At 42.3% G+C, this 144,179-nt stretch overlaps 1 protein-coding gene across 9 annotated transcripts in view; it reads left to right on the top strand.

Moving 5' to 3' along the window:
- The first annotated feature begins 136,617 nt into the window (after window positions 1-136,617).
- The window catches only part of PAGE4 (PAGE family member 4), an 11,393-nt gene continuing 3,831 nt past the window's right edge, over window positions 136,618-144,179 (top strand). The window contains exons 1-2 of one of the 9 annotated variants that reach the window (XM_087426468.1): window positions 136,618-136,638; window positions 143,675-143,760. In XM_087426468.1, the coding sequence (XP_087282594.1) occupies window positions 143,683-143,760 (78 nt within the window). In that variant the 5' untranslated portion in view covers window positions 136,618-136,638; window positions 143,675-143,682. The other 8 variants (XM_087426466.1, XM_087426463.1, XM_087426460.1 and 5 more) reach the window with 8 other exon arrangements.

Here is a 144,179-nt window from a genome sequence, read left to right as displayed (position 1 = left end):
TTCATTCCTTTTTAAGGCTGAATAATATCCCATTGCATGGATAAACCTCATTTTATTTATCCATTAATCAGTTGACGGGCATTTGGCCACATCTACCTTTTGGCTATTATTAATAGTGCTGCTATGAACATTCATGTACAAGTTTTTGTGTGGACGTATATTTTCATTTCTCTTGAATGAAATGAATGAAATTGCTGGGTCATATAAAACATTTTTTTTTAAACAGTAAATTCTTCTTTTCAAGATACATCTTATGGCAAATCCCAAAATACAAGCTAAACCAAAGTGGAGTGCTTGAAGTGAGGTTAGTTGGTAGCCTTGAGATGTCTCCACAGAGCATGGGTGTGGGGAGAAAGGTGTGGGGCAGGATTCCCAGGGACAAAGCCTGCATATCTGTGCCTCAGAGACTTCCAAGACTTTTCAATTAAATTTTTAAAAATGAATGATTATCAACTAAGCTCAGACCTTTAATCAAAAAGGAGAAAAGCACAGAACCCGTCATCTGCTGATGTGGGTCTCGGGCACTGCAATGTTTAATCTCCCAAGATGAAACCTTTCCTCCATCTCTTACAGGCCCCATGTCTTGGCTTGCAATGCCTTTCCAGTTTGCTCTTTCCATCCAGGCACAGTTCTACCGTCTAGATCTGTACTTTTTTTTCTTTTATTTTGGTGAGGAAGTTTAGCTCTGAACTAACATCTGTTGCCAATCCTCTTATTTTTGCTGAGAAAAGATTGGCCCTGGGCTAACATCTGTGCCCATCTTCCTCTACTTTATATGTGGGACACCTGCCACAGCATGGCTTGATGAGCAGTGCATAGGTCCACACCCGGGATCTGAACCCACGAACCCCAGGCTGCCGAAGCGGAGCACGTGAACTTAACCACTATGCTACCGGGCTGGCCCCTGGATCTCTACTTTTATTTCCTCACTCCTTGATAATCACAGGTCCCTTATTTGGTTCCTCTGCAGCCTCCATCTGGTTTCTCCTTCTCTGGCCCATCTAGTCTGCCCCAGTCAGGCTAAGCTTTGGAACAGCACTACTTTGATTTGGTCTCCGCCTTTCTGTCAACAACATGAATGCAAGTTAATTCATTTCAGTTGATTCATTCATCATCATATATTTATGATGCCCAGAATTTACTGTGCTGGGAGCGCTGGAGGAGTTCCGGATATGCATTAGAGTCCCTGTCTTTCATTAGGACAGATAAGACGGTTACAAAATAAATACCCATCTGGGAAGGTGGGAAGAGCCATTTGAATGGTACAAGCACAAAAATAGCTAGAGATCTTTTCTGGCGGGTGAGATGGGGGGTGACTTTGTGAATGGAACAGCGCTGAAGAATTGGTAGGAATTCTTTATATAGAGATGGTGGTAGCAGGGCATCTGGCGGAGAGGATGGCATGAGCAAGGGCAAGGAAATAGGAAAGCACAGATGATATTCTGAGAATGATGAGTCAAATAATTGAAGTATATGAGTAATGAAAGATCAAGTAGTACAGTTATGAAAAAGAGAATCTGAGATAGAACAATCACAGTCAGATGTCCATTTTAGGGAAGGCTTTGAAAGCCAGGCCAAGGGGTTTGAACTTTATGTAGTGGACATTGGCAAACAAATGACCTGGGGTTTCTCTGTTATTATAGCCCCTGACCTATTGTAAGAGATGCAGTGATGCAGTGAAAGGGGTTTGACCAGAGGGTTGGGGAACACATGACCTGTCATGAAGGCCCTTCATGATTTTTTCCGGTTGCTTTATCTCTTTGGGCCTGATTTTCCTTATCAATAAATCAAAGGGTATTGGAGAAAACAATCTTTCCAGCATCTCTACTCCTGACTCTAAGCATGCACCAAGAAGCCCTGATGCTATTTGAAGAATTAGGGATGAGTTGGGCTATGGGCTGTGGGAAGATAGCAAGGATCATCTGTGGCATTTCCATGGAGAAATGAGTCATATTTGGAGACACTGGAAAATAAGAAAATATTTGTCTCTAATCTATCTAGTTTCCCTCTTACAAATCTTATTTCCTTTTAGTGGTTTCCTTCTCACCTTTAATCTAGAAAGTTATAAAATTCTTCAGGGATGAAGCACATGTGCTTTGCCTCATCTTTGTATCCCTAGTGCACAGCACAGTGTCTGGCTCTTAGCCTCCCAGGAAGACTCTGCCGTATGAATAATTTCTTCAAACCTCCAACAAAACATGCTCTCAGGAAGGAAATATGTAAGCAAATTCATACTAAGGTATAAATGGCTGATAACCATTTAAATTATGACCCATATACCAATAGGAATTTTTCTTATAAGGAATGGAATAGCCCTTTGCTAAAAACAAAATCCAGTTCTATTGGTGGCATACATAGAACTGAGAGAAGTTTCAGGATAGTAGCAGTGACATTTCCAGCTGGGTTCTTAGTCACTATTCTCCTTTTTTCCTAAAGGGGCCCCTCAATTCCCTCCTAGAGGCTAAATCTTGCCTCAATCTCTACAACAAATGCTGTCTGTTCTCAGTGGAAATTTCTGGAGCTCTGTTTTAACATTCTGGGGCCTTAGTGTTGGGCTCTGCTTGCTTCTAAATTGGTTCCGGGTCTTTATAGCCCATTTCACAGAACTGGGCTTCTGTCTTGTTTCTTTAGCCTGGGTATCTGCCATGACAATACATCCCTTCTCCTAGATGCTCTCAGATTAGAGCTCTGTGCTTGTCTCTTTCCAGTGTATCCTAACACATTTCCTTAATCTGGCTACCCACGGAGTCAAGTTTTGGCTACCATAGCCAGTCCAGTACCCATAGTCTTGCTCCCTGTTGTAAGATGCCCCTGAGGCTTACTGCCAACCTGCTTAGACTCCCAAGAATCACTATCCAGGTGTAGCCTGCCCCTTGATACCCTGCCGCCATACCCTGAGAGCTAGCTGGAATTCTTGGCACTTCAAATAGGAGCTTCCTCTGCCCCCTCACCCAACTCGCCTAACTACTGACCTGAACTTCTCTCTGCCATTTATTACCAAGCTCTTGGGCATTATATTCATCCTGCCTCCACATCTGAAGTTGAGCCAGCTCCCTTGTAAGAAAGGCTTAGTGAGTCTACTTCTAGGCTCTGGCTAGTCTTAATTGAACTTACACTGCTGCATCCTGGAAGATGGCAAACAAGGGCTCATTTATCTGGAGCTCCTGATGTCAGACCTTGAAGATAACAGCCTATCCTGCTAGGTTATAAAGAAAGCCACATGGCTAACTCTTCCTGTGGGAGTCACCTAGGCAACTGAGGCTGCCTTGTTTTCATAAGATAATAACCTTCCATTTGGGTATTCTTCTCCAGTTAGACACCTTTTACTTGATTCAGCTCTGGGTTGAATTTGTCTAAAATTCTCTTCCCTGGCACATAGGAAAGTTGGCCTAATTTCTGACTATGATCTTCCATCTGCCTCCTTGTATTATATGCTTATTGAATTCAACTTAGGCAGAAATGAATTTCATTGGCAGAGGGGCCATATATCTGCACAGGGTGGGTAGATTCCATTATGGTGTGATTTCAGGCATTCAGAGAAAGTTTCTACACCTGAACATTACATGGATGTTAACTGTGCGGTCATTATTTCCATCCAAGCTCTCCAATGGATGTGGCTGAATTTCTACTCTGTTTTCAAAGACTCAGAGTGACCTGGATAGAAGGACACAGAAACAAGGCAAAAACTATAGTTAGTAATTATAATGACTGTTGGCCTTTTGGATCCTCTCTATCATACACCAAAGTTTTTAGAGGAGTTTGTTGGCTCACACAACTGGGAAATGCAGTGTTCTATGCTTTGAGGCACAGCTGGATCTAGGGACTCAAACAGCACTATCAGGGCTCTCCCACAGTATTTTCCTTGGAAGACAAAAAAGGTCCCAGGGAGGGCACTGATTGTCTGATTTGTGTAATATGCCCTCCCTTCATCCAGTACTATGCCTAAGAGGGAGGTCAATGCTGGTTGGCCAGGTTAGGTCACAAGAGGCCCAGCCCTACGGTCAGGAGGGGGAGGCGGTTTCAGCTCCAACCAAACTGCAAGGATAATGGGTTCTCTGCAGGATAAAGGGTTCCTCATACCAGAGCGGGGCAAAGAGACTCTGAGGTAGAACAACCACAGTCAGATGTCCATTTTAGGGATCACCAGGTGGATAAAGGAGCTGTATTGCATATTTGCTTAGACCCAAACCCCTTTGGGTGTTGCGTTGCTCACTTCAGCCTCTTTTAGAATTTAAAGGTGATAGTGGGGGTAGGAGTGCTGGTAAGGAATCATGCTGGTTATGTCTCAGTGTGAGAGAGTTTATTCGAAATGTTCCCCTTGTGCTCCCCTTGACCCAGGTGATAGAACATTTTGGAGAGCAAGTCAGAAAGCCTGGAATGGGAGGGACTCAAAAAAGCACAGAGAGGGATACCAAGAACGAGAAAGATACTCCCGGCCTGACCTACAGCGTGGCCCTGGGCCAAGGGCCAGCCTGAGGATTACCACGTCTGCATATCAGCGGGCACTAGGTTCTGGCACTCACCTTGGAGTAGCAGCGTACCGTGTGTTGGGGCCTTTCCTTCCCTGTTTGTCTACTCCCTCTCTCCTGAGTGCCTTTCCACTCCAGGAGCTATTCACAGCTCTTTCCTCAGGAGTATCCTCTCTCCTCGGGCAAGATGGCTTTGTCCCCTTGGCCCTGCAGAGTAGGCCTTCCAAGGACAGTGGCACTTAACACATCTGGACAGAATTCATGATCGCACCTTGACAAATGATGCCATTTTACTGAAAAGACACTCTGTATGCCAATCTAAGGGCAAAAATAAAACTCTAAGCCAACATAAACACATTACAAGTCAGTAGTGTCATTAAAAAGGACTATATCATTAAAACATTTGTGTATTATAGCCTAAACTTAACCTTGGTAGGACATTTTAGCTGTTTCTGGGGGATAAGTTTTGCATAACAAGAAACTGAATGTTCTCTTCTCTTCCCACCAGAAGCCCCATTCCCACTAATTTCTAAGAGCCAACCTGTTATTAGCTTCAGCAAACTAAAAATGATTCTCAGTGGCTATGATCACTTCAGGGTTTTACTCTGATAGTATCCTTTCTATTCCTTGAAAATCATGTTTGTCATAATTACCTCTTTTGTGTCCTTTCCTTAATGCCATTGACTTTGCAATTAGTGTTGAAAGAAGAGGCCATCACACCTAAGCATTCATCAAGTTGTCAGCAAGTATGTCTCCCCGGGACACCTTTAATACCTTCTGTCTCAGAGCTTCTTGCTTTATTTCACAGGTGCTCTGTTCCCTTTTCATGCACAGGATCCCTTCATGACCAGGCTCTACAAAACACAGAGCAATTTGAATGGAAGAAACATTGCTCACCAGAAAGCCCTTTCTACTCACAATACACATATTTCCCTTTCCTCAGCCCCTCACCTTTTGTCTCCCCAGACAAACTCTTCTTCCCTTCCCAAACTCTGTGAGGCCTGGTTTTAGATGCCAGTAGATGAGAAAACTGATTGTGTCAGCAGTTAGACTGACATTCCCCCCCAACCCAACCTGGCATTCAGTTGTAACAGTTGTCTTTGTTTCCAAATTAATGGCCTGCTGTTGTCTGAGCCAGAATTCTTCTGAACTGTGGGGTTTCTCCTGCCTTAATGCTGGGCAATTCACGTAGTCCTCAAGAAAAATGGAGTGATGTTTGCTATGTGCTTCTGTCTGTTCGGCAAAGGAACAGCTTCTCAGTGACTCCTTAAGCCCAGTGTCTCCGGAGCAAGATACCAGACTGACAGGAGGAGCCTGTTGAGTGCTGAGGAGTTTGGAGACCGCCATCTCCAATTCAGAAGCCTTTCTGTCAAAAGCTCAGACCCTAAATCCCTCAGAAATCCCAAGCTACTCTAATCATCTAAGCTTGCAATTATGATACTCTTTTATTCTTCTTTAGCTCATTTATTCCAAGGTACCACGGCACAATGGCATGACTCCTGTTCTTCATAAGAGAAACCTAGGCACACAGCAAGCATCAGGCAGATGTGGGAGAAGAGAAAACTTTGTGAATTGAAGACTGACTTCTGACTTGCCAATTCTGCTTGTGGATGAAGCCAATGGATCTTGGCAGAGATATTGAGACAGGGATGGCTCATGTTGGATGAGGACTGGAAGAAAAGGTATTGGATGAGGACTGGAAGAAAAGGTAGTGGTTGGCATACTAACCCCTCCATGTGAGGTCCTGCCATTCTCTTGAGACTCCCTCCTTCTGTCACTCGAAGCATCCATGATACAGTTCAATATGCTCTCAGGGCAGGAAATGACCTAAAAAGCTGAGCTGGATAAAGCTATAGCTAGGAAGCAATTGCTTAAGGAATTTTTCCCCCTCAGGGATATTTGCATTTTAACAGTAGACACTTGAAGATCAAAAAGACTTTTTTGGGGATATATTTCTTAAAGTTTAAGAAAATTTTATTTTGAAATAATTATAGACATAGAGGAAATTGCAGAAATAGTACAATTTCATCCTTCACCCAGCTTCCTCCAATGGTGACATCTTACACAGCTGTAGTATAATATCAAAACTAGGAAATTGACATTGGTACATTACTCTTAGTTAGACTACAGATCTTATTCAGTTTTCACCATTTTTTAAAAACTGCATTTGTGTGTGTGTGCGTGTGTGTGTGTAGTTCTATGCCACTACCACAATCAAGATACAGAACTGGTCCATCACCGCAAAAGAACCTTCTTATGTTATCTCTTTGTATTCACTCTATCTCCAACTCTTCTCCAGACTGGTTGCACCATTTTACATTCCCACCAGCAATATATGGAGGTCCAGTTTCTCTGCGTCCTCACTAGCATTTGGTATTCATCACTATTTTTTATTTCAACTGTTCTAATAGTTGCCTAGTGATGTCTCATCATGGTCTTAATTTACATTTCCTTAATGGCTTTTCAGATATTTATTTGCCATCCATATCTCCTTTTTGGTGAAATGTATGTTCATATCTTTTTCCCAGTTTCTAGTTGGATTGTTTGCTTTTTCACTGTTGAGTTCTGAAAGTTCTTTATATATTCCAGATATAAGGACTTTGTCACATATGTGGTGGGCAAATATTTTCTCCCAGTCTGTAACTAGTCTTTTCATCTTCTTAATAGGGTATTTCAATGAAACAAATGTCTTTAATTTTGATAAAGTCCAATTCATTAATTTTTCCTTTTAAGGATTGTGCTTTTGGTGTCAAGTCTAAGAACTCTCACCTAGTCCTAGGTCCCAAAGATTTTTTCCTATGTTTTTTTCCTAAAAGTTTTCGAGTTTTACATTTTACTTTAATTCCATGATCCATTTTGAGTTAATTGTATAAGGTTTGAGGTTTAGGTTCATTTGTTTGCTTATGGATATCCAAATGTTCCAGCAACATTTGTTGAAAAGACTATCCTTCCTCCATTGGGTTGCTTTTGCATCTTTGTGAAAAATCACTTGGGTATATTTGTGTGGGTCTATTTATGGGTTTTTGACTCTGTTCCGTTGATCTATATCTATCTCTCTGCTAATACAATAATTACCCTGATTACTGTATCTATATACTAAGCCATCAGGTAGAGTGATTCCTACCAATTTATTCTTCTTTTTAAAAATTGTTTTATTTTTAATATTTTAAAAATTAACTTAAAATAAAAAAATAAGTATGTTTTACTTTAATATTGTTATTCTAGGGCTTGTGCAGTTCCATATAAATTTTAGAATGAGCTTGTCTATGTCTACAAAAACCTTGATAGGAATTGCATTAAACCTATAGATCTATTTGGAGAGAACTGACATCTCTACTATTTCAAGTCTTCCAATCTATGAATGTGATATGTTTCTCCACTTATTTAGGTCTTTGATTTCTTTCATCAGCATTTTGTAATTTTCAGCATACAGATCCCTGTACATGCTTTCAGACTTATATCTAAGTATTTAATTTTCTTTGGCAGAGTTGTAAATGGTATTGTGTTTTTAATTTCAGTTTCCACAAGTTTGTTGTTAATATATAGAACAGCAATTGATTTTTTTTTTTTTTTGTGAGGAGATTAGCCCTGAGCTAACATCCATTGCCAATCTTACTCTTTTTGCTGAGGAAGATTGGCCCTGGGCTAACATCCGTGCCCATCTTCCTCTACTCCATATGTGGGACACCTGCCAAAGCATGGCTTAAGAAGTGGTGTGTAGGTCCGCACCCAGGAACCGAACCTGGGGACCCCAGGCTGCCGAAGTGGAGTGGGCAAACTCAACCACTACGCCACCAGGCCGGCCTCGAAATGCCAATTGATTTTTGAGTGTTGATTTTGTATTCTGAAACCTTGCTGAACTCACTTCTTAGTTCTAGGAGGGCTTTTATTTTTGTAGGTTTCTTGGAATTTCCTGTATAGACGTCTGCAAATAGGGACAGTTTTATTTCTTCTTTTAAAAAATCTGTATCCCTTTTATTTATTCTACTTTTTATTTTTCTTTTTTTGGTCTTATTCCACTGGCTAGAACTTCCAGTAAAATGTTGAATGAGATTGGTGAGATACATACATCCTTGCCTTGTTCCTTGCATTCAGTCACTCACCATTAAGTACAATATTAACTGTAAGTTTTTTGTAGGTGCTTTTTATCCCCTCTATTCCTAGTTGGCAGAGAATTTTTTTTAAAAAATCATAAAGTGGGGGCTGGCCCAGTGGCATAGTGGTTAAGTTCGTGTGTTCCACTTTGGCAGCCTGGGGTTCACTGGTTCGGATCCTGGGCACAGACATACTCACTGCTCATCAAGCCATGCTGAGGCGGCGTCTCACATAGAAGAACTAGAAGGACCTACAACTAGGATATACAACTATGTACTGGGGCTTTGAGGAGAAAAAAGAAAAAGAGGAAGATTGGCAACAGATGTTAGTGCAGGGCCAATCTTCCTCAAAAAAAGAAAATCATAAATGAGCATTGGATTTTGCAGATGCCTTTTCTGTCTCAATATCTCTTCTTGGTGACTTGATCCTTTTATCACTATGTAATGTCTCTCTTTGTTTCCAGTAATTTTCTTTGCTCTGAAGTCTATTTTAATATTAATATAGTTACTCCTGCTTTTTTAAAAAAAATTAATGTTTGCATTGTATATATTTTTCCATTCTTTTACTTTCCACCTACCTATGAGGTTGTACTTGAAGTGAGTTTATTATAGACAGTATATGGTTTGATTAATTTTTTTATCCACTCTGCTAATCTTTATCTTTTAATTGGTATATATAAACTATTTATATTTAAGGTAATTATTGATATGTTAGGGCTTAAGTCTGCCATTTTATTATATTTACATAGTCATAAATATGTTAACACAGAATATTACTTTAACCACAAACCATGATATAACTATGCTGGGAATATGGGGCGTGGGAACTTTTGTGTGCAAAATGGTGCAAGAAGAGAGGTAGATCTTAATCTTCCATAGTAGCAGGTCCACTCATAATAAATAAAATTGAAAATAAGATATATCAGTATAATAATATCACTGATAAATAGAAGTAAAAATTTTAAAGAAATAGTTAAAAAGGTTCAATGTGGTTGCCTCTGGAGAATGAGAATCAGGGATGGGAAGGGGTAGATCAAGAAATTGCTTTTTTTAAAAGCCTCTTAGTGGGGCCGGCCCCGTGGCTTAGCGGTTAAGTGCACGCACTACACTGCTGGCGGCCCTGGTTCGGATCCCGGGCACGCACCGATGCACTGCTTCTCTGGCCATGCTGAGGCGGCTTCCCACATACAGCAACTAGAAGGATGTACAGCTATGACATACAACTATCTACTGGGGCTTTGGGGAGAAAAAGGGAAAAAGAAAAAGGAGGAGGCTTGGCAATAAATGTTAGCTCAGGGCTGGTCTTCCTCACAAAACAAAAGCCTTGTAGTAAGTACCATTTGACTTTTAGAACTTTATAACTATATTGATAAAAATTTAATTAGTAAATCTAAATTTTAAAAATAATCAATTATATTTTAGTGTAGATTTCATCAACTCTGGCTGCCCATTGGAGTTGCTTAGGAGAATTTTTCAAAAATAACAATTTTCAGGGCCCACTCTATACCAGTCAAGCTAGATCTGGGTTTCAGGCATAAACATTCAAAAATTATTTCCCAGGTTATTCGAATATGTATCTGGGGGTGAGGATGGTTGGGTTAGAACATATATTACTGGTAGACTTTTGGTAAAATGTTAGTGGCAGTGAGAAAGGTAAAACATGAAGCTCTTACCATCTTAAATTCAACCAGCTCATTGGAGATTGGTAGACCAGACACTCTTAGAATGCCCTGCTTGAGAGAAATCAAACTCAAGCTAAATACTTGTAAATGGTGAAGCAGAGAGCTAAAGGGCATTAGAGCTGCAATTTAGGGCCTTCTGGGTTTACCTCATGTGATTAAAACCAACCAGAAGCTATGACAATTACGTTTTCTAAGTCCATAGAGAGAATAAAAGCAGAAGGGAAGGAAAGAAGAAAACATAACTCCTAAATTTAGGATATTTTTTAGTCCTTACAATATCACTTGAAATAGTTTATTACACAAAGTGGCCCATGATACTGTCTCATGTCCTCTATTTGGGCCTCCATCAGCATTTGGCAGTCATAACTAATGGACTCAGATACCAAGACAGAAGACATTGAGGCTATGTCTGCAGAAGAACACGGTACAAGGACCAGAGACCAAAAGAAGGTACATTTTGTGCAGGTGTCCAGAAGGATGTACTTTCAGGAAGGCTGCAGAAGTTAGAAGACATGCCTCACTCACCACAAGAGGTGACTAGAAAATGTGCCTTTAAAGAAAATCATAGCATTTAAAAAAATTGTACAATTTAGTGTTTTTTAGTAGATTCACAAAGTTGTGCAACCATCACTACTATCTAATTCTAGAACATTTTCATCATCCCCCAAAGAAATCCTATACCCATTAGCAGTCACTCTCCATTCTCCCCTCCTCCCAGGCCCTCACAACCACTAATCTATTTTCGGTCTGTATGGATTTGCTTATTTTGGCCATTTCACGTAAATGGAATCGTACAATATGTAGCCTTTTGTGTCTGGCTTCTTCTGCTTTGCGTAATGTTTTCAAGGTTCAACTGACTGTACTATGTATTAGTACTTCATTCTTTATTATGGCTGAATAATATTCCACTGTATTGATATATCACATTTTGTTTATCCATTCATCAGCTAATGGACATTTAGGCTAATTCCATTTTTGGCTATTGTGAATGGTGCTGCTATGAACAGTCAAGTTTTTTGTGTGGACATAAATTTTCAATTCTCATGGGTGTATACCCAGAAGTAGAATGCTGGGTCATACGGTAATTCTATGTTTAATTTTTTGAGGAACTGCCAAACTGTTTTCTACTCAGCTACACCATTTTACATTCCCACTAGCAATGTATGAGGGTTCCCATTTCTCTACCTCTTTGCCAATACTTGTTATTATCTGTCTTTTAAATTATAGCCATCCTAGTGGGTGTGAGGTGGTATCTCTTTGTGGTTTTGATTTGCATGTTCACTGATGACTAAGGATGTTGGGCATCTCTTCATGTGCTTGGTGGTCATTTTATATATCTTCTTTGGGGAAATGTCTATTCAGGTCCCTTGCCAAATCACCATCTCTGTTGCAACCTGCTGGGCAGGCCAAACCACAACCTCTGCAGCAATTGGCCCCATACCATCAGGATTTCATCAACAACAGCTAGCTTCCCTATTTTTGGCCCCAGCTTGCAACTCAGGACTGACCAGAGAAAGCCAATTCTGCTCCCCAAACCAATCACATAGGATGCCCTGTTTTTAATGAGCTCACCTCCAGCTTCCCCTGCCAACAGCCTCAAATCAGGCCTGAGAGACTGAATATACAAACGGACAACGGCCAGACCATACATAAAAATAGAAGTTTGACCCACAACCTTCAGCAACCTGCTCAGGAAACCTAGCCTTTATCCACAATAAACAACCCAGGAGGCCAGCCTGCTATAAGTCAGACTTGCAGGAAGCCCTATTGCTATCTCTAGCAACAATCCAGGAAGCTAAACAATAACTTTTGTAACAATTAGCCCCAAATGGCAAAGACTTGATTAATAACTGACAGCTTCCCTAATTTCTGTCCCTGCTTCCAACTTAGGACCAATGGGAGAAAGCCAAACATGCACCCCTAACCAATCACATAGGATCCTCCCCTCCCCTGCACTGCTTCTAGTTAGCCTGCCTCCAGCTTCCCCAGACCAACAGCCTCCAATCAGAGCATGCCTGAAGCCTTTCCTTTTATCACTATAAAGCTTTCCCACTTCCCTGGCTGCCTTTGAGTCTCTGCCATAGGGCAAGTGACAGTGTCTGACTCCCTTGCTGTATGTAGCAAGCTCAGAATAAATAGGCTTTGCTTTTCTCACTTGGCTGGTCTTGGTTTACTTCCACAGGGCACACCTGAAGCTTTCCTTTTTTCACTATAAAGCTTTCCCACTCCTCTGCCTGCCTTTGAGTCTCTGCCAAACACAAGTGATGGCAGCTGACCTCCTTGCTATAGCAAGCTCTGAAAAAATAGTGTCTTTTTGTTTTAATTTGGGTGGTCTCATTTATTTCCACAATAGGGCTGCGAGATAAAATATAGGATGCCCAGTTAAATTTGAATTTCAGATAAACAACAAACAACTTTCTAGTATAACTACGTTCCAAATATTGGAGAATTGTAATTTGCTAAATCTGGAACCCTAAGCATATGTAAAAACGTAAGTCCACACAGAATTCACAGAGAGGGGTATCAGATACTGGCTTTCTTAACACAAGGCGGCTGAATACTTTTGCTCAGCTAAGCCCTTTGGTTTGTTAAGTGCCAATTAAATGACATTTCTATTTTCTGTTTTGTTTTGTTGTGTTTCCGTACCAGATCAGAGCTTATCCTCTAATCAATACATGCTTTGATTTGCCTTTATCAAACAGGGGGACTTTCAAATTATTGTCTGGGTTTTAGCCCCAAACAATACAAGGCATTTCATTCTAAACACCCTTTGCTCCATGTGTGTTAATTACGGTCATTTCAGTGGTCTCTGCTGCCAGTTTCCTTTGCTCTTCAATCCGAGTAATGTTAATTCAGTTGCCCAAGTCCCTGGAGATTCATTCAGGCTTAATTGCTGATTTATTTTTGTCCTGACCAGATGGCTCCAGGTTCCTGTGATGCTCGGGAGTCTTTTGGATTATCCTGTTTATCTTTCCCAGTGCCCAAGGTAAGGGTCGGTCCTCATGAAGCACATTTGTCAGCAAGGTAAGCCATTCACCACCACTGCTGCTTGGACACCATAACCAAAGTTATTAGATTTAATATATGTTTTCATAAACTCTATAGCAAAAGCTGGAAGAAGATCATTGGTTTGTTTTTTGATGTAGCCAGTGGAAGGACAGAGGCTGGCAGGACTCTTTAGAGAGGAGGGGGACTCTACAGGGGGCTCCGAAATCCCCTAACTGAGCCCTTCTTCAGCTTTAAGGGGTGGCCATGAAAAAGATAAGCAGAATATCTTTAATGAAACTAATAAACATGCAAAGGAAGATATGATGTTTAAAGAAACAGTAAATCAAAACTGACAAATGCAATATTTCTCTGTGAGATTGAGGAAGTCAATTAATCTAAAGAGAATACTTGGCTTTTGTTAAAAAAATAATCCCCATACGTTCCCACACAATGAAAGCTCTTATATCAGTCCAGGCTAAAGCCGAATACACTGTGGTTAGTGTAGGTTTTGAAACCTTGAAAAACATGCAGGAAGCCATCCAATATAGACATTTGTGGCATTTGGACTTAGACACGTGTGTGTATACACATGCACACACACGCTCACCAGAACACATACAAATCCAAGAATTATGAATTACCGTTGTCGGGTTTCAGTCACGAAAATTGTTTATTATTCAAAATGCTGTAGGGCCTCACAATTAACACAGATTGTGAGGTTGTTGGTTCTCATTCCTAGATCAGTTCCTCTTATGGCCTACCCATGCAATGCAGAATCCAAGTGGACTCTGAAAGCAGGAGAGCTACTTGGTTTTTATCCTGGAGAAGCCAAACCAAGAATTACTGACTGTTGGGGTCTAGCTAGCCTGCTATGTGCCTTGTTTTGGCTGGTCCTAGGGAACGCAAAGGTTAATAAAGCAGTGTGCTTGCCTCAGAAGCCAATTAGAGGCTTTTGCCTACAAAAGCAGTTATAACACAATGCTGTCTGTGAAGAGTGCTATATAAAGGTAAAAACGTGCAATTGAGTGGTAGGCGAATGAATCTGCGAATACTTTCCCGATTTAATCTAGACCTTGAAAGCTGAGAACAGCTGTGACAGGTAGATGAGTTCTGTGTGTGTTTGGGACGGGTATGAGTTGGGGGAGGGAGTTATGGTATATTCAGCATAAACAAAGATAGAAGCCAGAAAGAGCAAGGAATGTTTATGAAACTGGGAGCAAAGTGATGTTCTGCAACATGGTTGCAGAGATGTGAGTGAAGACTATAAAGGCAATGTCAACAATAGATAACTGAAATCAGGATGATGACCACTGCTCTAGATTGCCTGCTTTCTATTGGCACTTTGCTAAGCGCTTTTCATCCATCATCACATACAAAGCACACGACTCTCTGAAGTAGGTATTGTTATTCCTATTTTACAGGTGAGGAAATTGAGGCACAGAGCGTTTATATGACTCAAGGTTTCAATCTAGGGTATTGGCCTGTAACGAGTGGTACTGAGGAACTCTGTTGGGCACCAGAAGGAGCTAACATGGAGAGTTCTGATTATCTGGTTGGTCTGACTCTGCTCCTCCACACCTTCATGCATTCTTGCATTAAGTACCCTCATCCTCCTTTGCCTTTCCACAGTTTATTCAGACTGTTAAGTTCCATAATGGCCATATTCTTGAAGTATTGATTCGTGTGTGTATTTTATCTCCCCAACTCATCTTCTCTTTCCTTAAAGGAAGGGATCTTGTTTGTCCTTTTGTATCTTCCCCAGAGTGGGGAGCTTAACACACGACTGTTAATTGATTGATTAGGATTCCACCAACCATTTCACTTAAGCTCCTTCCTACCTGTAATGCCTGTTGACTGCCTGATTGAACGGCTTCATCATCAACTTCACGTGGGAAGGCAGCTTTTTTGCATTTGTGCCAGATGCAGTGCTGGGCACGGGTACTTGCATGATTTCACCTAATTTTCTCTAGGTGTGTATTGTATAGTCCCATTTTACAAGATGAGGAAACTGAGGCTCATAGAGGTTAGGTAACATGTCTAATAACTCAATGACATAGTGTTAATTATTAACACTGATTTACCTGAATGCAAAAAACTAATAATAGATTGATTTTATCTAACAAAGGATTTATCTACAAGAAAGGTGAGAGGAAAGAGGGAAAACCACAGACATGGTGAACTTTGCCTTCCTCTTGTTGGAGAAGCTGGCATGCAGCAAAGGGTGTCCTGCCCTTGGGCAGCAGACTGGGTCCTCAAGGAAAACAAGTTCAGTTGTTTATGGATTCCCTAGAAGACCTTGGGAGTTGAACTCTGAGCAATGCATGACAGGCTGTGTCTATGCTATGTCTGTCACTGTCTTCAGTTAGCACCTCCATCTCGGCTCTGCCAGGACTGCACCAGCAACTTTTCCAGAATTTCGCAGCTACCCATGTCAGTCACTTAGCACCCAAGCTGGCTTGACCATGCAGGTTCCTTCTGATGTAGATCTTGAGTTAACTGTTGCTTCGGAATCATGGTTGTGCAGCAACATTTAAGAACCCAAATGTTAGACAGTGGAGGAGGGCAAAATACCTAAGGACAATCATAATAATAAGAAATATTGGAATCTACTTCGTGTCCAATGTCTTAGTTTGCCTGAGTCCAACCAGGAGAGCAATTCACAAGGATTAGTTTTGTTAATATTAGGCAAGCAAGTGGCTTTTTAATTAATTGATTGATTGTTCTACTTCTCCTAAGGTGTTTATTCAGGTACAACAAGGTGTGTTACCCATTGCCCAGTCTCCACCTTAGCTGGCGAGCAAATAAAACTTCTATCTGATAAACTTATGCTCATCTGTTGTACTTCTAATGCTTCAGCTATTTCTTTTGCTGTTTGAGCCAGAGTCTGGTATAAATTATGGATAACATGATCTATTTCAGGAACTCTTAGAGTATAAATTCTTGCAGAAATCAGTGAAATAGTGTCTTGGATACCTCCTCATAAGAGAACATGTTAATAAAGTGAGAGCACTGGGAAGTTCCGTTTTGAATGCTTAGAAAGGCTGAATGAGTATACCCAAAGTGTATGGCATATTTTAATGTGACAAGCATAAGTAATCCATTTGATTGCACCACAAGGAAATCCCACGGGTGCACATTGAAAAGGCACAAATGTATTGTTTATGGCATCATTGACACTGGCTTACATGTACCCATGGGTGCATACTCTGGAGTTTAAATGTAGTGCTTGTAGTTAAAAGGATCTGAAATGGTCTTTTCCAGTGCAGTTCTAAGGTGGACTTTCATTGGTGTCTCTTCCCAGTAACCCCAGTCTCCTGACTGCAAATCATGTAAGGGTGTATCTGGTGATAATTCTTTTTGAGAATGCAGCTTGCACCTGTTGAGCATATGATGTCGTTTTTGACAATATTTGACAAGCTTGAAGTGTTAAGAAGGTGGAGCCTGATAGTGGAGGAGTCATCGTAGTCTCTTGGGTCCTCCTGGAATCATATCATATGAGGAGGGCCCCTGAGGATTTTGAGATGAAGATCACATTATCATTAGTACTAATGGTTAGATTTGAAGTCAGAGGAAATTAAACTCTTGTGAAATTGGGATGATTTTGATTTTTTTTTTCTTGTGAGGAAGATCAGCCCTGAGCTAACATCCATGCTAATCCTCCTCTTTTTGCTGAGGAAGACCGGCTCGGAGCTAACATCTATTGCCAATCCTCCTCCTTTTTTCCCCCAAAGCCCCAGTAGATAGTTGTATGCCATAGTTGCACATCCTTCTAGTTGCTGTATGTGGGACGTGGCCTCAGCATGGCCGGAGAAGCGGTGCGTCGGGGTGATTTTGATTTTAAGAGATCATTAGCTCATTCAATTTTGCCAAAATGTTATGGGTCAATATGAACAAGGAAGTTTTTGTTTTAATGGGAGTACCTTCCACAGTTTCTTAAGTATTTCACCTGTAAAGTGAGATTCTCTATCACTAGAGAGTAATGAATATACTATCCAGGTGGGAAAAACAAAAATCTGTTATCTTTTGTGTGTGGGGGGGAATGCAGTATTAGCCTTTTAGCAAGGGAAGATTTCAATCCAAGCATAAAAGTAACAAACCATTACTAACATATTGTAGGGGAGGAAAAACTTTTCTTCTACCCTCTTATATTCAGTCACTGGGGGCTTGTGAATTAAACTGAAAAAAAAAGACAGATTAGCAAGAGAGAAAACACTTTATGTACATATGCCATGTGCATACATTCGAGAGTGCTCAGTGATAAGTAAACGCAAAGGGGTGGGTAGAATTGGGGGGCTTATATATCTAACTTAGTAGGGAAAAGGGAAGGGGTGGAAAAGGCTCTTATGGAAAGAACAAATAGGTTTCTTTAGGAAATATAAACGATTTTTTAGGAGAACAAATGTGAGATAAGAAAGTTTATGATGTTTGTTTATGCAGATGCGAGTGGTCTTTCCCTATTCTTCATGGCCATGGAACTTCCCTGGCGAGAGGATTTATGTAGGTTTACTCTTGGTGGCTGCTTTTAGTCAGATGAGGGAAGCTCTGAGAAGGGGTCTTTCTGTATCTGTTGATTCTCAATCGCTTTCAGCTAGAGATAATCCTTATGCCAAAGTGGCAGATTTTGGCGTGGCATATCCTAATCCCCTTCAGTGTTATTCAAAATTTTGTGATTTGGGCTGAAGTGTAGCAGAAGATGCCACCCTAAAATATGCCTTTTTGGCACATGGATTATTTTTTTAAGAAAAAGCAGACATAGGAGAATCTCTGAAAACAGAGTAGAAGTTACTTTTTTGTAAAGGAAATTTACATTTGTAAGGATGTCTCCCTCTCTGTACCAGGAAGAGAAGGATGACTAAATCACAAGAAACGCTCATCAATAGAGAAGGCACAAGACTTACATTTGCATAACAGCCTTACTGTACTTTTCCTGGTAACCTCCCATAACTGACCTCCTCCCCACTCCCGATGGCTTTCTTTTGTCTTCAGCTGAAGATGGTATTTAAGGTGGTGGTTTGGGCCATTTCGGGGAGTTACTTAGTTTTCCTGCGTCTCTCCCATGTATACGGGAGGTATAGATGTTATCAAACTTCAGTTTGTTTTTCTCTTGTTAATCTGTCTTTTATTACAAGGAGGTCTCAGTCAAGAACCTAGAAGCGTAGAGGGAAAATTATTTTTCCTCCTCTACAGGGCAATTGAATGAAATCCATTTGGAAGTGTTCAAATGGTTTTTGAGGCAAGAGTTCTGAACTTTGCCTTTCTTTTATAGCTTTTCCTGGGTTATGATAATAAGGCAAGATTTGACCACTTTTCTTGAGTAAAATTTCCTCACCAATAGTTTTGTCAAGTTTGAATAAATTTTATCTTTACCGTTGTGAATAATTTCAAAGAGAAAGCAGTAAAGGTCTGGAGATGGTCTATGGCAGCATTAAGCAACCATCTTGGCAACACCAGTGCACATCATTGTACCTGTGACAATTTTGAGATGGCCACTATTTCTTTTCTTCTGAGAGGGCAGATTATCATATTTGAATAAGCCTTTCAGGATTCATGAAATCGGATTGAGCAAGTGTCTTTAGAATCAAAACCAGAAAGGACCGCTTGTTTTACATAATAGTCAGCTAGGAAAATTTCCTTTTGCTTTAAAAGTATTATCTTTATTTATTTATTTTTTTAAAGTTTTTTTTTTATTTGAAAGTTTTTTTTTTCTGTTTTGTGAGGAAGATTGGCCCTGAGCTAACATCTGCCAATCCTCCTCTTTTTGCTGAGGAAGACTGGCCGTGGGCTAACATCCATGCCCATCTTCCTCCACTTTATATGGGACGCCGCCACAGCATGGCTTGACAAGCGGTGCGTCAGTGCGCGCCCGGGATCCCAATCGGCGAACCACGGGCTGCCACAGCAGAGCACGCGCACTTAACCACTTTCGCCACCGGGCTGGCCCTAAAAGTATTATCTTTAGAATGAGCTTCTGTTTATAACTGATACTTCATTTGGATGTTGCATTGCCTTCAATAAATTATTGATTTTTTCCATTCTAAATGAGGTGCCTGAAGAAGTTAAAACACCTCTTTGTCTCAATAATGTACTAAAATCATGGACATCTACAAAGATATATCTGTTAATATAGATGTGTACTCAAATCTTTAGCAAAGTGACAGGCTTGTGATATAGCTGTTGTTCATCTATTTCAGTAGAGTGAGCTGTTGGTAAAGGAGCAACTTCAATAGCAGAATATTCAGAAGTTACAGCATAGCCAGCACAAAATATGCCTTGATTATTCTCAAGATATGAGCCATCAACAAAAATCATATCAGGGTTGTCTAGGGCAGTGGTTCTCAACTTTTAGCTTGCATCAGAAGCACCTGGAGGGCTTGTTAAACTTTGGGCTGCTGGGCTCCACTCCCAGAGTTTCTGATTCAGAAGATCTGGAGTGGGGTCCAAGAATTTGCATTTCTAAAAAGTGCCAGATGATGCTGGGGACCACACTTCGAGAACCACTGCTGTAAAGGGCCATCAGTCAGGTCAGGATGAAGAATACTTAGAACTTAAATGGCTGCTAGACAGCCATGAGATTCAGTCATTTAGAAGCAGAAGTAGGATATCAGCATTTAGATTAGAGCAACACTTAACAGTTTTGTGTGAAGCAGACCATAGAAGAATTTCACAGGAGGCAATGTGACTAGCTGACACATGTTGAGTGTTGTTCGGAAGTAACAAGGCTTCTACCCCTAGGGAATCCATAGGGTAAGCGAGAGGCTAAAAGATGTCTGCTATAGCTTCCACCAGTCTACCTGCTGCCCTACAGCACGGAAACAAGGCAGATGAGCCTTGGTTACAGGGGCTAGAGATATAAGTGATGGTCTTATGATAAGCCCCTGATTTATTTTTCTTTCTTTTATTGAGGTAACATTGGTTTATGACATTATATAAATTTCAGGTGTACATCATTCTATTTCTACTTCTGTATAGATAGCATTGTGTTCACCACAAAAAGTCTATAGTTTCCATCTGTCACCATATACCTGTGCACCTGTACCCCTTTTGCCCTCCCCCCACCCCTTCCCCTCTCGTAACCACCAATCTGTTCTCTATATCTATGTGTTTGCTTGTTTATCTTCCACATATGAGTGAAATAATAGAGTAATTGTCTTTCTCTCTCTGATCTATTTGCTTAGAATAATACCTCAAGGTCGATCCGTATTGTCACAAATGGAAAGATTTCATCTTTTTAATAGCTGAGTAGTATTCCATTGTACATATATACCACATCTTCTTTATGCATTCTTCCATTGATGGGCACTTATGTTGCTTCCAAGTCTTGGCTAGTGTGAATAATGCTGCAATGAACATAGGAGTGCATATATCTTTTTGAATTAGTGTTTCATGTTGTTTAGATAAATACCCAGAAGTGGAATAGCTGGATCATATGGTATTTCCATTTTTAATTTTTTGCAGACTCTCCATACTATTTTCCGTAGTGGCTGCACCAGTTTACGTTCCCACTAGTAGTGTACGAGGGTTCCCTTTTCTCCACATCCTCTCCAACACTTATTTCTTGTCTTTTTAATAATAGCTGTTCTGATGGGTGTCGGGTGAAATCTCGTCGTAGTTTTGATTTGCATTTCCCTAACAATTAATGATGTTGAACATCTTTTCATGTGTCTGTTGGCTATCAGTATATCTTTGGAAAAATGTCTGTTCAAATACTTTGCTCATTTTTTGATCAGGTTGTATTTTTGTTGTTGAGATGTATGAGTTCTTTATATATTTTGGATATTAACCCCTTGTCAGATATGTGGTTTGCAAATATCCTCTCCCAATTGGTAGGTTATCTTTTCCTTTTGTTGATGGTTTTCTTTGCTGTGCAGAAGCTTTTTAGTTTGATGTAGTCCCATTTGTTTATTTTATCTATTGTTTCCCTTGCCTGAGGAGACATATTCAAAAAGATACTACTAAGACTAATGTCAAAGAGAGTACTGCCCATGTTTTCTTCTAGGAGTTTTATGGTTTCAGGTTTTACATTCAAGTCTTTAATCCATTTTGAGTTAATTTTTGTGTATGGTGTAAGATAATGGTCTACTTTCATTCTTTTGCATGTGGCTGTCCAGTTTTCCCAACACCGTTTATTGAAGAGACTTTTATTTCTCCATTGTATGTTCTTGGCTCCCTTTTCGAAAATTAGCTGTCCATAGATGTGTGGGTTTATTTCTGGGCTCTCAGTTCTGTTCCATTGATCTGTGTGTCTGTTTTTGTGCCAGTACCATGCTGTTTTGATTACTATAGCTTTGTAGTATATTTTGAAATTAGGGAGTGTGATACCTCCAGCTTTGTTCTTTTTTCTCAGGATTACTTTGGCTATTAGGGTCTTTTGTTGTTCCATATAAATTTTAGGCTTCTTTGTTCTATTTCCATGAAAAATGTCATTGGGATTCTGATTGGGATTCTGATTGGGATTGCATTGAATCTGTAGATTGCTTTAGGAAGTATGGACATTTCAACTATGTTAATTCTTCCAATTCATGAGCACAGAATATCTTTCCATTTCTTTATGTCTTCTTCAATTTCTTTCAACAACGTCTTGTACTTTTCAGTGTACAGGTCTTTCACATCCTTGGTCAAATTTATTCCTAGGTATTTTATTCTTTTTGTTGTGATTGTAAATGTGATTGTATTCTTGATTTCTCTTTCTGCTAGTTCATGGTTAGTATATAGAAATGCAACTGATTTTTGTATGTTGATTTTGTACCCTGCAACTTTACTGTATTTGTTAATTATTTCTAATAGTCTTTTGGTGGATTCTCTAGGGCTTTCTACATATAAAATCATGTTATCCACAAATAGTGGCAATTTTACTTCTTCCTTTCCAATTTGGATAACTTTTACTTCTTTTTCTTGTCTAATTGCTCTGGCTAGGACTTCTAATACTATGTTGAATAAGAGTGGCGAGAGTGGGCACCCTTGTCTTGTTCCTGTTCTCAGAGGGATGGCTTTCAGTTTTTTACCATTGAGTATTATGTTGTCTGTGAGTTTGTTGTATATGGCCTTTATTATGTTGAGGTGCTTTCCTTCTATACCCATTTTATTGAGAGTTTTTATCATAAATAGATGTTGAATCTTGTGAAATGCTTTCTCTGCATCTATAGAGATGATCATGTGATTATTCTTCTTCATTTTGTTAATGTGGTGTATCACATTGACTGATTTGCGGATGTTGAACCATCTCTGTGTCCCTGGAATAAGTCCCACTTGATTGTGGTATATGATCCTTTTAATGCATTGTCATATTCGATTTGCTAATATTTTGCTGAGAATTTTTGTATCTATGTTCATCAGTGATATTGGCCTGTAATTTTCCTTTCTTGTGTTGTCCTTGTCTGGTTTTGGTATCATGGTAATGTTGACCTCATAAAATGAGTTAGGAAGTGTCCCGTCCTCTTCAATTTTTTGGAAGAATTTGAGAAGGATAGGGGTAGCATGTCCAGATTTCCATCACAGCCAAGAATCTTTGTTCCCTTTTTTAATTAAAGATAATTATTTATTAAAAAATAATCTTTATATTTTCTTCTACAATAGAATTCCCACAGAAACCCTAGGTTTTATAGGATTTGAGGGGATATTTATGAACACTCATTGTGTCATTTTTTAAAAATGAGATAGAACTGACATATAACATTACGTAAGTTTAAGGTGTATGATGTGTTGATTTGATACATTTATATATTGCAATATGATTACCACTGTAGCGTTAGCTAACACCTCTATCATGTCACATAATTATCATTTCTTTTCTGTGGTGAGAACATTTAAGATCTAGTCTCTTAGCAATTTGAAGTATATAATACAATATCGTTGACTATGATCATTATGCTGTGCATTAGATCTTCAAAACATATTCATCCTACATAACTGTGACTTTGTACTCTTTGACCAACATCTCCCAAGTTCCTCCACCCCACAGCCCCATGTAACCACCATTCTAGTCTCCGTTTCTATGAATTTGGCTTTTTTAGATTCCACATATAAGTGAGATCATACAGTATTTGTCTTGCTCTGTCTGACTTACTTCACTTAGCATAATGTCCTCAAGGTCCATCTATGTTGTTGCAAATGGCAGGATTTCCTTATGATAAATAAGTGGCAAGCAATAGGGTATTTTGGAGTATATGAGGAAGCCATTTGGTGTAAAACTAATTCAGCCTGACCTTGTTTTTCCAAAAGGGCCTGATGTGGCCTTTGAAAATACATTGTATATCTGCTTTAAGGATTTACCATGTCCCAAAGACAAGAACAAACGCCCTTAAGATAAGGATGCAACTTCTCCCACATTCGCATTTCCTTAAGGATAAGCATTTCTCCCTAGGATAGGATTTGATTGCTGCGCTCATCCTGTGGCCTCCCATCTTGAGACAACAGACCTGCTACCTGCTGTGCCTGTCAAGACAGCAGACCTGATACCTGCTATGTCCATCATTCGTTGTGCCAACAGGACAATCTCATGACTATTGTAAATGGGACATTGCAGTCATGTGTGATATGTGGTCTTTGATGGTATATAACCACTCTGTACATCCCACTTCTTTGGTGCCCTTCCTTCCCCCTGGGCTACATGGTCCTCAAATTTGGCTCATAATAAACTCACCCCAATTTTGATTTATAGATTAATTATGGATTATTTGTGTCGACATTTCTTTCTCATGGCTAAATAATATTCCATTGTGTGTGTGTGTGTATTATATATATATACACACATATATATACTACATCTTCTTTATTCATTCATCTGTTGATGGGCATTTAGGTTGTTTCCATATATTGGCTATTATGAATAATGCTGCAATAAACATGAGAGTGCAGATATCTTTTCAATATCCTGTTTTCATTTGCTTTGGATATATACCCTGGAGTAGGATTGCTGGATCATAATGTAGTTCTATTTTTAATTTTTGAAGAATTTCCATACTGTTTTTCATAGTGGCTGAACCAATTTACATTCCCACCAACAGTGCACAAGTGTTCCCTTTTGCCACATCCTCACCAACACATGTTATCTCTTGTCTTCTTGATAATAGCCATTCTAATAGGTGTGAGGTGATATCTCATTGTGGTTTTGGTTTGCATTTCCCTGATGATTAGTGATGTTGAGCACCTTATCATGTACCTGTTGGCCATTTGGATGTCTTCCTTAGAAAAATGTCTATTCTGTCCTTCTGCTCATTTTTAAATTGGATTGTTTGTTTTTTTGGTTATTGAGTTGTATGAGTTCTTTACATGTTTTGGATATTAACCCCTTATCAGATATACAATTTGCAAATATTTTCTCTCATCTCGTAGGTTGTCTCAGTCATTTTTGGTTAGATGACGTTTCTCCTTTCTTTTTTGTGACAGAGCAGGAAAAGCAACATAGAACTAAAATATAAAGCCGGAAGACTCAAATGCCATATTTATGTCTTTGACTCCATTTAGGCCATGGTCACAGAGTACCCTTAGAGTTCAGATGACACCCGATAAATACTATGGTCAGCTTCAGTTTGAGCTCAGAAGTGATAAGGTCTCTCTCCTTGACAAAACTTTAGTCAGGCTCCTCTGAGACCTCTTTTCAACTATGCCTTGTCCTTGGGCCTTGTCTTTGGCCTGCCTAGTCCAGTTGTAGCAAGAATCTTGCTAAGTCAGTTTAGTGAGAATCCCCCCACCCTTGATATCTGATCGCCCTGGTTTGCCTTCAGTAAGAATCCTGTTGATGGGCCGGCCCCGTGGCTTAGCGGTTAAGTGCACGTGCTCCGCTACTGGCGGCCTGGGTTCAGATACCGGGCGCACACCGACACACCGCTTCTCCAGCCATGCTGAGGCTGCGTCCCACATACAGCAACTAGAAGGATGTGCAACTATGACATACAACTATCTACTGGAGCTTTGGGGGGGAAAAAAAAGGAGGAGGATTGGCCAATAGATGTTAGTTCAGAGCTGGTCTTCCCCAGCAAAAAGAGGAGGATTAGCATGTATGTTAGCTCAGGGCTGATCTTCCTCACGCACACACAAAAAAGAATCCTGTTGAGTTGGTTTAGCAAGAATCCCCCTACCCTTGATGTCTCCTCTTAATAATTTTCCATCCATTGACCCCTCATTCTGCTCATTGACTATAAATCCCCACTTGTCTTTGTTATATTTGGAGTTGAGCCCAATCTCTCTCCTCTATTGTGATAGTCTTGACACTTGAAGGGGTCCAGAATAAGCTGCTGTGGCATAAAAATTATTTTGAGAAGAAGGCATTTGAGTTCCTGAAATCTCTTATCTGCCTAAAAGCAGAACCTCCCAAAAGATCTCAACTGTCATAAATCCCCTTCCTGGGAGCAACCAGGGAAGACTGACTCTTATCACTGGAGATGAGAAGTCTCCACACCATGCCTAATCAGGCATTGTCACAAAACTACCATATCTCCCATATTTTCTCCTAAGGGCCCATTTATCTTTCCCAAAAGTCATTTGTTTTCCTGTAAGTACTCTTTTCCCCTACCCCTTCCCCTATTAAGATGGTATATAAGCCCCAAATTATAAATGCCTCCTTGAGTCACATTTTTCTGTGAACTTCTGTATGTGCAAACAGGAATAAAAATCTGTCTTTTCTCTTGATAATCTGTTGTAGGAGAGGAAAAAAATCTGTTTCCTCTGCCCATCCTAGCTTCATTGGCTGGAGTCCTGCTGATTAGACTGACAAAAGACAGATTAACAAGAGAAAAACAAATAGAAGTTTATTAATGTGTGTGTTGTGCATACACTTTGGAATATTCAGTGATGAGTAACCCAAAGGGGTGGTTAGAAATTGGGCTTATATAGCATCTTAACAAAAGAACAATACATTTTTAGAGAAGTGGCAAGGGAAAGGAAAGGACTTTGAGTTTTAAGGGTGGAAAATTGTGGGAAGGTAAATATATGGGGGAACAAATGGAAGATAAGGGCTAGTTAGCAACTAGTTTGTTATATAGATTCCTCTGGTGCCCTCATTGCGCTGATAAGAGTCTAGAGCTGTCTCTGGTGATTAACTTTTGTCCTTCCTGGTATAGAGGGGAGGGGGGACCCCTTTACAAATTTTTGTCCTACTTTTAGGCAAATAGAGGGAAAGCAGAGGGCTTTTCTTGTGCAGAGAGCACAAGTGCAGTGCAGAGAGCACTGTAACTAGGAGGGTAGAGGAAAAAATTTTCCTCTGTCAAATTGATAAACAGAAACTTCATTAAATTGGAGTCAGGAGGCCAAAAGGGGGAGCTCTCATGCCCCACATGGATAGCAGAGCCCAACAGGAAGAAGAAAGACTTCCTTTTTGACTGGCAAGAAGCCCAGCCAATGAGAGACTGTCACAACTCAGCCAATGAAAAGCGACTATACCTGGAACTCTTTGTTTATAATAGCCCTCCCAACTTCCTCTTCCCCTCTGTAAAAGAGTTTCTCCTCCCCTTGCTGCTGGGGGACTTGCATGTGGCTTGCCATGGTTGCACACTCTGAATTGCAGTTCTTTGCTGATCCCTAATAAACCCATTTTTGCTGGAGAAATAACTGGCTGTCTATTTTTTTAAGGTCAACTCCCTGACATACCTATTGCAATAATCCTGAAGAAAGTCTTCTTTACCATTTTAACAAGTGTTAGAATCATTTGTTCTTTAACAGAAGGGATTTTAAGAGTCTATAAGCTACCTCCTGCCTCAGCTTGTTCCTTTTCCTTGAAAGAAAAATCCTTTTATTATGAAAGCTTATTGTCATGTCTCTGTATTAAGCTACTGAGGGCATTAAGTCAATTACATTGGCCAGCTCATTTTATTGAGTTAAATTTTGGTGTTTTTTAAGCTGTTATTTTTGATGTCTTTGCTTACTGAGCCTTCCCAAGCCTGAGATACTAAAGAGAGTAGAAAGAGCACTTTCACTTACTTTTCTTCCCTTGCTTTTTTTGAGTTGATAACATTGGTTCACAGGGCCAGCCTGGTGGTGTAGCTGTTAAGTTCATGCGCTTTGCTTCAGAGGCCTGGGGTTCACAGGTTCGGATCCCAGGAGTGGACCTACACACTGCTTGTCATGTCGTGCTGTGGCGGCCTCCTATATACAAAATAGAGGAAGACTGACACAGATGTTAGTTCAGGGCAAATCTTCCTCAAGAAAAAAGAGGAGGATTGGCAACAGATGTTAGCGCAGGGCCAATCTTCCTCACCAAAAACAAAAAACAAAAAAACACCCAACAATGGTTCAGAACCATGTTTCAAGTTCCAAACAAATAGTATTTACTGAGAAATTAAGTGCAGAGTTATTTCCATGCTGGATTTTTTGGGGATTCAATTTTACACATTCATTCAAGGGTGATTTTTGAGTATCTGTTTGCCAGTCATTGTGTTAGGCATTGGGATTAGAGTTGAGAATGAGACCAACATGGTCCCTGCTTCATAATGCTCACAGTCTAGACTCTAGACAAATAAAAGCCCAGGCCTGTGTTCAGACCTGTGGGCAGGTGCTGTGTGCTGAGATACAAACATGAGTAAAGGCTACTCCCAGCCTTTCAGGTACTTCCCCTGTAGGGAAGACAGACCAAGACCCACAAAGAGGTGATTTCATTACATTAGGGTAAAGTCTAAATAAGAAAAAGATATGGATAGAATTTTCAGCCAAGGCTCTTAAAGGAGGTGACACTCAAAATTGATAGGTAAAAAAAAAAAAAAAAGAAAATAAAGGATATTATAGAAAGAAAGTCATAAACAAAGTCTTTGAGGAGAGAAAGCATGGTGGATAGGGAGAATTAAAAAAAATCCATTACAACCGTTAAAATAAATCATGGAGCAGGGGGTTCCTGGAGATGGTACTGAAGATCAGGAAAAGCAAGGCCCTGGAAGTTCTTATGTGCCAGGCTTAGGTTTTCACTTGTAACAATGAAGGGTTTTAATTACTGGAGTGACCAGGTTCCAGGTTAGCATGGTGGATAAATCATTCTGGCCATACTGTAGAGGAGAGATTTAAGAGGGCTGTGTCAGTTATCCTCTGTGTACTCCCCTAGCTTTACTTTCTGCTCTTTCTCTTTGCCCAAAAGGCTGAGCCCGCACAGACTGCATCACCTGGGCTCTGAGTTCCAGATATTTATAACTGCATAACAGACCACCCCAAACCTAGTGACATAAAGCATCACAATCATTTTTTATTGTTATCTCTCACAGATCTGAGGGTTGACTGGGCTCAGCTAGGCAGCTGTCAGTTGGAGGTCTCTCATGAGGTTTCAGTCAGAAGCTGATTGGTGCTGGAGTCATCTTGAAGGCTTCCTCTCTCACTTGTCTGGTGGTTGTGCTGGCTGGCAGCTGGGACCTCTGCAGGGGCTTTTGCCAGAATACAACCTATACATGGCCTCTCTAGGTGGCTTGGGATTCCTCACAGCATGGCTATGTTCCAAGGGCAAGCAACCCAAGAGAGAGAGGCAGGCAGAAGCTGTATTGCCTTCTATGGCCTAGTCTTAGAAATTAGGTAGCATTACTTCCATCACATTCTATTTGTTAGAGGTGAGTCATTAAGGCCAGCCCATATTTAAGTGGAGGAGAATTAGACTCCACCCCTTAATGAGAGGACATTAAAAGAATTTGAAGACATTTTAAAACCACTATATTCTCTAACTTCTGCTTGAATTTGGACAATGCATGTGTGTGTGTGGGGGTGGGATGGGAAGAAGTGGGCACCAGCAGATCAGAGTGTGGTTAGAGAGGGATTTTGTGGGTATTTATCTGTCCCTCCCCTCACTCCCTCCCTGCCTGGCTGTGGATCCATCATGACTGTGGTTCTCTCCTTGCAGCCACAGCTCCTGTCTGCTGGCCCCTCTTCCACTGCTCTAGTTCTCACTGGGTGCTAGTCACATTGCTTTCTCCTCTTGCCCCTTCACATGTAGGGATGGTAATAGCTTCCCCCTGTTGCTGTTCCCTGGGTGTCTCATCCTCCTCAGTTGGTTCCTTTAACTCTGCCAAATCCTCTGTGAATGGACCATTAATTCAACTCTTTAAATGTAGACACTTCGAATGAACCATCTTTTTTATTGCCATGAAGCTGACTAAATCAAGGGGCCAAAATGGAGGTAGAGAGACTAGTTGGGAGGATGTTATAATAGTACAAGTGAGAGATGATAAAGGCCTGAGAGTAGTAGATGGACTCTAGATGAATTATTAAGTAAATTTTGCAAAACTTTGTGATGGATCATAGATTATAGGAACTAGGTACTGTCAATGTCAAGAGGAGCAGATAGAAGATTAGGACAGATCAGGCAGTTACCAAAGGTCAGTGTTTTGGAGATCACAAGGCAGAGCTGATGACTTCAGGAGCCAGAGATGCCCACATGAGCACTGATCCTAAGCCAGAGGTTGTTTGGCTCAGTCTTGTTTTCTTTTTAGAGTTGTAAGAATTAAATGAACTAAGTCACTCAAAAATGCTCTGAATATTGTAAAGCACTATATATGTGTGAAATCCAATGGTAATTAGTATTATAATTACAATAATTATTGTAATTCTTTCTGGGTATTCGTATATCTAGATTAATAAATTTTGATCACATACAGAAGGGAATTTGAGCCCAATTGAAGAACTAATAGAAATGGTATTTCTCCATGGCTCTTGTGGTTAAACTGGAGAGATTCTATAATTTAAGATCCCCTCTTTCCCACAAACGCTCATTCTTGTGTCTCTGTCTACTCATTGTCACTACTGTTCTTTGCCTTTAAGGAAGGGAACAATAACACAGATGATCCTCAACAATCATGTTAATGTCCTTGCAATTTCTTAATCTCATTCTAGGGGGTGGATGCTGCCTCTGAGTGATTGTGACTAAGCAATTTGACAGTGTATTTAGGAGGAGCTACAGGTGGGTCCAAGGGGAACAATAAAGCAGATAATGCAGAGATGGATAATTCAGTTAATATCCCCAATCCTTATATTTTTAATTGTGGTAAAATACACATAACATAAAATTTACCATCAACTATGGTTAAGTGTACAGTTCATTAAGTACATTCACACTGTTGTGCAACAGATCTCCAGAACTTTTTCATCTTCCCAAACTGAAACTCTGTATCCATGGAACACTAACTCCTCACTTTCCCCTCCCCTCAGCCCCTGGCAATCACCATTCCACTTTGTCTATGAATTTGACTACTCTAAGTATCTCCTATAAGTGAAATCATACAGTATTTGTCCTTTTGTGACTGGCTTATTTCACTTTGCATAATGTCCTCAAGGTTCATCCATGTTGTAGCATGTGTCAGAATTTCCCTCCTTTTTAAGGCTGAATAATATTTCATTGTATGTATATACCACGTCTTGTTTCTCTATTCATTCTCAGTGGACACTTGAGTTGCTTCTACCTTTTGGCTATTGTGAATAATGCTGCTCTCAGCGCTTTTGTAGGGTTTCTATCCCAAAGTTTGTGTGTGATCTATTTTTGGTCTGTGTTCAGGTGTAGGGTCTCTGAAATCTTCGAAGGTCTATATCCCAAGGTATGACTCTGAGGTATTTGGAATCTCTTTCACTGTATGAGGTTTTAAAATGCTGTGATGGTCTGTGTTCCAAGGTTTGAGTCTGAGGTAGTGAGGTTCTGTATTCAGTGTATGTGGTCACTGAAATCCTTCAGACTCAGTGTTCCATGGTTTAGGTCTGATTTATATGGGAGGTCTGGGTTCAGGGTCTGAAGTCCTAGAACTTTTAGAGAATCTGTCCAGATTTGGTTCTGAGGTAACTGGTGTCTAAAGTCAGAGTGTGAGGTCCTTGAACTCTGAGTATCTGTGCTCCAAAGTTTGAATCTGAGATGTGGGGTTTGTGTTCAGGGTGTGCGGTCTCTGAAATCTTTGATGGTCTATGTTTCAAGATATCAGTCTGAGGCGTTTGGGAATCTGTGTTCCGGGCCTCCTGTCTCCAAACTCTTGAGGCTCTGTCCCATTGTAGGGGTTCAGGTATTTGTGTTCATGGTGTGAAATCTCTGAATATTTGAGAGCTTGTGTCACAAGGTTTGGGTCTGAGGTATTGGTGGTTCTCTGTTCAAGGTGTGAGGCCTCTGAAATTTTAGGTGGTCTGCGTTCCAAGTGTGGGTCTGAGGTATTTGGGGTCTGCTTTCAGGGAATGAGGTTTCTGAACTGTTGGAGGCTCTCTTCCAAGGTTTGAATCTGATATATTTGAGATTTCTGTTCTAGGTGTGAAGTTCCTGAACTGTATGAGGTTTCATGTCCCAAGGTTTGAATCTGAGGTATTTGGGGGTCTTTTTCAGGGTGTAAGGTTTCTAAATGCTTTGATGGTGTATGTTCTAGGGTTTAACTCTGAGGTATTTAGATGTCTGTGTTCAGGGTGTGAGGTCCCTAAATTCTTTGAGGATGAGTGTCCCAAGGTTGAAGTCTTAGTTAACTGGGGGTCTTAATTCATGGTGTGTGGTAAGTGAACTCTTTGAGGGTCTATCCCAAGGTTTGAATATGAAGTATTTGGGAGTTCAAGTTCAGGATGTGAGTTTGTTGAAGTATTTCAGAGTCTATTTTCTAAGTTTTCAGTCCAAGGTATTTGGGTCTGCATTCAGGGTTTGAATTCTCTGAACTCTTCGAGGGTCTCTGTTGCATGGTTTGAGTCAGAGGTATTTGGGAACTGTGTCAAAGTTGTGAGGTCTCTGTACTCTTCCAGGGTCCATCCTATGGTTTGAGCTTGAGATATTTCAGGGTCAGTATTTAGGGTTAGAATTCTCTGAACTTTTTGAAGGTCTGTTTGGAGGCTTATGTATCTGCTGATATCTGGTCCTGGTGTGAGGTCTGTTTTAATATAGGTTTTATTATTATTTAGGCCAACAGGTCAGGAAATGGATGCCATAGAAAAGAGAGTTTGTTATACTCACAGATTCCAAGAGAAGGGGGCATGCCATACCAGGGGGTGCCACACGGGCAAGCACCAGGGTCAGTCAGGAGGCAGAGGGAGATGGGGAAATTGTGGATAAGAGTCTTTATTGTGGTTTCCACAGGAAGGGATGGGCTAAGCAGGGTAAGCAGGCTTAGGATTGGCTAATTTGAATAATTTCAGTGGGCTCTGGGTATAGGGGTTGTCCCTAGTTGTCTGGTACCTGGATCTGGGTGATTAGGGCAGAAGAATAGTAGTCTGGAGTATGAGAGTCTAATAGAGGAGGTGGTTGGGGTGAGGGCTCTGGATTGGTTAGTTTATATTTGAAAAGCACTCTCTCAGGCGAGTTGTTTACTATTTCTAGGACTTGACTAGCCCTGGGTGGGGCAGTCCCTCCAGGGTCAGCAAGGCCCCAGATGTCAAAGCATCAGAATACAGAAAATAAAAGACATGGTTAATGCAAGTTCTCTGAAATCATTGACGGTGTGTGTCTCAACATTTGAGTCCGAAGTATTTGGAGTCTTGTTACTGGTGTGAGGTCTTTGAATGCATTGATGCTCTGTGTCCTGTGGTTTTAGTCTGAGGTGTTTGTAGTCTGTGTTCAGGGTTTGAGATATCTGATCTCCTTGAGGATCTGTGACCCAAAGTTTGGATGTGGAGTATTGGTGGGGGTCTTTGTTCAGGATGTGAGGACTCTGAACTCTTTGAGGGTCTTTGTCCCAAGTGTTGACTCTGAGGTGTTTGGAAGGAAGTCCATGTTCTTGGTGTGAGGTCTACAAACTTTTTGTTGAGTACGAAAATATTTCAGGTTCTTCATTCAGTGTGTAAAGTCTCTAAATTCTATGAGCGTGTTTGTCCTCAAGATTGAGTGTGATGTATTTGGAGTCTGAGTTCAGGGTTTGTGCTTCCTAAGTGCTGTGGTGATCTTTGTTCCAAGGTTTGAGTTTGAGGTACCTGGGGGTCTGTGGGGTTCTGTGTTCAGGGCATTATGTCTCTGAACTCATTGAGGGTTTGTGTTCCAAAGTTTGAATCTGAGGTATTTGTAGGGTTCTTATTCAAGATGTGACGTCTCTGAAATCTTTGAGAATCTGTTTTTCCAGATTTATGTCTAAGGTAATTTGGGGTCTATGTTCAGTGTATGAGATCTCTGAAATCTTTCAGGATCTGTTCCAAGGGTTAGCCTGAGGTACAGTATTTTGGTGTCCGTGTTCAGAGTGTGAGGTCTCTAAACACTTTGAGAATCTGTGTACCAAAATTTGAGACTTAAGTATTCACATTACTCTGGTCAGAGTATGAGTCCTTGAACTCCTCAAAGGTCTGATCTTGAAGATTTGAGTCTGAGGTGTTTGAGAGGTCTGTGCTCAAGGTGTGAGGTTCCTGAAAATCTTTCAGGTCCTGTTTTTGAATGTTTAAATCTCAGGTTTTTGTGATCTGTGTTCAGGGTGTGAGGTCCCTGAACTTTTGAGGTTTATGTACCAAGTGTTGTCTTAAGTATTTAGTGTGCTCTGGTTAGAGTGTGAGTTCTCTGATATCATTGGAGTTCTATGCCCCAAGGATTGAGTTTGAGGCAACTGGGGGTCCATGATCAGGGTATGAAGTCTCTGAAATTTTAGAGGGTCTCTTCCCCAAGGGCTGAGTCTGAGGTATTTGGTGAGTCCATATTCAGGATATGAGATCTCTGAAATCTCTCAGGAGTCTGTGCTCCAGTGTTTGAGTATGAGTTTGAGTTTGGGTGTTTATGTCCAAGGGGTGAGTTCTCTGACCTTACAGAGGTTCTGTGTCCTAAGTATGAATTATTTGGGACCCGAGTTCAGAATGTGATGTCTTTGAACTTTTTCATTGTCTTTTTTTCGACTCTTAATCTGCAATTTTGAGATCCGTGTTCAAGGTGTGAGGCCTTTGAACTCTTTGAGGGTGTGTATCCCAAACTTTGAGTCTGAAGTATTTGGTGTCTTGTTCAGGGTGTGACATTTCTAAACCCTTTGATAGTCTATATTCCAAGGTTTGAGTCTGAGTTATTTGGGGGTCGGTTTTCAAGCTATGATGTCTCTGTATTCTATATGTTCTATTTCCCAATATTTTACTCTGAGATATTTAGATGTCTGTGTTCAGAGCGTGAGGTCTGTGAATTCTTTAAGGGTCTGTGTCCTCAGCTTTGAGTCTTAGGTAGATGGGGGTCTGTTTTCTTGGTGTGAGGTCTCTGAACTCTTTAAGTATCTGTCCCAAGGTTTGAATCTGATGCATTTGGAGTTCTGTTTTCAGGGTGCGATGTCTCTGAACTCTCTCATGGTCTGTCCTAAAGTTTAAATTGAGGCATTTGGGTGTCTATGTTCAGGATGTGAGGTCTCTGAACTCTTTGAGGGCTTGTGGTCTAGTAAAGGTCTGTCAAATGGGAATGAATCTAAAAAGGATCCAATCCTCACCTGAAGGCTGTCCTATCTGTCTTACATATATTTCTCTGCTGAATTATAAAAAGCACCTACCAAAAATGAGAGAACACACCCATTGGAGCAGCATAGAACCACTCTGAAGCCCCGACTACTGACCCCGGTGCAGTCTTAGGGCTCAATCCATATGACAGGCTGCTCTGAGAACTTAAACCATCACTTAACACTGGAGCCTCTGGCATCCTGGAGAGGTTAACTTAGGGGTGGGTCCCAGACAACTAAGAAGCTATCTGAGCTCTGATTCCTGGGGGCACGGCCCAAACTGAACCAAGAGAAAAATCAACACACTTACACCTTAGCTAAAGCCAAAGCTAATATTATATGGAAATGTCCAAATGAATGTAGAGTCTAGTCCTGATAGGCCAAGTACTTGGCATCCAGCAAGTATTCAATACATATAGGATAAAGGAGTGAATCTGAGGGCCGACCCCGTGGCTTGGTGGTTGAGTGCGCGCACTCCGCTACTGGCGGCCTGGGTTCAGCTCCCGGGCACGCACTGACGCACCGCTTCTCCGGCCATGCTGAGGCCGCGTCCCACATAGAGCAACTAGAAGGATGTGCAACTATGACATACAGCTGTCTACTGGGGCTTTGGGGGGAAAAAAAGGAGGAGGATTGGCAATAGATGTTAGCTCAGAGCTGGTCTTCCTCAGCAAAAAAAGGAGGATTAGCATGGATGTTAGCTCAGGGCTGATCTTCCTCACCAAAAAAAAAAAAAAAAAAAGGAGTGAATCTGAGGGGCAGTAGGATATGGGAAAAAGCTCTCATTTGCCAGCAAAGGGCTCTGAGCACACAGTCTAGCTCTGCCTATTACATCTTGTGTGACCTTGTGTAGGTTAATTCATGCTTGTGAGCCTCAATGTCTTTTTTACCTGTAAAACAGGTATCATCATACCTATCAGACAGGTTTATTGAGAGGTGTGGAGATGGCTTATTTACACAAATGGAGGCCCTAGGGACAGTGCCTAGGCCAGAGCAGGGCAGTGCTAAGGGTCACTGTTATGAATAAATTATCACAACCCATGCTGCTAGGCACTGCTTGCCCTTGGAGGCCATGGAAACATGGTGCTCACTCAGTCAATGGTTTGCATTCCTGCATTCCTGTACTTCTGAGGGCTGGAATTTTCTTTATTGGCATACATCTCCTGGAGCATCACACCAAACTTGACCACATAATAACCACTCTCTTCCAAGATCAGCTATCATCATTTCTGCAGTAACTCTGACAGTCAGAACACTGCACATATATTGTTTCTAATTCTCACAATAGTAAAACAAGGTAGGGATATGAGGTACACTTAGAGATTTGGAAAGTGAGCTCAGAGAGGCTAATGAGTAACTTGCTTCAAGTTACATAGCCCATAAAGGGCAGCAGTAGGTGCAAGGACTGCATCAAAACTCTAGCATGTCCATAGTAGATGCCATCTCAGAAGGGACTACAAAACAGGACCCAGGAGTAAGTCCATATGTTTCAGCTAGTGTGTGAAGCCCCATCTTCAGAACTACCCAAGATTAGATGAATCAAGACCAGTGAGAAACAATGCAGTGTCAAGAGAATGGAGTGCACTTATTTTTCTTTTGCTGCTTTCAAGATTTTCTCTTTGGCTTTGGCTGTCAACGTTTTTACTATGATATGTCTAGGTGTGGATTTCTTTGTGTTTATCCTACTTGTAGTTTGTTGAGCTTTTTGGATGCATAGATTAATGGTTTGCATTATATTTAGGAAATTTTCAGTGGTTATTTCTTTAAGTAGTTTTTCTGTTCATTTCTCCCTCTCCTCTCCTTCTGGTACTCCCACTATGTATATGTTGATGCACTTCATTGTGTGCCACAAGTCTCTGAGGCTCTGCTCATTTTTCCTCATTCTTTTATCTTTTCTATTTTTCAGATTGTATATTCTTGAATGATCTATCTTCAAGGTCACTGATTCTTTTTTTATGCCAGCTCAAATCTACTGTTGAGCCCCTCTGGTGATTTTTTTTTCATTGCAGTTACTGTATTTTCAACTCTAGAATTTCCATTTGGTTCTTTTTTTATAACTTCTATCCCTTTATTGACATTCTCTGTTTGATGAATCATTGTGATAAAACTTTCCTTTAATTGTTTACACATCGTTTCCTTTAATTCTTTGAACATATTTATAACAGCTGCTTTGAAGTCTTTGTCTGCCAAGTCCCACATCTGGGTCCCCTTAAGGTGGTCTCTGCTGCCTGTTTTTTTTAACTGTACAAGAAACTCACTCTCCTGTTTCACACTGTCCCGTTTCACACTCTCATGTCTCATAACTCTCTGTTGAATACTAGGCATTTTAGATAATATATTGTAGCAACTCTGCATTCTAATTAGCTCCATAATCCCTCTGAGGCTTCTTGATGTTGCTGTTTTTTTGTTGGTTTATTTGTTTAATGTCTTGCCTGGACTAATTCTATGAAGTATATTTTCCTTGCAGTGTGCAGTCTCTGATGTCACTGCTCAGATTTTTTTCCTCCTTGTTTTTCTTTTTAAGCCTAGCTTCCTAGAAGTTACTCCAGGTCAGCATAGCTTAATATTCAATTAACATTTGTTTAGAGGTTGTGCTTATGCTTCTTTAGCCAGTGATGGGGATCAGGACACACTACCCCAAAATATGGCACCTTGGCATGTTGAATATTTTAAACTGAAAGACTTTGAGAAGATATCAGAAACGGGAAGGTCACTCTGACTTTCCCTTGATGCTTCTCCCCTGAAGCAGGTCATAAAATCCTCATGTGAGAGGTGCCCTCCCTTTACCCAGAAGAAAGGAACATCCTTATCTCTGAAGACAAAAGGACACAAAGAAAAATCCTAACAAACAGGCCTTGCAAAGCTTCCCCCAGTTTACTACACTTGCCTCATACTCCTTGGCCTATCATATTCTACCACAACTGTCTACTCTTCATCAAACCTAGCATAAAAATAGTCAGGTCTGTTTATTCAGGTCTTCATTTCCTTATAAAAGCTCCCAAGTCACATAAAACTTATAAACTTACATTAAATAAATTTGTATGCTTTTCTCCTATTAATCTGTCTTCATCAGTTTAATTTTCAGACCTAGCCAGGGGCCTTAAGAGGGTTGAGGAAAACTTTTTCCTCCCCTACACCAGTAAGGGATCAGGCCTTTGTTGATGGATCTGTGAGTGGTGTGGGGGGCACTTGACATTCTGGCACACTTTCTAGTGGAGACTAGTAGCTCTTAAGTGCCTGCAGTGGTTGCTCTTTAGTCAGTACAGCCTGGCACATATGCACAGCTTCCCTGACCCCCAGGGAGATGTGTGATCTTAATAGGGCAGATTTCAGTTGTCTATTCCCCTGGTTCTCTCTGTTAAACTTCTGGCTGATTTGCTGTTTTGTCTTTCTGTACTGGTTTCATGAAACTATTAGCCTTCTTTTAATTGTCTCACAGTAAGATTGTTACTGTTTTTGACTACACCTGAAGACATGAGTTCCTCATGTAGGGGAAGAAAATATTTTCCTTCTACCCTTCTAAGTTCTTGTCTGGGGCCTCTATCACAAAAGACAGATAAACAAGAGAAAAATAAACAAAAGTTTATTCACATGTATACCTCATGTATACATGAGAGGTACCCATGGAAAAATGAGTAACTCTCAGAGATGGCTTAGAATTCAAGCTTAAATACCATCTTCAACTAAAGACAAAAGAAAGAAAGGTGTAGCAGAGGCCAGTTATGGGAAGGTGGCCAGGAAAAGTATGGTAAACAAGAATAATGTTTGTTATGCAAATTTAAGTCAGTGCTTTCTTCACTGATGAGAGTCTCTTGTGATTTAGAGTCATCCTTCCCTTCCTGGTACAGAGAGGGACACACCCTTACAAATGGAGATTTCCTTTATAAACATAAATGTCTCTTACAAAAGGGTAACTTCTACTCTGTTCTCAGAGCTTCTCCTTTTCTGCTGTTTCTCAAAATAATCAGCTCAAAATATATATATACCAAATATACCAAAGAGGTATATTTGGGGGTGGATTTTCTGGTCTCCTGAACTGAACACTCTGTTTAAAGTAAAATCAGTCCCTCAGCAGAGCTGTGGAGCTGCCAGTCATCCAGTCTTGCCTCTCCACTTGGGCAGAACCTCTGTGCTCCTGCCCTGGAGACAGGGCTGGGGACAGGGATGGTGGCCTGCTTCTCCCATATTGACACCTCTGCCCTGCAAGTGGGAGCTGAAAGGGACTGTAGCTCCTGTCTTCTCTGCTTGCCCCTCCTTACATAGAACATCCACCTTATGAGTGAGATCTGGGGGTGGGAGTTGCTATTAGGGCCCCAGTATTGCCTTGCCTGGGGTAGAGCCTCCACGCCATGAGCGGGGCTGGGAGTGGGGAAGGGAGCTCTGATCTTCTCTGCCATGGAATAAAGCTTCTGTAACACAGAACTGGTGGGTGGGTGGTGGGAGTGGGTGAGAGATGCCTGTGACGTGTCCCTCCCGGAGTGAAACTGTAGCCCTAAAACTGGGAGCTGTGGGTGAAGGGAGCCCCCATCTTCTTGGCTATGCTTTCCTGGAGTTAGAGCTTCTGTAACATGGAGCTGGGGGGGGCGGGGCGGGGATTGGAATGGGAGAAAGGAAAGCAGGTTCTATCTCAAATGCCACAGACTCCTGCTATTCTTACCAATTTTATTAGATTTTCTTGAATAAATGTTTCTTATTTTACTATATGACCTTAGATCAACTTCCAGAAACTTTAAATGATTGTGTTTTATAATTTTCACCAGTTAAATGTTGTTGTTTCACTGGGATGAGGGTCCACTGAGCTCCTCACACTGTTCAGAAGTCCCACTCCACCTCACTATTATTGGTGAAAGTACCATGATCCAAGTAAATTAATACACGAAATGCAGCAAATATAACAAAGGCTTGCATTTAGAAAGACTTTTTACTATTGTATCCATGCTTCAGCTGTACTTGCTGACACTGTTCTCAGTTCCGTTGGTGACTCATGCTCTCTTTTGTCCTTGGAGACTTGAGAACCTTTGTTTAAGGCCAGAGCAGCCTAAGAAGAGTTGTCTTGAAACTGCCCACGGGTGCACTCCTGCCTCTATAGCAACAGCTCTTCACTTGCCCAAGGATAAAGCCATCATAAGCTGTAGTCAGTTGTCAAGGAGAAAACACCCATGGCACTGCCAGGAAGAGCACCCTGCACGCTGTTTCACCCCTTCCCCTTGCTCATGCCACACCTCCTCTGTTCAGTCACTCAGCAAATATCTGTGGTGCATCCACGAAGCGTGGCCCTGGGGCACAGCAGGGAAGCTCATAAAGTTCTGCTCTTGTGGGCTGACATGCTGTCTCCTAACAGTCATGAACTTCCTTTTACTTTTTGCCTTCCCATTTATCCCTGACCTAACTGACCATTTCCCCTTCCTCTGAAATTCTGCATTTCCTAAGACGGGAACCAAGTGTTCAGCCTTTGTCACCAGATGCTCCTGTGGTGGATGAGCTTGCCTGGGTTCATTCATTGTTCTCCACAGCTCGATGCCTGTCCTGCAATGAAGAGATCCTGTCCTGGGTCTTTACCATCTTGAGAGCACCTGTTAGATTTTCATTTTGGGAATTCTTTGACTAGTTATCACACGTGTTATTCTGTCCTAAAACAGCTCCTACAGACAGTCTTAAGAAAATACCTTGCATTTGTATGGCACTTTAGTCATTTGTGTTAACATATGTTATCCTGGTACATTCTTAGTATAATCCTATGATTTGGTGAGGCACGTAGGTATGGGTATTATTTCCCATTTTACATAGGAGAGGGTTGATCCCACCAAAGGTAATTTCAGGGACTTGTCCAGGGTCAAAAAGCACAAGAGTCCCAAAGTAAGAATGGATCTGAGGTTTCCCAGCTCCTAGCCTAATGCCTACTTCCTTCCACAGGACTCTAGAATTAGGAAACACACTCCCATCAGAGCAATCAGTAGCTCAGGTTAGAACAGAATTTGGTGTGCCAAGAATTCTCAGTCACTTGAGATGAGACGAGAGACATTCAGCTGTTGACTGAACTCTGCAGGTAATTTGCAAACTTCCATTTCCTTTCAGTATCCTCCTCCACAAAATCAGTAGTAGAACAATTAGGGCTTCTCTGTAATCCTTACATTTATAATTGCTGGCTGTCATTCCAGCTCCACTGCCTAGCTGTATGGGTTCCCACCTTCTGGGCTGGCTTGCACTGTGACATTGAGTAAATCACCAAATTTACCTCCTTTGACCTTGACTTTCTTATATGTAAAATGGGGGCTAATACCCCTTTCCCTTCAGTATCCCTGGGTTGATACTTCAACAAATCATAGGTTATAATGTGGATGCTCTGGAATAATACATGTTGACCCATAGGTCAAGGACAAAAGGAAGATCAAGACAAATGGAAGATCCCACTCTAGCCCCAGCCCTGACAAGGGTTATTCTCCAACCACCAAGGCCTGGAGTGACTTTTTGCTCTGTAGCCTAATGGAGGACCTATGTCTAATCTATGAATTTGGTGCATAGCATTTATGTTATAGCCTTATGCTAATCACAATCTTGTTTCTCTTTCCTTATTGGATTATACTAATACATTTGCATACTCCACTATTTTCAAAGTAGTGCCTTCTACATTATCTCACACAATTCCTAAAATAATTCTTGTGACATAGGCAGGCCAGATGTCATCATTTCCATTTCTCTCCCCTCAGCTTCTTCACCCCATCAGCACCAGTCCCCTCAGGGAGCCCCACTGCATGACTTTCTCCAGGAAGTTTGCCTGATTGGATCCTGGGAGAGTATAGCATTCTGTGCAGAGCAGGAGCCTGAGAAACTTGAATGAATGAGTGAATGAACGAATGAATTTCTGACTCCCCAGTAGCATCACTCTCACTTGGCAATAAAAAATAGAGATTCTGACATTTTTGTTTTTCTGCTTTACCTAACTACAAAATGCTAAGGTTTAAAAAACATGAGCATATCTGACATTTGGGAAATGGGCACCATGGAAATTCTTAACCATGTGATCACCTCATTATTACATCAGTGTCATTTTTTTTTTTACACAAAAGGGAAGAAATGGACAACTGCAAAGCTTTTTATTTCTATTTAAAGCCTAGATGCTTTTAAGCAGCACTCACTACTTTATTTAAATGTGCAGAGAGGGTGGAAAGCTTGGAGACCTGTAGGCCGTCTTTCAGCTTTGCTTCAGAGCAACTGTGAGATATTGTCTAAAATTTGATGGGTTCGTTTTTCCAGGAGGTTAAAATAATACCTTTTTGCATAGTGTCTATACCCATGAAATGAAAGATGTGTTTTAGGGAACTCTAGGAGCGAAGGCAATTATTCAGATGATTCAGGCTAAAATTCGTCCTGCCATGAAGGAGGAAAACAAAGTGTGCAGTTGGGCCTGAGCTGTCTAGATTGTCCTTTGACATTTCTCAAATTCACAGAATAAATTATTCCTTTGCTTATGTTACTAGAGCACCTTCAGGGGGTCTATTAGTTTGTTAAGACTGATAAGTGAATCATTAATGGCTTTAGGCTACTGACCTTATAGCCAAAGAATAACAGAGACCCAAAGAAGCTCTGAATCCCTGGAGTTTCTAGCTATCTAAAGGACTTCCACCTTCCAAGGGCACTCCCTAAGTTAGCATTCAAAGGGAAGGCAGGAGAAAAGGAGCACTCACTTGGCTGAGTACCCAAGCATGCTGGACAGTATGCTGAGTGTTTTACATAACTTCTTCCCCGCTTTAATCCTCATGACAACACTCTGAGATCAGAATTTACAGATGAGAAAACCAAGGTTCAAAGAAATTAAAGTGCCCCAAACAGCTGGCCAACTGGGATGAGAACCTCTGAAACTTTGCTAGTTCCCAAAGTCCTTGAGCCATCTACTACAATTACATCTGCTTCTAGAGCATTCTAGGTGTGACATAAGTTAGTTCATTAATGCCTAGATTCATTACTGAGCACCTACAGTGTGCAGGCATAAAACCAGAATCTGAAGACACTAAGATCAATAAAGCGAGGCCCAACCTGTTCAAGAATCTGATACGGTACCGGGTGAGCCTGATACACATCTTTGTGACAGTAGTTCAATGCGAACAAATCGCTGTGGGGTTGCAGAGGAGGCACTGATCAGCCATTTCCTAGGAAAGTCCTTAAGGGCCACCTTAGGAGGGAGAAGTCAAAAACTCCAGGGTCACCTGGACTGAGTCTATTCTCCTCCCACACTAGGCCATGTGGTTAGATGGAGAACCCTCATATAGGTTAGTTCATAGTGAGAGGCAATAATGGAGACCAGATAGAGTCTGGCATTTGAGCAAATGGGGGACTGGGATTGAATCCCAGCTCTGGCATTTACAATGTGTGTCACATGGTGCAAGTTACTTAACCTCTCTGAGTCTTGGGGCTTGTCTTTGTAAAATTATTAAGATAAAAAGGCCAGCTTTATGGCTAAAGTCGATGACAAAGAAACAATATTAAGGGAAGCTAGACAAAAACGAAAAATAGCATACAAAGGAACTCCCATCAGGCTCTCAGCAGATTTCTCAACAGAAACTTTACAGGCTAGGAGAGACTGGAATGATATATTCAAAATGCTGAAAGACAAAAACTTTCAGCCAAGAATACTCTATCCAGCAAAAATATCCTTCAAACATGATGGAGAAATATAACATTCCCAGATAAAAAAAAGGTAAGGGTGTTCATGGCCAGGAGACCCCCACTACAAGAAATGCTCAAGAAGCCCCTCAGGCCTGAAAAAAAGAAGAGAAAGGGAATACAAACCTTGGAGCAAGGAGAAAAATAGGTAGACAAAATCAGAAAAATAGTAGATCTTTACCGGAATAGGTTAGCAACCACTTAAATACCAAAATCAAAGATCAAAGGAAGGAATACACCAAAAATAAATACAACCTCATCACTGTAAACGCACACCCACAACACAAGATAGAATAAGTTGTGACAAGAATAACTCAGAAGGGAAAGAGGAAAGAGATCAAATTGACTTAGTATAAGGAAATAAGAGGCCATCAGATAATGGAGTATCTCATGCAAAAGACTTTTTATACAAACCTCAAGGTAACCACTAAACAAATAATCAGAACAAAATCACATAGGATAAATAAAGAGAAAACTAGAAGAGTCATAAGACAGAACAACCAAACTGAATTGGCAGTCCGAAACACATGGGACAAGAAACAAAGGAAATGCAAAAGAACCAGAAAATAAGTGACAAAACAGCAACATTAAGCCCTCATATATCAATATATCAATAATTACTCTAAATGTAAATGGATTGAACTCTCTAATCAAAAGATACAGAGTGGCAGGGTGGATTAAAAAGCAAGACCCAACAATATGCTGCCTCCAGGAAACACATCTCAGCTCTAAAGACAAGCACAGGCTCAGAGTGAAAGGATGGAAGACAATACTCCAAGCAAATGGCAAACAAAAGAAAGCAGGCGTTGCCATACTCATATCAGACAAAGTAGATATGATAAAACAGGTTAAGAGAGACAAAGAGGGGCAATATATAGTGATAAAAGGGACACTCCACCAAGAAGACATATCAATTATAAATATATATGCACCCAACATAGGAGCACCAAAGTACATAAAGCAACTATTAACAAACCCAAAAGGAGATATTAACAACAACGCAATAACAGTAGGGGATCTTAATACCGCACTTACATCAATGGATAGATCATCCAGACAAAAAATCAACAAAGAAACAGTGGACTTAAATGAAAATCTGGACAAGCTGGACCTAGTAGACATATACAGAGCACTCCATCCAAAAACAGCTGACTACACATTCTTCTCAAGTGCGCATGGAACATTCTCAAGGATAGACCATATGTTGGGAAACAAATCAAGCCTCAATAAATTTAAGATTGAAATCATAACAAGCATCTTTTCAGACCATAATTCTATGAAACTGGAAATCAACTACAAGAAAAAAACTGGGAAAGTGACAAAGATGTGGAGATTAAACAACATGCTACTCAACAACCAATGGATCATTGATGAAATTAAAGGGGAAATCAAAAAATATCTGGAAACAAATGAAAATGAAAATATGCCATACCAAATCATATGGGATGCAGAAAAAGCAGTCTGGAGAGGGAAACTCATAGTGATACAAGCCCACCTTAACAAACAAGAAAAAGCCCAAATAAGCAACCTTAAATTACACCTAACAGAACTAGAAAAAGAAGAACAAATAAAGCCAAAGTCAGCAGAAGGAGAGAAATAATAAAAATCAGAGCAGAAATAAATGAAATTGAGACCAAAAAAAAGTAGAAAGGATTAATGAAACAAAGAGTTGGTTCTTTGAGAAGATAAACAAAATTGACAAACCCTTAGCCAGACTTACTAAGAAAAAAAGAGAAAAGGCTCAAATAAATAAAATTAGAAATAAAAGAGGAGAAATCACAGCGGATACCATGGGAATACAAAGGAGTATAAGAGAATACTATGAGAAAATATATGCCAACAAATTGGACAATCTAGAAGAAATGGATAAATTCTTAGACTCATACAACCTCCTAAAACTGAACCAAGAAGAAATAGAGAATCTGAATAGACCGATCACAAGTAAAGAGATTGAAATAGTAATCAAAAACCTCCCCAAAAATAAAAGTCCAGGACCAGATGGCCTCTCCAGCAAATTTTACCAAACATTCAAAGAAGATTTAATACCCATCCTTCTCAAACTATTCCAAAAAATAAAGGAAGATGGAGCACTTCCTAACTCATTCTACGAGGCCAACATCACTCTGATACCAAAGCCAGACAAAGACAATACAAAAAAGGAAAATTACAGGCCAATATCGCTGATGAACATAGATACAAAAATCCTCAACAAAATATTGGCAAACCGAATAGAGCAACACATTAAAAAGATCATACACCACGATCAAGTGGGATTTATACCAGGGACACAGGGATGGTTCAACATCCGCAAATCAATCAACGTGGTACACCATAACAACAAAATGAAGAATAAAAACCACATGGTCATCTCATCAGATGCAGAGAAGGCATTTGACAAGATCCAACATCCATTTATGATAAAAACTCTCAACAAAATGGTATAGAAGGAAAGTACCTCAACATAATAAAGGCTATTTATGACAAACCCACAGCCAACATCATACTCAATGGGGAAAGGCTGAAAGCCATTCCTCTGAGAACAGGAACCAGACAAGGCTGCCCACTCTGACCACTCTTATTCAACATAGTACTGAAGGTTTTGGCCAGAGCAATTAGCAAGAAAAAGGAGTAAAAGGAATCCAAATAGGCAATGAAGGAGTGAAACTCTCACTATTTGCAGATGACATGATTTATATATAGAAAACCCTAAAGAATCCATTGGAGAAATATTAGAAATAATCAACAATTACAGCAAAGTCACAGGGTGCAAAATCAATCTACAAAAATCAGTTGCATTTCTGTATGCTAATAAACTAACAGAAAGAGAGCTCAAAAAAATAATATCATTTACAATTGCATCAAAAAGAATAAAATATCTAGGAATAAATCTTACCAAGCAGATGAAAGACCTATACAATGAAAACTACAAGACATTATTGAAAGAAATCGATGATGACATAAAGAAATGGAAATACTTCGCATGCACATGGATTGGAAGAATAAACATAGTTAAAATGTCTATATTACCTAAAGCAATCTACAGATTCAATGCAATCCCAATCAGAATCCCTATGACATTCTTCACAGAAATAGAAAAAAGAATACTAAAATTCATATGGGGCAACAAAAGATCCTGAATATCTAAAGCAATCCTAAGAAAAAAGAACAAAGCTGGAGGCATCACAATCCCTGACTTCAAAACATACTACAAAGCAATAGTAATCAAAACAGCATAGTACTTGTACAAAAACAGACACACACATCAATGGAACAGAATTGAAACCCAAGAAATAAAACCACACATATACGGACAGCTAATTTTCGACAAAGGTGCTAAGAACATGCAATGGAGAAAGGAAAGTCTCTTCAATAAATGGTGTTGGGAAAACCAGACAGCCACATGCAAAAGAATGAAAGTGGACCATCTGCTATCACCATTCACAAAAATTAACTCAAAATGGACCAAAACGTGAAGGTGAGACTTGAAACTATAAAACTCATAGAAGAAAATATAGGCAACACACTATATGGCATTGGTCATAAAGGAATCTTTTTGGATGCCATGTCTACTCAGACTAGGGAAACTAAAGAAAAAATAAGCAAGTGGGAATTTATCAGATTAAAGAGCTTCTACAAGACAAATGAAACCAGGATCAAAACGAATAGACAACCCACCAGCTGGGAGAAAATATTTGCAAAACATATATCTGACAAGGGGTTAATCTCCATAATATATAAAGAACTCACACAACTGAACAACAAAAAAACAAACAACCCGATCAAAAAATGAGCAGAGGTAATGAACAGACACTTCTCCAAAGAAGATATACAGATGTCCAATAGGCACATGAAAAGATGTTCAACATCACTAATCATCAGGGAAATGCAAATCAAAACAACACTAAGATACCACCTCACTCCCGTTAGAGTGGCTATAATCACCAAGACAAAAAACAACAAATGGTGGAGAGGATGTGGAGAAACAGGAACCCTCATACACAGCTGGTGGGTATGCAAACTGGTGCAGCCTCTATGGAAAATGGTATGGAGATTCCTCGAAAAGTTAAAAATAGAAATACCCTATGATCCAGCTATCCCACTACTGGGAATCTATCCAACGAACCTGAAATCAACAATCCAAAGAGGCTTATGCACCCCTATGTTCATTTCAGCATTATTCACTATAGCCAAGAAACAAGCAACCCAAGTGTCCCTCGACTGATGAGTGGATCAAGAAGATGTGGTATATATATACACAATGGAATACTACTCAGCCATAAAAAAAGACAAAATTGTCCCATTTGCAACAACATGGATGGACCTGGAGAGTATTACGTTAAGTGAAATAAGCCAGAAAGAGAAAGACAAACACCGCATGATTTCACTCATATGTGGAATATAAACCATCACATGGACAGAGAAAACTGTAGTGTGGTTACCAGGGGCAATGGAGGTAGGGGGTGGGCACAAGGAGTGAAGGGAGACATGTATATGGTGATCGAAAAGAAGAAATGTACAACCAAAATTTCAAAATGTTATAAACTAAGACATCAATTAAAAAAAAGATACCTCAGTATGTGTCCAATAAAATCCAATTTTTCCCTGAAAAAAAAAGAAAATGCCAGCTTTAAGGGTTGTTGTGAAGCAGAAATCTCAAGATCCTTTATCTTTTGGTCCTACTCTCTTCACAAGTGTGAAATACATGCCAATTCCCACCTCAGGTCCTCCAGACAGAGGGCCTTCCGAGGACACAATCAGTGGGAAACCAGGCCAATATGCTCTGCAATCTCAGTTGAAAGGAGAATAGGCCCAGGAGGCAGAGAGGGAGGCGGGCACCACAAAATAAACCAGAGCAAGATCAGCACCAACATCTCAATGACCTGTTGGAAAAAAAAAACAAAATGGGAATTACATTTGCCAGTGGTAATATTTGGGGGCTGATGAGGAGGGGCAGACCATTAATATTAAGGAACTGGGGCTGGGCAGACAGACAGAAAGGGTTCAATATCCAGTCTGGTCAGGAAGGAGGCCAGCCCTGGAATGAGGCACACTCCCCAAAGGTCCCAGGCTGTGCTGTCTGAGCTACCGAGACACATGGTTACCATGCTGTGCTGCAGCTGAGAAAGGAGCTAATGAGACTACAGATCACCTGTCCACAGGCCAGCAGTAGCCACGTGCCACCAAGTAAGGAAGCCACTCCCTTCTTAGAGCCGTTCATCTGAAACTGTAGTTGTGATGTGATGTTTGCTTCTCAGCTGGTTAATAGTGACACTGTCTCTTTATCTTGGCTAGGCTGCCACAGGGAACAGGACCCTGATTAACTGGCTGAAGGAAGATGCCTCTTGGGAAGGCCACAGAGGGTCTGTGATTGGGACAGGGAGACATGGGCACATGGGGCACAGTGAGAAGATAGATACTTTCTGGGCTCTGCAGTGTGGACCCTAGGTGAAGGGCACATCCTATATTCCTGGATTTAGATGGATGGTGCAGGCAGGAGTGTATGAATATCTGCATTTTTGACAAGCAAACAACAGTCTCGCATTATAAGTGACCTCGGCCATAATCACAACTGTATTTGGGAGTCCCCAACAGGGGATCCCTCTTAGGTTCAGCAATTTGCTAGAAGGACTCACAGAACTCAGCAAAGCTATTATATTCATAGCTATGGTTTATGACAGTGAAAGACTATAGATTAAAATCCGCAATGGAAAAAGGCTCATAGGATTGAGTCCAGAAGAGATCAGGTGCAAGCTGCCAGTCATTCTCTCCCAGTGGAGTCGTATAGACAGTGTTTAATTCTCTTGGCAATGATGTGTGACAACATGTATGGAGTATTGCCAACTAGGAAATCTCACGGGAACCTTGGCGTACAGGGTTTTTACAGCGGGTCAGTCATATAGGCATAGATGTCCATGTGACTGACCTTAGCTACTCAGTCTCCAGCTCCCCAGAGGTCAAACTGATACCACCTGGCCCAAGGCCCCCACCATAAGTTACATTGTTGGCGTAAACTATCTGGCATCGCTAAGGCCTCAAATAAACAAAGACACTCTTAACAGGAAGGATATTTCAAGGGCTTGGAGGTTCCCCCCAAAGGACTAAATCTATCTTTGATGTTGCTACAGAGACCAACGAAAGTGGTGGCTTTTATTTTTCTCCTTCAAGAAAGCATCATAAAAGAATAATAGTCCCACATAATTTGCAAAAAAAGGCAACGGGTTTCATTTGTGTTACTTGAAGAACTAACAAGACCTTAAGAACACCTTGGCCATGCATTTTAGTAAATGTTTGGTCCCCTAGCATTTTGTGTATTTCAATTATATTTTATCATTGCTAATTCCTGGAAATATGTTCTCCTCCTCATGCTTTCACTGCTGTATTTGGAGTCACCTCCACCACTGTTGCTGGATCTCCTCCTCTTCTGTTCTACTCATCTTGCTAATTTCTAAGATCCCAGATGCAGGGCCAGGGAATGCATAGGAGACCACTGAGGGTGAGACCAATTAGTGTACAATGTCCTTTAGAGGGGGCGTGCAGACAGCCGTGCTAGACTCTCAGTCATCTTCTGCCTCCACAAAACCTCTTTATATACACAGAGACTGGCAACTGCAGTATCTAAATGACCAGAGAAGTTGCCATTTCTTTTCTTTTCCTAAAGACACATCCTGAAACACTTTTTCCTTTTAAAAGCACTGCTGTCATCTGCCTACCTCCACCAACTCTCTCACATTCCCAACATCATCATCTAATCATCTTTAAAACATGAATACTCACCTTCTCAAGGATCAAGAGGAGTCAGAGAAAAGCAAAAGAGAAAGGGAAGATGCCAGGAAAGGCACTGACATCCTAGGGAGATTTTTTTTTTCTCTCGTGAAAACTTACTTTCCAGAGAAAGCAAATTAAATTATCTTCCTCATCTTTGTGCTGTGACGTCATTAAAGTGCACATTACACCAATACCTCTTGTTTTGTAGTCAAAACATTAAACCAAAATTAATCTGTTGTCACAGGGAGTTAGCATGTTTGTTAACGGCCACTAACCAAAAGCCTGAATTGTTCAAGAAAAGCAGTTTTGGATACCAACAACAGGGAGAATTACCTAGCGGCCATGGAATATTCTTTTCCTGCTTGTAGAGGAATAATACTCCCCATCGTCTATTTCTGGGAACTTTGGCTCTGCTCTCTGAAGTGAGGTTTGAGTGCCTAGAGAGAAGAGAATCCTCAATTAATATGGAGCAGATCTTACACAGTGTCACCAATGCATTCATTCAGCTAGTGAGCATTTATTAAGCACTGATTTTGAGTCCAGACCCTTACCATACATTTTTCCATTCATACAGTTATTGGGAACGTATGACTTGTGAGTATCTGCTGAGGAGTCATTTATGAAAATTTCATGGTCACTGCCTTCGAACAGCTTTTAGTCCTGTCACAGAGAAAACAAATCAACAGCCATGTGTGTGACATAGTGTGGCTGCACAGGGTGCTATATGAGTATAGAGAAGGAATCTCAAATGCAGCCTTGGGCAACCAAGGAAAGTGAGAAGGTGGCATCCAAGCTGAACCCAGGAGGACTGCATACAACTGGTAGGGGTTAGCCTGGTGAACAAGGTGGGCAATGCCATTTCAGGTGTAGAGAACAGCAGTGCAAAGGCCTGGAACTGTATTCTGAGTGTAGAGGACTTTGGGAGGCAATGCAAAGCCATTGACGACGTGTAGGGAAGAGTAGATCTGATCAGATTTGCATTTTAGAAAGCTTTCTTTAGCTTCAATGTGGAAAGTTGACTACGGAAAGGCAAGCCTGGAAGCAGAGAAACAAAGTTAGTGGTCTTCTTGCCCCCTGTGAAGGATGGTGATGGCTGGCTGGAAGGTAATGGAGTCAAGGATGGAGAGAAATTAACGTCTTTAATATATATTTAGGAGGAGGAAGAGTCAACCAGATTGGCTGGATGCTTACATGTGGAGGCGAGGCAGATGTGGGAAAGACAGAAGTCGGGTGCATAGCTTCTGCCCTCTGGGAGCTTACAAATGCTTGAGAGACATAACCTGTAAATGTAAACCTTGGCCATTTCAGGCAGTTTAATGGAGGGGAAAGAGTCTGGGCTTTGAAGTCAGCCAAACTTGCCTTGAAATCCTGTCACACCATTGATTAGCCACATGATAGAAATAGAACACACTGCATCTCACTCGTCTTATTACCTTACAGGTGGTCATGAGCTTTCAGGTGGGAAAAATGTGTGGCACCTAAGAGATGTTCTATAAATATTAGTAAATATTTCTATAAAATAATAACCATTATAATTATTACTATAACACTAGGAAAATAATACCAGTTGTGATTATGTAAAACTCTTAAAAACAAACATGGATTAATATATATATTTTTGGGGGGGTCAAGTATATATTAAAGGATATTTTTGCTCTTAAAAGATTCTGAGGAAGAGAAAACCCCTTCTACTGTGCAATTAGGAGACCAAATAGAAATATATATCATGTTTCTGAATATCTCTGGGCAATGGCTTCCACATGTCACTGGATCAACATTTTATCCCTATGATGGTCAAGAAGTTCTTCCACATATCTGACTGCAATCCTTCCTGCTTTATTTTAGCCTGTTTGCTTTTGTGCAATTCCCTTAGATTTCTTCTTGCTGTTCCAATTGTATTTATTCTCTTGTTAGGGAGTGGTTCATCAATATCGTCTCAGATGTTTTTGTGCTGGGACTTTAACTATATTGCTCTGATTTCCTAGCTCTGCCTAAAGAATATGTTAACTTATTTCCTGGAATTGGCATTGTCTTCTCTATACAATTTACTCATCACTTTTTTTTTTTTTGTGAGGAAGATCAGCCCTGAGCTAACATCCACGCTAATCCCCCTCTTTTTGCTGAGGAAGACTGGCCCTGAGCTAACATCTATTGCCAATCTTTCCCTTTTTTTCCCTTTTTCTCCCCAAAGCCCCAGTAGATAGTTGTATGTCATAGTTGCACAGCCTTCTAGCTGCTGTATGTGGGATGCTGCCTCAGCATGGCCGGACAAGTGGTGTGTTGGTGCGCGCCCGGGATCCGAACCCCGGCCGCCAGTAGCGGGGCACGTGCACTTAACCGCTAAGCCATGGGGCTGGCCCCTCATCACTTTTCTATTTAGAGAAAATATTTACACACTTAAATTCTTTTTCGAAATGTTCCCTTCTCTGGTGGAAATGTTCTGGAATTAGATAGTGGCAATGGTTGCACAACATAGTGAATATACTAAAACCACCAAATTGTATACTTTTAAATGGTGAATTTTATGTTATGTGAATTATATCTCAATAAAAAAAGAAACAAAAAGGTTTGGTTTCAAAAAATGTTCCCTCCTCCTGCTGTCTTTTTGGTGGCCTCACTTGAATTTGTCCCCCGGATCAATGTACATGACCCGTATCACGTACGATGTAAAACATCGCCCAAGCCAGCATCAAGCAGCTGTAGGGAAGCCATTCTAGATCACTGATCTGCGGAAATGTTTATCCCCACTTTATAGAAGGGAACCTGAGTCAAAAAGAGTTGCCCGATTGACCCAGAATCACCCAGCTGCCAGACACCCACATAGAATTGATCAAACAGCACAAGCTGGCTGCTGCAGGCAAATTGGACTTGACGATTTCTGTCTTTAGAATGTCCCCACCTCCTTCTTCAGGGGGACCTGCAGCCAGCCCTTGTCTCTTCTATTTTTCCTTCTTCTGATCAAATTTGTTCCCGGAAAGGATCTGGTCTCCTTTCGGGGAGTATTTCAGAGCAGGTGCTACCGCTCTCTGGGAGATGTTTGTTTAAATCCTTATCTGTACTTAGGAACTGGAACTGGTTGTTCCCTGTAGAGGAGAGCAGGCACCAACAAGCTGGTGGGCAGCTCAAGGAGGGAATGGTCTATCTCCTCCCCAGAGCTCTTCCAGTGCTGCCACATCACTGCCATCTATTCCGTCTCTACCTAAAGCCAACCATATGTCTGTATAATGACTCCATTCTTCCCTTCAGCTATCAATGATGTTGACTCTGAGGCTGCACTGCTCAGTGTGTGCAACACCCACAGAGTATGGGGCCACATGGTCAGACAGACTCAGTCTCCGATCTCCTGCCCACACATTGCTGGCAGACCTTGGGCAGGTTATCCTGAGCCTCAGTATCCTTGTCTGCAGTCTGGCCACAGTGATCCCTAGTTTACAGGATTGAATGGAAGCAAGTGTGGAGTTTCCAGCCTAGCATAGTGCCCAGATCACAGGGCCTTGTAAATTCCCTTTCCTCCCTACTTCTAAGTCAAAACTGCTGAGCATAGCCCATATTTTCGTTGAAGTTCCTGTCTTCAGTACTAGTTCCTGAGGCAAAAAAAAAAAAAAGAGAAAAAAAGAAAGAAAAAGAAAAAGAAAATGATCTTGGGATGGCTATAATTTGTAATGAGTAAATGTGCCGCAAGAAATCTTGAATATGCTGCCTGTAGTGGGATGAATTGTGTCCCTCAAAATGATGTGCCAAGTCTTAACCAGCAGTACTTGTGAATGTGAACTTATGTGAACATAGAGTCTTGGCAGAGATAATTAAGTATGAGGTCATTAAGGTAAGTAAGATGAGATCATCCTGGATTTAGGGCCCACCCTAAATCCCACCCTAAATCCAGTGATTGATGTCCTTATAAGAGAAAGGAGAGGGAGGTTTGAGACAGAGACACAGGGTTGTGAACATGGAGGCAGAGATTGGAGTTATGTTGCTACAAGACAAGGAAGATCTGGGGCCACCCTAAGCTGGAAGAGGCAAGGAAGGATTCACCCCTAGAACCTTTAGAGGGAGCATGGCCCTGCTGACACCTTGATTTCAGACTTCTGGCCTCCAGAACTGTGAGAGAATAAATTTCTGTTGTTTTAAGCCACGGGACAACAATTCGTTAATTTGTTATGGCAGCCACAGGAAACTAATACACTGCCCGAGGGAAGGACAATTATTCACACATCGACATGTCCAGAGAAACTAGCATGTGCATTCGCTAGTGCATTCCCATCTGAGTGTGTCTAGAGCATCAGGAGAGGCAGGAAGCCTCCCAGCAGGCATCTGGTATCTCTCCCTAACTCTGGGCAGAGCTGGCACCTGCACATGGATGGTCCCACCCCATGCTGAGATTGCACAGGATGGAGTTATCGACTGCAGTATATGGGGGTCATCTGTGCACATCTTCACACGGAGGCAGGATAAATGTTCTCCTAGAAAGGTCTGGCCTGAAGCACAATGGCAGGCATGGTAACTGCATCTCCCCAGGAACACAAATTGCCGATTACCACAGTGTGAAGCAGTAGCTGACAACGTTCTTCTTTGACCAAAAGATTTCTTTTTTTTTTTTTTTAAAGATTTTTATTTATTTTTATTTTTTCCCCCCAAAGCCCCAGTGGATAGTTGTATGTCGTAGCTGCACATCCTTCTAGTTGCTGCACGTGGGACTCGGCCTCAGGATGAACGGAGAAGTGGTGCCTCGATGTGCACCCGGGATCCGAACCCGGGCCACCAGCATCGCAGCGCACGCACTTAACCACCAAGCCACAGGGCCGGCCCTTCTTTGACCAAAAGATTTCTTGAAATTGCTTTCGATGAAATAGGATCAATGTTAATTTTCTTTTTATGCATTGTGTCTATCAATTGAAATGGAAGAAGAAAGCCATTACTAACTCTCAAAGATAGATAGATAGTTAGATTATTTATGATTTTTCCCCAGGACTCTCAGAAGCAAATAGAAAGGAAAAGTTGCAATACTAAGTGTACATACTTTGAGACAAAGACAAACAAGAACAAAGCCCTGCTGGCTCATGTGGACAGCTTTGTATCTCTGCCTGCAGGGCTGTGGGGATGTGTGTGCCAGAGGGAACCCGGGGTGGCCTCCTCTTCACAACTTCTGTCCCGTAGGCAGTTGCTTACCCCTCCTCTCACCACTGGAATAAAATTATTTGAAATATACAGCATCTGAAAATGCTAAAATGCACAGTGGTCCCACGTAGCAGTGATTTATGCCTATGAGGCCCCGCAGGCAAAATCAACAAGGAGAGAGCTGGGATGTTGTCAGTGTTACAGTGGCTCATTGTCTCCACACCAAAGACAATACCACAGAGGTGGGGGACATTTGTGTCCTCCTATTTGCCAGAAGCCACTTTGGTACCTTACCTCTGAGGTTTCCTTTGAAAGAAGAGGGAGAGTGGAATGTGTGCAAGTTTTGACAATGAACTCAACCTTCTCTCCTCAGCAGAGCTAAAGGGCCTACTTTCCAGAATGATCCCACCTGAAATTTAGAGAACACTGGATTCAGCGCATCCCTCTCAGAGAGAGATTTCAAGTTGGGCCTCTGTCCAAATGCCGGAAACAAGAGCAGAACACCCAGCTTGTTTTCTCACACAGAACTCTGAGTAGTACTCAGGCTGGACATGCTCCCATTCAATGCCTTTTAATGGCGCAAATTCATGTTTGGTAGTAGCAGGAAGTAGCTCTGTTATGTATTTTGCCATCTTTAACCAATCCCTGGATGAGTTTCCAAAATCTTATTGAAGGGAAATGTTTGGACAAGATTGGGGAGGTGAAACTCAGGTTTCTCTTTGAATTTTTACTTGGGTGGAATCAAGCAAACCTGAATGCCTTTAGAGTTTTAGCCTTGTCCATGAAATATATGACAATCCAGTCTCTGTGTGTATGTGTGTGTGTGTGTATGTGTGCACAAACAAATGTACATGTGCACTCACACTGGTGGATACAGTGAGTGTTTGAGTATTTATATCTTGTAGTTGCTGACGCAAGATGACTTAAAGACTTAATTTTTTTCATTCATACAAGTAATGTATTTGTTCAAATTGAACAAAGTATAGAGAAGAGCCATAACAATGATTGGAAAAATGAGGTGAAGTTAAAGGAATTTAGAGTGTGTAGCTCAGGGAAGCTGCTGCTAAGGAGAGTTCGGAGTGTGTCTCTGCCTATTAGTTCCCCAAGAGGAATTTGCAGGGCAGTAAGAGGGCACTACAGAGGAGGAAATGGGCAGAAAGGACTTGAGGTGTGTCTTGGTGAGCTCAGGCTGCCATAACAAAATACGATAGATAGGTGGCTCAAACAAAAGAAATTAATTTTCTCACAGTTCTGGAGAATGGGTGCCTGAGATTAGGGTGCCAGCATGGTCAGTTTCTGGTGAGGACTCCCTTCCTGGCTTGTAGACGGCTACCTTCTCGTTGTGTGCTCACCTGGCTCTTTTTTGTGAGTGCAGAGAGAGAGGGACAGTGAGCTCTCTGGTGTCTCTTCTTAGAAGACACTAATCCATCGGATCAGGGCCCTGTTCTTATGACCTTATTTAACCTTAATTACCTCCTTGTAGGTCCCATCTCCAAATACCCTCACCTTGGGGGTTAGGGCTTCAACATATGAATTTAAGGGGCAGGGGCATAGTTCAGCCCATAGCAGAGTGGAAACTATAGGCAGTGGAACAACCTCCCAGGGAAACTGTGGGGACAATGACTCCATTCCTGGGGAAATAAAAGCCCATTGGGCTTATCCAGTTCCACAATATGCTGCAGGGAGGGCCTACTTCTGGCCCTTTGGAGATGTGAGGAAGGGAAGGACAGACTGAAAGCTCTAGGTTGCTTGGGAAACATCTTTTGATGAATGCTTTAATCTGGTAACCTCTATCTCTCTGCCTCCTAATGGAATATAGTATATTCTTATTAGACAGATACAACTAGGTTAGGAAAGAAGGAAGGAAGAAATTGGAGCTAGTAGGACTATGGGGTTGCAGCCACAATCCCCTGGGGGAAAAATGGGGACTGAGAGGCAGTGCTTTCTCTTGATCATGCAAGTAGTTACTGGCCATTTATTCTGGCTAGCAAAACTGATATCATGACTCCAGGTGACTGTGTAATAACCAATCTAGGAATAGAAATAGGATAGTTATTTTTTCTGCCTGAAGAAATTTTTTCCTGTCATTTGATTTAAAGGCCAAAGGCTATTTACCACATCACTGAGAATTAGAAAACCCTTATGAAATATTATCAAAGTTTTGAACTGAATGCGTGATAGAGAGGAAAGCTGGGCTAATTTAAATCACTACCAAACCTGTCTTAATGAGGTAAAATGAGATATAAAAATTATAACAGCAAAGACTCCTGTGGAAGCCACCACATCCAACGTTCTGAGCTCACAGGACAGCCACTAATTTTTATCTCCCTGGGTAGCTAAATGGGAATCAGACAGTGGCCACGGGGAATGCAAAGAAATGTTCCCCTCTTACTATGATTGTGTAGATCTCATGGGCTTTTCAAAATGGCATGTGGGTCAGTGTTTCCTGGAGCCTGTACTAGCATACCTTCCTTCTGGCATCTTAAGAGAAATAATCTCCAGGCTTGGTAGAAGTCCTTGACCTTCTTGCTTAGAAAAGTCAGAGGCCAATGAATATTCACGTCCCCATCTTACTTTCATCCTGATTTGCTAACCTGATCCTTGCCAAATTAGGCCTAAAGGAAAGCAGTTAGAACCTTGACCTTTCATTTTTAGACAAGTACCAACATCTACATTAAGGGCTATACAAATATTTGTGTATTTATCATTGGGACACAGAATTGGTACATATCTCTAGGTGATCCTCTTCTCTCAGCATGTGTATTTATATATTTATATATAAAGGTTAAATAATTTATAATGATATAGATAGATAGATCAGTTGCTGTGATGAACAGAAGGAGGGAAAGAGAAACAAATTCATCGGGCTGGGTCATGTCATGGTAGAACACAAGGCTAGAATGTAGGTTCAACCCTGTTGAAACACAGCTGGCCTGACCTTGGGATGGGTTTCCTCTCATTGAGTCTCAGGGCCTCCATCTGCAAATCCAGAGAATGAATTCATCTTTACTAAAGACCTATGCAATCTTGTGATTCTATAATCATAAGTATGGTGATAAGATGCTCTTCTATACTTAGGCTGCCACCTGGAGAGTGCATTCTGCTTTTATTTCCCACTTTGGTGATGAGAAATTTGAAGCCAGGCAAGGTCGTGAGAAGTACAGAGCAATTGGCAATGAAATCTCATCTCCAATTCAAGGCTTTTGTTCCTGGCTTCCTGTTGCATTAACTGCTTTTTAGGTTGTATGTTGGCATCGTAATGGCCTATTCAAGAAGACATTCTGAATGGCACCATTGACTGGGCAGAAAAGTTGTATTATTAAAATATTTTGCAGAGTCTTAATGAGATTTATATTCCTAGAGAACAGAGATATTAGGAGGCATATAAGGCATATATAATACTTCTTTATTTAGTTCTTGCCTATTACCAAAGATTTTGAAGCAGTTTACACTAAAACCATAGGAATAACAACCTTAACAACCCAGGAGGAAAATCTGGGCAGAGAAGTCTCAGAATCATCCTAAATCTAATGGCTGATGAAAATAAACCTCTCCTTCTCTTTCCTTTCTTTTTCCTTCTTCCTCCCTTCTTGACTTGTATTAAGTTTTCTCTATTATTTTCTCTTTTCTATCCCTTTTTTCTTCCCTATCTACTTGGTCTAAGGCACACTGAGCCAGGTTTCTGAAACTTAAAGCCAAAAGCATCCTAATGGATACATCATTTAATTCTCATGGCAACTCATTAGGTATGAACTATTATTACCCCCATTTTACAGATGAATAAACTGGGGCACAGAGGGATTGAAAAAATTGCCTAAAGTCACACAATTGATAAATACGTGGAGCCAGGATTTTGATCAAGAGTCTGAATCCAGTGGCTACACCATTAACCATTATAATCTATGCTGGTAAGTGTGAAGTCAGATTTTAAACCAAGTCTGTTTGACTTAAATTCCATTGATCTTGACTACTAGACTAGGCTATCTGTGATAAAAATGATGATGATGATGATAATGACAATAGCACTAATAATTATGATAGCTGACTTCATGATTTGTTGAGCTTTTATAGTGTGCCAGCATTAGTCTAAATATTTTTAATAAATTAACTCATTTAATCTTCAAAAAACCCTATGAGGTGGGTACTATTATTATTCTCATTTTAGAAATACTCATTTATATTCATAGTCATAAACTGAGGAACAGAGAATTTATTTTTAATAATTTTTAATTAAGATATAATTCACATACCACAAAATTTACCCTTTCAAAGTGTAAAATTTAGTGATTTTTTAGTATATCCACTATGTTGCACAACCATCACCACCATATAATTCTAGAACATTTTCATTATCCCCAAAAGAAAGCTCATATGCATTATCAGTCACTCTCCATTGCCCCCTCCCCCCGGCCCCTGGCAACCACTAATCTACTTTCTGTCTCTATGGATTTGCCCATTTCGGACGTCTCATATAAATGGAAGCATACAATATATGGCCTTTTGTGTCTGACTTCTTTCACTTGGAATAGAGAAAAACAGCTACTATTTATTGGTTGCCATGACTACCGTGTCCTAAGCACCGTTATCGGGAGCTTTGTGTGCATTGTCTCTAATCCTCCCAATAACCTTGTGGCAGAGTAAAACCATTATCTTCATTTTAATGAGGAGACTGAGTCACAGAGCTGTTCAGTAACTTGCATAAAGTGCAACAGCTCATAAATGGCAGAGTTAAAATGCAAACCCAGGTCTATGTGTATCTGAATCCCACACCCTTTTTACTCTATCCCTCTGCCTCAGGGTCACATGAATGTGGGCTAGTAACATGGTGGTCTTAAAGCCAGGGCAAAGGAGTCAATTCAGTCCAATGGTGGTGGAAAGTACAGCCTCAAGCTCTTTTGGACTTGGTGCCTAGTAGTGGGCTGGGGGTAGGGAGAACCCCCTTCTGAGCCTGTGCTCTAGATCTCAGCAAATTTGTCTGCTGAGGTCCTGCTTGACCTCTTCTCTCTGAAGTTCCCTTGAGGACCCAGCTGCACTCTTCGGTTTCACTCAGTTTGGACGTGTAGGTTGAAGAGCTTGTATGGTCAAATTTCTGTATTTCCTCATCTCACTTTGGGTTACACATGGAATCATGATGTAGCAAGTCAAGACTTCTAAGGAGAGAAGAAAAAAATCAATGGAATTTCTTCAAGCATTCTCCAAAGTCTGCAGCTTGGGCACATTTCCTTCTGGGGCTCACTGAATGGCCAACAGATCCCCTTCTGTGGAGGGGCACCTAAGGCTGACAGCTCATATATGCTTCCACAAGAAGTTTTGGAGTTGCCCAATGGTTTGGTGTACAGAGAGCCATTTATGCTGTTGACCTATACCGCTACTTTCTCTTCAAGCTGTGGCCTGGTGGGATTTAGGGTAATGTACTTTGAAAACAGAGGATTGTGTCTGACTTAGAAAGCTGAGATTTGCACTGTGCAGTGGTAATAATTATTCTTTGATGGCTTTGGAGGATTTCATATAAAAGAGAAAATCATATCTCAAAGATCAAATTCCTAGAATGTTAGAGCTGGAAGTGACCCTCAAGACTAAGTATTCAACTCTTCTTTTTAGAGACAAATAAATTTACCAAGTCCAAGAAAAGAGTGTGGCACAGAGCAGGAGTGTGTGTGGTATCTGTGGGTGCCAATGGGACAGCCCACAGGGGTCATGGTGCTCTGCCTGCTTTACCCGGCGAAGCCTTGGCCCCAGTAATCCCTGAATTTCAGTGATACACAAACATATCAGGTGGTGTCTGTTGTATCATAGACTCTTTTGGCCCTCAGTCCTGCCACATCACTGGCTCTCTTTTGTGAAAATGTGCCCTCTGCAGGGTGGGCCCTGGTCACTACCCAGAACGCTGAAGATGATGATAATGATGAGGACGATGACGACAAGGATGACGTCATCTCAGAAAACCCAGAGAGTGGTGGAAATGACTTGTGCTCTAGTCATTTTCGAGGATGCCTTGGGGTACCAGACCCCCCCAGCTGCCACCTCAAAGCCACCCATCTGATGTGTCCCCTTCTCCCTCAAAAGGACCCAACCCTACAATTAGCTTTCCCCATAGACTAGCCCCAAGAGCTCTTTTTAAAAACACTATACAAAAGCAGATGTTTATATTAACACTTATGGATAATGAAGAATTAAGTATTGTTTTCCACGCTCAGTATAAGAAGGCACAGAAATGGACATTACTTTTCTAGAAGTAGTGCCTTCCAAAAAAGTTTGTTTCAGCAGGTCCAAACAGCTCATTTCTTCAGACTGCTGAACTGATTTGCTGTTACTGTGGCTAGAGGACTTTAAGAGTATCTGTTGAGTTCTCACAGGAAGTGAGAAGCTGGCAGGAAAGAGGGTATCTGGAGGGAAATCCTTGTCTTTTTGACGTTGGGAACAGTGTGTCTCAGGCTCTCCCTTTTAACTTTTTATCTTGAGATAATTTTAGACTTACAAAAGCACTGTGAAAATAGTACAGAGAATTCCTGTATGCCCTTCATCCAGCTTCCCCTTATGTTAACATCTTATATAACCATAGAATATTTATCAAAAGTAAGTCATTAACCGGGCCAGCCCTGGTGGCCTAGTGGTAAGTTCGGTGTACTCCGCTTTGGTGGCCTGGGTTCGGTTCCCGGGCGTGGACCTACACCACTTGTCTGTCAGTGGCCATGCTGTGGTGGCTCACATACTAAAAAAAAAAAAAAAAAAGGAAGATTGGCAGTGGATGTTAGCTCAGGGCGCATCTTCCTTAGCAAAAAAAAAAAAAAAAGAAAAAAGCATTAATCTTGATGCAATACTATTAACCAAACTACAAAATTTATTCAGATTTCATCGGGTTTTTTTCACTACAGTCCTTTTTCTGTTCCAGGATCCAATCTAGGATTCCAGATCGCATTTGTTGCTTTAGTCACATCATGTCTCCTTAGTGTCCTCTTGTCTGTGACAGTTCTTCAGTCTTTCCTTGCCTTTCATGACCTTGACATTTTTGAAGAGTAGTAGTCAGGAATTTTGTAGAATGTTCCTCAGTTTGTGTTCTGATGTTTGCTCATGATTAGAATAAGATATAGGGGCCGGCACCATGGTGTAGCGGTTAAGTGCACATGCTCTGCTACTGGCAGCCTGGGTTCGGATCCCAGGCACACACCGACGCACTGCTTGTCCGGCCATGCTAAGGCAGCATCCCACATACAGGAACTAGAAAGATGTTCAACTATGACATACAACTATCTCCTGGGGCTTTGGGGAGAAAAAGGGAAAACAAAAAAAGGGAGGAGGATTGGCAATCGATGTTAGCTCAGGGCTGGTCCTCCTCAGCAAAAAGAGGAGGATTGGCATGGATGTTAGCTCAGGGCTGATCTTCCTCAAAAAACAAAAAAAAGAATAAGATATAAATTTCTCATGATTAGGTAAAAATAGATTGAAGTTAGGAGGACCCTTTTGGGGCTAAGTTTAAGAAAGGGAAGTTACTTTTCTCTGGCCTCCTGCACCCTCCCTCGATGCTCTCTGTCCGTCTCCAGTCTTCTTCTTTCTGCCCTCAGTGGCTGGGACTTTATAAGCACTTGCTCCATGTCCAACCCAACAGTGGAGGCATGGGGCACTGCAGAAGAAAGGTGCCTTTTTTCTTTTCATTTTTTTCACAAGTGTCCTCAAACTCTGGGAAGGAATTCCAATCTCCTACGTTGAGACTACAAGGATGCAGCTAGGTGCTCCTTTTGAAACAGTTTGAGCTGAGGGGCTGTTCCTCCTGCAGCTGGTATTTATTATTACATTACTTATTGTGTGAAAAACAATCATGTCCTATTAGCAAAATATTAAACGTGCAACATTTGTACTAAATTCTGGGGAAGCTTCCTGAGGTTGCCTCCCCAACTGGGCGATATGACGTTTCATCTCAGAGGTTCTGATACGTCTTATTTTTGGTGGAGGGAGAAACAGAAACTCTTAGTTTTTGGAGTTTCAAGAAAGATGAAAAGTATCGTGAAATCAACATTGTAGCTCAGAACATGATTCTTCCAATTTATGCCAGTTATTAAGATTTATTATCTTTTTCTGCTAAAAGTTTAGGGCTTTTTGTTCATAGCTCTATTGAGCATCAAAGCTAGAAGAAGATGTTGTTCACAGTTCTGCCATTTTACAGATGAGATCACTGAGGCCAGAGAGGGAAGACAATCACTCAATCAATGAAATCTTTATTGGCCATTTTCTAGGTGCTCGGTTCTTTACTGGTTGGTATAACGGCGTAAAGGTTTATAGGACATGGTCCCTATCCTTATAAAGCTTACAGATCTAGCATGAGAGTGATTACTACTCCATTTAAAGTGACAGTGAACAAGGCAGGATAGTGTGTTATGGTGCTGATGCTAAGTGTCATAAGAATTCATAGACAAGTCCAGCAAAAGCTCGAAAAAGCCTTAAAGGGGAGAATCTTTAAAACTGAGCTGGATCTTTAGCAATTGATAGGATTTGGAGAGATAAAAAGCCAGACTGTGGAAGGCCCCAAAAGCCAAGCAGAAGAGGTTGGAGGATTTGGGGCACATGAGCGACATGAGGGAAGTAGTGTTTACAGAAGTTTAATCTGCCTGAGATGTGCAGTGGGACTAACTATTGCAGGCTGGAGAGTCATTGCCAGGCAAGTGTGACATCTATTGTGGGCCTCTCAGAGGCAGCACTAAAGCACTGTGGTCCACTAGTGAGACTAGGAATCAGGTAGGAGAGGAAAACTGCTGTAAGGAGCAAGTGGGAGAGACTTTTTGGGGTACATGTATCCCTGAGTGTTCCTTAAATTTTAATTGAAAAAGTATATTGGTTAACATTTTTGATGTGCTTACTATGTGCCAGCCATTGTTTTAGGTACATTGGTTCATGTAACCTCTCTTCTATAGAGGAGGAAACTGAGGCTTGGAAAAGAAATCCTCTCTCCAAAGTCACAGGGCCAGCAAATAGCAAAGTAAAGTTTCACAAATAGGCCTGTCTGACACTCTGCACATGGCTGTATTATTTCCTATATGTTAGAGCCGGAGGAACTTTTGGATTCTAGTCCAAACTCTTGTTTTAATGAAGAGCTGGCCAAAGCCCAAAAGAGGGAGAGTGGTGCACCTAATCCCTAATCATGTAGCTCTTCTGCAAAATCTTGGTGCCTCTGACACAGTTATCCCAGTGCTAGGGATGGGGTGTCTGGTCCTGAATGCTCTGTGACCTGGGGGAACAAATTCTCTCTAAAAGACCTCAGGCTTTCGACTTTGCTGATTAAAATCAGGGTCCCCACATCCTTTGGTGACTCCTCACCCTCCAGTTGTAGCTAGAGATCTGGCTCAGGAAAGGGCCAAAAGGGGGCCTTTCCTGGCAGGAGCCCAGGACTGCATACTCCATATGCACCTGGAGCTGGGAAGTCAGTGGTGGTGATGATGGGCATAGACGTTATCCCACCTTCATATTTTGATTCCCACGACTCTGAAGGCTTTTCTGTTTAGAAAATTATCTTTTATAACATGGCCACTATGTGTCCTTGGGCAAATTCCTTACCCTTTCTGAACATCAGCATTTCCATTTTTAAAGTGAAAATAGTGATCATTCTTGCCTTTATAGGGTTATGGGTGTGAGAATGAAATACTTGGGTTAAGTATACAGAGTGGGCCCTCAATGAATATTAGCTCTCTGAAATACCTTGGTAGGATAAGCAGCAGGTGGCAGAGTGGCAATATCACTTAATTTGGAATCAGACAACATTGATGATACATTCAGGATCTAACTTGGGTGTGGTCTTGATCAAAGCAGATAGGCTCTGGCTGCAGGCTCTCACTTGAGAATGAAAGAGTTCATTCTAAGTGGAGCAAGTGGCAATCATTAAGAAGCCACATAGCATGCAAAGCTGTGGGGAAGGAGAAGCAGACAAAAAGGGAAGGGAAAAGGGAATTGCCCAAAAATCCACTTTACTTTTCTGCATCTCAAATGTTTGCCAAAAACCTTTATTTTCATGGAGAACACAAGCCCAATAAAAATATAACTACAAACTACAGGTAGTTTTAGAGAAACTTAACCATAACAGTAATGATAACATGCACTATTTATTGAGTGTATGACATGACCAAGAACTGTGCTGGATGCTTTACACGCAGTATGTCCATTTTCCCTAAAAATCCTGGAAGGTAAGAATTACTGAACACAGTTTACAGGTGAGGAAACTGAGTTTCAGATATGATGAGCTAATAGTCCAGGTTCCACAGATAGGGAGTAGCGGTGATGACATCCTAACTCGAGTTTCTTGGGCTTCAAATGGCTTGCTTTTTGTCCTACGCCTAGATGTTTCTCCTTTTCACTAGGTGCTGGCCTTTCAAGTTGGTCTGTTTAAGAGGCTACATTTATTTTCAGAAGCTGTAGCCAGACCATAAAGTTTTCCTTGTGTTCCTCTTTCAGAGTTGGTTTTCAGAAATACACAAAGAAATCAGCCCTGCTCCTTTTCAGCCACAGCTTGTTTAGGGTCCAGTGGTATTTTACCTTTAGATTCCCTACCTTATGGACCAGATGTGATTCTAAACATCATGTGAATAGTTTCCAAAATGAAAGTTCATACTTGAAAAACACACTTTTGCCACAGTTGTAAATATTTGGAATACTTATGTTTTGGTATTTGAAGGCAGTTTCAAAAAGAGGTGTTCCAGAAATGGCTTTAGTACTGGTAACACCATTGAGATCCTAAGATGGCTGCTTTAAAATGAGCAAACCCACGTGGAAGTTGAAGTACTGACATGGTGGCTAAAAACAACAAGATATAATCCCTCCCCATCTCCTACCCCCACCAAGGTATTCCATATCTGTAAAATTAGTGGGGTGTATATTGGTGTGTGTGTGTAGGGGAGGTCCTCCAACATAATGGACAACAGGAGACTAGGAGAGAGATGTGGATGGAGTTTTCCCCCAAATCTTCCACTACCTGAGTTCCTTGCCCTAAATCTAGACCAAAGGTTTTCAACCTATACTTTTTGCCGTATGAAATCTAACTGAGAACCTTCGGCTGCTGCTCTGGTTGATGTGGAAGGCCCAGAAGAACCTGCAGAGGACCCAGGAGGCCATTGTAGGACACACTTTAAAAACCATTGCTGAGATTACTCGTGAGGTTTTGTAGTGATTTATTTTCCATGAAAGATTCCTTGTATACCAGTTCCTATACAGTTGGACTTAAGTTTCCTCACCTAAAAATGAAGAATCTCTAAGGTGTCCTCAAATTCTAATAACTTTGATTTCTACTGTCCTCTGATGACCAGGACCAGGCAGTGAGGGTGAGAAACCCTTGCTGACAGACTCTCCCATACAGGGCTTCAACACACTCCTGGCTGGGGCTGAGGGGACATGCTCTGTGGAGTTGAAATGCACCAGCTTTCCTCCTGGCTCCCTTCCTCCCTGCCACTTCTAATGTAATAGACAGCAAACTCCATTATGCACAGGTTTCCTCAGCAAGTCCTCTGTCATGTTCTATTGCTTTGGAATTGCTTGACTGACGTACATGTGTTTCTTGCCTTGGCCCATTTCATTCATTCACGACAAAGATGGCAGCTCCTCCTGGGTCAACAGAATGCAATTAAATACACAGCAAATTATGCAACACATTCAACAAGTATTTGCCTAGCACATGTTACACGTTCAGGAGGCAGCAGCTCCAAAAGGAGTTGAAAAACCAAAGTACTGCCTGCACTGTAACCTCTAATAGGCTATATGGCCTGGAGCAAGTTACATTGTCTGTCACCTTTTTCTTCTTTAAAATGTCCAGGTCGGGCTAGATGAACCTTAAAGCTTAGGTTCCAGAATTCTCTTGATGTCTTTATTGCATTAAACACAGAAATATATAAAAAGATGTGTCTTAGAAAAAGTAACATCATGCAAGGCCCTGCTCCTGAAGAGGGGTGGAGAATTTGGTTGAAAGGCAGGTTGGGGCTACATTATGAATGACCTTGAAGGACAATTGATTGAAGATGTTTGGACGTTACCTTATTGCCATGGGAACCACTGAAGGTTTTAGACCAGGGCAGTAGTGCTGAGGATTAGATAATATAAAAATAAATCCCCAGGAAGAAAGAGTAACAAGATAAGAACAGAATGGAATGAATGAGGAAGGTCTTCTTGGCAGAGTCTAAAATATTTGCACTTTACTTCTTCTGTTTTCACAGATGCATTTGTTTTGTTTTTAATAATGTAGCATTTAATATCATGATTTACGTTTTTAGTTGAAAAAAATAAAATACTGAGAAGGATGAAGAATTCTGTTTCCTCCTTTTTACACTTTTTTGGATAAATGATGTATTTTAAATGTCCTCTCAGAAAGGAGGAGCCATTCAGTATAAGCCTGTCAGCATTGCTCTCCTCAGGGAAGTAGGGCCTCTAGAGGCTGAATGCTCCCGCTCCTTTATGGGAATCAATTATGTTTGAGGGATAAAATAAAGTGATCTGCTTAACATCTGTTTAACAGGAATAAGGTTTGTTGACAACTTCTAAAACAAGGGCTGGCTCCACTCCTTACCAAACTGTTCACTCTTTCTATGCCTCCATTTTCTCATCTGCAGGATTGAGCTAACGAGAGCATCTCCCTCACAGTAATTTTTTAAAGAGGGAGTTTTCATTGTTCAATAAATGCCGATGGGAAAACAGTTTCATTGTTTACAAAAAACCAATAATAAATGAAAGTTTTTAGGATTATATTTATACCTTATACCAGAAGAAATCCTAGATGAATTAACAGTGAACATATTTTTTTAAATACTTAATATATAGAGCATCTTTACTAACAGAGAAGAAAAAGAATAGAAAAATGGGCTAAGGACACAGACAGTTCACCAAGTATAAATGATTATTATATGACGTACATAGCCCTTTAACTTGGAAGTGTCACTTCTAAGGAAATAGAGATGCACAAGGATGTACTCATAGGATTTCATTCTAAAATATTAACAGTATACATTGTAGAATTATGGATGAGTTTGTTTTTATTGATCTGGATCTTCTTCTTCCTCTTCTTCTAACAATAAATATGTGTTACTTGTATAATAGTTTTTTTTTTTTTTAAGAAAAGTGGTCCTGGACAAAATGGTGGAAATGAAGTTTTGCTTCACTTTGTGAAATCTGTTTCCTTTTCTACACCACCTCTTCCCTCCTGCCAGTCCAATTCTCCCCATGGTTTCAAAGATTCAGCCCTCTTAGGCACACCAGGTTCCTAGTCCAAGATACACAAAATTTCACCATCCCTCAGCCATTGTGGTACCTCTGAACTTTACCAACCACTTCCACTACTCGTTGCTAATGGCTAAAAGGAGTGGATGTAGTTACACGAGGCAATCACCATTAGTCTATAGATAAGTTAGAACACAATTTCTGCTGATGAGGGAAAGGGGCTCAGTTGTTTCATCTTTGCATGGGAAGGATGGCACTGGTGCATTATGATTACGTGATTCACATGTCCTGAGTAAAATGGCACATTTCCCAAGGAATGCACCGTGGGAAACACTTGACCTTCCTGCCAGCAGCCTCCAAGGCTATTCCCTTGGAGGACATGACAAATCTATGACAGCAGTCTTTCCAGCTGAGCCCTAGTGCAGCCTCAGAATCCTGACCCAGGATTCTTGAGCACAGTGCTTTATCCAAGCTCCTCAAAGTATGGTCTTAGCTTCCTAGAGATGCAGATTCTCAGGCCCCACTCCAAAGTTATTGAATCAGAATCTGGGCCTCATTTTCATGAATTCTTGCAGAGTATACAGCTGTGGCAGAGAATTGCCTAAATATAACCCAATCACCCATTGCGTTGTTTCGCTGAGTGTGGTTTGCGGTCAGTTTGTGTTAACTCACCTAAGAAGTTTATTACAAAAGCTGACTCCTGGGTTCCTCCTGATGATGCTGGGAATCTCTGTTTTAAACAAATGCCCCAGAGAATTATTGTTGTTATTATTATTTTATTTTTTTGGTGAGGAAGATTGGCCCTGAGCTAACATCTGTGCCAATCTTCCTCTATTTTGTATGTGGGATGCTGCCACAGCATGGCTGATGTGGGGTATAGATCCGCGCCCGGGATCTGAACCCACAAACCTGGGCGCCCAAGCGGAGTGCACTGAACTTAACCACTAGGCCATGGGGCTGACCACCCCAGAGAATTCTTAAATGTAAACTGGATGGCGGGAGGATGTTCAAATCTAACCTGGCTGGTCCTCTGGAATGCAGTGCATTCCTTCTAACACACACAGTGGACAGGGTGTGGTGGGGCTGGGGTGTCCCTAGGTATATGTTGATAAAACTCCTGGCCTCTCTGGGGACAGGCCAAGGGATAAATTATCCAGTGTGCGAATGTGGAAAACAAAGGCTGTAGAGTAATACACCATTTACTAGGTGAACTGTAGCTTTGCTGAACTGTAACTCTAACATAATGATAATCATACCTGACTTGAAAAATCATGGGGAGGGTTCCATTAAAGCTTCTGGTGCATAGCAAGCACTCAAGCTTTTGTGTCTATTGATGTATACTATTATTTCCACTTACTCATCATTCTGAGTATATGATCAATAATAAAAATATATAATAGCAAATATTAATTGTTAATTATATACCAAGAACTATATGAAGCATTTTATATACATTATCTAATTTATTCTTCACAACAACCCTATTGGGGTGATACTATTATTCTTTTCATTTGACAGATAGAGGGAATTGAGACACGAGGAGGGGCCAAAAGTTCTGAAGGTCTTTAAGCCTAGACTCTGTCAAATATTCCAGGCACCATGCAAGCTTGGTGAAGGAAAATAATGTATGAGACAAGGTCTTGGAATAAAACTTTTTACAATCTTGAAGCATGCCCACAAGTAACTAAGATGAATAAGTATCCAGAAGTTCCAAGGGGTACACAGAGAATGTCATAAACTTTCAAAGGAAGAAGAGGTCACTTTCAAGTTCAATGATCAGGGCAGATTTCATGAAGAAGGTGCCTCTTCAATGTAGCCTTGAAAGATGTAAAAGTCTTGGTAGGAAGAGACTGAATGAGTTACTACATGGAAAGTATAAACCTCTTAAATAGGATCTGGCATAGAGGAAATGCTTAGTAAATATCAGCTGTTATAATGTATCTTTATTACTGCTATTACTATTATTATTACCATTACCTCTAGGGTATGTGTGTGTGTGTGAATGTGTATGTGTATTTTAACAGTTTATAATGTAGATGGCGAGGGCTTCTACAGAAGCCACATGGTGGGTACGAATCTGCCAACCTCATCTCACCCAGAGTTCATCTGTCTCTCCAGGAGGCCATTATGAGAAACTTCATCAAAGACCACATTCCAGATATGAGTGCCCTCCCCCTGACATGCCAGTCTTGTCACTGTCCAAAAGGACCATGAGAGGTGTATGTGATGTGACTTTTTGTAAACTCATCCACATCTTGCTGCCTAGACCATGTAGGTGACTACATGGAAGTAGTAGGTGACTATTTCCTTCAGACCATCCCTTGGGATTGGGTGTCACACCTGCTGTCCAGGAGGTCACAGGATCTCCCCTGAACTACTTTGTGGAGATCTCATTGCAGGGAATTTCTTCTGTGTCTCCTGACATCAAGCACAGAATGGGTCCCCATCTCTCAGGGGATAGACACCACCTGCCTATCTTGTCCTCAAATGTTGAGGTCCATCTCACCTAAAGCCTCTCTGACACCCCAAATAATCCAGGACTTGTAGGTTTTGGAGCCTGGCAGACCTCATTTCAAAGCCTGGAGCCCTCAATTCCTGGTTGTGTGACCTTAGGCAAGTCACCCATCCTCTCCGAGTCTCAGTAAAATGCCCACCTTGGAGGGTATCTGTACATCTTAGTGATGTGTGCCAAGTGCCTGGCACCCAGCCACCTTCAGCAAGATTTTTTTGAGCACCTGCTATGTGCCTGAGTACTGTTCTAGGTGCTGGGGATACAACAGAGGACAAAACCAAAAGAATCCCTGATTTCATAGAGTAGGTCAGTAAATATATAGCACATTGGAGGGTGGCAAGTGCTACATAGCAAGATTAGGGAGGGCCAGAGGAAAGGGTATACTGGGGGTGGAGGGATTATATTTAGGGAGGGCAGGGAAGGCCTCATCAATAGGGGTCATTTGAGCAGAGACCACAGGGAAGTAAGGCTAGAGAGTCACACTCTGACCTCAGGGTTTTTATCCTGGATGCTTCCCCTGCCTGCCACACTCTGCCCCCAGATAGCCTCATGGCTGACTTCCTCACTTCCTTCAGGTCTCTCTGCTTTATATTTCCTTCATGGTGAGGCCTTCTTGGACACTTCCTTTGGAAAATATTTTCACACCACAGTTGGTCTCTATCCCCTCACCCTATTTAATTTCTCTCCATAGCACTCATCACCTCTTGGCATATATTTATTATGTATTTGTTTAATTCCTGTCTCTAGAAGAGAGGTTGATCAACTATAGCCCATGGGCCAAAACTGGCCCACTGTCTGTTTTTGTAGATAAAATTTTATTAGAATACAGCCATACTCGTCCCTTTACATATTGTCTATGGCTGCTTTCGTACTACAACAGAAGAGTTGAATAGTTGTGAAAGAGACCATCTGACCCTCTTAGCTTAAACTATTGGCTATCTGGCCCCTTACAGAAAAAGTTTGCTGACCCCTGTTCTAGAACATCACCCTCATAGAAGCAGGAACTTTGTTTTGTTTATATCTATATTCTCAGCTCTTAGCACAGTGCTTGGCATAATGTAGACCCTCAATAAACATTAGTTTACTGAATTAGTGAATGAAGGTAGGAGAAGAGTGATTGGAATAATCAAAAATATAGGCCAGACTTGAATCAGATCTTGAACTCTGTGCTAAAGGGCTTTGCTGTTCTCTGATGGTCGTGGGGATGTCCTAAGAGGAGGAGAGTGAGTTCTCCTCTCTGAGTTCTGTCAGTGAAGAAGTTAAACAGCTGTTTCTACGATGAGATTACATTATTCATGACAATGTGGATGTTAGAGACATCCTGTGTAAACTATGGGCATGGGGGCACCATTTATGGACATCTGGTACTATGAATCTAGGCAGAATAGAGGCTGTTTTAGGGCAGGACACCTAGGGTCACAAAGTGCAGTGTGTGACTCCTGCTTCCCCCATGATCTAGCTGTATAGCCTGGAGAGTTGAATGAACTTCTCTATACTTCAGTGTTCTTCATCTTCAAAATAGAATATTAATAGGCCCACCCTCATTGGGTTGTTGTGGATTTAAGGGGTTAATTACATAAAGTGTTTGGATTAGTGTCTGGCACTTAGTAAATTCTTAATGAATATTAGCTGATATTTGTAATTCTCTCTTATTAACAACTTTCCATGATGACCCCTTATGAATGTATTATTATAACAGTGTAGAATCTTGTGTAGTAAAGAATTTAACCTTACCCAGAGAGAGGTCTGGCCTTTGCCTTCAGGTTCTGGAAGGTAATCTCTAGGCCTTGGAATGTCATGCCTGATAGGAGTGTCTTTGTTTTCTTGGTAGTCTTTGTCCAGCCAGACAGTAACTATGTGATCTAGAGTAGGGGCTTTGAGCCACACCAACAATGTGATTTAGTGTGGGGGACTGGGTCCAGCCGGACAGTAACTATGTGATATACAGTTGGAGGCTCAGAGCCACACCAACAACATGATGGAGGGTGGGGGCTTTGGATCATGAAGCTCAGCCTTCTGAGGGTTAGAAGCTTAGACCAGCCATGTGGACAGGCAACTATGCCTACATGATGGAGCCCCATTGAAGGCTCTGGACATCCAAGGCTGGGGTGAGTTTCCCGGTTAGCAATACTCCATGCTATTGCAACACATCAATGCCAGGAGAGCAACACTGTCCTGACTCCACGGAGAGAGGACAACTGGAAACTCTGCATTTGGTATCCTCCCGGACTCTTCTCTGTTTGTCTCTTCCCTTAGCTGACTTTAATTTTAATCTGTATCATTTCCCTGTAATAAACTGTAACCATGAGTATAACAGCTTTCAGTGAGTTCTGTGAGTTTTCCCAGCAAATTATTGAAGTTAACAGCAGTTTGGGAACCCCCTGAACTTGTAATTGCTGTTAGTAGTGACAGGGGTCCTGTGTGGACTGTTCCCTCTAACTTCGCAGTTGGCTATCTTTTTGCAAATGTGCAGGGTGGGGGGCCTCCACGGACCCCAGGCCCCTTCATAGCCTGCCCCCTTGAGAGGTGCTGGGTTCCCACACACCCTTGCCAGGGGAACTGCACCCTCCTCAGTCTCTCCCTATCTCTGAGGTTGACAGAGAGGACAGGGCCACCACCTCATCCTGGGGCACCATCTCATAGGGGCCACAGGACTGGGTATTTCTGATGGATATGGAGGTCTGGGAGGGAGGAGGATGCATATTTCCCTTCTTTGTTTTCCAGACCTTTGTGGTGAATGCCCATGTTCTCATACTGGGGCCTCACACTGGGGCCACAGAGGTAGACAGAGGGGGTCTACCCCAAGGGGAGTGAGGTCCCTATCTCACGGGAGAGAAAAACACATCAATACATAATAATGACAATAATAAGAATATTAAACATTAATAAAACAGTTTGCTCCTCCCTTTCTTGTGCACACAGCTCTGTGTACATGTATGAGTGTTTCTTTTTTTTAATGTTTTATTTTATTTTTTATTTTTTGTGAGGAAGATTAGCCCTGAGCTAACATCCGTTGCCAATCCTCCTCCTTTTGCTGAGGAAGATTGGCCCTGGGCTAACATCCATGTCCATCTTCCTCTACTTTACACGGGACGCCGCCACAGCATGGCTTGACAGGTGGTGCGTCAGTCCACGCCTGGGATCCGAATCCGCAAACCCCAGCCCACCGAAGCGGAGCGCGCCAACTTAACCACTACACCACCAGGCCGACCCCCTGTATGAGTGTTTCTTTAGGACACATTCTTAGAAGTAGAATTGCTGCATCAAGGGAGGCATTCATTCAACAGACACCTAATGAGCATGTACTGTGACCAAGTGCTGTTCTAGGCAGTGGGCCAATGTTCTTCTCTGGGGAGTGAGGTCCCTGAGCTCTTTTCAGTTTTTTTCTCTAGAGTGTAGTAAGGACCCTGAGCTGCTTGAGGATCTCTGTTCAGAGTTTGCAATGTCTAAGCTGTTATGGAGTCTGTGTCCAGGGTATGTCAGCTTTGAACTTTGTAGGGGTCTGTGTCCCAGGGGGTGAGATCTCTGAGCTGTTTGGGTGATCTTTTCTCTAGGGCCTGAGGTCTCTAAGATTTGAGGGGATCTTTTTCAGGGTGTGAGGTTTCTTTTTTCCCCATCTTTATTGTGATATAATTGACATAACACTGTGTAAGTTAAAGGTGTACAACATGTTAATTTGATACATTTATGTATTGCAAAATGATTACCACTATAGCATTAGCTAACACCTCCATCTTGTCATATAGTTATCATTTATTTTTCCTGGTGAGAACATTTAAGATTTACTCTCTTAGCAACTTTCAAGCATATGATACAGTATTATTAGCTATAATCACCATGCTGTACATTAGATCCCCAGAGCTTATTCATCTTATAACTGGAAGTTTGTACCCTTTGACCAACATCTCCCCATTTCTCCCACCCCCCCAGACCCTAGTAACCATCACTCTACTCTCTGTTTCTATGAGTTTGGCTTTTTAAAATTCCACAGATAAGTGTCTTTCTCTGTCTGATTTATTTCACTTAGTATAATGCCCTCAAGTTCCATCCAAGTTGTTGCAAATGGCAGAGTTTTCTTCTTTCTTATGGCTGAATAATATTCCATTATATGTAATGGAATATTTTTTTTCACATCTTCTTTATCCATTCATCCATTGACAGCCACTTAGGTTGTTTCCATATCTTGGTTGTTGTAAATAGCACTGCAACTGAACATAGGGTGCAGGTGTCTCTTCAAGATCTTGTTTTCATTTCCTTTGGATATATACTCAGTAGTTCTATTTTGAATTTTTTGAGGAACTTCCATACTGTTTTCCATAGTGGAATGGTGGCTTTACCAATTTACATTCCCACCAACAGTGCACAATTGTGCCCTTTTCTTCACATCCTCACCAACACTTGTTATCTCTTGTCTTTTTGATGATAGCCATTCTAACAGGTGTGAGGTAATATCTCATTGTGGTTTTGATTTGCATTTCTGAGCATGTGAGATTTCTAAACAGTTTGGGGGATTTGTTTCTCAGTGTTTGAGGTCTCTGAATTCCTTGAGTGTCTGTGTCCCTGGGTGTAATGTTTCTGAGCTGTTTGGGGGTCTGTATCCCAAGGTGTGAGATCTCTGCATTCCTGGAGAGTCTGTGTCACAGTATGTCTGGGATATTGGCAGGTCTGTGTTGACATTACGAGTTGTCTGGCTATTTGGGTGTCTGTATTCCAGGTTTGAGATTTCCCAGCTATTTGGTGTGGTCTGTGTGCAGGATTAGAGGTCTCTGAACTCTTTGTGGGTGCTGTATCCATGATTTGTGGTCTCTGAACTCAGAGTGTGAGTTCTCTGAGCTCTTTAGGGGTCTGTGTCAACGTGTGAGATCTATTGGCTGGTTGGATTCTTTGTTCTTGAGGGCCCTGTACTGGTTGGCTGTTTCCCAGGGTGTGAGGTCTCTGACTGTTTGGGAGTTTATGTTCTTGGTGTATGGTCTGTGAGATAGTTTGGGGTATGTGTCCAAGATACGTCTGTCTGCATGTCTCTGAGTTGTCTTTGTATCTATTTTCAAGTTGTGAGGTCTCTGAGGTATTTGGGGAGTCTGTATCCAGAGTGTGACATTTCTGAACATTTTGGTTATTTGTGTTTGACAGAGTGAATTCCCTGAGCTATTTGAAAGTCTCTATGAGGTGTGTGGACATCTCTGTCCAGAGTGTGAGATCTCTGAGCAGTTTGGGGGTCTGTGTCCAAGGTGTGAGTTGTCTGAGCAGTTTGAAGGTCCTCATCTCAGAGTATGCGGTCTCTAAGTTGATTGTTAAATGTTTAATATCTGTCTGCTGTTTGGGGATTTGTGCTCAGGAGTAAGGTCTCTGAACTCTTTGGTGGTCTGTGTTTCAAGGTATGAGTCTGAAGTATTTCAAAGTCTGTGTTCAGGGTGTGAAGTCTCTAAACTCTTTGAAGGTCTATGTTCCAAGTTTGAATCTACGGCATTTGGGGTTCTACATTTCAGGGTGTGAGTTCTCTGAACTCATTAAGGGTGTGGGTTCCAAAGTTTGAGTTTGAAGTATTTCAAGTCTGTGTTTAGGGTGCGAGGCCTCTGAAATTCTTGATGTTTGTCCCAAGGTTTGAGTCTGAATATATTTGGGGTCTGATTTCAGGATCTGAGGTTTTAAACCCTTAAATGATCTGTGTTCTAAGCTCTGAGTCTGAGGCAATGGGGGATCTGTGTTCAGGATGTGTAGTTTCTGAAATCTGTGAGCATCTGTTTCTTGGAGTTTGAATACAGGATACCTTGGAGTCTGTTTCAGAGCATGAGGTCTCCGAACTCTTAAAGAGTGAGTGACAAGGTCTGAGTTGGAGGTATTTGCAGTCTGTATTCAGGATGTGAGGTCTGTGAAGTTTTAGAGGGTCTTTGACCAAAGGTTTTAGTGTGTTATTTGGGACCACTGTTAAGGGTGTGAGGTCCTTGAATTTTTAGAGTCTATATCCCAAGGATTGAGCCTGAGGTATTTGGGCGTCTGTATCCAGGGTATGAGGTCTCTGAATTTTTAGAGTGTCTATGTTCCAAATTTCCATTGGAGGTATTTAGGGTCTGACTTCAGGGTGTGAGATCCTTGTTCTTTAAGGGTCTGTATTCCAAGTTTTGAGTCTGAAGTACTGAGAGGTCTGTGTTCAGAGTGCCAGGTCCCTGAACTCATTGAGGGTCTGTATTCCAAGGTTTCAGTTTGAGGTATTTTGGGATCTGTGCTCAGGGTGTGAGTTCTCTGAAATCTTTGAGTTTATAATCCAAGGTTTGAGTCTGAGGTATGTGGGCATCTCTGTTCAGGGTATAAAGTCTCTGAACTCTTTGAGGACGTGTGTCCCAACTTTTTGGTCCATGTTTTTGGAGGTTTGTGTTCAGAGTGTGAGGTCTCTAAACTCGCTGAGGGTCTGAGTACCAAGGTTTAAATCTGAGGTATTTGAGGGTCAATATTTAATGGCGTGACGTCTCTGAAAAATTTGAGGGCCTGTGGTTTAAGGTTTGAGTGTCATATTTGAAGGTCCATATTCAGGTGTGCCGCCTCTGAACTTTTAGAAGGTCATTGTACCAAGTTTTTATTGTGAGTTATTGGGGGTCTGTGTTCAGGATTTGAGGTCTCTGTACTATTTGAGGGCCTTTGTTTCAAGTTTTGAGTCTGAAGTGTTTGGAGGTCCTATTCAGGGTGTGTTGTATTTGAACCCACTGACCTCTGTGTCCCAAGGCTTGAATCTGAGGTATTTGGGTTCAATATTCAGGGTGTGAGGTCTCTGAATTTTTAGAGGGTCTTTGTCCCAAAGTTTTAGTGTGAATTACTTAAGGTTTGAGGTCAGTGATTTTTTAGAGAATCTCTGTCCCAAGTTTGGATCAGTAGTATTTGTGATCTTTTTTCAGGGTGTGATGTCTCTGAACTCATTGAGGGTCTGTTTTATAAGGTTTGAGTCTGAGGAACGTGGGGGTCAGTGCTCTGGTCATGAAGCCTCTCAAATTCATGGAGGTCTGTCTTTTAATGTTTGAGTCTGAGGCATTTGGGGATCTGCATTCAAGGTATATAGGCTCTGAACTATTGAGGTTCTGCATCCCAAGGGATGAGTTTGTAGTATTTGGGGTTCTATGTTTAGAGTGTTAGTTCTCAGAACTCTTGAAGGATCTTGATTTTAATGTTTGAGTCTGAGGTATTTAGGAATTTGTGTTCAGGGTGTGGGGTCTCTGTACTCATTGAGGCCTGTGCTCCAAGGTATGAAACCAAGGTGTTTGGGGGTCAATATTCAAAGTGTTATGTCTCTAGATTTTTATTGTGTCTGTGTCTTAATGTTTGAGTCTGAGGTATTTGTGGGTCCATATTCAGAGGGCAAGGTCTCTGAAATTTTTGAGTGTATGAGTTACAAGGTTTGAGTCTGAGGTATTTGGGGGTCAGTGTTCACATTGTTTGGCTTCTCAAATCTCCGAGGGTCTGTATTTTAATGCTTGAGTCTGACATATTTGGGGATTTGTATTCGGGGTATGAGGTCTCTGAATATTGAGGTTCTGTGTCCCACGGTATGAGTCTATAGCATTTAGGAGTCTTTTTCAAAGTGTCAGGTCTCTGAACTCTGGGGGTCTGGGTTTTGATGCTTGAGTCTGAGGTTTGGGGATCTCTATTCAGGGTATGTGGTGCTTGAACTCTTTGAGGCTCTATGTCCTAAACTTTCAGTCTCAGATATTTGGGGGTCATTGTTCAGTATGTGAAGTCTCCGAACTTTTAGTATCTTTTTCTCAAGGTTTTAGTGTGAGGTTTCTGAATTTTTAGAGGGTCTGTGTCCCAAAGTTTGAGTCTAGGATATTTGGGGGTCTGTATTTAGGGTGTGAGGTCTCAAACTGTTGAGTCTATTTCCAGGTTTCAAATCTGGCATATTTTGGGGTCTCCAAGGGGGTTATGACTGAAGTTTTAGGGTCTGTGTCACAAGTTTGAGTTGGAGGTATTTGGGGTCTGAGTTCAGGGTGTGAGGTCTGTAAACTCTTTGTGGGTCTGTATTCCAAGATTTGAATCTGAGGTGCTTAGGGATTTGTTTTCAAGGTGTGAGGTTGCTGAACCCTTCAATGGTTTCTGCCTGAGGTTTGAGTGTAAAGTATTGGTGTTCTGTGCTCAGGGTGTGAGGTTGCTGAACTGAATGACAGACTTCGTTTTCAAGTTTGAGCCTTAAGTATTTTGTGGCATATGTTCAGGGTGTGATGTCTCTGAACTCTAAGGTCTGTGTCACAATTCTGGTTAAGTCAGAGATATTTAGGAGTCTGTTTTCAGGGTTTGATGTCTCTGCATTCTCTGAGGGTCTGTGTCCCAAGGTATGAGAGTGAGGTAACTGAGGGTCTGTGTTCAGAGCTTGAGGTCTCTCAACTCCTTAAGCATGTCCCAAAGTTTGAGTCTGAAGGAGTCTGTGTTCATGGTGTGAGGTCTCTGAAGTCTGTGAAGTCTGCATTGTGAGTTTTGAATCTGAGGTACTTGTGGATCTGAGTTCAGGGTATGAGATCCCTCAAATTTTTGTGGGTCTGTGTTTTAATGTTTGAGTCTGAAGTATTTTCAGGTTTGTGTTTAGGGTGTGAAGTTTCTGAACTCTTCAAGGGTCTGTACTGAAGTTTAAGTCTGAGGTATTTGGGGGTCTGTGTTCAGAGTCTGATGTGTTTGAACTTTTAGATGGTCTTTATGCCAATATTTGAGTCTGAGGTATGTGGGTCTGTATTCAGGGCATGAGGTCTCTGGATTCACTGGTGGTGTGTGTTCTAAGGTGTGAGGCTGAGGTATTTAGAGGTCTGTATTCAGGGTTGGAGATCTCTGAACCCTTCGATGGTTTGTGTTCCAAGAATTGAGTCTGAGGCATTTGGGGGCCCCTGTTCAGGGATTGAGGTCTCTGATCTCTTTGAAAGTCTGAGTCTCAAGGTTTGTATCTGGGGGTCTTTGTTCCAATTTCTGAGTCTGAAATATTTGGGGATCAACATTCAGGGTGTGTTTTGCTTGAATTCACTGAGGTCTGTGTTCCAATGTTTGAGTCTGAGGTACGTGGGGGTCAGTTTCGGGATGTGAGGGTCTCTGAATTTTTATAAGACCTCAATGTTCCAAAGTTTTAGCATGAATTATTTGGTGTCTGAATTCAGGATGTAAAGTTTATGATTTTTAGAGGGTCTTTTGTTCCACTTTTTGGACAGTGGTATTTGTGGTCTGTGTTCAGGGTATGAGGTCTCTGCATTCATTGAAGGTCTGTGTTCCAAGGTTTGAAAGTGAGGTACTTGGGGGTCTGTGTTCAGTTTGTAAGAGCTCTAAAATCTTTGATGGTCTGTATTTTAATTTTTGAGTCCAGTATATCTGGGAATTTGTATTCAGGGTGTGAAGTCTCTGAATTATTGAGGTTCTGTGTCCCATGGTATGCATCTGTTTGAGGGTCTTTTTCAGAGTGTTAGGTCTCTGAATTCTGGTCCATCTGGGTTTAATGTTTGAGTCTGAAGTATCTGTGGATCTGTGTTCAGGGTGTGAAGTTTTTGAACTCTTTGAGGGTGTATCCCCAAGGTATGAGTTTGATATATTTAGGGTCTGTGTTCAGAGTTTCAGGTCTGTGAACTTCTAGACGGTCTGTATCTCAATATTTTAATTGAGATATTTGTGGGTCTGTGTTCAGGGTCTGTATTCAGGGTGTGAGTTTTCTGAACTCTTTGAGGGTCTGAGTCCCAAGGTTTGAATCGGAGGTATATGTGTATCTGTATTAATGAGGTGAGTCCTCTGAACTCTTTAAGGGTGTGTGTTTCACGGTTTGAGTTTGAAATATTTGGTTGTCCGTGTTCAAGATGTGAAGTCTCCAAGTTGTTTGAGGGCCTGTGTTCCAAGTTTTGAATATGAGTTACCTGGGGGTCTATTTTCAGTGTGTGAAAGTCTCTGAAGTCTTTGATGTCTGTGTTCCAAGGTTTGCATTTTAGGTATTTTGAGGTCCGTATTCAGGGTGTGAGTTTTCTGAACTCACTGAGATGTGGTTTCCAGAGCTTGAGCCTGAGGTGTTTGGGGACTGCATTCTGGGCATGAGTTCTCTGAACTCTTTCAGAGTCTGTGTTCAGAGTGTGAAGTCTCTTAACTCATTGAGGGTCTGTGTTCCAAAACTGGAGGTCTCTGAACTCTTTGAGGCCAGTGTTCTAAGGTTTGAGTTTTAATACTGGGAATTTGTATTCAAGGTGTAATATCTCTGATATCTAGATGGGGGTCCTTGTCCCAGGGTGTAAGGATGCTGAGCTGTTTAGGGCTTTGTGTTCAAGGTGTGAGGTCTGTGAGCTGTGTGTAGGTCTCTGTCTTGTTTGAGATCTCTGGGCTGTCTGGGAATTTGTTTTTAGCATGAGAGTTTTCTGGGCTCTTTTTGGTGTCTTTGTGCAGAGTGTGAAGTCTCTGTACTCATAATTGGTCTCAGGGTGTGAGTTCTCTGAGCTCTTTGGAGCTCTCTAAGCCAGGGTTGGAGATGGGTTCCTGTTTGTGGGCCTGGTCCCAGGGTGTGTGGTCTGGATGCTATTTTGGAATCTCTAAGGTATGAGTTCTCAGAGTTGTCTTAGGATCCATGTTTAAAGTGTAAGGTCTCTGAACATTTTTAGAATCTGTGTCCCAGGCTTTGAGGTTTCTAAATTCTTTGGAACACTGTCCCAGGGTGACAGGCTCTTAGATTAGGGGATTCTTTGTCTGGGTTGTGAGGTCTTTGTCCTGCTTATGGGTCTGTGTGTTCATATGCAAGGTGTGAGGTCTTTTAGCTTTGGAGTTCATTGTTCAGAGAATGAATTATGTGGAGTTTTGAAAGTCCCTAAACAGCATGGGAGTCTGTGGCCAGGGTGTAAAGACCATGATTTCTTTTGTGGTCTGTGTCCCAGACGGTGATGTTTTTGAGCTGTTTCAGGGGTCTAGCACCATGGTGTGAGTTGCCTAAGCACTTTGACAAAGTAGTCCAAGGTGTGAGGTTCCTGAGTTAATTGTGGGTCTATTTCCCAATGTTTACAGTCTTTCTTCTGTTTGAGGATCTGTGTTCAGGCTCTGAGATTTGTAAATCTGCTTTTGGGTCTCTGCACAGGATGTTAGGCCTCTGAACTGTTTGCCTCTTTCCCCATGTGTGGTCTTTCAGCTTTTTGGAGGTTTGTGTTCAGGGTGTGATGTCTCTGAGCTCTTTGGGGGTCTGTGGCCTACGTTTTGAGGTCTCTGAGGCTTCTGGGTCTGTATCCTTGGTATGAGATCTCAGAACTCCCTAGGGATACTTGCCCCAGGGTGTAAGGATCCTGAGCTGTTTGGGAGTTTGTGTTTACAGTGTGAAGTCTGTCAGTTGTTTCAGTTCAGGGTCTGTGTGCAGGGTGCGAGGTCTCTGAGTTCATTAGTTGTCTGAGTCTATGCACTGATTGTGGGGGAGGTCCCTGAGTTCCATGGGGTCTCTCAGGCTGTGTAGAGTTCTGTGTCTAAGATGTAAGATCTATTTATTGTTTGGTGGTCTGATTCCTAGGGGGTGAGTTCTGACGTTTTTCGGGGGTCTGAGTTCCAAGTGTGGATTCTCTGAGCTCTTTTCTTGGAGGAGTCTGTGGAAAGGGTTTGAGGACTCCAAGCTGTAAGGATGCATTGTGAGATTTCAAAATATTTGATGGTCTATTTTCTAGTATGTGTTTTCTGTGGCTGTTTGGGGGTCTGTGCCCCAGGATGTGAGGTATCTGAACTTTTGGTGAATCTGTTTAGCACGTGAGGTTTGTGAGATTTTTGGAGGTCTGTTCTGAGGGTGTGAGGTCCCTGAATTCTTTGGTGTTCTGTGTTCAGGATACGAGCTCTCTGAGCTCTTCACATGTCTGTGTCCTGAGTGTGAGTTGTTGGAGCTGCTTGGATGGAGTGGTGCATGGATAGCTCTCTGAGGTCTTTGGGGGTCTGTGTCCAGGATTTTAGGTCTCTCACTTATTTAGGGTTATGCACCTAGGCTTGCAGGTACTCTTTGGGGATCTATTCTTCAGGCTGTGAGGTCCGTGGATACTTAGGGGTCTATATCCTCAGTGTCAAATGGCCTAATTCTAAGGGAGTGTTTATCCCAGATGTGAGATCTCTGAGCTGTTTGGGTGTGCGTGAACCAAAGTGTGATGTTAGTAGGCTGTTTGAGGGTCTGTGCCAGGGTATGAAGACTCTTTACTGTTTGGCACTTTCTGTTCTGGGTGTGAAGTCTGTGAGCTGCTTAGGGGCCTGTGTCCAGTCCTGGGTATGTGGTCTCTGTGTTATTTGTGGATCTGTATCCACAGTGTGAGGTCTATGGGGGCATCCTTCCATAGTATGAAGTCTGTAAGCTGCTAAGGGGTCTTTATCCCAAGGTATGAGGTCTAGGAACTGTTTTGAGGTCTGAATCTAGGGCATGAAGTTCTTTGTCTTCAGCTCCTGATGGACAATATCTTCATGATAATCACTGCCTCACTGCTGTGTGACATCTCAGTTGCCTGAACCTCTCGGAGCTTAACTGTCCTCATTTTTACTCAGGGAAATCCACACTCCTCTTAGAGTGATTGCTCTGAGGATTAAGTGTGACTAGGCTTTGAGAAGCCCCTGGCACAGAGCCCAAAACCTCATTGGCCTTCAACAAAGAGGGTCCCTTAATTATGTTTCTTGCACCCTCACTTCACTCCTGATAAGATCAGCATCCACAGGTCCGTGGGACAAGGTTTCCTCAGTGTGGGCAAAAGTTCTTCCTTGTCCTCCTGAAGGACATCTGTGTCTGTCCAGCAGGTGGCTGTCCCTCCCTACCCTGTCCTGGCTTCCCCCACATCCATTAATTCATCTATCCCAAGATGGCCCAACCCCTCTGCTGACCCTTCCTATGCCCCAGTTAGGGTGGAGGTGGGGGTGGTCCCGTGGACTCATGAACAGTTCTGGGCTGGTTCTGGGGCCTGAGCAGGGATTTGTGTGAGGATTTTAATATTCTTGGAGCATGACCTGGGGTTCTTTTGTTTCATCAGGTTGATGTTTAGCTCTATCATTGTTAGAACTAATAATAATAATAATGATTTGAATAAGTAATAAACTCACACATGCACACATTGTACAAAACACAAATGCACCAAAAGAGAAAACAGTGAAAATAAGCTTCCTTCCCCTGCCCTGTCATCATGGTGACCAGTTTCTTGTGAGTCTTTCCTGAGATGGTCCTTGCACATACTAGTGTGTGTGTGTGTGTGTGTATGCAGATGTGACCACCCACTCCCACTTCATTTTGTCCCCAAGTGGAGACACACCATCTGTCCTTTGGTGGTCTCACTGAACAATGCACCCTGGAGACTGTTCCCCAACAGCCCATATATTTACCTCTGCCCATTGTCCCCCACGCTGTGAGGATGAAAATCCATCATTTGCTCCTTATCCCCCATGCATGAACAAGCAGGTTGTCTCCCGTCTTCTGCTGTGACAAGCAGAACAATCAGATTATTATCATTTTTGAGTTCCAGTCTGAGAGGGGATTCCTTGAGCCCAGGGGTCTTGTGTGGAAAAGGAGACGTGAGGTGGCCAAAGCAGGCCCAATCCTGGGGCCTGGGGCCCTCAAGATGATGGGAGCACATCAGAAAGGTGAGGCGGACTCTCTGCACATGGCTGAAAACCAGACTGGTCAGGGCAGGGAGAGAAGGCCTTCTGGAGGCTGAGGGAGGAGGGACTCATGTTGGATGTCTCAGAAGGTGGGGTGAGGGAGGAGACCGCAGTAAACCAGACCTCCCCCATTCCTGCAGACATTGTTTCTGGCCTGTAGATGTGGAGACCCCTGACCCTGAGACCTGTCCCACACAGAGGTGTGACCTTGAGTGACAAGTCATTATTATTCTCAGAGGAGCAGGCGAGGACTCAGGTAAACTGGGATGTCCTCGCTATGCAGCCCCCAGGAGGAGCTGGCTCTGTGGGGACAGTGACTCCTTTGAGGAAGGCTGTGCCACAGAGAAAATGCTGGTCAGAGAAGGCTTATTTCTGTGTCCACATCTGTCCACACCCCCTGGCCATGCCTTCTTCCCCATCCGTCTGTCATGGCCCATGCCAACCCCCAGGTCTAGAGCTCACAATTCTCTGAGGCTTTTCTCACAGACCTCCCAGCCCCAAAGGCTTTAGGAGACCCAGTCCCAGTTGTTGGACTTTTGGAGTGTGTCCCCACTAGGGGAGGGGGAGGGGCCCAAGATCCTAATGTTGATAACAAAGCTGAGTACCCATAGCGCTCCAGGGCCTTGAGAGTGGGTAGAGGGCATGTTCCACCTAGGGGGCCTGATCCTCTGCCCACAATGTCCTCCACAGGTGCCCCATGGGCCCCCTTCAGCTCCTTAGTGCCTCCTGCTCTGGAGTAGCCCCAAGATGGGGGGTGGGGCCAGGGTGAAGTCTCACTCCTCACCCACCACCTTCCTGGATCTTGCGCCCACGGCCTCTGGGCCTCATTACTCCCATCTCTATAATGGGCACAAGCCACCACTGTGTCTCACCCATGTCTGCCCTCCTTCCCCACTCAGGCCTAGGCCCTGGACTTCTGAGATAACCCCTAACCCCAAATGATGTCCAATATGGTTCACGTTCTTGTTGGTAAAAGTGCCAGACAAGTCCTCTATTGGGCCATCCTGCAGAAATCCGACCTTCTTCAGCTGGCCCCAAACACCTGGCCCTTGCTGTAGGGCTGAGTGTAGAAGAAGGGAGAGGACGAAATAAAACATGCTTAAGGGGACAACAAGGGATGATGTGGGGTATTGTATATTTTATTTGGGGTGATCATGAAGAGACTCTCAGATGAGGTGATGTTTGAACAGAGCCCTGAAAAAGAATAGGCAATGAGCCAAGTGCAGGGCTGTGTAAAGGATGGACTAGACATAGGGCCCAGCCAATGCAAAGGCTCTGAAGGTTGACTGCCTTGGGGCAGGAACACTGGGTTCCTTCTTTGGACTCTGGGCTTAAGTTCTGTGGAAGGGGCTCCGAACCACATGCTAGGATGAAGTTCTGAGGCAAGGGACTAGAACCTTGGCCTTTGTTTTATATAAAATATTCAGGGTTTGGGACAATTCATTTCTGGATGCTGGGATGGGAAAACGGGAAAGGACAGTCCAGGGTGCATCAGGGTTGATGGGGATAGAGGACTCATTTGAGTGATTGGGAAGGGAGCTGCAGATGGAGCATTCCACTAGTAGTGTATGGGGTGGGGGGACACAAGGAGGGAACAGTTCACTGGGAGGAGGGGCTGTGCTGGACCTCTAAACTGTAGGTCAGGGAGGAGGGAGAATCAACACTATTCCTGGTGGAGGTGGGAATCTGACAACCTCATCCTCCAGGCTTCCACTTGTGATCTATGCAGACAACTACTTTCCAGCTTTGGTGTTTATCTGCTCTGTGGCCTCCATCATGGTTCTCAGTCCCCCTCTTCACCCATTTGTCCACTTCGAATTGGCCTTAAGACTGTGAGCCCTGGGGCAGACATTGGCTCTGGGATGAGGGTAACAGGAATCAAGGACCTTCCTGAGCTCTGACTGGTCCTAAAGAACTTTCATGCCCCAGTTTTGCCCAGTTGCAGGGGATTTCCAGAAGTCCCCATAAGTTTCACCTCCTCCCTTACATGCTGTGCTCTCATTGGCCCCTAGTTCAGTGCAGGTGCTTGGTTGCTGGGTCGGCCTTCATGACTAAGGAGGCAGGACTTTGGTGCTGGAGCATGATAAGTGCTAGAACCCATCCTGGAGCATCTATGGTCCTTCTGTAAAGGATATTATCCCTGACTTCTCCCTGCCCGCCTACCCCTGCAGGGATCAGCTAGCTGAGTCAACTGTAGCCATGCTCTGGTGATGGGGGCTGACCTCGCGTCTACTCCTACAGTCATATTGTTACTGCCCAAGGTGGGGGGGGTCTTCTGCCCACCGCAAGACATGCCAATAGTCAAGAGGCAAGGTGGTAGGAGAGAAAGGACTTTTTATTACAGCTTGCTAGCAAGAGGGAAGATGGCCAACTAATGTCCAAAAGAACCATCTTCCAGAACACAGACCACAGGCCAGTTATATAGGGGGTTGGTCTTCTGGTGGGGGAGGCATCTGGTCTTAGGATGGAAGCATCCATCTGATCTCCGGGTGGGGCAGACATCTGTTCTTAGTTCCTGATAGTCTTTTGTTTTACTGGATATGCATCAGAGACCAGAGCAATGCCCTATACCCTGATCTTTGGGTTGTCATTGATGATGGCTATCAGCAGACTCTCTGCCCAAGGGTCATCACATTCCTAAGGAACTCAAAAGAACAAAGTTATCAACTTATAGCAGCTAGGAGGGGCCATAAAATCCACAGAGCATGTCTGGGTTAGTTAACTAGAGGTCATTCAAAGTTACAATAGGGTTTCTTTTCTACAATATGGCTTCCCTTATGTCAACCTTGTGTTGAGCTGGTATCAATATGTTCTCCATTCATTCACCCCTAAACTCACTTATAAGCCCAGCAGGCACCTCTGCCTCCAGTCAGTCATCCCTGAAGTGCATTCATGCATTCAACCATTCTCTTCTTTACTGGAAACAAAAACTGGATTTGAGTTTTAGGGGAACTTCACAGAAGTCACTTCATTAAACAGGAATTCTGCCCTGGTGGGAGAAGTATGGCAGGCAGCCCAGGGTTCCTGATCCCAGGACACAGAGCCAAGACAGCCCAGTTTGCTCTCAGTTTGGGTGAACGTGAGTGGGGGATGTAAGAGTGTGGGGGATAGGGCAAGGGGAGTGAGGAGGTAAGAGGGAGGGAGGAGGGCCGGCCCTGTGGCTTGGCGGTTAAGTGTGCGCGCACCGCTGTTGGCAGCCGGGGTTCGGATCCCGGGCGTGCACTGACGCACTGCTTCTCCAGCCATGCTGGGGCCGCGTCCCACATACAGCAACTGGAAGGATGTGCAGCTATGACATACAACAATCTACTGGGGCTTTGGGGGGAAAAAATAAAAAAAAAAAATAGGGAGGGAGGAAGAAGTAATAAAGGCATAAAGGAGATGTCAAGAGACATCAGAATAAAAGCTCACACTTATTGATGCTTAATATGGGCCAAGTATTGTTTGTAGCAATGTATAGCAAAAGCCTAGAAGGAAATGAAGGGGATCAGGGTATGCCACTCCAAAATATGCCACTTTGGCATAAGGCATCTGAATTCCTGAAATCCCTTATATACTTAAAAGCAGAGCCTCTCTAAAGAACTCAATTGTCATAAATACCCTCCCTAGGAGCAACTCTTATCTTGTCTGAGAGAAAAGTCAAGTCAGCACCACATCAAAACAGACATTGTCACAAGACTATTATATCTCCCATGTATTCCCCTAAGGGCCCATTTACCTTTCCAAAAGGTCATTTGCTTTTCCATAAGTGCCCTTTCTCCCCCTCCCTTTCCCGTACTAAGTTAGGTATATAGACCCCAAATTCTAACCACCCTTTTGAGTTACCCATCACTGGGTGCTCTCAAGCAATGCAGGTGTTAATAAACTTTTGTTTGTTTTTATTGTTAATCTGTCTTTTGTCATTCTAATTTGTAGGGCCCCAGACAGAGAATCTAAGAGGGTAGGGGGAAAGTTTTTCTTCCTTGACAGAAACTGTACCATTTACTAAATGGTATTCTCAAGTGAGAAACTCTGGATAATTTTTTAATAAATTTTCCTTGTTTTATTTGCATTTTCTTAGTTTATATTAATTATCCTTTGTTTTGTTTCTAATTTTAAAAAATGATTTTTCTAAGTGCTTGTTCTCTTAGCCTTCTAAATGTTTTAGGGTAGCAAGTTGTTTTGACGTCCTTGTCAGGTTAGAAATCAGTGAGTGAGCAGGGGTAGCATTTACAGCACAAGAAAGATTTGCAATGCAGTATTGACTGCTGGTGGGGGTAAGAATTACGGAGGGGATGGAAGGTCAGCAAAAGTCTGCAAGTGTTCTGGAAAATACCAAGACAATAAAGACAAATCATAGGTCCCTAAGAAGAGACTGTATACTACCAAGATAAGCATCTTTATTAAGGTTTCCTAGACTTTTCCCCAGTTTTGACTCCAGTGGCTCATTTGATTAGGTTGCAGTATGCATAAGGCAGTACTGCTTGTGAGCAATGCCAAGATCATGGGTTCAAGCCTCACCTAGAGTACTTTTCACTTTCTGAGGATTTAGCAATGCTGAGGTTGTGATCACCTGGAACACTTTTCTTGCTTTCTGGAAGGCTATAGATTGAGAAAGGAAAAATAGGAAATCAGCATATAGTGAAATAGTTAGACCCAACTCTCCTCCCAACAACATCTGTAAAGCCATAAGTAGAAAGTGAAATATGATACCAGTTGTTGTAGCAGTGAGTTATGATTACAGGATTCAATTTGATCACTCTAAAAAGAAACGTGGAAGTGAATGAAAATGTGAGAAAACACATTATTAGGGGGAAAATAAACTAAAATAGAGTTAGAAGACTATTAGACTATTTTGGCAATTAAAGGGAGAGATAGTGATAAATGCTTTGGGCTAAGTGGCCGTAGTGGACACGGAAAGAAGTGGGCATATTTGACGGGTATTTGGGAAGTAAAATGGACAGATTTCGGCAAGGATTTGGAGTTGGGGTAAAGGAGAGGGAGGTGTAAAATATTGAGACCAGGTTTCTGCCATCCATTGACATGGAGAATACTGGAAAAGGACTATTTGTAAAGAATTCCAAAATAGGAGTTTTCCTCAAAGGGCTCATTGTCCAAATGGAAGTCAAGATGAGGGGTTTCTCTCATGATCTATAGTTACATGTCCCTGTGAGTTTGAGACCCTGTTCCTCTACACTCCTCATACCCTCAATTTCACACAGCCCTGTAGTGCCAGTATTGTCTTCTGTATATGCTTTTCCTTTATAAATACATACACAGATAATACATGCATATGGCCTAGTGCAGAAGCTTCAAACAATATCTAAGTATATGGACTACATTAGGCCATTATCACCTACCTCATTCTCCCCCACGTCACAGGTGATAGGTGGGGTCAGTTATGGGCGTTTTACTCCAGACATTTTTCTCTGCACTCACACATCACACATGCACACACACAAACAAGGTCTCATTATGAACATTACTCACTTGTACTCAATTAATAATGTGTCATGGAAAAATATTTCTGGCCAGTACAGATTGAGCCCCCTCATTCTGTTTTGCAGCTTGCTTGTGCTCCATGGTATAACATGAACCCCCATTGCTCATTTACCCTCCAATGTGCATTGGCTATTAATAGACATTTAACATTTTTACAGGTTGTTTGCTTCTTCTGTCTTGTGCACACAGCTCTGTGTGTGTATGTGAGGGTTTATTATACGTTCTTAGAAGTAGGATTGCTTGGTCAAAAAGTTGGTCAAAGAGTCAAAGAGTTCAGTCATTCAACAAACCCTTATTGAGCACCTACTATGTGGCTAGGGATTGTTCTAGGAGTTGGGGAAACAACAGTGAACAAAACAGACAAATATCCCTAAGGATGGATTGACCATTTTCTTATTTTGATGAATGCTGATACATTGTTGTCTCTCACTGGTGCAGGGGAGTTAATGTTTGTTTACTGCTATCCTAAATACCACTCCTGCTTTGGGGTTTCTGCAGCAGACCAAAAATACTCAAATAATCCAAAAGAAGGCAGGAAAGGGGGAAGAGAACAGATAAACAAGCAAAGAAAAACAAAACAAAACAAAAACTAGAGGGGGTAAACAGAACAACCTCCTTTCCCAATAACCTGATAGCCCTAAATACAACCCTGTCAATTATTACATTAAATGTTAATGGTATAAAAATGTAATTAACATGCAGAAACGCATGAGTAGATAAAAAGCAAGGCCCTATTAAATGCTACACACGAGACATACTTTAAATATAAAGATACAGAAAGTTCAAAAGTAAGTGAATGGAAAATGTTATACTATCCACACAAAAAACACAAGAAAGATGGAGTGGATATTATAAATCAGATAAAATAGACTTGAAGACAGTATTACCACAGATAAAAGGGAAATGTTATAATGATAAAGGGGACAGATCCTTAGAAAGATATAACAATTATAAATATGTATGCACCTAATAATAGAGCCTCAATATACAAGAAGCAAAAATTGACAGAATCATAGCAGGAGATTTTAACATGCCTCTCTAGTTGATAGAATGGCTAGACCAAAAAAAAAAGAATCAGTAAAGATGCAGAAGGTCTGAATACCACTATCAACCACCTTGACCTAATTGACATCTATAGAACACTCCATCCAACAACTGTAGAATATACAGTCTTTTCAAGTGCACATGGTACATTTCACCACAATAGACCATAGGCTAGATCTTAAAACATATCTCAATAAATTTTAAAGGACAAAGATAATACAAAGTATATTCTATTATTACAGTTGAATTAGATTAGAATTCAATTATAATATGGTATACTGGAAACCCCCAAATATCTGGAAAGTAAACAACATACTTTTAAACGATTCATGGGTCAAAGATGAAATCACAAGGGAAATTAGAAAATATTTTGAACCAAATGACAATAAAAGTACAACAGATCAAAATTTATGGGATAGAACTAAAGGAATGCTTAGAGGGAAATTTATAGCTTTAAATGATAATATTAGGAAAGAAGTATATAAAATCAATAACCTAAGGTTTCCCTTTAAGAAGCTAGAAAAAGAAGAGCAAAGTTAATCCCTGGTAACTAGAAGGAAGGAAATAATAAAGAGCAGGAATCAACTTTATTGGAAACAGACAGTAGAGAAAATTAACAAAGCCAAAAGTCAGATTTTGAACAGATCAACAAAATTGACAAACCTCTAGCTAGACTGAAAAAGAAAACTAGGGAAAGGAAACAAATACTGATATCAGCAACATATGTGGGGTCATCAACAGAGACCCTACAGACATTAAAAGGATAATAAAAGAACAGAATGGGGGCCGGCCCGGTGGTGCAACAGTTAAGTGCGCATGCTCCGCTGTGGTGGCCCGGGGGTCACAGGTTCAGATCCCGGGTGCACACCGACGCACTGCTTGTTAAGCCATGCTGTGGCAGCATCCCATATAAAGTAGCGGAAGATGGGCACGGATGTTAGACCAGGGCCAGTCTTCCTCAGCAAAAAGAGGAGGATTGGCATTGGATGTTAGCTCAGGGCTAGTCTTCCTCCCCCCCCCCCAAAAAAAAAAAAACAGAATGGACAACTTTCAACCAATAAATTTGACAACGTAGACAGGATGGGTGGAGGGAGAAGTCCAACTGTGATGCAGGCCCAATTACTGCCATGGCTGACTTCTTGGGGAGCTCTTTAATGGCCTCTCAGAGTTATCCCAGGTTGGGCCTAGGTAACCATGCATTTATACCCCCATATTGATCAGTCATTAAATGTGGGCCACCCGGGGAAGGAGTGTGGCCCTGAGTAGGGCAGCTCTCTGCAGTTGAGACAATCGCTGAAGGGGCTGACAACAGTCTGCCAATAGTATGCCCAGCAGCTGAGGGACTAAGCCCTTCACTGAAGGGGGATCTGTGTGGTATATCACAGTGTCCACCACAGGTCCTTTAGGAATGCTTCTTTTCAAACTAGTTTAACACTGTCAGTGACATGACAGAGTGACTTGAGGTAGAGAAGATTTTATAAAGGCATGATGACTTATTAGAATAATGGATGAAAAAATAACAGCATTAATATTTACCACTCACTATGGGTCAGGCACCATGGCAGGAAGCAAAGATACTGAGAGAAGATATAGTCTGTGTCCCTGCCCTCAGTGAGAGGAGGCACAGCAGACAGCGCGAAATGAAATCTCACGTAAAATATGTGTTATGATAATGCTGCAGGAATGAAGAAAGGTGAACAATTCACTTTGTCTTGGCTAGATGGTGGCGGTGGGGCGGGGGGGAGGGGGTTGTATGTGTGAGTGGATTCGATTTCCAGAAGGGTTTCAGGTAACATTTTAGCATCTATAAGACCAAGAAGGTTTTGTACAGGATGTGGCATTTGAGGTGTTCTTTAAACATAGTCCTGATTTTTTTTTTAATGCACTCAGAGTTAGAGTATAATTTGGCTTAGAAAATATATACATAAGAGTTCTTCTTCTAAAACAACTGCTAATGGAAGACATATCTGTGTTACTATAAACACTATATTTTTCCCAGAAACACTTTTCCTACCAATTATATGCTATATTTTAAAAACAACCACTATAATATCTTCATTACGAACTTATTTTTTTTCCCAGAAGACATAACGGAAATCTATAACAAGCAAGGTTTATTTAGGATATTTTAATTTATAGACACTATTTTGGAAATGTGCTTAAGATGTAAAAAAATGAAGTTCCCTCCATCCCTTGGCTATGTATATATAGGACCTCTCAACAGGAAATAGCACATCATTCAGTTGCCTCAGATTCAAATCTTGGAACATAGAATCCCAAAGAATTCAGAGACCTCACACACTGAACACAGACCCCCAAAACCTCACATTCAACCTTGGAATAAAGGTCCTCAAAGATTTCAGAGACTTCACACCCTGAACACAAACCAACAAATACCAAAGACTCTATCTTAAAACACAAACGCTCAATGAGCTGAGAGACCTCATACTTTGATATGAACCCCCAAATACCTCAGATTAGAAACTTGGAACACAGAAACTCAAAGACACCTTACACACTAAATTTAGACTCCAAATCCCTCAGAACCAAACTTGGGACAAAGACCCTGAAAGAGTTCAGACACCTCCCACACTGAACACAGACCCCCATTCGCCTCATACCCAAACCTTGAAACACAAAATCTCAAAGACTTCAGAGACCACATATCCTGAATACAAACCTCAAATACCTCAGACTCAAATCTTGGAAGGGGCTCTAAATGAGTTTAGAAAACTCATTTCCTAAAAACAGATCCCCAGTTACCTCAGAATCAAATCTTGGAACACAGAACCCTAAAGAGCTCAGAGACCTCACACCCAACACAGACCCCCAAAACCACAGAATCAAACCCTGGAATACAGACCCTGAAAGAGTGCAGAGGCATTACACAGTAAAAATGGACCACCAAAGACCTCAGACTCATGCCTTGGGACCCTCAAAGAGTTCAGGTACTATATTCCATTAACTTAGACCTCCAGTTACATAGAAGTGAAACCTTGGGACATGACAAAGGTGTTCAAAAAATTCAGAGACCTCACACTCTAAAGAAAGATACCTAAATAGCAAATAGCTCAGAGTCAAATCTTGAGACACAGACCCCACAGATTTCAGAGACCTCCCAACCTAAACACAGACTCCCAAATACCTCAGACTAAAACTTAGGAACACAGACTCTCAAAGATTTCAGAGACCTCATATTCTGAATATGGACTCAACAAATACCTCAGACTCAAACTGGGACACAGACCTCTAAAAGTTCAAAGACTATTACTCTGAACCCAGTCCCGAAATAGCTCAGTATCAAGTCTTGGAAAGGGCCCTAAATGAGTTCAGAAACCTCACTCCCTGAACACAGACCACCAGTTACCTCATAATCAAACCTGGGAACACAACCCCAAAGGATTCAGAGACCTTAAACCATGAATACAGGTCCCCAAAACCTCATCTTCAAAGCTTGGGACACACAACCCCAAAGAATTCAGAGAGCTCCCAAGCTGAACACAGACAAAAAAATACATGAGATTTAAAGATTAGAAAACTGACCCTCAAAGATTTTCAGGGACCTAACACCTTAAATATAGATACCCCAAATACCTCGTATTAAATCTTCAACACAGATCTTGAAAGAGTTCAGAGACCACAAACCCTGACCAGAGTACCAAACACTTAAGACTTTAAACTTGATACACAGACCCTCAAACATTCATAGATGACACACCTGGACTCAGACCCCCAAAGCCTCAGATTCAATCCATGGGACACATACCCATTAAAGAATTCAGGCACCTCACACTCTGAGCACAGACCACAAAAACCTGAGATCGAAACCTTGGAAAACAGACCCTCAAAGATTTTCAGGGACCTGATACCTTGAACACAGACTGCTCAACACCTCAGACTCAAATTTTGAAACACAGACCCTCAGAAGGTTCAGATAACTCATACCCTGACCAGAGTATGCTAAACATTTAAGTCTCAAAACTTGGCACATAGACCCTGAAAGAGGCCAGAGGCCTCACGTACTGAACACAGACCCCCAAATACTTAAGACTAAAGTGTAGAAAAACAGACTCTCAAAGATTTCACAAACCCCCAAATACCTAATACTAAAACTTTGCAGCATAGAACATCTAAAAGTTCACAGACTCCATACCTTAAACTCAGCATCTAATACTTCAGGCTCAAATCTTAGAAGAGGCCATAAATGAGTTCAGAAAACTTACTCCCTGAAAACTCCCCAATTACCTCAGAATCAAATCTTGGAACACAGACCATGAAAGAATTCAGAGACTTTATACCCTGAAAACAAACCACTAAATACCTCAGACTCAAATCTTAGGAGAAAGCCTCAAAGATTTGAGAGGTCACACCCTGAAAAGAGATCCCCAGGTACCTCAAACTCAAACTTTAGAACACAGACCCTCAAAGAACTCCTAAACCTCACTCCCTGAACTAAACTCCCAATAACCACACTCATCTCTTGGAACACAGGCTCTCAAAGAGTTCAGAGACATCATATATCCCAAATATAGACTTCTAGTTACCTCAGACTCAAACCTTGGGACACAGAACCTCATAGATTTCTGGGACTACACACCTGGAACAACCCCCACCCCCAATATCAAAGATTCAAACCATGGGAGGGAACCTCAAAGATATCAGAGACCTCACCCCCCAAAAGCAGACCCCAAATCCTCTACCCACACATGGGACACAGACCATTTAAAATTTCAGAGACTTCACAACTTGAAGAGAGACCCACAAAGTATTCAGAGAACCTGCACCCTGAGTACAAACCTACAAACACCTCAGACTCAAACCTTGTGACACAGACTCTGAAGTGTTCAGAGACTTCACATCCTGAACACAAATGCTCAAATACCTGAAATCAAACAATGGGACAGACTATCAAAGAGTTTAGAGACTTCATGCCCTGAACAGAGACTCCAAATACCTAAGACTCAAATCACATAAGACAGATTCTCAAAGATTTCAGACTTAACACCTTTAACACAGATTCCAAATACAAAATTTAGAGCAGATACTCAAAGATTTCAAGGACCTCATACTCTGAACTCAGACACCAAATACTTCAGATGAGAACTTGGGGCACAGACCCTCTGAGTTCAGAGACTGAACACCCTGAATACAGACCCACCCAAATAAATCAGACTCAAATCATGGAAAACATACTCTCAAAGATTTCAGTGACCACATGCCCTGATGACAGACTGTAAATATCTCAATCTCCAACTTTGGACACAGATCATCAAAGCATTTAGAAATCACACAGCATGAACAAGACTCCAAATACCTCAGAGCCATACCTTGGAACACAGATTCCCAAAGATTTCAGAGATCTAATACCCTGAACACAGATACCCAAACACCTCAGATTCAAGACTTGGAGCAAAGATACTTAAAGAGTTCAAGGACCTCATGTTCTGAACCTCAGACCCAAATACCTCAGACCTAAACATGAAACTCAGATCCTCTAAAATTCATTTAGGTCACACCCTGAACACAGACACCAAATACTTCAGACTCACAACTTGAAATGCGTACTCTCAAAGAGTTGAGAGAGATAAGACCTGGAACACAGACCACCTAAAACTACAGACTCAAATTTTTGGACACAGACCCTTTAAAAGTGCAGAGACCTCACACCCTGAACACAGAAACTCCCCAAATTTGGAGTCACTATTTGGAATAGAGAACCTCAAGGAGTTCAAAGACCTCTCACACCATGAACACAGACCCCTAAATACCTCAGATTTAAACCTTGGAACTCAGGCCCTCAATAGTTCAGGGACTTCATGTCCTGAGCACAAACACCAAAATACCACAGACTCAAATCTTAGAACACAAACCCTCAAAGAGTACGGACTTCAAATTCTGAACACAGCACTCCCCCCCCTCCAAATACTTCAGACTCAAAAATTGTGACACAGACCCTCACACTTCATAATACCTCAGACTTGAACATCGAATTGAAGACCATCCAAGAGATGAGAGAGGTCACACTTTAAACTAGAACACCCAAATACATCAGACTCAAACCTTGGAACACAAACCATCAAAGCCTTTAGAAACCATACAGCCTGAACTCAGATCCCAAATACCTCAGATTTAAACCTTGGGACATACAGTCTCCTTTGTGAGGCTCAGAGTCCTCATATCCTAAACACACACACCAAATACCTCACACTCAAACCTGGGGATACGGATCCATTAAAAGTTCAGAGACATCATGCCTAGGACACTGGCATCAAAATAGCTCATATTCAAACTTTGGGATACAGACCTCAAAGTGTTCATGACCTCACACATAACTAAGAAACCCCAAAACATGAACACAGACCCCGAGACACCTCAGGCTAAATCCTTGTAACAAAGACCCTCAGAGGTCAATGAATAGCTCAGAGTCAAACCTTGTGATAACCCTCAAAAAATTAAGAGACTCACAGCCTGAGCATAGACCTCTAACTATCTCAGGCATAAACTTTAGCACACAGTCCTTCAAAGAATTCAGATCCCTTACATCTTCATCATACATACCCAAATCCCTTTGACTCAAACCTTGGAACACAGACTATCAAAGAGTTCAAACCCTGAACTCAGACCTGAAATACCTCAGATTCAATCTTTGGGACACACACACTAAAAAAGTTCAGAGATTTCAAACTCTGAACACAGAACCTGAAATACTTTAGAATCAAATATTGGAACACAAGACCTCAAAGAGTTCAGACTTCACACTCTGAACATTATACCTCCAAATACCACAGATTCAAATATTAGAATACAGATGCTCAAAGATTTCAGAGACCTCAAACCATGAACATAACAGTCCAAATACCTCAGACTCAAAACTTGAAACATAGACCCTCAAAGAGTTCAAGTATCTCACATCTTGATCCCACAACACCCAAATACCAGTCTCAAACTATGGAACGGATTGTCAATCATTTCAGAGACATCGCACACTGAACACAGACTCCAAATACCTCATCTCAAACGTTGGGACAAAGACCATCTAAAAGTTCAGAGCCCTCACATGCTGAACACAGATTCCCAAATATCTCAGACTTTAATCTTGTGAAACAGACCCCATCAAATTCCAAATACTTCACTGCTTGAATACTATACCCAAATACCCCAGATTCACACCTTGGAATAGACACCCCAAAACGTTCAGAGACCTCATACCCTGAACACAGAAACAAATACATCCAACTCAAACCTTGGGGCACAGATCCTGAAACAATTAAGAGAACCCACACCCTGAACACAAACCCCCATATACCACATACTCAAACCTTGGAATACAGACCCTTGAAGTGTTCAGAGACCTTACACCCTTAGCCCAGGCCAACAAATACCTCAGATTCCAAATTTGGAACACGGGCTGTCAAAGAGTTCAGAGGCCTTACACATTGAGCACTGAACAACAAAGACCTAAGAATAAATCCTTGAAAAACAGAAGATCATCAAAGTGTTCAGAAGTTTAGACTTCTAATCCTGAACTCACACACCAATACATCAGAATGAAACGTTGGGAAAAACATATTGAAAGAGTTCGGAGACTTCTTATCTGAACACAGACCCCCAAATCCTTCAGATTCAATCCTTGGAGCACGTACAATGAATTAAAATATCTCCCACTCCCTGAACACAGAACCCCAAATACTTCTGATTCAAAACTTGGAACAAAGACCTACAAAGACTTTAGAGATTTCACAATCTCAACACAAATCTTCAAATTCCACATGCTCAAATCGTGGAACACAAATCCTCAAAGTGTTCAGAGATCTCACATTCCAAACACAGAACCTGAACACCACAGACTCCAACCTTAGAATACAAACTCTACAGTATTCTGCAGCCTTATAACCTGAAGAAACACTTCCAAATACCTCAGACTCAATATTTGGAACTCAGGTCCTCCAAGAGTTCATAGACCTCACACCCAGGACACAAATTTCCAAATACCTCAGACTCAAACCTTGTGACAAAAATCCTTAAGGAGATCTGAAATCTAAAAACCTGAACGTAGACCCCCTCAAATAGCTGAGACTCAAACTTGGGTCATCGAACCTTAATGAGTTCAGAGACCTCACTGACTGAACACAGAACTCAAATTCACTCAACACAGAACTTCACATTCAAACTTTAAACCAGATCCTAAAAGATTTGCAAGTGCTTATAACCTGAACATAGACCTTGACGCCAGAAACTCAAAATATGGAACACAGATGCTCAAAGCTTTCAGAAACCTGACATCTTAAACACAAACCTGCAAATACATCAAGTTGAAATCTCAGGACACAGACCTCAAAGACTTCAAAGACCTCACACTTTAAAGATGATCCCCAAATACCCCAGAGTCAATTCTAAGAAAAAGACCTTCAAGCAATCAGAGACTTTACACCCTGTACACATACCTTCAAAGACCTCAGATTCTGACCTTGTAACATGGTCCCTCAATGAGCTCAGAGATCTCATGTCCTAGACACAGATTCCAAGATATATCAGTTAAATTACAGACTTCCAAAGGGTTCAGGGACATCACAGTCTAAACACAGATTCTCAAATACTTCAGACTCAAACCTTGGATCACTGACCCTCAAAGAATTCCAAGGCTCCCAAACTATACATCCTAACACAGACCCACACATACATGAGGCCTGACACTCTAACACAGCTCTGCAAATACATCAAGCTCAGAATTTTAGAACACAGATCCTCAAAGAGGTCAAAGACCTCATACTCTAAATAAAGGCCCTCACATACCTCAGAATCAGTTGTGCAAAAAAAAAAAAAAGACCTTCACAGAACCAGAGATTCTCACTCTAACAGATACCTCCAAATACCTCAGGTCTTGTAAGAGAGACACTTCAAGAGTTCAGAGCTCTCACATCCTGAATACGGATGCCCAAACAGCTCAGATTCAAAATTTGTACGACAGGCCCTCGACGATTTCAGAGACCTCACATCCTAAGTACAGATTCCCAAATGCATTAATTAAAATTTTGATATACAGAACCTCAAAGAGTTTAGAACTCACAGTCTAAACACAGACTCCCAAACTTCAGACTCAAACTTGAGGACACAGAACTTCAAAAAGATCAAGGGCCTCACATCCTGAACTGAGACATCAAAAAACTCATAAGCAAATTTAGGACATAGACCCTCAAAGAGTTCAGAGATCTCTTGCCTCAAACACCTCAGACTAAAACCTTGAAAACCTCAATGAGTTCACAGAGCACACACCCTGAACACAGACTCCAAAATACTTCAGACTCATACATTGGTAAACAGATTCTTAACGAGATAAGGGGCTTCACACCTGAATTCAGAACCCCAAATTCATAAGATTTAATCTTGGAACACAGACACGTAGAGATTTCAGAGACCTCACAATTTGAACACAAATCCTAAATATTTCACATCCAAACCTTGGGACACAGTCCTCTAAAATTTTAGAGACCTAATGTGCTGAATCCAGACTCCAAAATATCTCAGTATCAACTCTTAGGAAATAGACTCTATAAAATTTCACTTACCTCACAGCTTGAACAATGACAACCAATATCTCCAACTCTAATCTTGGAACACAGGCTCTATAAGATTTCAGAGACTTCATACCCTGAGCACAAATCTCCAAATACCATTGACTCAACTCTTGGAACACAGACCATCAAAGAGTTTAGAGACCTCACATCTTGGATACAGACCCCCAAGAGTTCACACTCAAACTTGAAACATATACACTCCAAAATTCAGAGATTTTATACCATAACACATACCCATCATTACCTCAGACTGAAAATATGGGACACAGATCCTCAAGGTGTTCAGAGACCTAACACTCTGCACAGTGACCCTAAACACATCAGATTAAAATTTTGAAATACAGTCAATGATTACAGAGACCTAAAGCACTGAACACAGACCTCCCATTACCTCAGAGACTCAAACTTGGAACACAGATCATCAGTGTGTTTCAAGATCTCAAACCATGAACTCATGACCCCACACAGAATCAAACCTTGGGACAAACTCCCTCAAAGAAGTCAGAGATCTCTCACTCTGACCACAGACCCCAAAATACTTCAGATTCAAACTGTGGAGCATAGACAACAAGTTCACACACATCTCACTCCCTGAACACAGACCGGCAAATATCTCTGATTCAAACATTGGAACACAGGCCCTCAAATAATTTAGAGACTTCATATCCTAAACATAAATCATCAAGTGCCACAAACTTAGATCTTGGAACACAGACACTACGAGAGTTTAGAAAACTCATACCTTGAGCAGAGACACCAAAAAGCTCAGAAGAAAACGTAAGGACACAAACTCTCAAAAATTTCAAAAACCTCAGTTTGAACACTGACCCAAACACCTTACACTCCAATCTTGGAACACAGACCCTGAAAGAGTTCTGTGACCACTCAACCTGTACACACACCTCCAAATACTTCAGACTTAATATTTGGAACCCAGTTCCCCAAGTGTTCATAGACCTCAGACCCAGAACACAAACTTCCAAACACCTCAGACTCAAATGTTGTGACACAAAGCCTGAAAGAATTCAGAAGACCTCTCAACTGAACACAGACTGCAAATTAACTCAGATTCAAATATTGATCACAGTCTCTCAACAAGTTAAGAGACCTCACCCCTGCTCACAGAACCCATATACCTCATATTCAAATATTAAAATACAGCTTCTAAAGATTTGTGAATGCTTACATCCTGAATACAGACCCAAATACCTTAACCTCAAACTTAGGAACACAGACTTTCAAAGAGTTCAAAGACTTTACACTCCAAACACAGACCACAAATACCTCAGTCTCAATCCTATGAAAAAAAGAACTTCAAAGAGTTCAGAGACCTCATACTCTGAACACGGACCCCAAATACTTCAGATTTAAACCACGGAGCATAGATACTTAATAAGTTCACACTCCTCTCACTCCCTGAACACAGTCCTGCAAATACCTCAGAGTCAAACCCTGGAACACAGGCACTCAAATAAGTCAGAGGCTTCATACCCTAAATATAAATCCCCAAATACCACAAACTCAAATATTAAACATAGAACCTCCAAGAGTTCAGAGACCTCATACCCTGAAGAGAGACACTAAAAGCTCAGAAGCAAACTTAGGCCAAAAACCCTAAAAGAGTTCAGAGACCTTACACTCTGAATACTGACCCAAACATCTCAGATGCCAACCTTGGAAAACTGACCCCGAAAGAGTTCTGCACCTTGCAACTTGAATACACACCTCCAAATATCTTAGAGGCAATATTTGGAATGCGGGCCTTTTAGAGTTCATAGACCTCATACTCAGAACAGGAATTTCCAAACACCTCAGACTCCAACCTTATGACACAAACCTTCAAAGAATTCAGAGATCTTACACCTTGAACACAGAATCCATATGCTTCATGTTTAAATATTAAAACACAGACTCTAAAATATTTGTAAATGCTTATTGTGAATATAGACACCAAATACCTCAGACTCAAACCTTGGAATGCATACCCTTAATGACTTCAGAGACCAAAACCCTAAACAAAGAACCACAAATGCATCAAACTCAGAATTTTATGTCACAGACCCTCAAAGAGTTCAAAACCTCACACTCTAAACACAGAACACCACATATCTCAGACTCAATTCTATGAAAAAAAAGATCTTCAAAAAGTCAGAGATCTCACACTCTGAATATAGACCCACATATAATTCACATTCAAACACTGGACCACACTTAATCAGCTCAGAGACCGTATTCCCTGCTCAGAGACCCCCAAACACATCTGATTCTAAAGTTGGAACACAGGCCCTCAAAGATTTCAGAGATTTCACACCCTGAACATAAAGACCCAAATGCCACACACACAAATCTTGGAGCACTGGCCCTCTAAAGTTTATAGACTTTACATTCTGAACTTAGACACCAAAAAAACCCTCAGAAGCAAACTTAGGAAGCAAACCCTCAAAGAGGTCAGACAGCTCCAACCTTAAAAACAGACCCCAAACACCTCAGACTCCAACTTTGGGACACATACCATGCGAGTGTTCTGTGTCATCACAACCTGAACACATACCTCCAAATACCAGTAATTCAATATTTGGAACCCAGAACCTCAGTGAATTCATTGACCTCATACTCAGTACATGACCTTGCAAACACGTGAGACTCCAACATTGGGTCACACACCTTCAACAAATTCAGAGAACTTACTCCTTTCACAAATAACCCATCAGGGGGCTGGCCCATGGCTTAGCGGTTAAGTGCACACGCTCTGCTACTGGCGGCCTGGGTTCGGATCCCGGGCACGCACCGACGCACCGCTTGTCCGGCCATGCTGAGGTGGCGTCCTACATACAGCAACTAGAAGGATGTGCAACTATGACATACAACTATCTACTGGGGCTTTGGGCAGAAAAAGGGGAAAAAAAAGGAGGAGGATTGTCAATAGCTGTTAGCTCAGGGCCAGTCTTCCTCAGCAAAAAGAGGAGGATTGGCATGGATGTTAGCTCAGGGCTTATCTTCCTCACACACACACACACACACACACACACACACATACACACACACACACAAACCCATCTATGTCATATAAACATTAAAACACAGACCCTAAAAGATTTGTAAGTGCTTACACCCAGAACACAGACACAAAATACCTCAAATCTTGGAACACAGACTCTCAAAGATTTCAAAGAACTAAATCTCTAAACACAGACGTGCAAGTACATCAAATTCATTATCATAGGACATAGACTCTCATAGACTTCAAAGACTTTACACTCCAAACATAGATGCACAAATACCTCAGATTTAGTCCTCTAAAAAAAGATCTTTGAAGGGTCAGATACCTCATACTCTGAATATGCACCAGCAAACATCTACTCCAACCTGGCAACACAGACATTCAAAGAGCTCATAACCCTCACACCCTGACTACAGACCCCAGAAGCTCAGATTCAATATTCGCCCCAAAGACCCTCAGCGATTTCAGAGCCGTCACACTCTAAACATAAATCCCTAAATACATCAATTAAAGCTTTAAGACACAGACCCTTAAAGAGTTTAGAGATATCACACTCTAAACAGAGTCCCAAACACCTCAGACTCAAACTTTGGATCAGAGAACCTCAAAAAAATCAAGGACCTCATGCCCTGAAGTTAGATACCAAATAACATGGAAGCATACTTAGGACACATCCCCTCAAAGAGTTCAGAGACTTCACATCTTGAACACTTGCCCTAAACACCTTAGACAAAAACTTTGAATGATAGACCCTCAATGAGTCCAGAGAACTCTCACTGTAAACACCAACCCCAAAATACTTCATACTCCAACAATTGAAGACAAACCCACAATCATAAGGGTCTTCTAACCCTTAACACAGAACTCCAAATCTCTTAGATTCAGCCTTGAAACACAGATAGAGGAAACATGAAAACACAGACACTATAAGAGTTGTGAGTGTTTACAACCTGAATACCGACCCCAAATACCTGAGACTCAAACTTGGAACACAGATTCTCAAAGGTTTCAGAGAACTCACACCCTGAACACAGACCTGCAGATACACCAGACTCCACCCTTAGAACACAAACCCTTAGAGAGTTCAAAGACTTTACATTCTAAACCCAGCACCCAATACCTCAGATTCAATCCTATGAAAAAAGTACTTCAACAAGTCAGAGGTCTCATAGTGTACAAACACTGCAAAATAGCTCAACCTCCAACCTCACAATACAGACCCTCAAAGATTTTGGAGCTCTCCCAACCTGAATATAGACTTCCAAATAGCTTAGATTCAAAATCTGTACCAAAGACCTTCAACAATTTCAGAGCCCTCACATGCTAAACACAGATCTCCAAATATATCAATTATAATTTTAAGACACAAACCCTCAGTGAGTTGAGAGACATCACATTCTTATTTAGAATGTGAGTTCCAAACAACCTCAGGACACCGAACCTCTAAAAAGATCCCTGAACTCACACACGAAACAACACAGAAGCAAACTCAGGACACAAACCCTCAAAGGGTTCAGAGATCTCACACCTTGAACACTTACCCCAAATACCTCAGACTAAAACTTTGAAAAATAGACCTTCAATGAATTCAGAGACCTCTTACCCTGAACACTCAGTCCAAAATACTTCATACTCAAACGATGGAAGACAAACCCTCAGTGACATCACAGACTTCACAGCCTGCATTCAGAACCCCAAATCTTTCAGATTCAGCCTTGGAATACAGACAGTGAAAGACTTCACAGACCTCACACTCTGAACACAGACCATAAACATCACCCACTCAAAATTCAGAGACCTCACATGTTGAACTCAGAATCCCAAATATCTCAGGAATAATTCTTGGGAAACAGATCCCATAAAATTCCAGACACCTCGCAGCTTCAATACTGACACCCAATACCTCCTCCAACTCAAACACTGGAACACAGGCCGTATAAGATTTCAGAGATTTTACATCCCCAGTACAAGTCTCCTAATACCACAAACTCAAGACTTGCAACAGTGACCCTCAAAGTACTCAGAGACTTCACACTCTGCTCACTGACTTCCAAACACTTCAGACTAAAAGCCCAAAACAGAGTTGTTCAATAATTTCGGAGACCTAATACATGAACCCAGATCCCCTGTTACATCAGACTGAAACCTGGGAATGCAGATCATCAAAGTGTTTCAGAACTTCCAATCCTGAACTCACAGCCCGGTAGAACACAATCAAACCTTGGTACTAATACCCTTAAAGCACTGGGAGACTCCACACCCAGATCACAGACCCAAAAATACTCCAGATCAAACCTTGGAGCATAGACAGTTAATAAGTTCAGATACCTCTCATGCCCTGATCACAGACCCCAGAACCCCTGATTCAAACTTTGGAACACAGACCCTCAAAGAATTCAGAGAGCTCACACTCTGAACACAGATCCCCACATACCTCAGATTCAAACCTAAGGACACAGGCCTCAGCGAGTTCTGAGAATGAACACACATAACATAGACCTTCAAATCCCTCACACTCAAACCTGAGAGGCTCTCAAAATTTCAGACACTCTTCTCCCTGAACACAGCACCCTCTCCCCCACTGCAAATACCTCAGATTCAAACCTTTGAACACAGATGCTCAAAGAGTTCAGAGACGTCACACCCTGAACAGGGAGGTCTAAACCACTCAGACAAAAAACTTGGAACCTAGAACTTAAGATTTCAAGAACCTCACTCTTTGAATACAGAGCAAAAATACCTCTGAAGCTTGGAATCCAAGCCTAAAATTTCAAAGACTTCACACCTTGATCACGGACCCCCAATTACCTCAGATTCAAAACCTTACAATGTAGACTCTGAAAAATTCAGAGACCTCACACTCTGAACACAGAACAGTAGTTACCTCAGACTCAAGCCTTTGGACCAACTTTGAAAAATTTCAGAGAACATGAGCACACGCCTCTAAGTATTTCAAACTCAAAACGTGGAACATATGCCCTTAGAGAGATCGGAGGCCTCATACCCTGAACACAGACTTCCAAACACCTCAGGCAAGAAACTTGGAACAAAGACCTTCAAAGAATTCATGGACCTCACTTCCTGAATAAAGACCCCCAAATATCTCAGACTCAAATGTGGGACTCAACACTTTCTAAAAGTTCAAAGACCACACACCCTGAACCCAGACCTCCTAATCCCTAAGACTAAAACCTTGGAACAGAAACTGAAAATCTTAGAGGCCTCAAACCCTGAATACAGACCCCTAAATAACTTAGGCTGACTCCTTGGGACACAGACCCTCTAAAAGTACAGAGACCTCATGCCACAAATGCAGACCTCCAAATGTACGAAACTTAAACTTTTGGAAACAGAACCCCATAGATTTCAGAGACCTCTCACCCTGAACAGAGACCGCCAAATACTTCAGACTCAAACACTAAAACAAAGACACCAAAAGATTTGAGATGCCTCACACCCTGCACACAGACCCACAATGACCGTAGATTCAAACCTCACAACACAAATCCTCGAAGACTTCAGAGACCTCACACTGTGAACACGGACCACCAAATACTTTGGAGTCAAAACCTTGAGTCATAGACCTTAAAGAGTTCAGACACCTCACACTGTGAACACAGACCACCAAATACTTTGGAGTCAAAACCTTGAGTCATAGACCTTAGTTCAGAGACCTCACACTCTGAACGCAGACCTCCAAACCCCTCAGAATCAAACCTTAGAACAGAGACTCTCAAAATTTCAGAGACCTCACACTCTGACTATGGACCCCCAAATACTCCACATGAATCCCTGGGGCACAGACCCTCTAAAATTTCACAGACTTCACACTCTGAAAACAGACCCCAAATACCTCATATTCAAAACTTAGGACACAGCTCTTCTAAAAGTTCAGACTTCACATGCTGAACACAGACCCCTGAATACCTCAGACCTAAACCTTCAGAAACAGACCTCCACTGATTTCAGACACATCTCTCACTGAACTGAGACCTCCAAAAACCTCCGAGTTAAACCTTGAGTCACAGACCCAAAAACAGTTCAGAGACCTCACACCCCATACACAGACTCCTAGTTGCCTCATATTCAAACACTGGGACAAACTCTAAAAGAATTCAGTGAACTCATCCCTTGAGCACAGACTCCTAACTATCTCAGGCTCAAACTTTCAAACATACACCCTCAAAGAGTTGAAAGACCTTACAACCTGAATGTGGACATCCAAATAACTCAGACAAAAAGCTTTGAACACACACCCCCAGGGAGTTTAAGGATTTCACCCCTTGAACGAAGACCTCAAATACCTTAGACCCAAACTTGGGACATAGACCCGCTAAAACTTCAGAGACTTCAGACCTCGAATACAGACCCTTAAAGTATTCACAGACCTCACACCCTGAACACTCACCCTACATTAATCAGACTAAACCTTAGGGCACACCTCAATGACTTTAGAGATATCACACTGTGAATACAGACACCCAAATATCTCTGACTCAGACCTTGAGCCACAGACTCTCAGAGTTCAGAAACCTGATACCCTGACTAGAGACCCACAATGACCTCAGATTCAAACCTTGGGCAAACCCTCAAAAAATTCAGAGAGGGGCCGGCCCCGTGGTGCAGCGGTTAAGTTTGTGTGCTCTGCTTCAGTGGCTCGGGGTTTGCAGATCCGGATCCTGGGCACAGACCGATGCACCACTTGTCAAACCATGCTGTGACACTGTCCCACATAAAGTGGAGGAAGATGGGCATGGATGTTAGCCCAGGGCCAATCTTCCTCAGCTAAAAGAGGAGGATTGGCAATGGATGTTAGCTCAGGGCTAATCTTCCTCACACACACACACACACACACACACACACACACACACACACACAAAATTCAGAGAGCTCACCCCTGAGCACAGGCCCCTAAGTATCTCAGACTTAAATTGTGGAACCTAGGCCCTCAAAGAGTTCAGAGACATCACTCCTGAACATGGACTTCTAAATACCTCAGATAAAAAATTGGGAAATGGACCTTCAAAAATTTCAAGGCCTCAGACCCAAATTTGGGATAGATACCCGCTAAAATAGCAGAGACCTCACACCTTGATCAAAAAGCCCAAGTACCTCAGATTCAAATCTTACAACACAGATCTTCAAAATTTCAGAGACATCACACATTGAACATTGATCCACATAATTTAGATTCAAACCTTGGGATACAGACCTCAAAGAGTTCAGAGATCTCACATCTTGAACACAAACTCCAAACACGTCAGACAAAAATCTTGGAGCATAGCCATTCAAAGTGTTCAAGGGCCGTACTCCTGGAGCACAGATTCCCAAATGTCTCAAACCTAACCGTGGAACACCGACCCTCTAAAATTTCAGAGACCTCACACTTTGAATACAAATCGCCATGTACCTCATATTTATACCTTATAAAATAGACCTCAAAGATTTGAAGGACCTCACACCCTAAACACAGATAAAGTATTCTGAGGCCTCACACTCTCAACACCCATCTCACATAACTCAGATTCAAACCTAGGGACCCAGAAATGGTAAATATCTGGGTAAATATAATAGATAATTCTTCTCCTCCTGGGTTTTTAAAAATATGTTTGACACTTAAAAGTAAAATTTATAACACTGTCTGATGCGGTTTTCAATGTATGTAGATATAATATATGACAACTATGGCATAAAGAGGGGAGGCCTATAAGATGGCAAAGTTTCCACATTTTAACTGAAGTGATAAAATATTGATTCTAAGTAGAATGTGAAATGTATTTTGTAATTCCTAGAGACACCAGTAAAAAACTATACACAAAGTCAAAATCACAACAGATATATTAAAACGGAGTACTGCAAGTTTTAATCCAAAACACGGCAGGAAAGATGAAATAGGAATGAAAAACAGAGGGAACAAACAGAAAACAATAAAATGGTAGGTCTAAATCCAAACATATCAATGATACATTAAATTTAAATGGTCTAAACACATCAATTAACCGAGATTGTCAAAATTAAAAACCATGACCTAACTATATGCTGTCTGCAAATGTAATGCCATAGGTAGGCTAAAAGTAAAAGGATGGCTGGTTTCAGTGCAGAGATATAGAGAGCTGGAAAGAGTATCACTTCCATCCTCCACAACCAGAAAAAAGCTGGACAAACTGCAAATTAAATACTTTTCTTGAAACCATCAATGAAATGAGTTTTCTGGAAAACAACTAACCTGAAATCTAGAGAGACAGGTACCTACAGGAAAACACAGCACCTGAGCATTTGATTATCTGGGACAGATGCCTCTGAATGTCCCATAAGCCAGTAAGAAAATTAAGGTAAATTTTTTTAACAAATTGCTAAAGGCTGAGTGTGGGCTAGTGCGAGAGTGTGAAGTTCTAGGGGCTGCAGACATGAGAATTTCACACCTGCTTGCACGCTTTTCCTCTAGAACACCAGCAGGCACTGACAGGGAAAGTTGGGGAGAATCCTGAGAAACTGAGGAAGGGATATAGGAGCCACTGCTGAAACTCTGCTTATACCAATCTCTTCAATCTCCCATACAAAACAAAAGCCTTAATTTGTGTGCTGAAGACCATCAAAACCTGTTGCCTGAGGTCACTGGTGGAAACCCATTGCAGCAGGGAGAAAAATATGGAGGCCACTACTGAAACTGCTTGCACATCTTCCCTATCTCCCCTGAGTAGCAAAAGCCCTCACCTGTAGGGGGAAAGACATCAAAGCTGTAGCCTAAGTGCACAGGTGGAAACCCACCACAGCTGGGAGAAGGGAACACGGGGCTGGGGGTGGGGGGGAAGAATCTCTATTACTGGAGTAGTAAGTGTGCTAGGCTCAGCATTATATCTGGAAGAGGGGCAGAAACACTTGTGGAGGCCACACACCTGAGTCCCAGGTTCACAGTGCCTACCTAAGACTGAGGCTTATTCAGGACATCAGGGAACATACTCCCTTCCACTCCCTACCATGCTAACAAGGCTCGAACAAAAAAATAAGCACCAGAACACAGCTAAGAAAGCTGTAAGAGACAGACTTTCTCTGGGGTACAACTCAGTGGGAAGACCCAAAGCCAAGTGGCGAGATCAGAACAAGGCATCACTAGAAGGATTTGAAGGCTCCGGTGCATTGAGAGTAACCATAGCAACAACAAACTTCAAATTTAGTACATCTCCTTACTAGATTAATACTAAATCCTAGGAGAAGTACCCATACTAAAATCTAAGAGATGTAACTGTGCACTCTTCTCCAAACATAAAAAAATTTACTTTAGTATCTACTGTCCTATACAACATTAGGCTTCCAACATGGAATTATTATGCATTCAAAAAGGCAAGAAACACAGTCTGAAGAGACAATCATCAGAACCAAACTCAGATATAATACAGATGATGAAACTGTCAGAGAATTTAAAATAATTGTAGTTAATATGTTAAAGGCTCTAATGAAAACGGGGGTGGAAGAGAAAGTCTTTGCTGGTGTTTTGATTAAGTCTCATACTTAGGCAAGCACTGTGGGTGTGTGGCTTGGGAAGGTGGCCTTCACAATGTTCCTGTCCTTCCTCCATGCCTGGAGCCTTTTTTCCCCTATTCCCTTCTCTCAGCTGCATGGATATTCACCCATGCACTCGGGCTACAGCTTTGATGCCCTGGCTCCTGAAGATGGAAGCTTTTGTTATTTAGGGAAGATAGGGAAGGTGAGTCTGGGCCAAGTTTCCTTGATGGCCTCCATTGCCTTCCCCTGGTTGCAGTAGAATTCTCCAATGCCTGCAGATTAAGCTTTTTTTGATCTGTAAGGGAGATAGGGGAAATAGGTCTGGGAGGATTCAGGCAATGGCTGCTGTTCTCCTCCTCTTTCCAGCAACATTCTCTGGTTTCTCTGTGTGAGCCTAGTAGAGGAAAAGCCTGCAAGAGGGTGGAAATCCCATATGGCTGAGTCCCCCAGGAGCTTCACATTCTCATGCTAGCCCACACTTGGTCCCCAGGAATTCATAAAAATTTCTTGTTTAATCTTCATATTGGCTTCTGTCCATGGTAAGCAAATGCTCCAGTCCTGTCTCCCTGCAGGTACCTGTCTCCCTCCAGATTTTTTTTATTGATGTCTTAATAGTTTATAACATTGTGAAATTTTAGTTGTACATTTTGTGTGTGTGTGTGTGTGTGTGTGAGGAAGATCAGCCCTGAGCTAACATCCATGCCAACCCTCCTCTTTTTGCTGAGGAAGCCTGGCAAGAGCTAACATCCATGCCAATCTTCCTCCACTTTATGTGGGATGCCGGCACAGCATGGCCTGACAAACGGTGCGTCGGTGCGTGCCCGTGATCCGAACCTGGGCCGCCAGCATTGGAGCACGTGCACTTAACCGCTATGCCATGGGGCCGGCCCCTGGTTGTACATTTTTGTTTGTCAATCACCATATACATGTCTCCCTTCACCCCTTGTGCCCACCGCCCACCCCCTTTGCCCCTGGTAACCACAATACAGTTCTCTCTGACCATGTGTTGGTTTATATACCACATATGAGTGAAATCATGTGGTGTTTGTCTTTCTCTTTCTGGCTTATTTCACTTAACATAATACCCTCCAGGTCCATCCATATTGTTGCAAATGGCACAATTTTGTTTTTTTTATGGCTGAGTAGTATTCCATTGTATATATATACCACATTTTCTTGATCGAATCATCAGTCAAGGGACACTTGGGTTGCTTCCACTTCTTGGCTATAGTGAATAATGCTGCAATGAACATAGGGGTGCATAAGCCTCTTTGGATTGTTGATTTCAGGTTCGTTGGATAGATTCCCAGTAGTGGGATAGCTGGATCATAGGGTATTTCTATTTTTAATTTTTTGAGGAATCTCTATACCGTTTTCCATGGAGGCTGCACCAGTTTGCATTCCCACCAGCTGTGTATGAGGGTTCCTGTTTCTCCACATCCTCTCCATCATTTGTTGTTTTTTGTCTTGGTGATTATAGCCATTCTAACGGGCATGAGGTGATATCTCAGTGTTGATTTGATTTGCATTTCCCTGATGATTAGTGATGTTGAACATCTTTTCATGTGCCTATTGGTCATCTGTATATCTTCTTTGGAGAAGTATCTGTTCATTTCCTCTGCCCATTTTTTGATCGGGTTGTTTGTTTTTTTGTTGTTCAGTTGTGTGAGTTCTTTATATATTATGGAGATTAACCCCTTGTCAGATATATGTTTTCAAATATTTTCTCCCAGCTGGTGGGTTGTCTATTCATTTTGATCCTGGTTTCATTTGTCTTGTAGAAGCTCTTTAATCTGATGAAGTCCCACTTGTTTATTTTTTCTTTAGTTTCCCTAGTCTGACTAGGCATGGCATCTGAAAATATACCTTTATGACCAATGCCATATAGTGTGTTGCCTATATTTTCTTCTATGAGTTTTATAGTTTCAGGTCTCACCTTCAGGTCTTTGAACCATTTTGAGTTAATTTTTGTGAATGGCGACAGCAGATGGTCCATTTTCATTCTTTTGCATGTGGCTGTCCAGGTTTCCCAGCACCATTTATTGAAGAGCATTTCCTTTCTCCGTTGTATGTTCTTAGCTCCTGTGTCAAAAATTAGCTGTCCGTATATGTGTGGTTTTATTTCTGGGCTTTCAATTCTGTTCCATTGATGTGTGTGTCTGTTTTTGTACCAGTACCATGCTGTTTTGATTACTATTGCTTTGTAGTATGTTTTGAAGTCAGGGATTGTGATGCCTCCAGCTTTCTTCTTTTTTCTCAGGATTGCTTTAGCTATTCAGGGTCTTTTGTTGCCCCATATGAATTTTAGTATTCTTTTTTCTATTTCTGTGAAGAATGTCATAGGGATTCTGATTGGGATTGCATTGAATCTGTAGATTGCTTTAGGTAATATAGACATTTTAACTATGTTTATTCTTCCAATCCATGTGCATGGGATATCTTTCCATTTCTTTATGTCATCATCGATTTCTTTCAATAATGTCTTGTGGTTTTCATTGTATAGGTCTTTCACTTCCTTGGCAAGATTTATTCCTAGATATTTTATTCTTTTTCATGCAATTGTAAATGGTATTATCATTTTGAGCTCTTTCTGTTACTTCGTTATTAGCATACAGAAATGCAACTGATCTTAGCAGGTTGATTTTGTACCCTGTGACTTTGCTGTAGTTGTTGATTATTTCTAATAGTTCTCCAATGGATTCTTTAGGGTTTTCTATATATAAAATCATGTCATCTGCAAATAGTGAGAGTTTCACTCCTTCATTGCCTATTTGGATTCCTTTTATTCCTTTTTCTTGCCTAATTGCTCTGGTCAACACCTTCAGAACTATGTTGAATAACAGTGGTGAGAGTGGGCAGCCTTGTCTCATTCCTGTTCTCAGAGGAATAGCTTTCAGACTTTCCCCATACAGTATGATGTTGGCTGTGGGTCTGTCATAAATAGCCTTTATTATGTTGAGGAACTTCCCTTCTATACCAATTTTGTTGAGAGTTTTTATCATAAATGGATGTTGGATCTTGTCAAATGCCTTCTCTGCATCTGTTGAGATGACCATGTGGTTTTTATTCCTCATTTTGTTGATATGGTGTATCACGTGGATTGATTTGTGGATGTGGAGCCATCCCTGTGTCCCTGGTATAAATCCCACTTGATCATCGTAGAAGATCTTTTTAATGTATTGCTGCATTCGGTTTGCCAATATTTTGTTGAGGATTTTTGTATCTATGTTCATCAGCGATATTGGCCTGTAATTTTCCTTTTTTGTATTGTCTTTGTCTGGCTTTGGTATCAGGGTGATGTTGGCCTCGGAGAATGAGTTAGGAAGTGTTCCATCTTCCTCTGTTTTTTGGAATAGTTTGAGAAGGATGGGTATTACATCTTCTTTGAATGTTTGGGAAAATTCACTGGAGAAGCCATGTGGTCCTGGACTTTTATTTTTTGGGAGGTTTTTGATTACTATTTCAATCTCTTTACTTGTGATCGGTCTATTCAGATTCTCTATTTCTTCTTGGTTCAGTTTTAGGAGGTTGTATGAGTCTAAGAATTTATCCATTTCTTCTAGATTGTCCAATTTGTTGGCATATAGTTTTTCATAGTATTCTCTTATAATCCTTGGTATTTCCGTGGTATCCATTGTAATTTCTCCTCTTTCATTTCTAATTTTATTTGAGCCTTTTCTCTTTTTTTCTTAGTAAGTCTGGCTAAGGGTTTGTCAATTTTGTTTATCTTCTCAAAGAACGAACTCTTTGTTTCATTAATCCTTTCTATGATTTTTTGGGCTCAATTTCATTTATTTCTGCTCTAATTTTTATTTCTCTCCTTCTGCTGACTTTGGGCTTTGTTTGTTCTTCTTTTTCTAGTTCTGTTAGGTGTAATTTAAGGTTGCTTATTTGGGCTTTTTCTTGTTTGTTGAGGTGGGCCTGTATCACTATGAATTTTCCTCTCAGGACTGATTTTGCTGTATCTCATATGAGTTGGTATGGCATATTTTCATTTTCATTTGTTTCCATATATTTTTTGATTTCTCCTTTAATTTCATCAATGATCCATTGGTTGCTCAGTAGCATGTTGTTTAATCTCCACATCTTTGTCACTTTCCCAGTTTTTTTCTTGTGGTTTATTTCCAGTTTCATAGCATTATGGTCTGAGAAAATGCTTGTTATGACTTCAATCTTAAATTTATTGAGGCTTGCCTTGTTTCCCAACATATGGTCTATGCTTGAGAATGTTCCATGCACACTGGAGAAGAATGTGTATTCAGCTGTTTTTGGATGGAGTGCTCTGTATATGTCTACTAGGTCCAGCTTGTCCAGTTTTTCATTTAAGTCCACTGTTTCTTTGTTGATTTTTTGTCTGGATGATCTATCCATTGATGTAAGTGGGGTATTAGGATCCCCTACTGTTATTGTGTTGTTGTTAATATCTCCTTTTAGGTTTGTTAATAGTTGCTTTATGTACTTTGGTGCTCCTAAGTTGAGTGCATATATATTTATAATTGATATGTCTTCTTGGTGGAGTGTCCCTTTTATCATTATATATTGCCCTTCTTTGTCTCTCTTAACTTGTTTTATCTTGAAGTCTACTTTGTCTTATATGAGTATGGCAACACCTGCTTTCTTTTGTTTGCTGTTAGCCTGGAGTATTGTCTTCCATCCTTTCACTCTGAGCCTGTGTTTGTCTTTAGAGCTGAGATGTGTTTCCTGGAGGCAGTATATCGTTGGGTCTTGCTTTTTAATCCATCCTGCCACTCTGTGTCTTTTGATTGGAGAGTTCAATCCATTTACATTTAGAGTAATTATTGATATATGAGAGCTTAATGTTGCTGTTTTGTCACTTATTTTCCGGTTCTTTTGCATTTCCTGTGCTTCTTGTCCCATGTGTTTTAGACTGCCAGTTCAGTTTGGTTGTTCTGTCTTATGACTCTTCTAGTTTTCTTTTTATTTATCCTATGTGATTTTGTTCTGATTATTTGTTTAGTGGTTACCTTGTGGTTTGTATGAAAAATCTTGTGTATGAGATAGTCCATTATCTCATGGCCTCTTATTCCCTTTTACTAAGTCAATTCGATCTCTTTCCCCTTCCTCTTCTAAGTTATTCTTGTCACAACATATTCTATCTTGTGTTATGGTGTGTGTTTATAGTGTTGAGGTTGTATTTATTTTTGGTGATTTCCTTCCTTTGATCTTTGATTTTGGTATTTAAGTGGTTGCTATCCTATTCCAGTGAAGATCTACTATTTTTCTGATTTTTGTCTACCTATTTTTCTCCTTGCTCCAAGCTTTGTATTCCCTTTCTCTTCTTTTTTTCAGGCCTGGGGGCCTTCTTGAGAATTTCTTGTAGTGGGGGTCTCATGGCCATGAACTCCCTTAGCTTTTGTTTATCTGGGAAAGTTATTATTTTTCCATCATATTTAAAGGATATTTTTGCTGGATAGAGAATTCTTGGCTGAAAGTTTTTGTCTTTCAGTATTTTGAATATATCATTCCAGTCTCTCCTAGCCTATAAAGTTTCTGTTGAGAAATCCACTGAGAGCCTGATGGGAGTTCCTTTGTATGTTATTCTTCATTTTTGTCTAGCTACCCTTCATGTTGTTTCTTTGTCATTGACCTTTTTTTTTTTTCATGGTTGGTTTATGTATTTATTTTAGAAATATAATTTAGGAGTTAGCTGATGGTCATAGAGACACAAATTAATAAATGTATTTGAATTGATAACTAAAATGAAACATTTTCTTACAGAAAGTAAGTCTGGGATCAGTAAATTGGTTAGGCAATGTGGACTGACTTTGCCAGTTAGGTTTTTTTTTTTTTTAATTTTTTGTTTATTGCAGTAACATTGGTTTATAACATTGTATAAATTTCAGGTGTACATCATTATACTTCTATTTCTGCATAGAGTACATCATGTTCACCACCCAAATACTAATTACAACCCATCACCACACACATTTCACTTTGCATAATACCCTCAATGTCCATCCATGTTGTCACAAATGGCTGGATTTCATCGTTTCTTATGGCTGAGTAGTATTCCATTGTGTATATATACCACATCTTCTTTATCCATTCGTCCCTTGATGGGCACTTAGGTTGCTTCCAAGTCTTGGTTATTGTGAATAACGCTGCAATGAACACAGGGATGCACGTATCTTTATGCATTGGTGTTTTCAAGTTCTTTGGATAAATACCCAGCAGTGGAATAGCTGGATCATATGGTAGTTCTATCCTTGATTTTTTGAGGAATCTCCATACTATTTTCCATAGTGGCTGCACCAGTTTGCACTCCCACCAGCAGTGTATGAGAGTTCCCTTCTCTCCACATCCTCTCCAACACATGTTGTTTCCTGTCTTGTTAATTATAGCCATTCTGACAGGCGTGAGGTGATATCTCATTGTAGTTTTGATTTGCATTTCCATGATAGTTAATGATTTTGAACATCTTTTCACGTGCCTGTTGGGCATCTGTATATCTTCTTTGGAGAAATGTCTGTTCAGGTCTTTTGCCCATTTTTTAATTGGGTTGGTAGTTTTTTTGTTGTTGAGATGCATCAGTTCTTTGTATATTTTGGAGATTAAGCCCTTATCCATTGTATGGTTTGCAAATAACTTCTCCCAATTGTTAGGTTGTCTTCTCGTTTTGTTGATGGTTTCCTTTGCTGTGAAGAAGCTTTTTAGTTTGATGTAGTCCCATTTGTTTATTTTTTCTATTGTTTCTCTTGCCCGGACAGAGATGTTGCTTGAAAGTATGTTGCTAAGACCGATGTCAAAGAGCGTACTCCCTATGTTTTCTTCTAGAAGTTTCATCGTTTCAGGTCTTACATTCAAGTCTTTAATCCATTTGGAGTTAATTTTTGTGTATGGTGTAAGGTAAGGGTCTAATTTCATTTTTTTGCATGTGGCTGTCCAGTTTTCCCAACACCATTTGTTGAAGAGACTTTCTTTTCTCCATTGTATGTTCTTGGCTCTTTTGTCAAAGATTAGCTGTCCATAGATGTGTGGGTTTATTTCTGGGCTTTCGATTCTATTCCATTGATCTGTGTGTCTGTTTTTGTGCCAGTACCATGCTGTTTTGGTTACTATAGCTTTGTAGTATATTTTGAAATCAGGGAGTGTGATACTTCCAGCTTTGTTCTTTTCTCTCAGGATTCCTTTACTTATTCGGGGTCTTTTGTTGTTCCATATAAATTTTAGGATGATTTGTTCTGTTTCTGTGAAAAATGTTGTTGCAACTTTGATAGGGATTGTGTTGAATCTATAGATGGCTTTAGGAAGTATGGACAGCTTAACTACGTTAATTCTTCCAATCCAAGAGCACGGAATATCTTTCCATTTCTTTGTGTCTTCAATTTCTTTCAGCAATGTTTTATAGTTTTCCGTGTACAGCTCTTTCACCTCTTTGGTTAAGTTTATTCCTAGGTATTTTATTCTTTTTGTTGCAATTATAAATGGGATGGTATTCTTAATTTCTCTTTCTGCTACTTCGTTGTTAGTGTATAGAAATGCAACTGATTCTTGTATCCTGCAACTTTACCATATTCGTTTATTACTTCTAAAAGTTTTCTCGTGGATTCTTTAGGGTTTTCTATATATAAAATCATGTCATCTGCAAATAGTGACACTTTCACTTCTTCATTTCCAATTTGGATCCCTTTTATTTCTTTCTCTTGCCTGATGGCTCTGGCTAGGGCTTCCAGTACTATGTTACATAGGAGTGGTGACAGTGGGCATCCTTGTCTGGTTCCTGTTCTTAGAGGGATAGCTTTCAGTTTTTCACCATTGAGGATGATATTAGCTGTGGGTTTCTCATATATGGCCTTTATTATGTTGAGGTACTTTCCTTCTGTATCCATTTTATTCAGAGTTTTTATCATAAATGGATGCTGTATCTTGTCACATGCTTTCTCTGCATCTATTGAGATGATCATGTGATTTTTATTCTTCATTTTATTAATGTAGTGTATCACATTCATTGATTTGCGAATGTTAAACCATCCCTGCATACCTGGAATAAATCCCACTTGATCATGTTGTATAATCTTTTTAACGTATTGTATGCGATTTGCTTGTATTTTGTTGAGGATTTTTGCATCGATGTTCATCAGTGATACTGGCCTGTAGTTTTCTTTTTTTGTGTTGTCCTTGTCTGGTTTTGGTATCAGGGTAATGTCAGCTTCATAGAATGAGTTAGGGAGCTTCCCCCCCTCCTCAATTTTTTGGAAGAGTTTGAGAAGGATAGGTATTAAGTCTTCTTTGAATGTTTGGTAGAATTCACCAGGGAAGCTGTCTGGTCCTGGACTTTTATTTTTGGGGAGGTTTGTGATTACTGTTTCGATCTCCTTCCTGGTGATTGGTCTATTCAAATTCTCTACTTCTTCTTGATCCAGTTTTGGAAGGTTGTATGATTCTAAGAATTTATCCATTTCTTCCAGATTGTCCAATTGGTTGGCATATAGCTTTTCATAGTATCTCTTATAATCTTTTGTATTTCTGAGGTATCTGTTGTAATTCCTCCTCTTTCATTTCTGATTTTACTTATTTGTGCCTTCTCTCTTTTTTTCTTGGTGAGTCTAGCTAAAGCTTTGTGAATTTTGTTTATCGTTTCAAAGAACCAGCTCTTGGTTTTATTAATTTTTTCTGTTGTTTTTTTGGTCTCTATTTCATTTATTTCTGTTCTGATTTTTATGATTTCCCTTCTTCTACTGATTTTGGGCTTTGTTTGTTCTTCTTTTTCCAGTTCCTTTAGGTGCATTTTTAGATTGTTTATTTGAGATTTTTCTTGTTTGTTGAGATAGGCCTGTATCGCTATAAACTTCCCTCTTAGAACCGCTTTTGCTGTATCCCATAAATTCTGGCATGTCATATTTTCATTTTCATTTGTCTCCAGGTATTTTTTTATTTCTTCTTCGATTTCTTCGTTGACCCATTCATTGTTCAGGAGCATTTTGTTTAATCTCCACGTATTTGTGGCTTTTCTGATTTTCTTCCTATAGTTGATTTCTAGTTTCATACCGTTGTGGTCAGAAAAGATGCTTGGTATTATTTCAATCTTCTTAAATTTATGGAGACTTGTTTTGTGGCCTAATATGTGATCAGTCCCGGAGAACGTTCCATGTGCCTTTGAAAAGAACGTGTATTCTTCGGTTTTTGGATGGAATGCTCTGTATATATCTACTAGGTCCATCTGTTCTAGTGTGTCGTTTAAGGCCAATGTTTCCTTATTGATCTTCTGTTTGGATGATCTATCTGTTGTTGTAAGTGGAGTGTTAAAGTCCCCTACTATTATTGTGTTACTGTCTATTTCTGTTTTTATGTCTGTTAATAATTGCTTTATATATTTAGGTGCACCTATATTGGGTGCGTAGATATTTACAAGTGTTATATCCTCTTGTTGGATTGTTCCCTTGATCATTATGTAATGACTTTCTTTGTCTCTTTTTACAGCTTTTGTTTTAAAGTCTATTTTGTCTGATATGAGTACTGCTACCCCAGCTTTCTTTTCATTGCCATTTGCATGGAGTATCTTTTTCCATCCCTTCACTTTCAGTTTGTGAGGGTCTTTAGGTCTGAAGTGTGTCTCTTGTATGCAGCATATATATGGGTCTTGTTTTTTTATCCAATCAGCCACCCTATGCCTTTTAATTGGAGCATTTAGTCCATTGACATTTAAAGTAGCTATTGATATGTACTTACTGCCATTTTTTAAATTTTTTCTCAATGTTTTAGTACTCCTTCTCTGTTCCTTCCTGCTTCTATATAGAATTGATGGTCTCTTTAGTTTGACCTCTGTCTGAAAGCTCTACTCTTTAACTCCCCTCCTCCCTCCTTTTATGTTTTTGATATCATAGCTAACCTCTTTTTTGTGCATTTGTATCCATAACTCTCTTATCATGGAAATAGATAATTTTTCCTATTTGTGGTCTTCTCTTCATTTCCAGTATTGTATTCTTCATTTCTAATTGGTTCTTTTTTATATCTTCCATTTCTTTGTTGACATTCTCACTGAGTTCATCTATTCTTCTCCCCAGATCAGTGAGCATCCTTAACACTCTTTGTTTGAACTCTCTGTCGGGTAGGTTGCTCATTTCTGTTTCACTTAGTTCCTTTTCTGGGGTTTTGTCCTGTTCCCTTACTTGGAATGTATTCCTTTGCCTCCTCATTTCGCCTCTTTCCCTGTGCTTGTGTCTACGTATTAGGTAGGTCAGCTACGTCTCCTGCTCTTGGATAGGTGACCTTATGTAAGTGATGCCTTAGGAGGCCTACAGTGTGCTTCCCTCAGTTCTCAATGTTCCAGGGGTGACCCCTATGTGGGCTACGTGTGTCCTTCTGTTGTGGCCTGTTTGCTCTCCCTGTAGGCGCCCAGGGAGGCCGAGTTATGCTCCTGGCCAGCTGTTGTAATGCTCAGCTGCTTGTAGTTGTTGTGGGCCCTTCAGTCTCTTTATCAGGTGTGGGGAGCCCCAGCACAGTTGGCTGCAAGTTCTAATACCACATTTGTGTTGCAGTATTTCTTTTAAGTGAGTAGACCCCCAGTGTGGCAGGTTGTTAGGCTCAGTGCCTTACAATTGCTATAAGCCTCCAGCCCTTAAGTCTCTTGTCAGCTCTCTGAGGATTGCAGCTTTGTGGGTCTGGCCTCAGGCACTGGAGCACCCAATTGTTTCAGGCTTTGGAAGGTGGGGCAAACCCCCTATGTGTGTCTTTGAGAAGCACAAGTCTTCTGCAGCTGACAAGCCCTGCCGCCCACAGGTCCACACACACAGTCAACACAGTCCTGCCCCGTTTGCGCGTCGCAACCTCCCGAAGCAGACCCAGTCTCTCCACTGCGGGTGCCCCACACACTCCACCACTGCCCCACGCTCTCCACCCACTGCTTGTGCACACCCTGACCCACTGAAGTCGGCTCAGTTGCCAGGCTGCAGAGAATCCAGTCACCAATCTATCCAGGCCCACAAGTTGCCTGAGGGCTGGTTGTTGTGTAGGGCCAGTCTCCAGGGTGGGCTGCCTGCCCTGGCTGAGCTGGATTAAATCAGTGCTTTAGTGGGCAGGGCAGACCCTGGGCTAGCAGGCCTCAGGGAGAACTCCAATGGCGTCTGTGTCAGCACGCCCACACCAGGCCACAACAATGGCCGCCACCAATGTCCCAGTCCCTGGAGAGGTCCCACCTCTCACCGAGATGCACACAGGGCCCATCAGGTGAGTCTCCCTCCACCAAAGCACCGTGCACCCCCCTTTCTGGTGATTTTAGGTTGCTTTCTGAAACGGGTGAGTCTGCGCGCGGGCTCCTCAAGAGCCGATTTTAATGTCTTTGTGAACCAGCTCCTTTGGAGGCACTCCCCAATGTTTTAATAGCAGGCAAAGTCAGATATTATGCCACTCGTCTCGATCGTGCTGTGTCCACAAAATGCCCACAACGGGGGCTCTCCCCAGCTCAGGGCCCCGTGCCTCCAGGGAGGGCTGCGTACCTGTGGGCTGCTCCATGGCGGTCGCGAGGCACTGCAGCCTGCGAAGGCAGTGTTTTTCCTCTTCAGAAGGGAGTTTCTGCCTCTTCCACCTCAGTCAGGATTGTCCGTTGTTGCAGAAGTTCCTCCTATCCAGCTGTCAGTTCTGTCTCAGGGGTAATCTCTCCAGGAGTAGTTGTAAATTGGCTGTGTCCGCGGGAGAAGGTGAGCCCAGAGTCCGACTATGCCACCATCTTGACCTCTCCTATCTGTCATTGACCTTTGCCAGTTTTACTACTATATACTTCAGAGTGGGCCTTTGCCTGTTGACATATTTAGGCTTCACTTACTGGTATTTCCTGCTCCTTCCCCAGATTTGGGAAGTTCTCAGCTATTATTTCCTTGAATAGGCTCTCTGTTCCTCTTTCCCTCTCTTCTCCCTCAGGAATACCTATAATTCTTAGGTTACATTTCCTAATTGAGTCAGTTCTTTCTTGGAGACTTTCTTCATTTCTTTTTAGTCTTAGTTCTCTCTCCTCCTCCATCTGGAGCATATCTGTATTCCTATCCTCTAAAATGCTAATTCTTTCCTCCCTATTGTCAGCTCTGTTTTTTAAAAATTCCATATTCTCCTTTATCTCCATTGTGTTCTTCATTTCCATCAATACTGATTGGTTTTTCTTTATGATTTCAATCTCTTTTGTGAAGAAACTCCTTATCTTGTTCAATTGTTTACCTGTGTTTTCTTGTATTTCGTTGAGCTTTTTTATGGTAGCTATTTTGAATTCTCTGTCATTTAGGTTATGGATTTCTGTGCCTTCCGGTTTGATTTCTGGGTGCTTATCATTTTCCTTCTGGTCTGGCAATTTAATGTACTTTTGCATCATGGTTGCTGTATTGGCTTTGTTTTTCCTCATCCTGGAAATATCTGGTTGCAGTTTCCACCTGTCGTCACTATGTGGGTGTCTGAGCCCCCTGTGCTCCGTCATGGCTGTTCCGCTGCCACAGGCCAACTGCGCTCCGCTCCACCTTGGCTGTTCCGCTGCCGTGGGCTGCCCGCACTCTGCCCCAGCAACTCTGCTGCCGCAGCCACCTGCGCTCTGCCCTGGCTACTCTGCCACTGCCATGGGCCACCCACACTCCACCCTGGCTGCTCTGTTGCCACAAGCTGCCTGCACTCTGCCGGGGCTGCTCACACTGGTCGGCTGAGCTGCAGTGTTGGGCATGCGGGGGCGAGGGGCTCTCTCCCTTGCCCGCTGGATCTCTGGGTGGGAGGGGCTTCTCACTCGCCCCTCGTTATCTGCTCTCCTGGGGTGCTCAGATGTTGATGGCACCCCTGAAGCAGTTCTGAGGCCTCTGTGTGGAGTTTCTCACTGGCTGAGAGAGCCTGAAGAGCTATGATTTCCCTGCAGAGGACTGCCCCTCCCCTCTCTCTGAGATCCACGTGACCCAAGTTGCCAATCTGATGGGGAGGGTGAGGATTTCTCCTTACCTCTCCCCACTTCCTCCGGGGGCCCCAGTACGTCCACTCTCAGATGTGCGGCAGTGTGGGTCTTTCTGATGTCTCTCTGTGCAGTGTGAGTGTCTCTTGTTGGTCTACACTTGACCCTTTTGTTGTATCTTATTGGGGGAAGAGTTTACTGGAAAGCTCACTCCGCCATGATGCTGACATCACTCTCCCTCCAGATTTTGGGATGGCATTTACCCTATGACCTCAGTTCTTGGACTCTGATGAGTCCAAGAAAACTCAATAATTTGAAGTATATTCAGTTTTTTTCTTGGATAGGATAGGCAACATCTTTCCAGCTCTCCATCTCTGAACTGAACTTCTGGGTCATATGGTACGTGTATACTTAATTTTATAGGAAACTGTCAAACCATTTTCCAGTGTGGCTGTATAATTTTGCATTCATGCCAGCAACATATGAGAGATCCAGGAGTTCCACATCATCACCAGTACTTGGTATTGTCAATACTTTTTCTTTTAATCATTTAATAGGTGTGTAATGGTATCTCTTGTGGTTGTAATTTGCATTTCCTAAATGGCCAATGATGTGGTGCATCTTTTTATGTGCTAATTTTCCATCTGTATATCCTCTGGTTTAATGACCATGACTTTTGCCAATTTATAAATTGGGTTGTTTTTTTTCCTGTTATTGAGTTTAAAGAGTTCTTTATATATTCTGGATGGAAGTCCTTTGTCAGATGTATGATTTGCAAATATTTTCTCCCTGTTTGCAGCTGTCTTTTTTTCTAAGTTAGTATTTTGTTGTTTTAAGAACATTGAAGAGCCCTCATGAAAATTCATACATCACGTAGGATTTTATAATACACACATACATCCTCAAAATCACAGCCTAATACTCGCCACTCTTGCATAATCATAAGCCAGTCACCTTATCTTGGACACTTTTAAGATACCTTGAACAAAGAATCAAGTGCTTTGCAGTTCTAAGGTCAGAATATTGGGCAGTAATGTGTTTGACCTTGTAAAGAGAAGATTGTATCAATTCAAATTAATTATCTTCTAGATAGAGGTGTGAAAATTAACAAAAGGAAATCTCATCTAAAATGGAGTCAGGAGGCCAGAAGAGGGAGCTCCCATGCAGTACCACACAAGGTCAATTACAAGAAAGACAGTCAATCTCAGACCCCAGCAGAAAGTTGTCAACAGAAAAAGAAACATCAACTATAGGAAGAAATGTACATTGCATCCCAAACAGAAATCACTACCCTAGCAACTCAGCCAATAAGAAACTATCATCACCCTGAACTCTTGCTTTTCTCCAGTGGACTTTTGTTCAAAACAACTGCTCCCAATTTCCTCCTTTTTCTCTGTAAAATAACGTTCCTCTCCCTTGTTTGTTGGATTTGCATATGGTCCACCATAGCATGTACATCCCAAATTGCTATGCTCGAATAAACTTGTTTTGTTGGTAAGATAACTAGCTGTTTTATTTTTAAGGTTAACAGAGGAAAAGGCCTTAAAGATAAAGAGACACTAATAGATTTTCATTTATTCAGGCATGAGTTAGGCTTCTATTTCTATCCTCTAGTCTTATTAATGATTAGTCCTATGGTTTAGAAATCATACTCCAAGGAATCCAGGAGGTCTGTAGAGGATCCCCCAGAGGCTGTCTAAGAGATTGGGGGTGCAGGGACAGAGATCATGAGCCTCTGAGAGCCTCTCATCTGTGGCTTCAAGCACAGCAGCTCTGAATTTTTATTATTAGGCTTGGCAATATTTTTTGTTTAATAAAAATTTTTATTTTGAAATGATTTTAGACTTACAGAAAAGTTGCAAACATAATAAACAGAGTTTCCATATACTCTTCACTCAGATTCACCAAATGTTAACATCTAATATAACCATGGTATATTTGTCAAAACTAAGAAATTAACAGTGGTACTATGCTTGGAGTACTGCTAACTAAACTATAGACTTTATTCAGATTTAATTAATTTTCTCACTAATATTCTTTTAATCCAATCCAGAATACCACATTGCATTTAGAGAAGATTTTCTTTTCATTGTTTTAACAGTGTCCTTCACAAAGCAAAGGTTTTAATTTTTGATGAAGATTGATTTATCAATTTTTTCTTGTATGGACTGTGCTTTTTGTGTCATGTCTAAGAATTCATGGACAAACCCAAGGTCTCCTAAGTTTTTTTTTAAGTTTTAAATTCTATGTTTAGATATATGATCCATTTTGTGTTAATTTTTGTATACAGTGTGAAGTTTAAGTAGAGGTTAATTTTTGTTGCATATGATTCATTTTTGTTGCATATGACCATCCAATTGTCCCCATACCATTTATTGAAAGTACTACCCTTTATCCACTGAATTGCTTTTGCACATTTGTCAAAAAATAATTGGTCATATTTGCATGGGCCATTTTCTGGACTCTATTCTATCCTATTGATCAGTGTGTCTTGATTACCATCATTTTATAATCATTCTTAAAATCAGATAGTTCAGCACCCAGATCTCAGTTTCTAAATACCATTTCTCAATAAAAGGAACCAAGAACCCTGGAGAAATGGCTGATTCTAGGGCAGAAGGTGAACCTGTATTATCTTGTAGTGTCAGAAAGTAAGGGAAAGCTAAAAAACAAACAAACAAACAAAAAACCAAAACAACAAAAGAAGATGAAGGTCATGTCAAACGTACACAGGAGCCAGTCTGAAAGGCGTCCCAACTAGAAGAATTTGAGTCACAAAATACAAAACAATTGTATTGGAATAGAAAGTAAAAAATAAAATAAATATCCATGAGTCCATACTGATATAAATAAATGATTGAATAAATAAATAAACGGGAGAGAAGGGACAAATCTTCCTTACAGAAGAATTTCAAACAATAAATGTAGAAGGAACGTGTGAAACAGAAAATTACTATTAGAACAGCACAGTAATAATTGCTCTAGGCAAGATCCATGGATTAATACTAAAAGTACAGCCTCAAATTATTTCCCTCCAAATATTTATTAGTTCCTGTAGAGATTTTAACATATATCCACAAATACTTTTACATTCTTTTCTCCAGGAGGGGGAGCTTAACTCTCCTCCCCTTGAGTGTGGGCTGGACTTAGTGATGCACTTCTAATGAGGAGAGTACGGAAAGGGAAAAATAGTAATTTTATAGTGGAGATCAAAATTTGGCCACCCCAAAATATGTCTCTTCACCTTGATTATTTTCTATGATGGACATTTGACCTCCCCCACTAACTGCCTAAATGAATTTTGGGTATGGATAATTTACATTTGTAAGGGAAATCTCCATTTGTAAAGTTGTCTCCCTCTCTGTACTGGGAAGAGGGAGGATGACCTTATCTCTAGACCCTCTTATCAGTACAGAAAGAGAGGACTTAAATCTGCATGCTCTTGATTACTGTGATTTCTATCTCCCTCCCCACCCCCAACATCCTCCTTTGTCTTTATCTAAATCTATTTAAGGTGAAAAACCACCACCATTTGTTGAGAAACTGTTTCCCTGGTTTCTCCCATGTATACATGTTATTAAAATTTGTTTTATTTTCTCCTGCTAACCTGTATTTTAATTATTTGGCCAGCCATAAGACCCTTAAGGCAAAGGGTGGAGGGGGATTCTCCCTCTTCCCAAACAGGAGAAATCTGACAGACACCACCTTAACCAAATGGTCAAGGCTAACATCACCAGTAATAAGTCATATTTATATCACATACTCTCTCATATGATGTAATAAGACGGGCATTTCACCTGAATGGTATTCTTCTCAAAAGCCATTATCCTACTCCAATCAGGAGAAAATATCAAACCCAAATTGACGGACAGTCTAAAAATGACCTGACAAATACTCTACAAAACAGGTAGTGTGATTCCTCCAACTTTCTTCTTCTTTTTCAAAATTGATTTAGCTATTCCAATTCTTTTGTTTTTCTTTATAAATTTTAGAACCAGCTTGTCTATACGTACAAAAAATTCTGGTAGGATTTTGATCAGTGTTGTGTTAAATCTAGGTATCAATTTGGAGATAGTTGACATCTTCACTATGTTGGGTTTTCAAATCCATTAACACAGTATGTATTTCCATTTATTTAGGTCTTCCTTGATTTCTTTGATCAATGTTTTGTAGTTTTCAACATACAGATCCTGTATTTTGTGAGATTTATATCTAAGTATGTCCATGTTTTTGTGGGGGATAAGAATTGGCCATCCCAAAATGTGTCTCTTTGGCTTGATTATTTTTAAGAACAAAAGACTCTGAAAGAAACTTTTACTTCCCCCTTAACTGCCTAAAAGAATTTAAAATAGAAGGGCCTGTTCCAGGAAGGAGATAATACCATAAGATAATTGTAATGTAATGTAAAATGTGTCTCTCAGGTCACATTGTCTATAGTTGGCCCATTTGCATTTCCATCTCCATGTAAATTGCCTTCCTCCCCCTTGAAGTCCCAAACCACTACCCCCAACACCCTCCTTTGTCTTTAGCTAAAAATGGTATTTAAGGTGGCGACCTCAGTCACTCTGGCGAGTTGCTCAGTTTCCCTGGGTTTCTCCCATGTATACATGTTATAAAGCTTTGTTTGATTTTCTCCTGTCTCATGTCAATTTAATTCTTAGGCCAGCCAGAAGGAGCTAGACTGGGTAGAGTAATTGTCTTCCTCCCCTACCTTTTGAATGATTATAAATGTTTTTTAAAAATAATTTTGGTTTTCAATTGTACATTGCTCATGTATAGAAATTCAATTGCTTTTTGTGTGTTGATCTTGTATACTGCTGTCTTGCTAAACTCACTTATTAGTTCTAAGAGGTTTTTTTTGTAGATTCCTTGGGATTTCCTATGCAGACAACGTGATTGTCTGCAAATAGGGTGATTTGTACTTCTTCCTTTCCAATCTGAATGCCTTTTCCCCCTTATTCTTGCCTTATTATACTGACTAAGATTTCCCGCATGCTGTTGAATAGGAGTGGTGAGAATGGAAATCTTTGCCTCATTCATGATCTTTGGAGGAGAGCATTCAGTCTTTCAACATCAAATATGATGTTAGCTTCAGGATTTTTGTAGAAACTATCGGGGGAAGAGGGAGAATCTCCCTCTGCCCTTTCCCTTAAGGTTCTTCTGGCTGGCCAAATAATCAACAAGACAGGTTAGCGGGAGAAAATAATACTAAGTTTAATAACATGTATACATGGGAGAAACTCAGAAATGAGCAACTCGTCCCTCTGTCTAAGCTGCTTGCTTAAGTATTGCAGCTAAAGGCGAAGGAACGTGTCGGGGGTGGGTAGTGGCCTGGGACCTCAGAGGTCAGAAGGACAATTCTTTTCAGGGTCATCTATTGATAATTTGGTCAGGGAGAGATAGAGTTTTTTGATAAAAGGGGCTTGGTGCCCCTCCCATTGCAACATCTAGTTTACATTATCTTTATAGCCATCATGATAGAAGATCTGTTCCAGGAATGAGCCACCATGCCAGATTCTCTAGACAGTTAGTGGGGGAGGTCAAATATCCTTATTGTCTTCAGCTCGAAATAATCCGCATACCAGAGTGGTGCTTCCTGGGGCAGCTTGCCCTGAGCACCATCAATACCCTTTACCAAGTTCAGGAAATTTTCCTCTAGTCCTAGTTTGCTGAGAGTTTCTATCATGAATGGATGTTGTAGTGTCAAATGCTTTTTCTGCATCAATTGACATAATCATGTGGTTTTTCTTATTTAGACTGTTAATATGGAGGATTACATTGATTTTTGAATACTGAATTAACTTTGCATTCCTGGAATAAAACTCCCTTGGTTGTGGTGAATTATTCTTCTTATATATTGCTAGATTCAATTTGCTGATATTTTGTTGAGGATTTTTACATTTATGCTCATGACAATCCTACCAATCCTAAATGTTTATGCACCTAATAACAGAGCTACAAAATATATGAAGCTAAAACTGATAGAACTGCAAGGAGAAATAGACAAATCCACAATTATAGTCTGAGATTTCACTATCCTTTTTAAAATAATAGATAGAACATGTAGGCAGAAAATCAGCAAGGATACAATAAACAATCTGAAAGACATAACCTACCAAGGCTCACTTAAGAAGAAATAAATAACCTGAATAACCTTTTGTCTATTAAAGAAATTGAAATTTTAGTGAAAAAAATGTTCCCACAAAGAAAACTCCACGCTTAGATGGCATCACTGGAGAATTCTACCAAATATTTAAGGAATAAATAACACCAATTCTACACAAACTCTTCCAAAATTTGAAGAGGAAAGAACACTTGCCTACTCATTCAATAAGGCCAGAATTTCCTTGATTCCAAAACCGGATAAAGACATTAACAGAAAAGGAAACTACAGATCAATGTCCCTCATAAATATAGATGCAAAAATTCTAAACAAGATTTTAACAAATTAAATCTAACAATATGTTAAACATGTTTTGTTAAAAGGATATGTTAAAAGGATAATAAATCATGATTGAATGGAATTTATCTCAGTAATGCAGGACTGGTTTAATATTTGAAAATCAATGGATGAAATTCACCATATTAACAAACTAAAAAAGAAAAACCCCATATAATTGTCTCAATAGATGCAGAATGTTGAATGCTTTCGCTGTAAGATCAGGAACAAGACAGGGATGTTCACTCTCACCACTTGTATTCAACATTGTACTCGAGTTTCTAGGCAGTGTAATTAGGCAAGATAAAGAAATAAAGTGCATCCAGATTGGGAACAGAAAAGTAAAACTGTCTATTCACAGATAACATGGTCATTTACCTAAAAAATGTGATGGAATCTAATTAAAAGCTACTAAAACCAACAAGTGAGTCTAGCAGAGTTGCAGGATATAAGCTCACTATTAAGAAATCAATTGTATTTCTATATATTAGCAACAACCAAAAATTGAAATAAAAACTAATACAATTTATAATAGCATAAAACATATGAAATACATAGGAATAAATCTGACAAAAGAAATGAAAGATCTGTACACTGAAAACTACAAAATACTGCTGAGAGTAATTAGGACCTAAGTAAACGGAGAGATATATCTTGTTCATAGGTCTGAAGACTCAAACTTGTTAAGGTGTCAATTCTCCCCAAATTAATCTATAAATTTAATGCATTCCCAATCAAAATCCCAGCGTGCTTTTTTTTTAAGAAATTGACAAGCTGATTCCAAGATTCGTATGGAAATGTAAAGGACCTAGATTAGTCAAAACAAGATTTTGAGAATTATTACAAAACTATATCACAATAGTCTGGTATTGGCAAAAAGACAGACAGATAGATCAATGCAACAGAACAGAGAGTCCAGAAATAAACCCACACATACATGGACAACTGATTTTTGGCAAAGGTATACAGGCAAGGGCATAAGAGCCAGCAAAGGCCAGCATGACCGAGGTACCCTCACCACTTGTCTGACTACTAGGGGATACATGCATAAGAGGAAACTCATCCAAGAGAGAGAAGTCCAGAGCCAGATGAGCTTTCTAGCATGTGTGAGAAGCCTGCACACCATCAATGAAGGCACAATTATAAACTGGGGATTGGTTGGCACAGAAAGACAAACCTGGAGGCTTCTGTATAAGGAGGAAGGGGGAAAAAAGGCAACTCCTTTAGGTGATGGAGCTGTCAAGACGGACAGAACCAACCTTCCTTCCTCTCCACTGTTTCAAGTGAACCACCCACATATGCTGACACTAAGTAATAGCGATCTGAATAAATGTGAGTGTGTGTGTAACAACTAAATGTACACAAGTAGTATCTGAAGGAGTTTAGAGATTGTTAGATGCAAAGTTTAAAATGACATAGTTTGTCAATCAGATTTACAGGAACTCTTTTGCAATCATGTAAACTTCCTTCATGTTTACCGGGCAGTGATTTAGAAAAATTACCTCACAGAATATTTATATTCACAGTCTATTGGTGCACTTATTGTGGTCTACTGTTGGTCATAAACACCAAATAAAAGATCCACCTCTCACTCATAGCCTCATTCCAGCCTCAGTGGACTCTGCAGTTTCTAAGCATGTTATGACCTACCAGCTTTCATGACTTAGCTCATGATATTCCTTCTGCCAGTGCTGCATCCTGCACATGTGGGTGCCTATACCACATCACCTCTTGTGGACGGTGGTCATGGGCTTGCTAAGCTTCCTCTTGAGCTAAGAGATTCAAGGGAACTAGCAGATCCATGAGGCACCACAAGGTAAAGAAATGAGTGAAGGCAGTGGAATCAGAAAGACAGCTTTAATTCCTGGAATACTTTGCCAGAGGGTGTGATGTTGGACAAGTTGTAAATACTCTCAAGCCTCTATTTCCTCATGTAGGAATTTTTTTCCTAAAGAAATAATTAACAAAGTGGGCAGGGAATGATCCATGAGGATGTTTGCTGCAGCATGGATGATAATCTAGAATGAATGTGTAAGACATATATGAAAATGTATGCATTAAAATGACAAATAGAGGAGAGGTTTTGAATGAATGCTAGAATTCCAAGGTTGTTTCTTAATTCTCCTTTCTGACTTTATGAATTTTTTACTATGAGCATGAGTTACTTGAATAATAATGTTCAAACTTATTATTTATCAAAAATGCAAATTCAGATAGTAGTGTGGTATCATTTTCTCCCATCAAAATAGCAGAAGAAGGGGGCCGCCCTGGTGGTGTAGTGGTTAAGTTTGCACATTCTGCTTTGGTGGCCTGGGGTTCACAGGTTCAGATTCCAGGCTCGGATATACACACTGCTCATCAAGCCATGCTGTGGCGGCATCCCACATACAAAATAGAGGAAGACTGGCACAGCTGTTAGCTCAGGGACAATCTTCCTCACCAAAAAAAATTATTTTAAATAATAATAAAAATATAGCAGAAAAAGAATTAATGTTACTCCCAACAATTGCAAGGGTGGAAGAAAATGAGCCTTCTTGTACACAAGCTGGAGTGTAAAATGGATTCTCATATCTTAGAACCGTCTAGCAATACACATTAAAATCTTTAAACCCCTCACTTTTCTTTCACCCAGCAATTCAATTTCCAGGAATACATCCTAAGAAAATATGAGAAAGGTGTACTACAGTGTAAGTATAAGATGTTCATTCCAATTTTACTTATAATAGTAAAAGACCATGAACAATCAGCATAAAGCACACACATAGATACACTTTTTTGTATTATTTAACCTTAATTAATGAACATTAGTCTATATCAATATATGTTAATTTATATAATTCTTCAATGGCTGCAAAACTTCCATTTTCTAGTTCTACCGCAATTCATATGAGCAAGTACATTACTGAACACACAGGCACTTTTGAGTTTTCACTTTTGCAACTGTTGTGAATATGCTGCAGTCTACTCGGATGACTATAGCTTCAGGATGAACCCCAAAGGGAAACTGCTAAGAAAGGATGCTTAGGGCATTACTAATTGAGAGATACTTGAGAGTATTAGGAGTTTCTCATGAAACTCTAAAACTGCTCCCTCTCCCTCCATTGGAAGGGGTGGGAATGGGTTGCACAAGCTGTGGGGCTCAACACAGACACCTCTCATATACCCCAGCTGCACCCTCTATTCCTCTCTCTCCATGCTGGCTGTGGGGATTTCCTCCAACTTCGGGTGGCGGTGGTGGTTGTGGGCGGTAACCCTCCCAGGTCTGGCCCATCCCCAGAGCCACAGGGGCAGTACCCCAGGCCAAAAGAAGGCCAGAGAGGGAAGAATAGAGTGGTCCCCACTACCATTGCCTCCCTCTGGAGCATATATCTATAGTCAGCATGTGACCCTGAATCTTTCCCTCCTCCAGGTATTGGTAATGGGCTGGGCCATCACTCCACACACTGCACAACCACAGCTGCCACCTCACCACAGCCTCACCACGGCTTTGTGTCTGCACACCCCACTCACAGCTGGCTCAGGTAGCATTTCCCACATTTCTGCCATTGGGCTTCAGGACAGTCTGCATAGAGCTCACCTTTGGCCCATGCACCACCTGGGCCTTGCCTGGGGTTCCACTTCGACACCTGCTCCACTCCAGAATGGGCACACTCGCCAGTCCCCACTCTTGGTTATCACCTCTGACCATGGCCAATGACTGAACAAAGGGTCTCTTTTCCCTCTGCTATGGTGAGGGAAGGGAGGGAGAGATGGGGCGGGAGGGGATGCCCTGTGTCTCCCCTCAGTGGTCCTAGAAACAATACCATTACTGCCAGGTGTTCATTCTACCCAGATTTAGGTAACCTTATGCTGGGATTTAAATAATAAGAAGACAGTGGGACTGGCCAATTCTTAGTGACTGAATTATTTGTAAAGAGCAGATACTACTTGTGCCATAAAACAAATAAAATGAAATGATATCTACAATCATCACAATGATACAAACAAGGGCTTGGGAGTACCTTGGTCAGATTGCTTGCTCTGCACTAATGTTGCCCAAGGGTGAGGTTACCTGGGAAGGCTTGTGGCACTGGGCAAATCAGGGTTTCTTTTTCAGTTCACATGCCAAGCTCTCACACGGAAAGGACCCTATCTTCCCTCTAACTTCTTCACAGCATCCTGGAGAAACTTGATCCTACTGGGAGAACACAGCTGCTGCCAAAAGACAAAGCACCAAGTTCAGGGAGACAGCTGGGCAGCAGATAGCCTTTCCAAGAGATAACAGGAAATTACTAAGAGCCAATGAAAGCACTTTACCTCAGGAGAAACATGAGACTGAGGTCAGACCCCACAATTTATGTTGATTGAAGAGTGTGAGAACTCAGTCCTTCTCAAGAAATCTTTATTTCATAAACATAAAGATCTGAGCTGTAGGAGCAGCTCCTGATTAGACATTAAAAGTAGTTATCCCTGATTGGTGAGATCAAGGAAGAATATGTTCTTTACATTTGGCTCTAAAATGACTCTATATCTTGTCTGTACGAGAAAGGGAGGGAAAGAGGGAGGAAGAGAGGGAAGGAGAGAGGGAAAGAGGGCCAAAGGGAAGGAGGAGAGAGAGGGAGCCGTGTGGCAATTCTACTTCTGCTACAGGGGATCTTTCTAACTCTCAAAGAATGTGTTCTTCTCTAAAGGTAACCTGCAGGGTCTGGGAACAGTCCTGAACGTGCAAAGACAGAAAGGTTTTCTGGAGGGAGTAGGGGTAGGCAAGGGCAAGGCAAACTTCTTTCTGTCCTGCAGGTACCCACATACTTTTGTTTGCCCAAAGCAAGTGCAGTAGGCTGCTGTCCTCCCTCTCACTTCCCCTCACTCCACCTCTTTCCTGACAGCAGAGGACCGGACTGCTTAGGTGCTGGTGAAGCCCTGTGAGATGCACCAGACCTACAACCCTGAGGACTGCATTTTATCCGCCGGGTTACCCTTGCAGAATCATGTGTCTTTGGAGCCCCGGAACATGTTGGCTTCAGGATAACAAAGCATATTTACTGTCTGACAGGAGGGTTGGTGGTGTAGTAATGCTGGTGAACTTTTCCAAAGCCTCCTTCTTTTTTTGAGATCATGCTGCACATATACAGTGCTACATAACTGGCTATTTCAAGTTAATAATGTGAGCAGCACCACTATGACAGCAAACATTATTCAGAATTAGTTTTGATGAGTAGCCTTATTTCCTTTTCAAATGAGCTGCAGTTTACTTATACGCCAAGTCCATGACCATGGTTTTATCAATTAAGCTGCTTTGGAAGTCTCATGTATCTAAATCTTTGTTCACATTCAAGACAGTTTCCTTAATATAAAGTTCTAGAAGTAAAAAAGCTGAGTCACAGGACGTGTGCTAGTTTTAAAGCTTATGTATTTGGATTTATGAATCCTTTTCTTTACATTTTCTGAATCTCTGTCATACTTTAAATGGCTTTGCACTCTTTTCCTAAAAGCTTTCACACATTTGTGGGGAGACTAAAGAATCTCTTGAGGGCCACTGAGGCAGCCGCACTGAGAGGAAAATTTGGAAGGTCGATTGGCAGGTGAAATACAGGGCTGGGAACGATCCTAGACACAAAAGGCATGCAAGCTTTTTGCCAGTGGAGAAGGGAAGGACAAGTCCCTTTGGGACTGGGAAGCAATGCCCTCCTCTAGTTATGGCAGAAACTCTACCTGGTCGAGGAGGGCTGGAACCACAGCCCATGTGACACACACGTCACTGCGCATACTCACAGGTGTTATCACGCACACCTCTGACGCTTGGGATTGCCTGGTGGATTTGACACCACAGAGGTTGTGTTTAGGCGGCAACGGAAGGTAGATACTATTTTCATTTGCTTTCTGATTCTCCACCAGGCTCTCTGCTGTTTCTCAGCAAGTATAAGTGTGAATAGGTATGAATGAGTGAGTGTGAGGGGAAGCCAGTGGGCTATGGGCGGGTTGGGGCGGCGCGATCTGTGGCCCCGGAGGAGGAAGGTCCTCATTCTTACCATCACAGGCGTCACAGCTACCATGACCCTTGTCGTTGTGGCGGAGCTGGGACAAGGGAGGATGGTGGGCGGCAAGGGGAGGGGCTTCAGTGAAGATAGGGTGAGTCTTGCTGGTGTTATTGGAGGTATATGGGTCTTGGGGCACAAGAAACTGCCGACAGGCGACAGACTCGAGAGTCCTCAGCGGGGCCCCGGTGGGGGGGCAGGGAATCCAGCCCACCAGGCGCATGCGGGATGCAGTGCGCATGCCCAGTGCCACACGCCTTCCCGTCGGCCAGCAGCGTTGGGGGTGCATAACGTTCCGGGCGCCGAGCTGTGGGCGTCGCGTGTTAAATCGTCTGGGTTCGTTCTTGTTGGCTGAGACTGAGCTGGTAGGTCCGTCAATCAGTCCTTCCAGGAGTCTAACTGTGGGTGTGAGGAGGGAGCCAGCGGGCTTTGGAGGGTCGTGGTGGCACTATCTGTGGCCCCCGAGGTGGAGGGTCCTTGACTCCTAGTCATCCCAGGCATCGCTGCCGCCACGACTCTTGTTGTTGTGGTAGGGCCAGGACAAGGGAGGAGGGTGGGCTGCAAGGTGAGGGGTTCTGAGGAAGACGGGGTGAGTCTTGGGGGTGTTATTGGAGGTATCTGGGTCTTGGGGCAACAGGAACTGCCGACAGAGGACAGACTCGAGAGTCCTCAGTGGGGCCCCAGTGGCTGGGCGGGGAATCCAGCCCACCAGGTGTACATGGGATGCGACGTGCATGCCCAGTGCCACGAGCCTTCCTGTCGGCCATCAGCGTCGGGGGTGCATAACGTTCCAGGCGCCGAGTCGTGGGGGTCGCGACTTAAATCATCTGGGTTTGTTTTTGTTGGCTGAGACTTCGTCGGTAGGTGCGTGGATCAGTCCTCCTGGGAGTCTACCCAGGAGTGAGTGTGAGGACGGAGCCAGCGCACTTCAGGGGGTCGAGGCGGCATGGTTTCTAGCCTCTGAGGAGGAAGGTCCTCGAGGTCGTTGTCCATCTCACAGATGTAGTAGCCGCGATGACCCTTGTTCTGGTGGGGCTAGGACAAGAGAGGACAGTGGGCTGCAGAGGGGAGGGGGTCTGAGGAAGATGGGGCGAGTCTTTGGGGCGTTATTGGAGGTATCTTGGTCTTGGGGCACAAGGAACTTCCGACAGAGGACAGACTCCAGAGTCCTCAGTGGGGCCCCGGTGCGGGGGCGGGAATAAGCCCGCCGGGCGCCCGCGGGATGCAACGCGCATGCCCAGTGCCACGCGCCTTCCCGTTGGCCATCAGCATTGGGGGTGCATAACGTTCCGGGCGCCGAGCTGTGCACTTAGCGTCTTAAATCGTCTGGGTTCTTTCTTGTTGCCTGAGACTGAGCTGGTAGGTCCGTCGATCAGTCCTTCCAAGAGTCTAACTGTGAGTGTGAGGTGGGAGCCAGTGGGTTTTGGAGGGTCCTGGTGGCACGATCTGTGGCCCCCGAGGTGCAGGGTCCTTGGACTCCTAGTCCACAGGCGTCGCTGCCACCATGACCCTTGTCATTGTGGTGGGTCCTGGACAAGGGAGGAGGGTGGGGCGCGAGCTGAGGGGCTCTGTGGAAGACGGGGCGAGTCTTGGGGTGCTATTGGAGGTATCTGGGTCCCTGGGGCACAAGGAACTGCCGACAGAGGACAGAGTCGAAGGTCCTCAGTGGGGCCCCGGTGGGGGGCCGGGGAAGCCAGCCCGCCAAGCTCACGTGGGATGCGACACGCATGCCCAGTGCCACGCGCCTTCCCATCGACCATCAGCGTCTGGGGTGCATAACGTTCCGGGCGCCGAGCTGCGCGTCGCGTGTTAAATCTCTGGGCACTTTCTTGTTGGCTGAGACTCAGTCGGTAGGATCATAGATCTTTGCTTCCAGTAGTGTAACTAAAAGTGTGAGGAGGCAGCCAGCAGGGTTCTGAGGGCTGGTAGCCATGTGACCTGTGGCCCCGGAGGAGGGGGCCACGAGGTCCTAGTCGTTTTCACAGGCGTCTCAGCCGCCAACAGCCTTGTTGTGGGGGGGCCAGGACAAGGGAGGAGGGTGGGCTGCGAGGTGAGGGGCTCTGAGGAAGCTGGGGTGAGTCTTGGGGGTGTTATTGGAGGTATATGGGTCTTGGGGCATAAGGAATTTCCGGCAGAGAACAGAGTCAAGAGTCCTCAGTGGGGCCGCGGTGGTGGGCGGGGAATCCGCCCATCAGCCGCACGCGGGATGTAGTGCGCATGCCCGGTGCCAGGCGCCTTCCTGTCGGCTATCAGCATTGGGGGTGCATAACGTTCCGGGCGCCGAGCTGTGCGCGTCGCATGTTAAATCGTCTGGGTTGTTTCTTGTTGGCTGAGACTGAGCTGGTAGATCTGTACATCCGCCCTTCCAAGAGTCTAACTGTGAGTGTGAGGAGGGAGCCAGCGGGCTTTGGAGGGTCGTGGTGGCACGATCTGCGGCCCCCGAGGTGCAGGGTCCTTGGAATCCTAGTCCACACAGGCGTCGCTGCCGCCACGACCCTTGTTATGGTGGGCCCAGAACGAGGGAGGAGGGTGGGCTACGAGGTGAGGGGCTCTGAGGAAGACAGGGCGAGTCATGGGGGTGTTATTGGAGGTATCTGGGTCCCTGGGGCACAAGGAACTGCCGACAGATGACAGAGTCGAGAGTTCTCAGTGGGGCCCCGGTGGGGGGTCGGGGAATCCAGCCCGACAGGCACAGGTGGGATGCGACGCGCATGCCCGGTGCCACGCGCCTTCCCGTTGGCCATCAGCATTGGGGGTGCATAACGTTCCGGGCGCCGAGCTGCGCGTCGCGTGTTAAATCGTCTGGGTTCTTTCTTGTTGGCTGAGACTGAGCTGGTAGGTCCGTGGATCAGTCCTTCCACGAGTCTAACTGTGGGTGTGAGGAGGGAGCCAGCGGGCTTTGGAGGGTCGTGTTGGCACGATCTGTGGCCTCCGAGGTGCGGGGTCCTTGGACTCCTAGTCTACACAGGCGTCACTGCCGCCACGACCCTTGTCGTTGTGGTGGGCCCAGAACGAGGGAGGAGGGTGGGCTACGAGGTCAGGGGCTCTGAGGAAGACGGGGCGAGTCTTGGGGGTGTTATTGGAGGTATCTGGGTCCCTGGCACACAAGGAACTGAGGCAGAGGACAGAGTCGAAGGTCCTCAGTGGGGCCCCGGTGGGGGGCGGGGAATCCGCCCGCCAGGCGCACGCGGGATGCAGTGCGCATGCCCGGTGCCAGGCGACTTCCCGTCGGCTATCAGCATTGGGGGTGCATAACGTTCCGGGCGCCGAGCTGTACTCGTCGCGTGTTAAATCGTCTGGGTTCTTTCTTGTTGGCTGAGAGTGAGCTGGTAGGTCCGTGGATCAGTCCTTCCAAAGAGTCTAACTGTGAGTGTGAGGAGGGAGCCAGCGGGCTTTGGAGGGTCGTGGTGGCACGATCTGTGGCCCCCGAGGTGCAGGGTCCTTGACTCCTAGTCCACACAGGCGTCGCTGCCGCCACGACCCTTGTCGTTGTGGTGGGCCCAGAACGAGGGAGGAGGGTGGGCTACGAGGTGAGGGGCTCTGAGGAAGACGGGGCGAGTCTTGGGGGTGTTATTGGAGGTATCTGGGTCCCTGGCGCACAAGGAACTGAGGCAGAGGACAGAGTCAAGAGTCCTCAGTGGGGCCCCGGTGGGGGGCGGGGAATCCGCCCGCCAGGCGCACGCGGGATGCAGTGCGCATGCCCGGTGCCACGCGCCTTCAGGTCGGCTATCAGCATTGGGGGTGCATAACGTTCCGGGCGCCAAGCTGCGCGTCGCGTGTTAAATCGTCTGGCTTCTTTCTTGTTGGCTGAGACTGAGCTGGTAGGTCCGTCGATCACTCCTTCCAAGAGTCTAACTGTGAGTGTGAGATGGGAGCCAGCGGGCTTTGGAGGGTCGTGGTGGCACGATCTGCGGCCCCCGAGGTGCAGGGTCCTTGGACCCCTAATCCACACAGGCTTCGCTGCCGCCACGACCCTTGTCGTTGTGGTGGGCCCAGAACGAGGGAGGAGGGTGGGCTACGAGGTGAGGGGCTCTGAGGAAGACGGGGCGAGTCATGGGGGTGTTATTGGAGGTATCTGGGTCCCTGGGGCACAAGGAACTGCCGACAGATGACAGAGTCGAGAGTTCTCAGTGGGCCCCGGTGGGGGGTCGGGGAATCCAGCCCGGCAGGCACAGGTGGGATGCGACGCGCATGCCCGGTGCCACGCGCCTTCCCGTTGGCCATCAGCATTGGGCGTGCATAACGTTCCGGGCGCCGAGCTGCGCGTCGCGTGTTAAATCGTCTGGGTTGGTTCTTGTTGGCTGAGACTGAGCTGGTAGGTCCGTGGATCAGTCCTTCCACGAGTCTAACTGTGGGTGTGAGGAGGGAGCCAGCGGGCTTTGGAGGGTCGTGTTGGCACGATCTGTGGCCCCCGAGGTGCGGGGTCCTTGGACTCCTAGTCTACACAGGCGTCACTGCCGCCACGACCCTTGTCGTTGTGGTGGGCCCAGAACGAGGGAGGAGGGTGGGCTACGAGGTGAGGGGCTCTGAGGAAGACGGGGCGAGTCATGGGGGTGTTATTGGAGGTATCTGGGTCCCTGGCGCACAAGGAACTGAGGCAGAGGACAGAGTCGAAGGTCCTCAGTGGGGCCCCGGTGGGGGGCGGGGAATCCGCCCGCCAGGCGCACGTGGGATGCAGTGCGCATGCCCGGTGCCAGGCGACTTCCCGTCGGCTATCAGCATTGGGGGTGCATAACGTTCCGGGCGCCGAGCTGTACTCGTCCCGTGTTAAATCGTCTGGGTTCTTTCTTGTTGGCTGAGAGTGAGCTGGTAGGTCCGTGGATCAGTCCTTCCAAAGAGTCTAACTGTGAGTGTGAGGAGGGAGCCAGCGGGCTTTGGAGGGTCGTGGTGGCACGATCTGTGGGCCCCGAGGTGCAGGGTCCTTGACTCCTAGTCCACACAGGCGTCGCTGCCGCCACGACCCTTGTCGTTGTGGTGGGCCCAGAACGAGGGAGGAGGGTGGGCTACGAGGTGAGGGGCTCTGAGGAAGACGGGGCGAGTCTTGGGGGTGTTATTGGAGGTATCTGGGTCCCTGGCGCACAAGGAACTGAGACAGAGGACAGAGTCAAGAGTCCTCAGTGGGGCCCCGGTGGGGGGCGGGGAATTCGCCCGCCAGGCGCACGCGGGATGCAGTGCGCATGCCCGGTGCCACGCGCCTTCCGGTCGGCTATCAGCATTGGGGGTGCATAACGTTCCGGGCGCCAAGCTGCGCGTCGCGTGTTAAATCGTCTGGCTTCTTTCTTGTTGGCTGAGACTGAGCTGGTAGGTCCGTGGATCAGTCCTTCCACGAGTCTAACTGTGAGTGTGAGATGGGAGCCAGCAGGCTTTGTAGGGTCGTGGTGGCACGATCTGCGGTCCCCAAGGTGCAGGGTCCTTGGACTCCTAGTCTACACAGGCGTCACTGCCGCCACGACCCTTGTCGTTGTGGTGGGCCCAGAACGAGGGAGGAGGGTGGGCTACGAGGTCAGGGGCTCTGAGGAAGACGGGGCGAGTCTTGGGCGTGTTATTGGAGGTATCTGGGTCCCTGGCGCACAAGGAACTGAGACAGAGGACAGAGTCAAGAGTCCTCAGTGGGGCCCCGGTGGGGGGCGGGGAATCAGCCCGCCAGGCGCACGCGGGATGCAGTGCGCATGCCCGGTGCCACGCGCCTTCCCGTCGGCTATCAGCATTGGGGGTGCATAACGTTCCGGGCACCAAGCTGCGCGTCGTGTGTTAAATCGTCTGGCTTCTTTTTTGTTGGCTGAGACTGAGCTGGTAGGTCCGTCGATCAGTCCTTCCAAGAGTCTAACTGTGAGTGTGAGATGGGAGCCAGCAGGCTTTGGAGGGTCGTGGTGGCACGATCTGCGGCCCCCGAGGTGCAGGGTCCTTGGACCCCTAATCCACACAGGCATCGCTGCCGCCACGACCCTTGTCGTTGTGGTGGGCCCAGAACGAGGGTGGAGGGTGTGCTGCGAGGTGAGGGGCTCTGAGGAAGACGGGGCGAGTCATGGGGGTGTTATTGGAGGTATCTGTCTCCCTGGGGCACAAGGAACTGAGACAGAGGACAGAGTCAAGGGTCCTCACTGGGGCCCGGGTGAGGGGCGGGGAATCCGCCCGCCAGGCACACGCGGGATGCGCTGCGCATGCCCAGTGTCACGCGCCTTCCCGTCGGCCATTGGTGTCGGGGTTGCATAACGTTCCAGGCGCCGAGCTGCCCGTAGCGTGTTATATCGTCTGAGTTCTTTGTTGTTGGCTGAGCCTGAGTCGGTAGGATCGTAGATCGTTGCTTCCAGTAGTGTAACTGTGAGTGTGAGGAGGGAGCCAGCAGTGTTCAGATGGGTCGTAGCGATGTGACCTGTGGCCCCTGAGGAGAGTCCACGAGGTCTTAGTCCTCACAGGTGTTGCAGCCGCCGTGACCCTTGTCCTCCTGGCGTCAGCCAAGCGAGGAGGGGAGGGATTCTGAGGAAGATGGCGTGAATCTTGGGGGTGTTATTGGAGGTATCTGGATCCTTGGGCTACAAGAAACTGCCAACAGAGGACAGACTCGAGCGTCTTCAGTGGGGCTCTGGTGAGGGGATGGTGAATCCAGCCCGCCAAGGCACACATGGGATGTAATGCGCATGCCCAGTGCCAGGCACTTTTCCTGTTGGCCATCAGCGTCAGGGTGCCTAGACTTTCAGGCGCTGAGCTTCTTGGGTAGCATTTACCGTCTGGGTTCTTTCATGTTTGCTGCGACTGAGTCGCGTAGGTCCGTAGATCACTTCTTCCACTTGTGTAACTGTGAGTGAGTGTGAGGAGGGAGCCAGCGTGCTTCAGTGGGTCAGTGCGGCGTGGTTTCTGGCCTCTGAGGCTGAACATTCTCGAGGTCGTCCTCCTCCTCACAGGTGGCGTAGCCACCATGACCCTTGTTGTTGTGGCGGGGCCAGGATGAGACCGGATGGTGGGCCATGAAGGGGAGAGCATCAGAGGAAGATGGGGAGAGTCTTCGGGGCGTTATTGGAGGTATCTGCGTGCTGGGAGTACCAGGAACTGCCGACAGAGCACAGAATTGGGAGTCCTCAGAGCTGGATGTGGCTGTATATTAGAAATCTCTTCATACTGGAGATTGTGAAACTAAATCTCTGTAGGAAATCATACGTTTTTTATCAAGTAGTTGAAGATTCCTTCTCCCCGAATTGGCTCTGAGAGAAAGGGGTTTGCAGACAGCCTCATTTGCTGTGATTGGAAAACAGGCAGTTATTAATTCAAGACAGTCTCACCAAATGTAAAAAAAGAGTTTTTTTGTTTGTTTGTTTTTTTACAATCAGTAGCTCGCTGTGGAAGTAGTCCAGAATAATTATTCCTTTTTATTACATTCACCAGGTCACACTTTTCTGCTTTCAGGTTGAAATATGAGTGCTCGAGTGAGATCAAGATCCAGAGGAAGGCGAAGTGTTCGTGAGTCTTCCAATCCGGTTGAACCTGTGGTTGTGAGTGCTTTAACATCTGACTTCTATTATTGGAAATTAATTTTTCTGAAAAAAAAATCAGAAAAGTTGTTGAACTAATATAGATCTGTTGTATCAAGGATATCCTTGCTGAAAATGGGTGAAAAATGAATCCCATGAAAGAGACATTGAGCAAAGAGACCTATATTCTGGGCTTGGCTGGATATGTATATGGATAAGAGCCTGGAAATCACCCCTGTGGCTTCCCTGTTGTGCTTATTTAACAACACACAGCCCAGAAAAGGTTAAAATGGTTTCCAGAATTATTGGTCCTTGCTGATGTGTTCTTTCTTAGAGGATTTTCTATATAAAAAGAATAAGTTTAAAAGTAGTTACAGAGAAGAGTATAGGACAAACTGCTTCAGATTTGTGGTTAGTTACCTCCAATAGTACGTATATAT

This window comes from Ceratotherium simum, chromosome X (assembly GCF_057802395.1).
Source record: "Ceratotherium simum simum isolate JZ-2026a chromosome X, ASM5780239v1, whole genome shotgun sequence".
Lineage (NCBI taxonomy): Eukaryota > Metazoa > Chordata > Mammalia > Perissodactyla > Rhinocerotidae > Ceratotherium > Ceratotherium simum.
The sequence above is the reverse complement of the archived record's forward strand: the minus strand, read 5'-3'. Positions and strand labels throughout refer to the sequence as shown.